Below are 143478 nucleotides of genomic sequence, written 5' to 3'. Positions count from 1 at the left end.
ACCACGATGGGGATCAAATGTCAGTTTCACCATTTCCCAGTTGTGACATCTTAGGCAAGTTACTAAACCCCAATTTGTCTCATTATAAAAGTGAAGGCAGTATATCTCAATATTAAAACAAAGTACTGAAGTGCCTGGTACACAGCAGATGCTCAATTAACACTATTATTTTATAATTATAAAAAAAACACAATATAGATGTATTCTATTTTAGGGAGTTAAGAATTTTTAAGATCCTCCTAGTCTTTGTCATCATATTAAGAAATGACACAGATGGCCTTAGGTACCTCCTCCAATGATTCTATATCAACTGAAGAAGAGGGAAGCTTTAATTCAGAAATACTCCAATTCTATTCTTCTCCACTTCTTACTTGCAGGGTAACCTCTTTAATATTCTAATGGGCTGGGTATGGTGGGTGCTCGCCTGTGATCCCAGAGGCTTAGGAAGCTAATGCAGCAAAATCCTGAGTTCAAAGCCAGCCTCAGCAACAGCAAGCCGCTAAGCAACTCAGTGAGACCATGTCTCTAAGTAGAATACAAAAAAATGGCTGGGGACGTGTTTCAGTGGTGAGTGCCCCTTAGTTCAATCCCAGGTACCCCACCACAAAAAGATTCATAAACACGGGGGTGGGGAGATGGACGGTGGACGGGGCCCAGAGGATGCATGTGAGGAATGCAATGCAATGCAGGGCTCATGGAGGGCCTCCATAGGCTTCTGGCTCGGACTCACATCTTTGGGAGGGGGTCCTTCTACTGTCATCGAGACCAGGTTCTCCCCTCGAAGCAGCACCAGACCAAGGACTCGCTTCTCTTCCCTTTCTGCTTGTTTGGAGTTCTTTGGCCTAAAGACAGGTTTAGAAGAAACAGAAAACAGCAAGCATTACAAATTAGGTCAAGTTTAGGTTCACCTGCCTAGGAGCCTCCAAGATCTCCTTTATGCTGTATCTCCTGATAAATGGTGAACAGGTCCTCTGGACAGTCTCTATAGGCTGCATATTGTGACCCCCTTAGCTGTTCTTTTCCTACCAAACCAAGAAGATGCACAGACCAAAAGACAGGACAAAAGGCAATAAAGTCCAGCCATGGCTCAGATGCTCTTTCCAATTTAACTGTGAAGGCCCTTTCCTTACCTTAAGGTCTTGCCAATGCCAAGAGGCAGCCTAAACTATTCCACAAGTAAAGAAAATCCAACCTACCCTACTTCCATGCAATGTCCTTCTAGGACGGATTCAACCTCACTGGCCTTCATATCTGTCCCTCATCTCACACCAGAAATAGAAAAAAATGATAAAGGAAAAGGTAAGAAAATTTTCAAATATACAGAGGCTGAATTTTCTCATGTGAAATAAAAATTTTCACATCTATTCCTCAAAAGCAAAAAAAAAAAAGAAAATCCCAAACAGCAACAACCAGAAAAAGATGAACAAAATTAAAAATGTAAACTAAAACAAATAACTGCAATGGAATAGGAAAAAGGTATGAGGGATGACAGATGAGAGAAAGCCAAAGCCAAGATCCTCAAAATAAAGACAAAAATATTCTGATTTAAAAAAAAACACAACTTATTTTGTAATTTTATATTCTGTTAGCTGGTTTTCTGTGGATGAACTTTTTTTCCCTTTTAGCCTATATTTTCATATTTTTTAATAATAAGCATATACTGCCTTTTCATAAGAAAATCTTATGGGTAAATATTTTTCAATAAACATTTTTATAACATGAGTTTCATCTAAAAAACAGAAGGGAACCCATTGAGATAGTTCCCAGCAATCTGCAGGCCTCTCTGTTAATATATACTGGGCACTCAAGATCTGTACTTTTTTTTGTTTTTGGGTGGGGGTGGTATACCGGGGATTAAACTTGGGTAATTTACCACTGAGCTACATCCCCAGCCCTTCTTATTTTTTATTTTGAGACAGGCTCACTAAGTTGCTTAGGGCCTTGCCAATATGTTGAGGCTGGTCTCAAACCTGCAGCCTGTTTCCCAAGTTGTGAGGATTACAGGCATGTAGCACCACTACACCCAGTGATCTCTACATGTTATTCTACTACACTTCTTGACTTTACAACACAAGAGCTGCCAAAAGAATTAAAGGGGATTTACAGTTAGTGACATCATAATATGGACCCTGCATATGATAAAAATATGCATATAAATAAAGTCATGGGCTGGGGTTGTGGCTCAATAGTAGAGCGCTCACCTTGCATGTACGAGGCACTGGGTTCGATCCTCAGCACCACATAAAAATAAATAAATAAAATAATGGTATTGTGTCCAACTACAACTAAAAAATATAAAGTCACATAAACCCTTTGGGCCTCAAGATGTTTTGAATGTACAATAGGACAGAAAACACAACAGTTTGGCCAGAATCTTAAGATTGGTGAGACTTAAGGGAGTTAGCCAATAACACAGAATTATAGCAAAGCAGAAAACAGCCCTGATTGTCTCTAAAATGCCAACAAAAATCACTGGCCCCAAACCCAAATGGGGAGCAGAGCACTTACCCTGAAGAGGGTCAGAGGCTTCTTAAAGCAGTTTCAGACCAGGCTGCATTAGGAGAGCCCTTTAGGCTACAGCTTTACAAATAGGTAATGAGGCCAGAAAATCAAGCTCTCCCCCCTCACACACCTGTGGGGAGAACATGAGAGCCCTTTACCCCAGTACCCAGGGGCACGCAAAGTCAGAGAAACAAAAAGCCTAGCAGCCCTCCTTACAACCTATACTCTGCTAGAACTAGAGAACAAGACTTGCTGAACTAAGGACGGAGATTTCTTAGTGTTCAATGTTCCCATTTAAGTCTGCCCTCGAAAACAGGAGAGCATGGAGGAACCAACTAGCTACTTCATCACGTCACTTGTCCCAACCACCCAATCCACTCCCCTTCTCCAGTCCCCACCCCCAACAGCCCTCTCCTCACTTGATCTTCCTGAACTCATCACAATCACAGAGGATCAAATTCATATGCTTGTCGAAAGCCTTGAAGGTGCCAATGAAGATCCGGCCATCTTGCAGGATGCATCTCATCCTGTAGTCGATATGCTGCAGCATCTTGCTGCTCTTGCCCACAGTCTGCAAGGAGAAATCAGCAAGGTTGAGCTAATTCTTTTGAACTCACACACACTTGGACCTCCCTAAAATCTTCCACTACAGCTTTATTTTTAATGTGCCTATCTTATCTTTCCAATAGAGTCTTAGCTCAGTTTCCACCCACAGCCCTTTCTTGGGAATTATCCCATGCCACCCTGTTTGATGTCAGCCTTGACCTCTGTCCAGTAATTTGCTTTCACCATTCCCTTAAAAACTAGTGTTTCTCATATTAAAATTGTCTCTATGCTGTGTCCATTTCAGGGAATAGTGTAGGATGCCCCCAAACTAATCAAATCTACCTATCCTAGAGAATAAGCTATCTGTGTAGACTATAGGGTTATGACTATGGGACATCCAAATCCCATTTTAAAAACCGAGTAAAAAGTTGGAGGACTAGCCCTAAAAAAAAAATTTTAAAACTTAAAAAAAAAAAAAAAAATGGTTTTGTTTTTGGTGCCAGGGATTGAACTCAAGGGCACTTAACCACTGAGCCATATCCCCAACCCTTCTTATTTTTTATTAAGACAGGGTCTCACTAGATTGCTTACAGCCTCACTAAGTTGCTGAGGCTGGCTTTGAACCTGAGATCTTCCGGTCTCAGCCTCCCAAGCTGTTGGGATTACAGGCATGAGCCACCACGCCTGGCTAGCCCTAAACATCTAATCAAGAAGCTTATTACCAGAAAGTTGATCAGCTTAGAAATGAGGCCAATGGAATACCCAAATCAAAAGTTTGTTAGTGTGCCTCCAAGACTTTCTGAGAGTGGTGGCCACGGTACTAACCAGTTTGGGCACGTAATAAGTCTTTAAGATCACAGAACACTTAATTCTTAACCCAACACTTCTACTTTCGCAAGTCAGCTTTCAGTGTAGCCTTGCTAAAATAAAGACTATATAGACCTCCAACATATGAAATGTCAGGTGGCCATGGCAGTTGTATTTCTCACTAGAAACAAACCACCCAGCATTTGATCTCTATAATCAGCTTCTCATCAGTCTGACTGTTGTAAGCCAGCCCTAACTTATCCAAGGGCCTTTTTTTACCAGGCATAGTGCTTGCTGTTTATCTCAGCTTGAATGTTTCTGAACCCATATAAATGAACTTTGAATCCCCTAAGGCACTGCCTGCTACACTGAAGACCAAAGTTATGTGGTTCTTTCCCCTTCAAATGGTCATTTTAAACAGCTTCTATCCACAGGGATCTGAACCTGTAGGGCAACATTCATTTGTCTATTTATCTTATAGCAGCTGTCACTGGAAGCTCACTATGTAGTCAGGCACTGCTTATCCCATTTAATCCTCAAAAAACTGAGCCCATTTGCCAGGCATGTTGGCACATGCCTGTAATCCCAGCAGCTTGGGAGGCTGAGGCAGGAGGATCACAGATTCAAAAGCCAGCCTCAGCAAAGGCGAGGCACTAAGCAACTCAGTGAGACCCTGTCTCTAAATAAAATACAAAACAGGGTCAGGGTTGTGGCTCAGTGACCAACTGCCCTGGAGTTCAATCCCTGGTACCAAAAAAAGGGGGGGGGGCATTGCATTATCATACCTATTTTACAGATGAGGCCACTGAGGCCATGATAGATCATATAACTTGACATGCCACAGAGCTGACAAATTGTACTGAAACTGTCAGCCAATTCTCTAAAGAATGTTCTACTAGGTTTCCCTCCTTCCAGTTTATCTGCTACATAGTAGAGCCATCTTTCGAAACCCAACTAAGTTCCTAACATTTTGCTGGTTAAATCCTTCAAAGGCATGCCTCATCGCCAACAAGACAAAGTAACATGCAAGACCCTTAGTAACCAGGTTCCTGCCAATTCTCCCATCTCTTCTCCCTTTCCCCTCCAGCATCCTCCAGTTGTCCTGTCTTTGTTCTTAGGTTCTCCAGGTCTATAACATTCTCTCCCATTTTCGCCGAGAAAAGTGACAATTTTCCACAAACCATCTACGGGAGAAAGCATTTTTACTCGCCCCTCTCCGTTACTCTCGCCTAAAGCTACATCCCCACACTGAACTGTAGTATTCCATCATCCGCGTCCTCTACTAGAAAGTGAACTCGGTTAAGGGAATGTGAATATTTCATGGTGCAGCCCCAGCGCCTGGGAAGTCAGATATACGCAAACATAAAAAGTGTGCTTAACAATCGAGTCGAACTCCTCCTCCGAACAATCTCACCCTCCCGCTTCCTCCTCCCCACCCCCTAGACCTTTCGGCAACTGCTTTTTGGGCTCCCACCCCTTTCACAAGTCTGGGCCTTACAAGGGATTTTCTCTAGTATGGGGCTTCAGAGTCTGATCCGAAACTCCGGACACATTTATTTAGCAAAAGTTTTCTCCGTGCCTGTCGGGTCCCTCCGTGCCTACGCGGTTCTACCTTCGCCACTACCGAGCAAGCGGGCCTCAGACCCCGGATTTCGGCCTTCCTTCCCTACCCCCTGTCCCGCCGGTCAAGGTTCAGGTCTTTTTGGCCCGGACCGAGTAGCCGCGGCCTTCGCCGCCATTAGCGGCTCCAACCCACAACTTTTTCCCCAGCCCGCGGCGGCCCCCACTCCACAACAGACTCGAAAGCTCCTGTGCCCCTAGCCCACGTCTTCTCACCATGGTGGCGGTTCTGATGGCTCCGATTCCCGCCGGATTCGCCTCCGCAGAGGCCTAGACACCCGCCAACAACCGGATTCCCGCCGTCGCTACCGGAAATGCAGCCGCCAGCAAAATGCGGTCGGGTAGAAAACTACTTCCGGTCCCGGCACAGGGCCCTTGAGTTCCTACCGGAGGGCGGAGTTGCGCGTGGGGGTGGAGGCGGAGGTGGGTTGGGCTAGAGAGTGGGTGGTGGTATTAACAACAAAGAACGCACGCCTGCTGGAGCGGCTTGTGTCACAATCACCTTTCTTCCCCTGCTTATCAGTTAACGGTCCTCATCTACCACTCTCCCGGACATTCTCCTCTACAGCGACTGTTCCTATCTAGCTTCGCTGCTCCTGCCTCAGCACCTCTGCATTTGCTTTTGCCACTGTCTGGAATAATAGCCTCCCACGACTCCAGCTATGTGTAATACTAAAGCAATCACCCTCAAGATTTAAGCTTAAACCTGGCATGGTGGCGCAAGCCTGAAATCCCAGCGGCTTAGGAGGCTCAGGGAGAATAGCAAGTTCAAGGCCAGCCTCAGCAACTTCACGGAACCCTAAAGAGATGCTGTCTCAAAACAAAAAAAATAAACGAGCTGGGAATATGGCTAAGTGGTTAGGCACCCCTGAATTCAGTCCAAAAAAAAAAAAAAAAAAAAAAGGAAAAAGGAAAAGATTTGATTCCCACCCATCTCACCCCAATCTCTGCTACACCCCCAGCCTCCACATTTCCTCCCCTCCACCCCAGAAAACTCAGCAAAAATCAACTTGAAAAAGATCGTTCTAAAAGTAAAATAGAGGAAGAATGATGGAGGTCCTGAATTCAAAGTCATGACTCAAGCAGGACATTTGTTAAGTGAAAAGGCCCAAATGGGATGGAACTTAAGACTTTTTGGAGTGGGGTCAGATGTTAGCCCCGAAGGATATAGGAAGCAATTCGATTTGAGAATGAGCTCCCCAGTTCTATAAAATACCCCACCACACACATCTAGAACTTCACCCTTATTAGTAGGGCTTTCCAGGTGCTTCAGGGATTTGAATTTAAGACCACGGATCTCATGTAGGAAATAAACAGTACAAAGATAGCTCCTCCTCCTCCTTAGGCACCAAATCCAAAGGACTGGGAAGTGAGGGGCTTGTACCTCCCTTTCTGAGGGTTCATGCTGCCATGAGTGAAGGAGCCCTGATTCCAGCAGCCCTTCCAAGAGACAAAGCCTCGAGTGAACATTATCCCAGAGAAGTCACTTTTCAGGCTATAAAAAAGACCTCTTTACCCCATCCCTTGGCTAGGCAGGGCCGAAAGTCCTTTTCCTGAGCCATATCTGAAGTTGCTACCTTTAGTGTGGATTCAATTTTTTAAAGAAATCTAGCTAGGCATGGTGGGGCACACCTGTAATCCCAGCAACTAAGGAGGCTGAGGCAGAAGGATCACAAGTTCAAGGCCAGCCTTAGCAACTTAATGAGGCCCTAAGCAATTAGCAAGTCTCTAAGCAATGTAGCAAGATCCTGTCTCAAAATAAAAAATAAAAAAGGCTGGGGATAGCTGGGTGTGGTGGCACAGGCCTATTATCCCAGTAGCTTGGAAGGCTGAGGCAGGAGGATTGCAAGTTCAAAACCAGGCTCAGCAACTCAGTGAGACACTGTCTCTAAATAAAATACAAAACAGGGATGGGGATATGGCTCAGTGGCCAATTGCCCCTGAATTAATCCCTGGTACAAAACAAACAAACAAAGGCTGGGGATGTAGCTCAGTGGTTAAGTGCCCCTGGGTTCAATCCCCTGAACCAAAAAGGAAAAAAAAAAAGTGTATAATTATTTTTAAAATGTGCACCATTTTCATCTTTCCCATTGGAACTATCTGAACAAGAGCCTATTTCTTCATTCTTCAAACCCCTGGAGAATATATCCCCATTGACACTCTTTCCTCCTTCCAAGCTTTCCAGTTCTGACCAGATGCAGAGACTTGGTGTCATAGGGGGTAGTTCTAGCAAAGGGACGTGGAAATGTGACAGTGTGTTGCTCCACATTCCCAGGCATTCACACCCTTCCCAAAGGCTGATGCCCAGAAGTCACTAGAAAGTTGACTCCACAGACAATGTGGAGGTAGAGGCCCTGGAGCTAGTGCCTCCCTTTTGGCTCCTTTTCTACCCCCTCCTTTGATGGGCTATAAAAGCACTCTGCATTTTCTGACTCTCCAAGACAGATATCCATTCTGTAGGCTTGGAAAACTCCATTTGGGCAAACAAATTTGCGGGAGCCTAGGCAGTCCCTTTCCAGTGAATAGCTATTGGCCCAAACAGAACCAGAGCCAGGGCAGACAGAGTTGTCAAAAATCTAGTTGTCAAAAGGTAGAGGGATGATTTGGAGAGTCATTAGCAGAACAGGATCCTAGGATGGGAAGGCTGAGGGGACATGGTATTGCAGCTGCCCACAGGGGTCTTTTGACACTATTATTGTTGGTCTGACATGGAGAGTGGCTGTGCAGTCCGAAGCACTGACTCATGCTTAGAGAGCAGTCTGGGCCTAGCTAAAGGACCTGTCCCTGAAGTCCAGAAAGCTGCAGAGCGGGTGTGGCTAAAGACTCCCTGGAAGGAAAGGATATAAGCAGACAGCTAAGGAATAGACATCCTTCAGGGGACAGAGAAGGATTCAGCAGAGACAGAAGGAAGGACACTCAGGAGAGGGAGCTTTCACAGCACAGAAGCAAGTGGAGTGGCATCAAAGGCCCTGGAGGCCCACAAAATCCCCTCTCTGCTGCTGGCCGCCTCCAAAATCTAATCACTCCCTCTCATGGAAAGGACTAGACTCCCCAAGAAATCTAGTCTAGGATTCTCAAGGATTCTATCCAAGCAGGAAACCCAGGCCATGAATTTGAATTCCTTGACCTTTTCAGTCAGATGAGTGACAAGGGCCCACAGCCTGAGCTTCTTAAAGAGAATATGACCAGAACAAGGGACAAGAAACCATGGGAAAGAAATGGTGTATGAAAAGAAAACAAGCGGATCATTCTCTGATGACTTAAATAATGCCTACTTTTTTATTCCATCTGATTACAAAAGTAGAAAAATGTCTACGGAATTGTTATTGCCTTCTTTACTCTCATTCAGAGGGTTGGGACTGGGGATATAGTTCAGGTGGTAGATTGCTTGCCTCGCATGCACAGTCTCTGAATTCAATCCCTAGTACCACCAAAAAAAAAAAAAAAAAAAAAAAGAGTACCTACCATTGGGTTAAGACTTCTGCTGAATGGGCAAGGCAGTGATTTAGGTGGCAAGACTCTGCCCTCTTGTCAGCTGAAGAAGAAAATCAGGGGAAAACTGCTTCTACCAAAAAGCTGTTCTCCTGGGAAGTGTGCCTGTTTCATAAGTCCTTGCCAGTTCCCTTCTGCCCTCAGGACACCCAGCGCTGCTTCTCTGTATACCCTGGTGTTTGCTGAGGGATGACGCAGCCAAAGCCTCATCCACACCTTTCACACCTAAGGTGCTAGATTAGGCTCCCTAGAGACAGAGATGTAGAATCAGGGTCCACCATGGAGTGAGGGCAGGACTGGGCAGAGGAAGAGGTTGACCTGCAACATATTTGCAACTGAGAGATCATTCAGTCCAGAGGGGATTTCTGGATCTGGAATGATCCTTGGGAACAGGGGTGGAGTTTTAACTACTGTATCCATAGGTCACTGGCCAAGAGCCTCTCTTGGGAAAGGGCAGATTCTGTAAAATCCTGAAATTCTGAAAGCCCCAGATTCTGTAGCTCACTGTGGCTAAGAGCTGGTGCTAGAGTTGAATCCATCTCTGCAAGCAGCAGTTTTTTTCTCTCAAGCAGCTGGGGTGTTGGCCTTGAAAAGGTCAGCTGGGCAGGGTCCACAGCATCCCCACTCATAGATTCTCCCTGGGGCATGTGACCATAAAAGGCCCTCTTGTGGTGACTTTCACTCTTTTGCAGATGCTCACCAACACCCTGAACATGTGACACTTATTCCTCAGGGCTGTCACTGGATGTTCCCAAGTCTGGACTTACTGCTAATGCTCCCCCCGCCCACAGTCCCTGCACACACAAACCTTTCCCCCTAAATGTGTCCGCTTGTGCGTGGTGAGGCTGACCTGTGGCTACAGAGTTATCCATGCTGTACCCTCATGACGTTCCTCTCCTCCACGTGTCCTCTCATGTCTAAGAAGGGTGAGGCATCTCTGAAACATCACTCATACTCCACACACACGTGGGGACCATTTGCTATGTGCTTCTCTGGTATAAGATGAAGTTTGACTGAAGGCTCATGTCTTGCCCAGAATTCTTGCCCAGACACACAAGATTCCCCTCAGTGTGTCTTCTAGTGTCTGATGAGATTTGATTTCTGGCTAAAGCCTTGCCCACACTCCCCACAAACATAATGCTTCTCCCCGAGTGTGTCTTCCAGTGGACAAGAAGTTGTGGCTCAAACCTTACCCACATTCAGTGCACACAAAGGCTTCTCTCCTGGGTGTATTCCCTCGTGTTGGAAGAGGGTTGATTTGCAGCAAACGCCTCACCCAAACAAGCCCCTGCAAACAGAGGCTTCTCCCCTGAGTGTGTGCTCTGGTGGTTTCTGAGGGTCCCCTTACCCCCCGGAAGCCTCGTTCACATTGCAGGGGCATGGAGGGTTTCTCACCTGAGTGTGTCTTCTGGTGTCTGAAGAAAGATGGCATCTGGCCAAAGCCTTCCCCACGCTTGCTGTAAATGCAGAATTTCTCCCCTGAGCAAGTCTTCTGATGTCTACTGATAGACTTATTTCTAAAGCTTTTCCCCACTCCCTGTACAAGAGAGGTTCCTCTTCTGAATGTGCTCTCTGGGCTCTGTCGAGGCTGAGCTTTTGGCTAAAGACTCCGCCCACTCTCTGCACACATATGGCAAGTGTGTCCAGTGGCGTTCCGATGATGTCTGTAAAGCCTCACCCACCATCACTGCAAACACAGGACTTGCCCAAGAGGGTCCTGGCGTTTGTAATGAAGTTTGGCGTGGGGTTACAGTCTGGCTCACAGTCTCTACAGCTGACTGCTCCAAATCTCAAGGTTTCTAACTGCTCCAATCCTTTGTCCAATTGTACAAGGTTAAGCCTTTGGGCTGAGTAGGGCTCTAATTCTACCACCGCACTAACTTCTCTAGGATTTGCTGACTATCCTTGGAATGTACTGGGTGATGTGCTCAAGGTCTCTCTCTTCACCATCCTCCCACACAAGAGTTTGAAGCTACCTTCTCCCTCTTAACTTCTGGGCTTTCATTCTAATAACATGGCTGTTACTTCTGCTGCTTCTAACATCCTGGGCCGGAATCTCCTGGAGGGAAGAGACCTTCTGCACATGACTCTGGAAAGATCTGAAGCATGTGCTGTTGAAGAACTGCTGACAGGAGAAAGCCAGAGGCAGGAGAAACAGGGGAGATTTCTGGCTTTGGCTCTGCTGGAAAAAAGGGAGTTTTGGGTTAGAGGAGCCCCAGCAGGGCTGCTGAGCTCGGCTGTCTTGTCTTAGGATAGAGAGGGTCTTACTGTCACACCTACCATTGATAATATATACACAATACAATTTGTTTCCCACTCGTAACTCTTGAATATTCCACTTTTACATGCGACATTTTCTATTAAAATCCAAAAAATCCATATCAAAAACATCTAATTAGTCTATTCCTTCTACTAAAGTCATCTAAGCTACCACTATCACCAAGTCAAATGTCACTTCCTCAATGATTTCAAATATATAATTTCAAAATTTAGCCAGCCAAAGCCAGGCACAGTGGCACAGGCCTGTGATCAGGAGGCTGAAGCAGGAGTATCGAAAGTTTGAGGCCAGCCTCATCAACTTAGCAAGACCCTACACAACTTAGTGAGACCCTTTCTCAAAATAAAAAATTTTTTAAAGGGGGTATAGCAGCCAGAGATGTAGCTCAGTGCTAAAGCACCCTGGGTTGGTACTCAGTACCAAAAACGAACGAACAAACAAACAAAAAAGTCAGATAGCCACCCTGTCACTCATACCATTTATCCTGCTTTATCTCATTATTTTTTAAAAATATTATTTTTAGTGATGAACACAACATCTTTATGTATTTATTTTTATGTGGTTGAGGATCAAACCCAGTGCCTCACACGTGTAAGGCAGGCACTCTATCACTGAGCCACAACCTCAGCCCTCATTAGTTTTTACTATAAAGTGATTACTACCCTTTAACATACTATACTATAATAGCCCTGCATATGAAGCCTTTTATTTATTGTCTGTTGCCTTACAATAGAAAGTAGGCCTAATGGAGCAGGAGTTATTATTTCATTTATAAATGTGTTCTGTTGTGTCTGTCTACAACTAAAAAAATATTTTTTTAAAAAAATGTGTTCTATGTGTCTAGAACATTTTCTGGACGATAGCAGGGGATCAATAAATCTCTACTGAATTAAGGAAAGGAAAGAAAACAGCCTTACCCAACAAGAGCAGATTCCTGGAGATTTCTAGCATCGCTTCTTTGTATAGGTTCCTCTGCTTAGTGCTCAGTTTTCCCCTTTGGCTCCCTGCAGATCACAGTCACACTCCTGAATGTAACTGGTACCTACAAAAAAGGAGTAAGTGAAAGTACACCAGGCCACCACCACTTTCTACAGTGTGAGGACCACAGCTCCCCGGCCCTGGAAAATATGGACCTGCGAGAGCTGGATCTATTTCATTTCAGGGTACATAGTTCTCTATCTAACTTTTTCTGGGCATGACTACATGCCTGGCTTTCTGTTAAAATCTGTTTAGCACATAAGTGACACAAAACAAATTCCAGACCTTCAAAATTTTATGGTTTCTTTGGAAAATTTTATGTGCATCAATAGAAAACTGAAGCAGGGTTCAGGACAGTGAACTTGAGGCTCCATAAGGGAGGGATTCAGAGATGGAAGAACAGAGGATGGGACAAGAGAAGAAAAACAACCATCAAGGATGTGGAACTTAGGCTGGGCACCAGGGGATAGCAAGGATTTAGAGAAGAAAATATTACAAAACTTTTTTTTAAATTTTTTATTTTGCAGGACACGATGGCTCATACCTGTAATCCCAGTGACTTTGGAGGCTGAGGCAGGAGGATATTGAGTTCAAGGTCAGCCTCAGCAATTGAAAGGCCCTAAGCAACTTCCGGAGACCCTGTCTCTAAATAAATAGTCAGTACTATTAGATGGCAGACCTAAGGGAAGAAAAAGAGGCTATAAGATCAGAACTCCCATGATGCTCAGGAAGCAGCTCTTCTGAAATCTGGGATGGGGAAGTAGCCAGTTGATTCAGCTGTGACCTAAAACATGATAAAGCTGGATATTTGGCCCCCTCTTCACCTCTCCAGATCATTAAAAATTCTTACCTTCTGCCTTGTGATTTTTGAGTCAGCTACTTCATGGTCTCCATATCTTCCCCATTTTTGAAGGCAAAACCTTTCCCTGCTTCAGATCTCCCAGGCCAGAGGGATCAAGCAGCATCATGGCCTCACAGTCAGTCCAGAGTATGGCTTAAATTTCCATTAGAAGGCCAACGAGATGTGATTTCATCTCAAGATGGAGTTCTGCTGCTGCAGTGACCTCTTCCAACCCTAACTCTAAAAGCCCATCCTGTTTCCATGCATCCAGGGTCCATGGGATAGAGAAGCCATGTGATGTTGCTGGGGCCTTTATTGTGGTCCCTAAGCCTATGACTCTTCAGCAAGTATCCCATCCTTTCACACCCTCTTCATTCAACAAGCATGGAGTTTCCATCTACAGGGGCTCCCTGATTTTCTGCCTTCATTCTTTTCTAGCCTGTAGGCCCTCAACTGTCTCCTGCCACTCTCTTCTTACCTTTCAAGACTTACAGGTTCTTCCATTTTTGCATCATAGATTCAGACTCCATGCTTTGGATCAGTCTTTGCTCTCTGAAACCCAAGTCAGAGAGAGGACAGAAGATAGCATAATGCCAGTGGAGAAGGAGCCCCTGAACGTCTCCTTCCAGACCAATCAGAACATGCAGGATTTAGCTTCTAACTTCCCCAGGCCAAGGTCCCATGTGTGTTCAACCCTTAATGTCTCTGTACTCTGCAAATTTTGGGGGTCTAAACTCAGGAGACCTCCATGATGATTCTATTAATATAACCCCCCTTTCTATTTCTGTGTGTGCATGCCTCTTAGCTTTATTAGATATGTGCATTCATGGCTTTGGGGGGCCCAAGTCTAAGTACTTGATTCACATGGTCCTGAAAGAGGCAGGTGTTAGGAGGAAGGCCACCTGCAAGAGCTCCTCAAACACTTTGTCCAGATTCTAAACCCAGTCCTCCTGTTGCTAGTACCCTTCTGAGGCTACCTGGAGTTCCCTGAGGTGCTCCTGTGATCCACCCCACAATACCACAAGCAGAGATGCTCACTTCTTCTGCCAACTTGGGCCTCTGACCTTGGTCACATGATACTGCAACTCCACTATATAATGTTTTTAGAATTTACATAGCTTTTACTAGACTGTGAGCTTCTTGTCATAAGAAATGTACCTCTGGGGCTGGGGTTGTGGCTCAGCAGTAGAGCACTCGCCTAGCACAGGCGAGGCCCTGGGTTCGATCCTTAGTACCACATACAAATAAGTAAAATAAAGGTATTGTGTCCAACTACAACTAAAACTTAAATATTAAAAAAAAAGAAATGTACCTCTGTCATTTTGCTAGTGATCAAAATAAAACAGGTCTTCGTGATAGATTTTATCACTGTCCCCAATTATTGTTTCTCTACAGCAGGACTGTATTTCCCTGCCCAACATCAGGCTTGGCCTTGTGACTTGCCTTAGACAACAAAATGTGAGTGAAAGTAATAGTGCCATTTCTAAGCACTGCATGATTCCATCATCTCCTTTCTGAGAATAGCGTGTTTCAAAAAGGGATGTAGGTTCTACTGTGAAAAGGTCATGGTGCAGAGCTACAAACTACACAAAAGGAGAAATAAGACTGGATGTCAGGTTGGATTGCTATGAGAGCCACTGAGACTCACGGGTCATATATTCGTACAGCACAACAGCCTTCTTTCTCCTAGCAAAACTGGCACCTGTGGCTAACATGACAAGGTGGGTGCTATACTAGGCGTAGAGTTCCATTACTCTCCACAATGCAGCCCAGAGGTAGATATCGTTCATCTTTCCATCTTACAGAGGAGGAAACTGAAGCACTAAAAGTTCAGCTTTTCTTTGACCTTAAGATTACATATTAGCCACTGAGTGTCAGAGCCAAGCCTAGAATTCATGATACGCATTCCAGAGAATGTTCTATGGTAACAAACAACCCTTCAAAATGCCAGCGCTTGATAGGATGAAGATTTATTTCTCACTCAGCCCCCATATCTGTCAACTATAATTGTGCCATCTGTTATCTTCCCTCCAGGATCAAGGGTAACTTGCTATTTGGAAAATGGCAAGCTGAGTGGTGAAGGGAGATAAAAGATGAAGAACTAGGCCTGGGCTCTTAAAATTTCTATTCTGCTGCCAGCCACAGTGGCACATGCCTATAATCTCAGCAATTTGGGAGGCTGAGGCAGGAGGATAATAAATTTCAGGCTGTTATTAGCCTCAAAGTTGTTGAGCAACACCCTTAGCAACTTAGCAAAGGTCTCACAAAAATAAAAAAGGTTTGGGATGCCACTCAGAGGTAGAGTGCTCCTAAATTCAATCCTAGTATCAAAAAATATAGAAAAATTTAAAAAAATTCTACCCAAAGAGAGATTTCTGATCACGGCTCACTGGCAAATCAAATAACATGACCACTCCTGAGTTCAACAGGGTAAGAGGTATAAACCTCTAAGGAGAGGCCACAAAGGAAGCACACCAGGATATTTGATGAATAGTAAAACATGCTACTCCAAGGTCCTGAAGCCAAAACCCATTCTCCCCCAGCCCCAGTCCTCATTACTGATGGGGATAGCAATATGCTAGAATCTATGGCTGTGTCTAGGACACGACTGTGTCTCTGCACTTGTCATACCATCAGAGAATAGGCAGGGATGCTGACCAGCAAAAAGGCTAATAGTACAGAAATAATGCTTAAATTTAGGTAAAACTGACAGGCTCCAAATGCCAATTCCACTTGGACCCAGTCATGTCACACAGGCAAAAATTTCTTAACTTCTGTAAAATGCAATTTCCATAAAATGGTAATCCTGACTCCTAACATTCAAATTGTTGAGGGAATAAAATATTGTGATGACTGTAGAGCCCAGCACCTGGCCTGTGCCAACTGCCAATCAATGGTGGTTACCATCAGTTTTTTTGATTTTCATAGCAGCTGACAAAGCCCTGGGAATCAGCAGCCATGATGAAATGATGTTGGCACAGGATGGTGGGAACCTGAACAAGAGCCCAGGCTTAGAGGAATATTCCTTGTCAAAGCTCTTGCCCTCAAAACAGCCCTGGGGAAAAAAACCTGGAGCCTCAATGGGACATAGCAAAACACAAGACATCAGGAGAAACAAAGCAAATTTGCCCATGGTTTGGAGCAAAGAAGACTTATAAGGTGGAAGGTAAATAGTACCCACCTCAGAGTAGGTTGCCAAGATCCCAGAAGACTTTATAGAAAGTACTTTCCTGGTAGGCAGGGATCTGAGAAAATGGCCCTGAGGAGAAAACAGGTAGTGTGAGCTTCAGGATTGTCTCCTGGCCTCAAGAGCCAGAGGAGAAATCCACAAGTTTAAAATGAAGGGACTCCTCTTCTTAAAAAAGAAGAAGAAGGAGGAGGAGGAGGAGGAGGAGGGGGAGGAGGAGGAGGAGGAGGAGGAGGAGGAGGAGGAGGAGGAAAGAAGAAAAAGAAAGAAAGAAAAAAAGGAAGGAAGGAAGGAAGGAAGAAAAAGAAAGAAAGAAAGAAAGAAATCCAGGGTGCAATTCTGTAATCCCAGCAGCTCAGGAGGCTGAGACAGGAGGATTGTTAATTTCAAGAACAGCCTCAGTGAGGCCCCCAGCAATTTTATCTCAAAATTTAAAAATAAAACAATAAAAAGGGCTGGGGATGTAGCTAGCTCAGTAAAGTGCTCCTGGGTTAACTCCCCAGTTTTTGTTTTTGTTTGTTTGTTTGTTTGTTTGTTTTTTAAAGCCATACATCTGTCAGAGAAGAATGAACATAGCTTCTGGGAAACAGAGCCAGGTGTGGGCATCAGAATACATTACATATTCATGCTGCCATTACATATTCATCCTTTAAATATGCATAGGCCTCAAGTTATAATTATTAGTACTAGTTAACACTTTCTACACTCTTATTATATACCATAGGATTCCAGGAACCAACAAGTTTTATCTCCCAGACACTCCTGAACTGAGGCACAGTTACATATCTAGCTCAAACTGACAAAGCTAGAAAGTGACCAGATTTGAATGCTAGTTGTGCAGTGCCATACCCTTAGCTAGTTGGGTCAGTAATGACCAACCCATAGGGGGGTCTGACAACTCTCAAAGTGTATCTACACACAGGACTTGAGGGGATGTAGAAGAAAAAAAATATTGGCCTTGAGTTAACAAATACTGAATTTGGTGATGGGTGCATGAGAGTTCACTGCACAATCTACTGGGTAGATTCAAAAGTTGTCCTTACCCCCTCCCCAAAAAAAATTAAAGATAGAATTTTAATTTTCCTGCTCCATCAGAGGCTGGAAGTGATTTGAATAGTCAACCAATATCCCTTGGAGGTCCCCATCCTACCTAACCTAATATCCTCAAATACATGAGAGAAAAGCAGAGAAGGAAAGGGGAAATCAATCAAACTGGCCATTCACATTACAACCAAATCAGGGATCTTTGTCACAAAGCAGAATGGGTACCTGTTGTTCAAGGAACCTGGGAACAGACCTGCCCCCCCATCAAAATTCTGCCTACATAAAGGCCAGTGTGGTGTAGTCCACCACCACCACTTAAGGCCAAACCACCCCCCACCATCAAAAAATAAAAATTAAACAAAACCCTGGTCCTCCAGACCAAGGATATCTGACAGTGTGAGACTCACCTTCACCAAGCCCAGCTCCAACCCCAACAAATCAAGGCATATCAAGATCTGAGACTCCCTCCTACCCACATCCACCAACTCACCACTTGGGACAATCTAACTCCACTAATAAAAAACCAAAAAACAAAAGCTTTGGCATTCATGATCATCCTTGGGTTCCCACAACCATTTGGAGATGCAGGACCCAATGAACCCTACTCCACCCAAATCACCCTGGGATACAGGGCCCTAGCCTCACCTCCACCACAGAAGATGCTCCTCTATTTTCATCTATTTGGCCCTGACTAAAGTCAACCTCACAGCCCAAACAAATTCGGAATGCATGACTGGTACCGTCCTCCCAATCCGGGAATTGTTTGGTCAAGATAATCCTACTTCCTTCAAAAAAGAAATGAGAGTTCCAGGTCCCTGTCACCCCAGCCAAGGGAAGAAATGTCAAAGTAGCTCTAGCGCTCAGCAACTCTGGGGCTCAGGGCTGGTCACTCCCATTGCTTCACCCCCACTAGCCACACTCTATGCGTGTAAGTCTCTCACCAAGACCAGGTGGAACGGACCCTCAGGCCATCGCCGCTGACCCACGCAGAACCACAGTTCCCAGGATCCTCGCAGGTTAGGGCTCCCCTTGGGCGCCAAGGAGCCGCTTATGGGCCGTGCAATGGATAATTTACCAGCATGATGCAATAGCTGCTGTAGCGACAGCCTCCCAGTCTCCCGCTGAAAACATATGCTAGTTCCCGGGAAAAGTGTCTAGCATCCTCAGCCCTTCTCCAAAAAAAGGACTACATTCCCCAGAAGCCTCTGCGAGGACTTCCGCAAACCCTTTCAGACTCGGGGGCCACGCGGCGAGGGGACTTCCGGTTATCGAGTCCGGCCTTCGGTCGCGTCGGTTAGCAGATGTGCTTCTTTCTAGGGTTTTCTGCCTCAGGAAGCCGAAGCCCCTGGGCACCCCACTTACTCTAAGCACCCAGTAGGTTCGACTTCGCGAACCTGGGGATCATCACCATTTTACTCGAGGAGGAGGCAGCCTGGGCAAGTCCATCTCCCCACGTCGCAGTTGGAGCCCTGACCCGCCCACTTCCCCAGGGGCCCAGTTCTTGTCGAGGTTCTCAAAAAAAAATAGTGACAAATTCTCGTCCAGTTCTTGGAGGATGGAAGCCACACTCAGGCGTTTTCATCTGACATCCTGATCGCGGGTCTCTAATCAGTACTGAGACTGTAAAGTGCAGAAAAGGTTCCCGTGGAGTCTCGGGACTTGCAGTTCGGAAGACCCAGGTTCGGGTGAACCGAAGTGTGTTCCAAAGAACGGAGCAAAGGGCTTGGGTTTAAGAAAGAAAAACCCCCAAAACATTTGGTGCAGGCAAGCGTCAAAGTCCATAGTCAATTGATCAACTTTCGGCATCGCTGTGGGTGGTCTGTAGGCTCCATTTCCCTCGTAGAATCTACCGTGAATTCACTTGATTAAGAACTGGCCTACTCTGGTGTCTTTGGCCACAAACTAGTTAGGGTTCTGTGGGGAGAAACAAACAAAAGCAACAACAACAAAAACCCTACTTCACCTCCTGGGAAAAACGTTTCAATTGTAATGGCAAATGAATTGAGTTTTCTTTGTTGCCAAAAAGGAACTAGATTTTGGGCTCACCCTTTTAGAGTATTTCTGGGAGAAATCTATTTGTAAATCACTTGCCCTTTTGGTACGTGTGTAAATCTTTTGAAAGACTGAGAGAGCCATCTTGTCAGCTTTACAGTTTAGAAGTGTTTTTCTTAAAAGCCCCTTTCCAGCCACGTCTTTGAAATGTTACCAGCTGCCAAAGCCAAGGAACCTGCCTGGATCCCAGCTGTCTGGATCCAGCCCCTGGCTGTGTAAGAAACAAAAGGATGTAGAAAGGGAAAATGAATTTAATACAGTTTGATGAAACGAGGGGAGAAGCTACTAGATTTCCTCCATCCCCAGAACGGTTACATAGGTGGATTTAGGTAGGCTCTGCTAGTGAAGGAACAGGTCAGTTTTAACTTCCTTAGCATTAACCTGGGCCAGAGAGTAGTTTTCTAGTTTCCATTTTCAGCATAAGGAAGTTGAAGAACTACAACAAATCAGATTTTAATTTGAAAGGGGCCCTGTTTCATCCCTATCTCCCTGTCACAGGGACTCTTAGTGCCTACCTCCAAACTGTCCTGCTTGTCAGAAACAAAAGGGTTTTTTTGTTGTTTATTTTGTTTTTTGTTACCCAGGGAAGCTTACCCACTGAACCACATCTCCAGACCTTTTTTGTATTTTATTTAGAAACAGGGTCTCACTGAGTTGCTTAGCTCCTGGCTTTGGTTGAAGCTGGCTTTGAACTTGCAATCCTGCTGCCTCAGCCTCCTGAGCCACTGGGATTACAGGCATGTGCCATTGCGCCTGGCTTTAATTTTTCTTTTTGACAAAGGCAATTAATAGCACAGTGTTTATCCCAATACAAGGTGAGTTTAGGATGAATTATGAAAAATTGTATGGCAAACAATGCCAAATCCTTATTTCATTTCACAAGAAGACAAGTTATCATTAACCTTGTGAACAAGTATGTAATGAGTTATATCTGCTTAACTACATAAAAAAAAAAAAAAGTGAGATTTCTAAGGGTAGATTCAATCCCTGGACTCAATCTCTAGTACCTAAAAAAAAAAAAAAAAAAAAAGATTTCTTTCTGTCTTTGGAATCTCATTAAGAGATTGCTTATGATGTGTTTTAGTCTGGTTTAATGTTATTCAATAATAAAAAGTGCTTTCTGTTTTGTAAGAAGAATCTTCCTGGTTGGTGTTAGCACAAAATGACTCAGCTGGGTATAAACTTCTCAGATCAGCACAGCCTTTATTCAGTGATGAAATCATACATCTGATGGACCCACTTTCCTAGTGGAAAATGGCCAAAGGGGCAGTCTGTGCTTATGTAGTTTACACTGTAAGGTGACTTAATTATTGACAGAGCATGTCTAATAGAGGTTCTAGGGTCAGCATTCAGTATTTATCTCTTTCCCTCCAGGGTCCCTTTATATTGTCAATGGGAAAGGATTTATTTTGGGAAGGATGGATGCTTTGGCTTCTTTCCAGAGACTGCTATCCTAGACTTAATGGATAGCAGACAATCCTCCCCAGTGATTGTCTTGCCACTGGATGATGTTTGCTTCCTTTCTAGGACTTGGCTTGTCATTGGGAAAGACTATTGGGAAAGGATCGATGTTTTCAATGTGCTGCCTTCTTCCTCACGCCCTCTTCCCAGGCCACACTATTTTCCGATTTGTCATTTTCCATATCTTACAGTTGGCAGAAATTTTTGTTTTTTGTTTTTTCCATCATCCTTCTTTCCACTCTGTTATTTATCTTCACCTTCCCTATGTCAGCCTTCCGAGACTTCTCTGTCCTGCTCAAGAGTCAGAGAAAATGGCCGAAAGCCATTGTGAGCCAGGAGAGAGAGAAAAAAATCTTCCTGAAATGCTGTTCTAGCTGTCACGAGAGTCACCCATCCCTTTTCTTGTCTGTGCCCATTGTAACTGTTACTCAGCATATGAAAACTGGGCCAGTTTAAATAAACATACAAACCGGACTGGAAAATCTCTGTCCCTTCTGCTCATTTTGCTCTGAACCTAAAATCTCTCTAAAAGTGAATTGTATTTATTTGAAAAATAAAACAGAAGAAAAGTTAAGAGAACTTTGCAGAATTTTTACTGATTCTTGCCCCACTCCCTCCCTGGCTTAGCATCTATCTTAAACCTATATTCACAGCATGAACCTTTGGTTCCTGCTTCCCTCCAAAGGAAGCAGAACAAAACTTCACAAAGAATTGTATTACTGAGCCAGGCTCCCAGCGACTAGGGAGGCTGAGACAGGAGGATTGCAAATTTGAGCCCAGCCGCAGCAATTTAGGCCCCAAGAAACTTAGTGAGAACCTATCTTAAAAAAATAAAAAGGGCTGGGAATGTGGTTCAGTGGTTTAGCGCCTCTTGGTTCAATCCCCCTACCAAAAAAAAAAAAAAAAAAGAATTGTTACTGTTTCCAGCTGGTGTGTGAGTTACCTTAAGTGTTGAAGCAAATGTGTGCCTTTGCCAACTCAGAACAGTGTTTATGTGGAGGGCATCCTTCATCCATCGAAACAACAGAAGGAAGGCAAGTGAATACCCAGCCTCCAGCTGGGACAAACAATAGAAATAGAAAGCCTGGAAGGAAAAGTTGGGGGTGAGCTTCTGGAGGAGAAGTGGGGACACAACCCCAGGGGCAAGGGAAAAGAACTTAGCTTCTTGGAGGAAATGCAGGGAGACAACTTCTAAGGTGAGATGTGGTGTTGAGTCTGTGATGTAAGCGGTGTGAACTTAATTTGGAATTGAAACCAAAATCCACCTTCTGCTAGTGTAACAGTGGTATACTTTGGTTGTTGTTTTACTATTGTAATTGTTATTTTTATTGTTGGGTCAGCTCTTTTTTTTAATTGATTTTTTAAAAATTTAATTGATTTTTTAAAATGACAGCGGAATGCATTACAATTCTTATTATACATGTAAAGCACAATTTTTCATATCTCTGGTTATATATAAAGTATGTTCAAACCAATTCATGTCTTCATACATGTACTTTGGATAATGATGTCCATTACGTTCCACCATCACGCTAAACCCCTGCCCCCTTCCTTTCCCTCACACCCCTCTGCCCTATCTAGAGTTCCTCTATTCCTCTCATGTTCCCCCTCCGTACCCCACTATGAGCCAGTCACCTTATATCAGAGAAAACATTTGGCATTTGTTTTTTGGGGATTGGCTAACTTCACTTAGCATTATCTTCTCCAACGCCATCCATTCACCTGCAAATGCCATGATTTTATTCTCTTTTATTGCTGAGTAATATTCCATTGTGTATATATGCCACTTTTTTTATCCATTCATCTACTGAAAGGCATCTAGGTTGGTTCTACAGTTTAGCTACTGTGAATTGTGCTGCTATAAACATTGATTTGGCTGTGTCCCTGTAGTATGCTGTTTTTAAGTCCTTTGGATATAGAACAAGGAGTGGGATAGCTGGGTCAAATGGTGATTCCTTTCCTAGTTTTCCAAGGAATCTCCATACTGCTTTCCATATTGGCTGCACCAATTTGCAGTCCCACCAGCAGTGTATGAGTGTGCCTTTTCCCCCATACCCTCACCAACACTTATTGTTGTTTGTCTTCATAATAGCTGCCATTCTGACTGGAGTGAGATGAAATCTTACAGTGGTTTTGATTTGCATTTCTGTAATTGCTAGAACAGTGGTATTCTTTATGCTTTGACTATAGTCCTTGCTGATCTACTAATGCAGCTTACTTTTTAAATGTACATGTTTCTTCCCCCCACCTTAATCTCTCTCTCTTTCCATAATCCTCCCCTTCATAATCTCATGGGAAACAGGATTACCTTTCTTCCCCATCCCAGGCGACTTATCTGTCCTTGAGCACACACCCAGTGTAGGAACCAAGTAATTCAGGTTTCAGAGATGACACTAAAAGATCTAAGAAATGACTATTTCCCAGATTAACAAGTGAATACAACTTGGACAAAGAATGCGCAGAAGGCAGTCTGAATCACCTCCTTAAAACCCCCTGATCCCCTGATGAGGAGAATCATAGGCTGGGGACAGGAGTTCCCTATTTCTCCTTTGCTAGTAAAGCAATCAAACTTCTTTCTCCTTTTTCTCAAAACCTTGTCCTTGTTATTGGATTGTCATGGGGACGAGGCCCAAGCTTTCTGAAACATGAGGACAAGTATGGACTTGGCCTTTGGGGTAGGAAGTGAGTGTGTAGCTTCTGGATCCAGAAGCAAGAACCTATCTATGGTGAGGGAAGTAAGAATGCAGTCTCCGGGGTGAACAGTGGGAACATTTCTTCTGGAGTTGGTAGAAACAGCCTCCAGAAGGGGTACTGGGGACTTGGGCTCTGGGGCCAGCAGTGGGTACTTTCCTCCAGAGAAAGAAGCAGGGTTGTGAGAGGTAGCCAGTCAGCTATGAACTAGGTGAGCAGAGAAAGGACAATGGAGAGTGACTGAAAACCTCCAGGAGCCTTATCTGAGAAGCCCTTGGAAAATGGGGGCCTGCTAAGTGAAACCCTCCCCCAGCGGTAATGATGTTCCTGTAAGGAAAACTATAGTTTTAAGATCATGTCACACCCTATCTAGTGGCCTAGACCCTCCCTCATCATGGAAACTGTCACAACCCCAATCACTCTGGCAACCAAAACAGTAAGATCCTCACAAAGAAAGCTTGCTGAGGGCTATTCAAAGATTAATAAGCCTTAATTGGAGGCAGGAAATTGAGGCAAAAAGGAGGTGAGGGGGCTTAACTTCCCAAAACTCTGAACACCACACCATCCTCTCTGGGAGGCGGTCCACGCCGTTTCTATGCTGTCAGTGAAAATGTGAACCTGGGCTGGGTGCTGTGGCACACACCTGTGATCCCAGCGGTTCAGGAGGCTGAGGCAGGAGGATCACCAGTTCAAAGTGAGCCTCAGCAATTTAGTGAGGTCCTAAGCAACTTAGCAAGACTCTGTCTCTAAATAAAATATTTTTAAAAGGGCCGGGGATGTGGCTCCGTGGTTGAGTGCCCCTGGGTGTTCAATCCTCAGTACCAAAAAAAAGTGAACCTGGGCAGGACTCTCAGGAAAATTCTCTGGGACCCCTAATGAAATTGGAGGGCAGGAGGAGGGCTTCTCCCTCAGAGGATTCACTCTCCATCTTGTGAGTGTCCCCTTTTCTGTTTTCCTAGCCCTTCTAATAGACCAGTGCCTTTTGCTCTGAGCGACATGTCTGAAGTCTCTCTGGTGTGATTGCAAGAACCAGAGTGAAGGGCAGGCCTCTGCCCAGTAACATTAGGGACTACCTAGGGAGCCAAAGTCTGGACTCAGTCTCTGAAGGTAGATTTGTGGTCCTCACCTGGGGAAACAGTTCTGGCACTTAGTTTCCAGATCTAGAAGCAAAGTCTTAGACTAGGATGTGGACAGTAGAATGTAGCCTCTGAGGCAAGAAGTGAACTCTGGCCTGGGCATGGCAGTACTTGCCTGTAATCCTAGCAGTTCAGGAGGCTGAGATAGGAAGATCAGGATTCCAAAGCCAGCCGCAGCAATGGCAAGGCACTTAGCAACTCAGTGAGACCCTGTCTCTAAATAAAATATGAAATAGGGCTGGGGATGCGGCTCAGTGATTGAGTGCCCCTGAGTTCAATCCTTAGTGCCCCCCCCCCAAAAAAAAAAAATAAGAAGAAGAAGAAGAAGAGAACTCTGCAGCCAGAATTGGGACTCAGCCTCTGAAGGGGAAGTATAGAACACCCTCATAGGGCAGGTGGTGGGACCTTAGCCTCCAGTGGACAGTGAAAGGAAAGCGCGGAACTGGGAGATGGGGGAGCGAGAAATGAAAGACAGGCAGAGATACACAAGAGAGTATATTTGTCAGAGCTGACAAATAAAGGCACATCTCTCCATAGACGGAGAGAGGCAAAACAGGCTTGGGGTTCAGGACTTTCATGGGGCAGGTCCTAAATGCAGGTGATTAAGGGTGGGGTTGGTATGAAGGTGTGGTGATACACCCTTTGGAGGGAAAGCAAAATTTTTCTTAAAATGGTGGCAGTCATTTAAGATGGCCATCCAAATGCTAAGCAAGAAACTTACGGATCATCTAAGTCTCTCTGGTATAGGAAGTGAAAATTTAGCTTTTAAAGCAAAAATCTGCACTTGGTTTCTGGAGGGAAAAAAGGGGCACATGGTTGCTGGTGGTATTACTCAAAACCAGTTCTGTAGTTGGGAAGAGAGTGAGGAGGATAGACTGTATGGCCAGCCTGAGGAGCTCTTCCTAGTGAGCAAGGGGAGCATGTCATTTTGACATGAATGTGTTTCTGGCTTATTTGCATTTGTAAACTTTACAAAGTCCTTATGAAGCTTATAAGGTTTGATTTGAGCTTGAGATACACTTAAAAAAATGTATTGTTGTTTCATTTTGGTACTAGGATTTCAACCCCAGGGTGCTCCTCCACTGAGCTGCATCTCCAGCCCTTTTTAATTTCTGTTTTGAGACAAGGTCTTACTGAGTTGCTGAGGCTGGCCCTGACCTTGTGATTCTCTTGCCTTTGCCTTCCCAAGTAGCTGGGATTACAGGCATGCATCACTGTGCCCAGCTATACTCTTAAGTTTAAGAAGGTCTTTTTGCAAATGTTTGAGCCTACACTTGAATCTAATGTACAACAGTTACATATGAATTCTCTCTGAGCAATAAGAAATTTCATTTGGAAATTTTCAAATGGAGTAATTTTGAGTTTGATTTCACCCAAAATGCTTAACATTGACTAGAATTACTCTCATTCTTCATAACAAGCTGGACTAAGGAATAATGACATACTCCTTAATACTGCTTAGGTTTACCTAAATTGCTTCTAACTCATTTTTATTCACACTTTATTACCATTAGAAGGTTCCTTAAGCTGGGGGTGATTGTGTACACCTATAATCCCAGCAGCTACCTGTGGGGATAAGTGCATGGAGTACTGCATACATGGCATACATTAAGGGTGTCTGAGTAGCATGCCACTCCCCTCGTGCTAGGTGCATGAGCAGCAGACCACTTACCCCATAGGCAGAGCCCTGGGCATGAAGCCATGTGTTGCAGTCTCTGCACTTGCTCCATAGCCCACTCCTTGATTGGTCACTGCAAAGATAGTTATGACTTTTTTTTTAATATTTATTTTATTTTAGTTATCGGCGGACACAACATCTTTGTTTGTATGTGGTGCTGAGGATCGAACCCAGGCCGCACACATGCCAGGCGAGCGCGCTACCGCTTGAGCCACATCCCCAGCCCCAATAGTGATATTTGCATTTTTTCATTTTTTTTGTTTTGGGTGGTGCTGGGAATTGAACCCAGGGCCTTGTGCCTGCGAGGCAAGCACTCTACCAACTGAGCCATATCCCCAGACTGCAAAGATAGTTAGCAAGAAAGTGTATTGGTGGTTGTCTATAATCTGCCTAGCTACTGCCTGAGTATATATACATGGTAACTGTGCAATAAAATCAGACCTGCTTCCAGCTTAGTGTCAGGAAGTCTTTATTAGTGACTCCACAGCCACACTCTCCTCTACCCTGTTCCATGGACCTTCTTGCTGGATGAGAGAGAGCCCACACAGCTACCCAGGCTAAGGCAAGAGGATCACAAGTTCAAAGCCAGCCTCAGCAGCTTGGTGAGACCCGAAGCAACTTAGCAAGATCCTGTCTCAAAATAAAATATAAAAGAGGGCTGGGGATGTGGCTCAGTGGTTGAGCCCCCCCTGGGTTCAATCCCCCTTAAAAGGAAATGTCTGTTTCATAGCTTGTTTACAAACATACCACTTATTTGTATATATCCAGTTCAGTTTCATATTCATTTTCACTAACTCAAAATAATAAAGGTTCTTTTGAGTTAATGAAATACAACACTGTGCTTAATCTACTTAATTTGCTGTAAGTAATAGTAAGATCATACTTTGGGGTATGTTTCTGAGCTTCTTTGCATATGTAAAATTTATATAGTACTTATAAAACTTATACTTGAAATCAATGAATGATTTTGAGCTTGATTTTACATAAATTGTGATAAGATTTGCTTTGTTTTTGTAGTACTACAGGTGGAATCTGGGACTCTACTGAGCTACCCACCCAATCCTTTATATTTTTGAGAGGATTTCACTAAGTTGCTGAGGCTGGCCTGGAACTTGTAGTCTCCTGCCTGAGCCTCTTGAGTAGCTGGATTACAAGTATGAACCACCATTTTATTTTAAAAGAGTGTTTTTAAGCTTGCTTTCAGGTAGACATGATTTTTTTCTAATTATCCATAGGAGGCTGGATGTAGCAATGATACTTAGTTTTGTTTTTTGTACTGGAGATTGAATCCAACGGCACTCAATCACTGAGCCATATCCCCAACCCTTTTCTATATTTTATTTTGAGACAGGGTCTCGCTAAGTTGCTCAGGGCCTCATCAAATATCTGAGGCTAGCTTTGAACTTGTGATTCTCCTGCCTCAGCCTCCTGAGCCACTGGGATTACAGGCATGGACCATTGGTTGGACCTGGCTAGGAATATTACTTAGATTTATCATCATTTGCTCTAACTCAAAATATAAACCTTGCAGATTGTGGTGGCACACACCTGTAGTCCCAGGGGCTCAGGAGACTGAGGTAGAAGGATCACGAATTCAAAGCCAGACTCAGCAATTTAGCGAAGCCCTGTTTTAAAATGCAAAATAAAAAGGACTGGGGATGTGGCTCCCTGGTTAAGCACTCCTGAGCACAATCCCTGGTACTAAAAAATAAAAATAGAAATGCAATACATAGTTCAAGATGGGATTTTCCCAGCTGTTGTGGTGTGAACTGATAAATACAATCAGTAAGTTATAGATGAGTGAAAAAATAAAGATTATAGATATAAGATTTTGATAAGGGAAATAAGACAATTATAAAGCAAGAACTGTCATAGACAGGCCTCAGACTCCATTTTGCTGCCTTCTATAAAAAACTGTTACAAGAGCTGCTTCTGAGAAACTGAAATGAAAGCTATTTTCTTATTTTTAAAAATTATTTTTCTGTACTTTCTACCCCACAAATTGTACCCTACTCAGGATGCAGTGAGCTACATCCTGGGTTTGAATGCCCTTGTGGGCCTACATGACTTGGAAGTAGATTCTTGCTCCTCTGACACGCGCAGCACCCACCCACCCCCGCCCCCAATTCAGGATGTGACTGTCTAGCACCTGCTTGAACTCAGGACTGTGGTCAACCGAACTTCAAACCTAATGCTTTTTTAGCTTCTTTTTATCACTTGCTGCTGACTGAAAATTTCCAGTCCTGCCTAGAGCCCACAGATCCCACTTATTCATGTTTTAATTTCTATGATTGGCTGGCTTACATGTGGATAAGTAAGTCACTGAGTTGGGGTTTTGAGCTTATATTCTCTTTGGATGGACCAGGAAGCTGCTGTCCTCCCACAGAGCTTGAGTCTCTGCGATGGGTGACAGTCCCTGGCCAGGTAAATAAAGCTCTCTTTAATTTGAAATTCGGACTTACAGTGCTTTCTGGAGGGACTCCCCATAACAAAGCCAGTTTGTTAATTTGCCTTTTTGAGCAATGTGCTCTAGTTAGCAATGAGAAGTCAGGAGGCAGGGGCTGGGTTGCAGCTCCGCGGTGGAGCACTTGCCTAGCAGGTGTGAGGCACTGGGTTCCATCCTCAGCACTGCATAAAAATAAATAAATAAATAAAAGGAAATAAACAAATACAAGATATTGTGTCCACGTCAACTGAAAAAGATATTTAGATACATTTAAAGGAAAAAAGAAGCCAGGATGCCTTAGTTTGAATTTACTGGCTAGTGTCCACGGCGTCTCCACCTCCCCGACAGTTTCTGGTTCTGGCCCCGCCCCACCCGCCCCCGAAATTCATTTTGCCGCAATGACGGAGCCAAGTTTGGCCGACAGAGGGCGCACCACCGAGCCGCGGGGACGCAGCGGGCGAAAGAGCTCTCAGGTCCAGCGGTGCCGGAGCGCGGGGACCTTACCCTGGAGCCTCGGTTACGTCTACGCACAGTGCGGAGTTCTCCTCCGAGGAGCAAAACCGCGGGGCGCAGGCCCGAGTCCCGCTGGCGAGGACCTGCTCCTCACCCTTGCTGCTTCCCACTGCCTTTCCGCAGGGGGCCGAGCCCTGCGACACCAGAGGCCCAGGTCCCTCTTCTGAGTCAATAAACGAGATCCTCACTCCGGGGTCGACCTGGGCCCCCTCCTCTACTTCCGGGTGTCAGGCCCCACTCTTCCCTTAGGAAGTGCGGTTCCCAAATTTTCATCCCAGAAGCCGATAATGGGACGTTTGACCCAGGGTCTAAGTCCCACCTGCCTTGCTGAGAGCAGATTTATGCCTCTGGGGACTGACTCCCTGTGGCCACTCCAGAAGGCTCGGTGCCCTGCTCGCGCTCAGCAGATCAAGTCTAGGCCTGTCACCGCAGAGGATGGGCCTTGATCTATCTTGCTCGGGAAATGAGTGCCCACCGATGCCGTCAGCCAATGAGTCCCCAGTTTCCTTCCCTCCCCTCCCCTCCACACCCGCAGAGGCTGAGTGCCTGCTTCTCGCCCTGAATGGGCTCAGCGTCCCAACTTCTATAAGTCTCCCTTGCCTCTTAAAGCGTACACCATCTCTCAATACTACTACGTTGGGGACCAAATTTCCAGCACAGGAACTTTTAAGGGACAGACCAGATTAAACCGTAACAGGTGTGTTCCAGGTGGCCACATTATCTCAATCCCCATTTAACAGGTGAAAAGGCAGAAGCAGAGAAATCTTCAGTATCATGGGGCACCGTGGTGCACACCTGTAATCCCAGTGAGTTGGGGAGGCTGAAGTGGGAGGATTGCAAGTTTGAGGCCAGCCTCAGCAATTTAGCGAGGCCCTAACCTACTTAGCAAGAACCTATCTAAAACGAAAAAATAAATAAATAAAAAGGGCTGGTGATGTAGCTCAGTGGTAGTGCACCCTGGGTTTAATCCCTAGCAATCAATCAATCAATCAATCAAACAATCAAATTTCAGTATCTTGCTTATAGTCCGTGTTTAGTGAGGGCCGAGGAGGGATGGGCCCCCATATTTTTTCCTTTTTCTTTTTCTTTTTCTTTTCTTTCTTTCTTTCATTTTTTTTTTTTTTTTTTTTTTTTTTTTGGTATGGGATCAAACCAGTGGTGTTTTACCACTGAACTACAACCCCTGCCCTTTTAAAAATGTTTAAAATGTTGGAACAGGATCTTGCTAAGTTGCTGAGGGTCTTGGTGAGTTGCCCAGAATGGCCTGGAACATGTGGTCCTCCTGCCTCAGCCTATCCAGTTATTGAGATTACAGTCAAAGCCACCACTCCCAGCAAAACATTTGCTCTGAGGAGGGTTCCAGTTATAAATTGTCCTTCTCCTATGTGAGCAGACATAATAGGAATCTTGACTTCTACTCTCCTTCCCTGACTTTGCCTCCTGAAGTGGGGAAGGAACCGACAAATAAAAACCATGACCCGTAGTCACCACCTGGCTACAGTTTTCCTTGTGGACTGTGGGACACATCTCTTATACCTGGCAGCGATTATCCCATATACTAGGAATACGGGGTGCTCCCTCAAGTTCTGGGTCTGGGTCCAACTTCCTAAGAGCTGAAATGGCAGACAACCTCAGCAGTTCCTTGAAAACAAGACTCCAGTTCTCCACCCTCAGTGCTGATTAAGGAAGATGGATACCTGTCATCCCAGAGGATGGGGAGGCTGAGGCAGGAGAATTGCAAGTTTGAAGCCAGACTCAGCAACTTAAGGAGGCCTAAGCAACTTAGCAAGACCCTGTCTCTAAATAAAATATTAAAAGGGCTGGAGATGTGACAAAGAAAGAAAGGAAGGGAGGGAGGGAAGGAAGGAAGGAGGGAGGGAGGGGAAACTAACACAACAGGTCTTAGAAACACTGTTCATTGTCCTCACCTGCCTGAGAGCTTGCAAGTACACTTTGCTACCATCAGATCTCCATGGCCTCCCTCCAGCCCTGCACCACAAACTGCCCATCGATGAGCTCTTGGTGTGGGTTAGTAGGTGGAGGGCAATGGCCTTGTGATAGTGCCAGCGCATGTTATCTAGCTGGGGTGTTACCTGCATGCAACTGGATCCTCTCATTGTGCTGGTTTACAAGGTTGTGTGAGCGACACTAGATGTTTTGAAAGCAGATACCCATAGCTAATTATATATGTATATACACTTTTAATTGGAGAGATAAATTCACAAGATGGCTCAAGAAACTTCCTATTGACAAGGATTTTTTTTGTGACAAAACACCACCAGATTCAGACACCCTGCACCTTTTAAGATTGCACATGTTACTTTTGTTGTAGTTTTTGGTTTTAAGGTTCTATTTTCTCTAATCATACTCAGGGAGGAGAATTAATTCACAGTTTATCATCCTTAGCCAAACAATAGGCATGTTTCTCCTAATGAAATATTAGAGCACATTCCCTCCAGTGTTATTTATCAGGGCAATGTTTATTTCAGTTGAGTCAAATGTCCAATAAATGTAATTCAAATATCAATTAGCTAAAACCTTATTTTTATTTTTACATTTTTGGTACTTGGGATTGAACCCAGGGGCACTCTATCACTGAGCCACATCTCCAGTTCTATTTTTGTATTTTATTTAGAGATAGGGTCTCACTGAGTTGCTTAGCGCCTCACTTTGGCTGAGGCTGGCTTTGAGCGATCCTCCTGCCTCAGCCTCCTGAGTCACTAGGATTACAGGTATGCGCCACCACACTTGGCCAACTAAAGTCTTATGTTAAGAACAAAGAAAAAGAAAATTTCATGAAAGGTTGAAAAGCATTTTTTTGTGCCACCTAATTTGATTTCACTGTTCTCAAACCAAATACCTTTTTCAAAAAACTTATCGTTGTGTGAAATCAAGAAATTTCACATTACAGGTATGTTGAAATCACCCCAAAGAAAAGGCAGATTATGATCAGATGAACTCAAGAGCAGGGCAGAGAAAGACTCCCCCTGGAGCTTGGAAGCTGTCCCGGACCCCAGAGAGGCCCTGCTCGACATTTAATTTTTTTATTTTGGTGGACCTTTATTTTATTCATTCATTTTTGAGGATTGAACCCAGTCCCCCACACATGCTAGGCAAGTGCTCTACCACTGAGCCACAACCCCAGCCTCCACTGCCTGACATTTATTCAGGGATATGGTTTATTCTCAGAGATGGGCCATTGACATACCATGCCACAGTTCCCCCCAAGTAAGGACAGAGGTTGTCTTCTAACAGAAATCCTCAGCATGGTATCATGTACACTGCCCCCTCGTTCTCTGAAAGACGTATGCCACCTACCTCGTGGGAGGCTGTATGCCCAAGTCATTGTGTATCTCACCTGCCAGGGCAGGTGGCAGTGATTCAAGAGTCTGACACAGTAGAATTCTAAACTCTCTTAGAATGACATGAAATAGAAAAGGGAAAGCTTTATAATTTAGTACCTTTAACTGCATTGTTTTTCTGATTTTTTAAACAAAGAGCCCCATCATTTCATTTCCCAGTGGGTCTTGCAAATTATGTGGCCAACTCTGTTGCTTTTATTATTAACTCTCTGGAGTGACTGAGGATTGAAGGGAGTACAGTAGAATCCTAGTACTCCTTAAAAGGTAGAGTGACAGGTATGTTCTAGAATTATTGTTCAGAGATACACTTAGACTCCATGTCTAAGCAGGTGAGTCAGTGCAGGGGACGCTCAGGCCCTCTTCTCAGACTCACTACCCTTGGTCCAAGTGAACAGCCTCCTCCCCGTCCTCATCTCCCCTGTTCCCTTCATCCCCACATGTTTAGCTCCCCTAGTCCTCACCCCAGCCTATAACAGAAGGATGTGTGACTCTGGCCCCCTGGTCTAGAAAAGACAGCATTAGTTCTGGTTCCCCATAGAGAGCCTGAGATGGAACTGGGGGAGGGCTCTCAGAAGGCAAGAGAGAGGGAGGGGAAGGGCATAAGCAAGGATCACTGGCTTCATCCTGATCCCACAGGGGGCTCTAGAGCATCAATGACACCAGGAAGTTGTCACCCCTTTTGACAGAGACCTCCACGTCAGCTGTGGCTGCGTGCTGACCCAGTAGTGATGGAGGGGTTACCTCAGGGATCAGAGTTCCCACTCAGCCAAGGGAGTTCTCCTTCATAGAAGGGGTCAGCTGGCCTTATCCCTGGTTGGTGGTACACTTACCCCAAGAAGGAGTCTGAACAGGACACCAGCAATGTCCACTAAAGTCTACCCCAAGGCCCAGAGTCAGCATGGAGTCAGAGTGACCTTCCCAATGTCATTCAGAGCTGTTTGGTTGTTTTTTTGTTTGTTTGTTTGTTTGTTTGTTTGTTTGTTTGTTTTAAATAACTGCAATGGTTCTTTTTTAAGTTTAATTTTTTTTTAAACAGAGAGAGAGAGAGAGAATTTTTTAATATTTATTTTTTAGTTTTCAGCAGACACAACATCTTTGTTTGTATGTAGTGCTGAGGATCAAACCCGGGCCGCACGCATGCCAGGCGAGCATGCTACCGCTTGAGCCACATCCCCAGCCCCAAATGCAAGGTTCTTTTTAAAAAAATTTTTGTAGCACTGAGGATTGAACCCATGGTCTTGTGCATGCAAGGCAAGCACTCTACCAACTGAGCTACATCCCCAGCCTCTCACTCAGAGATTTAAAAGCCAATCCAAGTCAAAGCCACATATATTGACTTCCAGACTAGGACTCTGTTCATCTCTGTCACTGACCCACCCAGGGGCCTGATCTGTATTTTGTTTGTTTGTTTCAATTTCTCTGTCTGAAATATGGAAATGTCACCATCTCACCGGTCTATTGTGAGGAATAGGGAGGTCTAGCATGGATGCTCCCTAGGTAAGACCCAAGCCCAGCGCAGGGTGCCCCATACCTGTTGAATGAATGAGGGCCATGCAAGCCAGCTCCAGAAGCTCATCCCATGGAAAAAAAGAGAGGCAAGTGTTAGAGAGAAAGAAAGTCTACATTCAATAGTCAAACAGTAGAGAAAAGGGAGGCCATGCTTGGAAAACAGCTTCTCCATTCCAGGGGGTTGAGGATTACAATATAGGATAGGAATAATGTGGGAGAGGGATAGGCAATAAAGGGGAAGAATATTTGTGTCTTTTTTGGCAATAAGTGCAGATCATCCAAGAACTTTGACAATACCTCTTTTCCTTCCTTTCAGGATCGATGTTTCTGATCATGACAGCTGGTAGGTATCTTTATCCTTGAAGCAGGGAGAAGACTAGGCAAGTCTAGATCTAGTTAAACCTATATTATAATTTTGGATAAAACACTTCTCAAATGATCAATATGTCTACATGCAGAGCTGAGTAGAATCCGACGCAAAGGTTAAGGTAGCAAAAGATAGGAAGACAGAGATGCCGAATCCATCTGCAAGACTGAATTGAAAAAAGTCAGTGTTTTCAGCAAAAATGGCCTTCAGGTTCCTGAAGAGTAACCTAGGCAACCATTATCATTATAACCCACACATCGGAGGTGTTATCTACAGCAAAGCTAATAGGAGACTAACAATATATTGTTCAGCCGTGAGACCTCAAAATCAATGACTGATAAATCAACCAAGAGCAAGTGAAGCTAGAGGGGGTGTTTAGATCTCTCCCTGTAACAATAGTTTTAAAATAGCATTGTCATTTTCTTTGATATGAGACCTTTTCACTCTTTCCTGGATGTGTGTGAATCTCTGGAAGTGCTGGAATTGATGTAAGTAATAAATGTAAAGTAAAAGACCTGTGCTTAACTCCCAAACTTGAATTTTGACTCCCTGGCAATGATTGTGGAAAACAGGCTTTGTTGTGAGAGAGAAGAAATTTGTGAATCTCTAGATCAACTCTTCAGACACCAAGGGCTCAGTCTAGTCACCTGAGACACAAACACATGAGTCCCTGAAATCAGGAGCTATGGGTCATTCGCTATTGAATCCCCCAGAGCCGAGAGTGGGGTCTGGACCTCGTAGGTGCTTGTTCTATCCCAGGAAAGGACAAAAGTGGTGCATTCCATAGTGTAGACAGTCAGGTGCTTCAACATGAGGGACTTTCCCTCTAGAAATGAAAGGAAAATAGGAAACGTTCCTCCTCTCTCAGTGGAGAATCAGGAAAAGCAGGGTCCTCCCTCCTAAGAGGGGAAGGCACACCGCACCCCAGCAGGCATCTTGCTCCTCATTCCTGTGGGCCAAGTCACCCTGCCGCTACATGGTCAGTTGCCTCCATGTGGACAGAGGAGAGTCCTGGGGAGGAGAAGGGCCAGCTGCTGATGTCCTACAGCTCGGAGACCAGGGAATGCAGTTGAAAGCTCCTTGTATTTGAGGGCCAGGGAGGTACTGCAGAGACCAAAGTGAGGTGACAAAGACAAAGTTGTAAAGCTTGATGTGTCACCAATGAGGCAATTCCTATGCACTCTCCCTCCACAGGGTCTATGGTGACAGGCTCTTCTACTCCTGACCCCCTTCAAAATAAGGCAGACGAAGAGGCACCTGGGCCTGCCAGGAGCTGGGTCTGTCCTGGCATCCACATAAAACTGGCCCTGGGGCATGTGCTTAATCCTGATTGTGTGACAAAAATTCTTTGGCCTCCTAGTAAGATCCATAGATGCCTTCTCAGAATATAGATTTTTAAATCCATAAAATGAAATACTAGGATTACAAAGGAGACCAATTATTCTGAAGTAGACATTGATATCATATTAAACATCTTGTCTAATAATTAAATAAAAGGATATTGTGCCAGGTCTTTAGCATAATTTCAAAGTATTAATAAGAATACATTATGTTTCAAGAAATTCCCAGTTGCTTAACGTGATATAAAAATATGTTACCTCTGTTGGGAGAGAATCCCATTTTTTTTTTTTTTTTTTTTGGTCTACATTCATAATTGAGGAAAATGCTAAATTTCAGATAAAGCACGGGATAAATGAAGTTGCCATGGCTTTCCTATCACTGTTAACAGGCCCACAAATTTCATCAACTGGGAATTTCAGGGTCCCCAGATTAAGAATCTCATACTCTGAGGGTCCCTCTGAAACTCTGTGGATGGTTTTCAAAACAACCAAATTCACGCTCCCTATTGCAGGCAGCAGTGGGAAAAACTGCTGAGCTGAACAGGTGGCTCAGAGTGGGCTCAGGACTGCTGCTTCAAGTCCAGGTGCCAATTCCTGAGACCTAGCCTCCAGATGTGAACCTGCTGATTCACATGCCCAGTGTTCACTGGGGAATCTGCATTTTAAACAGAAGCAATTTACACAAGCATTCTGCCTTGTCTTGTCCCTGTCAATGGCTAGAGATGCTGGGAAAGAACCCTGGGATGCAACTCACACCTCCCCTGGCTGGCGTGCAAGTGGTGTCATTGCCAGGAGATGAGCCTGCAGCTCCTGGCCCCTCCAGCGCCCCTCATGTATAAGTCATGCCTGAAACATGAGGCCCACGCAGCTCTTGGCAGGGAAACCCGAGCGGAGGAGTGTGTGGCCGGATTGATGGGCTGGGAACTGGCCGCCTTCTTCCTCGCAGCTCTTGCAAACTTCACCTACCTCCACATTCAATGTAAAACCAAGGAGCCTTGGCTGCTGTTGGGGTCCAGTTAGGCAGGTTGGTCACCATGAGGGCAGAAAAGCACCCCAGGCTGCAGGAGGACTTGGACGAGCAAGCTGTGTGAGCCAGAGGGGGATCTCAAGAGCCCTGCTGACCATGAGCCGCCAGTTAAAGCACTTGGAGAGGGAAGGTGAGTCCTGTCCTTATCCTCATGGGGTCTACCCACAGGTTCCTGGGCAGGAGTGGAGACGCAGGCAGTAGTCTCAAGAGACATCAGGAGAACCTGTGTTTGAGTTCAGGATCTGCCACTCGTGCACAGAGTCTCCTCCATCTGGTTGTTCGGTCTCTTTCTGCCTCCATGAGATGAAGGAAGTCATCCATTCCTTCCAGGACTGGTTGAAGGAATTAAAGGCACAAACCATGCGTGGGCTTTGAGTCCTTTGTGCATGGACCGTGCCTGGGCTTTGTGTTATCCTTCGTGGTGGAGGCTATCACAGTTGTCGCTTGGTCCCCAGAGCCCACCAGGACCTTTCAGCCTCCTGTTGTCTTAGTTATGGTTGCCCTTCTAGAGCACTCCCCTCAGCACACATTTGTTTATCTATCTGGGGTAACCTGTAGGGGATATTAGGAACTGCATGACTTTTCCAAAGTGTCTAAGAAATGTCACAGACTGGGGACTCTGGAGTTTGTAGAATCAAATAACCAAGAGTTACAGCCTGGGGAACTAACTGAGGGGATTAGGTGGAGGCCCTTTGCTCAGGGGCAGCCTTTCACCCCGGCTCCTCTCCCTTACAGCGCGTGGTGGAGTGAGGAGGCAGGCCGGGAGCAGCTCCCCACGCACAGGTGAGAGACATGGGGGGTTCCTGGGGAGTGTACCCCACCGGCTCACCTCCACAGCCCAGCGGCCCACCCCATTTCTCTTCATCTTCTTTCCCTGCCCCCCACTTCCTCTCAACTGCATGCTTGATCCCTCCCAGGAAGCAGGCAATTTAATTAGGGAAGGGGCTGAGCACTACACAGAGAGGACCTACTGCTCAGCCCTGGGCGTCGGGGGGACATTTCCAGAGTTACAGACACTTTGAGCTGAGTCTTGGAAAGCCATTAGACCTAAGGGTGGGGCAGCAAGGCCCAGGCTGCAGGGGGAGGTGCAGCCAGGACTCACACCCAGGCCCCCTGATCCAGAGGGCAGGCTCCGCACCTCCTAAGAGGCCCGTGGGAGTGGGTGCTCAGGCACAGTTTCACTGGGAATATGATCCCAGCTCTTCTGTGAGCCTGTGTGGGAACCAACTCACTCTGGAAATAGCTGGACCGCTCCAGAAAACCACAGGTGTGAGAGAAGCCTGCCCTGCATGATGAGAGGGCAGAAGTCAGGCCCACAGGTCGGCACCCTAGGTTTCAGGTGACAGAACTTCATGGATGTGGTGCCGTTTTTTGCTTCTTCACAGTCCAGGCAAGGCTGCACCCCACTGGTGGGTGAAAGAACAGAACCTAGAGGAGTGATAGACATCTTGGGGGTTGGAAGAAATCCCTCCACTCCATCCTGTCCTTACCCTCACCAGCCAGATGAAGAGAAGCTGGTCCCAGCAATCACCTCCTCCACTGAGACTTTCTGCTTTTGTCATCCACGGCTCCCCAATTGTTGGGTCCTGAGACCTCAAGGAAGCTTCCTATTAAGCTGAGAGAGCCAGCAAGAGGCACAGGGAGAGGAGCCAGGAGGGAGGGAGGGATCCAGAGCACCCCTAGTGTCTCAACACCCTTCTGGCATGCTCCCCAGCAGCCCCTCGCCATTAACCCTCCTCCCCATCCCAACCACCTTCCTCATCACTCCTCACCGCTCTCCAAAGACAGGCCGGTGAGTGCAATTCATGTGTGGCCCCAGTGGGGCCAGAGGAGAAGCCCCTTCACAGGAGGGGCTGAGGTCAGGGGTCTCCTTCAGTGGCAGTTGCTATGGGGATACTCCAGGCTGGTTCTCCACATTCTTTCCCCATCACATTGTCCTGCAGTTGCTGCATACAAACTGGCTTCCCTCCACCCCAGCAATGTGTACTGGGGCTTGCAGGAGTCACCTGTGGGTAAATCACCTTTGAATGGAAGGTCATTTTGCCTAAAACACAAATCTCTCCTACTGAAAAATGTCCCCTCTCCTACCACTGCAATTTCCCTCAACCATGGAAAAAGGGGAAATAGGTCAGATTTTCATATCAGGGACCTGGGCTTTTCCAGCTTCTCAGCCTGTTCTGTACTCTATAAACTCTCGGACCAAAGTCAGGTGCATAAAGAAGCAGGAGGAGGCCTGTTACTTTCAAGGGCGCACATGCTGAGCCTGGTCTTCCTAGCAAGACAGCTGCTTTTTGAGTCCCTAAATTATATATTAAGTGGAGTCCATTGAAAAACTGACTGTTAAAGGGGAAAATAGAAGCCTGTCTTCTGTGTAGAAGAGGTTTGGATACGGCTAAGGGGCAAATTCTTGCTTGTTTTCCACGTTCCCTGTGAATTTTGTTCAGTTGGGAAACCAGGTTACGACAGGAATTATAGCTGGGAAGAAAATTTGCAAACGACCAAGTTATATCTGTGATGCTTGGAAGAGTGCTTGGTACCATTCATTGCCAAAATGAAAAACATTTTGTTAGCTTGTTAGGATGCACAGGGTGTAGAAGGAGATGCGAATCTTAAGAAGAGACAGACATTTGGGGGTTGGAAGAAATCCCTCCACTCCATCCCCAGGGGGAGGGACCCATGCTGCTCCTACCCTCACCAGCCAGATGTAGAGAAGCTGGTCCCAGAATCACCTCCTTCACTGGGGCTTTCTGCTTTTTAATCTAGTCCTTTCAAGTAATAGGGAGCTAGTCTTTTTGACTTTTCTCCTAGACCCCTTGTCTCAATCCCTGCTTTTCTCCAGGTGTGTGGATCAGTCCTAGGGTTCTACTAGGAGTCTCACTGTGTCACTCCATCCCTCCTCCAAGTGTTATGCTCGAATTCAGGACCCCCAAAAGACTACCAGAGACCAAGATCAATGTAAGCAGCAAAGAGGTGTTTATTGCGAGCTCTGTCCTCTGAGCACACACAGCAACTGGTGACGCTGAGAGGCCCTGAGCCCAGGGTTTGCAGCAGTTTTATACACCCTTTGGGGAAGGCAGGGACTTCACATACATCATAGCATCTCTTAGCAAATCATCTCACACCTCAGGAAAATCATAAAACAACTCTAAAACATGATTAGCACATTCACTGGTGGAAACAAGTTGGGTAGGGGTGATTGGTCAGTACAAGAGGGGGATTCGTTTGAACTGATTGGTTTAAGCTACAAGGGGAGTATGTGCTGAACTACATGGTTTCCCAACATGTTATCAACTACCATAAACTACTGGGAGGGTCATCTGGCATCCCAGGTATATTCCCTGTCTCATGATGATTGGTGGTTGCTAGGGGGTTGCTATGGGTCCTCACCTAGCCTGACTGAGTCAGGGATACCTGGCGCAGCAGATCTCTCCTGTTATTTGTAGATAAACAACTCAGCAGGGTGGGTATGTGCCTAGGAGTGCTCTGTGGGTCTTTCCAAGGACAAGGGTCACGCCCCCTTCCTTGAACAGGCTTTGCTCTGAGGTAGAGGCTGGTTTTTCACAAGAAGGGATGGAAGCCTTCCAGGGAATTTTCAGGGCAAACACACCTCTCACAGGTTAATACTACCCAGCTTCCTAACTGACGTGAGTTATTATCAATGCTAAATAGACTTTCTTTGCATGCTTCAACCAAAGACTCTTCCCACAGGAAGGGAGGAGGGAAAGAAAAATGTTAAGGATAGGAACCTGTCCTGTCACACCTATAATTATCTATTTTTGAATCTGTAAATAGCACTCAGTGTTCTTCAATGTACCTACACCAGTTATCTCATAGATCCCTGCAATACCCTCAGCAATTGGAAATCAAGTCCCAAAGGCATGGGGATTGTTAATGGTGGAGTCAGATCCATGTTGGATGCTTCTTCTTGCATTCACAGTAAGAGAAGCAACCAGAGGAAACATGCTCACAGAACATTCTCTACTACAACTGGAGACCAGAGTCCATCCCCTCTCCACATCACCCTCTTTCCATGCTTCTAGCATGATCCTTTGATGCCGACCTCACCCTACAAAACCTGTTCCAGTGTCACATTCTCATTCTAAAATATGTCCTTTGGCAAAAGGATTATTTTGAGCTGAAGACAATGATAGTAGTCCTCCCCTTGTCTGTGGTTTTGCTTTTCACAGATTCAGTTACCTGGGGTCAAATGTTGTCTGAAAATATTAAATGGAAAATTCCAGAAGTAAACAATTTATAGGTTTTAAATTGTATGCTATTCTGAGTAAACCTAAAAAATCTTGCTCTGTCCAACTCTATCCTACCCAGGACTTGAATCATTCCTTTATCCAGTGTATCCACGTTGTATATGCTACCCACCTGTTAGTCACTTAGTAGCCATCTCAGTTACTGGATCCACTGTCTTGGTATCACAGTGCTTGTGTTCAAACAATCTTTATTTTACATAATTATGGAGCCAAAGTGCAAGAATGGTGATGCAAAGGAGGCACCAGGGCTTAAACAGAAAAGGACATATTTACTGGCATATAGGAAAAACAAAGTAGATAGTTTGGCACTATCTGTGATTTCAAGAAACATGTGTGCTGCAAATAAAGGGGAATTACTTAATCTTTTAGCCTTCCTCTTTTATTCTAAAAACAGGATATAAATTTTCATCTGTATAGATGTCTCCCTCTCCTATGCCAGACAGAGAACTACTCTGGAGACCATTTTAAGTACTTGAGAATACACTGACCTGCATAGCAAACCTTATTAAGTAAAACAATGCTTATTTATCATACACATTTCCTAGTGGCCTTCCATAACTTGCTCCTACCCAGAGGTCCAGAACCCCTTTTCATTTTATTAATCTACATTTTTTCTTGGTGAATTATAATTGTACACAATGGTGAGATTCATTGTTACATATTCATACATGCACACACTATAACCATATAATTTGGCTAGTATAATTCCCCAGTATTTCCTCTTTCCTGCCCTCTTCCTCTCCTTGGTCTTTTCCCTCTACTGAATCTCCCTTCAGTTTGCATGATATTTCTAAACACTCCTTTTTTTCCCTTTTTCCTCTCTAACTTCCACAGCTGAGAGAACACTTGACTGAGTTTGGCCATTTTGCTTAGCATAATTCTCTCAAGTTCTATCCATTTTCCCGCCAATGACATAATCTCATTCTTCTGTATTGCTGAATAAAACTCCATTGTGTATATAGACTACCTTTTCTTTATCCATTTGTCCATTGACAAACACCTTGGCTGGTTCCATAGTTTGGACCTTGTGAGTTGTGCTGCTATAAATATGGGTATGCATATATCTCTATAGGACGCTAATTTTTGTCCTGGGGATTTAACCCAGGGGCACTTTGCCACTGAGCCACATTCCCAGCCTTCTTTATTATCATTGTTTCTTATTTTGGGATAGGGTCTCAGTAAGTTGCTGAGGACCTTGCTAAGTTGCTGAGGCTGGTCTTGAACTTATGATCCTCCTGCTTCAGCCTACTGAGTTGATGGGATTACAGGCATGCCTGACTGTTCCCAGCTGATTTTAATTCTTTAGGATAAGCAATGAGAAGTGGTATGGCTGGGTCATATGGTGGCTTCATGCCTAGTCTTTTTACAGATTCAGTTACCTGGGGTCAAATGTTGTCTGAAAATATTAAATGGAAAATTCCAAAAGTAAACAATTTATAGGTTTTAAATTGTATGCTATTCTCCATACTAATTTCCATAGTGATTGTACTAATTTACAATCTCACCAACAGTATAAAAGTGTTCCTTTTCCTCCACATCTTTTCTAGCATTTATTATTGTTGGTATTCTTGGTAACTGCCAATCTAACTGGAGTGAGATGAATCTCAGTGTTGTCCCCAACTCCTCTCATTATCAAGTCTCTTCTCCACACTTTGTCACCCTTTAAGAGAGAATATAAGCCCCAAATTCTCACCACCTCCTTGAGTTACAGTTCTTTGTGAACTCCTCTGTGTATGTAAGCAATTAAATCTCCTTTTCTCTTATTAATCTCTTTCATAAACATCAGTTCTTTGCAAAGCATTTCCAACAATCCCAACTAGATTAGGCTACTCATTTGAAAATGGCAATAAAACATTTAAAAACATGCACAGAAGATAATAGGATTACCCACAAGGAAGATAACATGATTGCCTACAAAGCTTTCATAAGCTTTGTTCTCTTAAACCATCAAGACCATAATAAAATCGGCAAAAAACACAAGAGATTATTGTGGGAAGATGCAGAATTTTTGCTACATAGGTGGATTACACTACAAAAATCTTTATATGGTAGGTGAAGGCAAAAAAATAGTAATAAACAGAAGCAAAGGCAAACTTACCAAATTGAGCAAACTTTGCCAAGATTATAACACATTTTATAGTTTCTCAAGCTCATTACTTGCATGTCTACAACCCAAGACCAATAAAACTCCTTTTCTGCAAAACTTCTGCCATTTTCCATTCAGGTTTGTCCTCCATGGTTGTCTTTCTTACTGTAGAATAACCATCATTTCACTTTATAATACAACTATTCTTTTGTTCTTGAAAAAGCACATTCATTACTTTGCGTACAAAGTTGGGCCTCATTAATGTTGATCATAGTAGACTCTAATTTAATTATAATGTTTAGTCAAAAGAACATTTGTTTCACAGAATAAACTTCCATTGTACAGGAAAGATAACTGCCAACTGTCACATATTGGCATTTTAGACTAGCAGAGCCCATGACTATGCATTACACAACTTTGTACAGACACACAACCCATATAATAGTTTTTTCAAAGTCATACAAAAATGAACTTGAAGATATAATTTCTCTGTAGCAAATAAAAATTAGAAGCAAAAGTATACAAGTTTAAAATCATGCTTAGTAGTCAGTGTTTCAGAATTCTCCCTTACTTAGAAATGATCTAGGAATCTGCTATAGTTTGGATGTTGAGTGTCCCTGAAATATTTGTGCATTAAAGGCTCAGTCCCCAGGATGGCACTATTAGGTGGGCAGGTATTGGGGGAGGTCCTTAGATCTAGATTCTTAGATCATTTCTAGGAATGATCTCTGCTAGTCTAAAATGCCAGGGATTGAACCCACAGGTGCTTAACCACTGAGCCACATCCCCAGCCCTTTCTTATATTTTATTCAGAGGGTCTCACTGAGTTGCTTAGGGCCTTGCTAAGTTGCTGAGCCTGGCTTTGAACTCAAATTCAATCCTCCTGCCTCGGTCTCCTGAGCCCCTGGGATTATAGGCATGAGCCACCATGTCTGGCACTGTTTTATAATTAATATTAATAAATCAAAGAAGACATAGCTGTTCTTATTAAACAAATATAATAATCAAGCTCATTTACCAAATTTTCACCTAGTTTCTGGGAAATTTTTGGAATATTTAATTTATATAAGCATTTATTTACAGCTTTTAAGTCAATCAAATGAGCACCTTTGATCTTTAATAAAAATATCTTGATTATTCACTTGCAGTGTGTCATTGATCAATTATTTCATTTTTGAAAAATTGATTTTTTTAGAGCACTTTTAGGTGTATAGAAAAACCTTGCAGAAATTTGTTCCACATACAACCTTCTTTCCTCCTCTTCTTCCAGGATAGCATCTTGCCCTGGAACACCGCATTCATTGTATCTGCTGAATCAATATCGATAATTACTATTACCCAAAGTCCATAGTTTATAATAGGGCTCACTCATTATGTTATACATTCTATGGGCTTCAATAAATGCATAATGTTGTGTGTCTATAATCAAAGTATCATGCAGAGTAAAATGTCCCCCAGATCATGTCCTATGGTCCTCCTATTCAGGCTTCTTCTCTTTCCACTGAAGCCCTGGCGATCACTTATTATTTTACTGTCTCTCCAATTAGGTCTTTTCCAGAATGTTGTACAGTAGTAATCATTCAGTATGTTACCTTTCCAAACTGCCTGCTTTCATCAAGGAATATGTTTTCAAGATTACCCAGGCCTTCATTCATTTTGTCACTGAGTAACATCCCTTCCTAAGTATCCCTTCCTGTTGGGTTATGCGTTCTCCTATTGAAGGACATGTTGGTTGCTTTTGAGATTCTTCAATTATGAATAAGGCCAAGTATTTGTGTTCAGGTTCTTATGTGGAAATAAATTCTCAACTCACTGGGGTAAACACATAGGAGAATGATTGCTCATTATGTGATGAACCATTTTCAAAGTGACTATAACCATTTTAGCAATAAATGAGAACTCCTGTTGCTTCCTGTTCTTGGAAGCATTTGGTGTTAGCAGTAGGTGTGTAGTAGTATCTCTTTGGTGTTTTGATTCACAGTTCCCTAACAACATGTATCTTTCATATGCTCATTTGTCATCTGTATAATTTCTTTGGTGAGCTGTCTGTTCAGACATTTTCCCCATTTTACTTTATTTTTATTTATGTATTTATTGCTGTGCTGAGGATCCAGTCCAGGGCCTCATGCATGCTAGGCAAGTGCTCTACCACTGAGTTACAACCTCAATCCTTTTTTCCTTTCTTTCTTTCTTTTTTTTTTTGTTTTTGTTTTTGTACTGGGGATTGAACCCAGAGGTGCTCAGCCACTAAGCCACATCCTCAGCCTTTTTAATTTTTTTATTTTGAGACAAGATCTTGCTATGTTGCTTATGGCCTTGCTAAGTTGCTGAGGCTGGCTTTGAACCTGTGATCCTCCTGCCTCAGCCTTCCCAGTCACTGGGATTACAGGTATGCTTCAACACAGCCTGCACCCATTTTTAAATTAAATTGTTTGTTTTCTTATTCTTGAACTTTAAGAGGTCTTTGTATATTTTTTATACAAGTCTTTTGTCAGATGTATTTTACAAATATTTTCTCATAGTCTTTGACTTGTTTCTTCATTCTCTCGACAGTGTCTTTTGCAAAGAAGTTTTAAATTCTTTTAAATGAATTAATTTATTTTTTATTTGTTCTACTTAGTTGTGTATGACAGCAGAATGCATTTCAATTCATCAAACACAAATGGAGCACAACAGTTTGATTCTCTGGTTGTACACAGGGTAGAGACACACCATTTATGCAATCATACATGTAGCTAGGTTAATGATGTCCTTCTAATTCCACCATCTTTCCAGCCCTGATAAATACTCCCAATCCTCCCCTTTGCTCACTCCAAAGTTCTTCCATTCTTACCATGCCCTCTCCATCACAGATCAGCATCCACTAATCAGAGAAAACATTCAAGTCTTTAGTTTTTTGGGATTGGCTTACTGCACTTAGCACAATATTCTCCAATTCCATCCATTTACCTGCAAATGCCATAATTTAATTTTCTCTTAATTCTAAGTAATATTCCATTGTGAATATAAATCACAGTTTTCATTCATCTATTGAAGGGCACTAGGCTTGTTCCACTGTTTAGCTATTGTGAATTGAGCTGCTATAAACATTAGTGTGGCTATGTCACTACAGTACGCTGATTTTAAGTCCTTTGGGTATGGACCAAGGAGTGGGATAGCTGGGTCAAATGGTGGTTCCATTCCAAGTTTTCTGAGGAATCTCCACACTGCTTTCCAAAGTTGTTGCACCAATTTTCAGTCCCACCAGCAATGTATGAGTCTACCTTTTTCCCCACATCCTGGCCAACACTTATTATTGTTTGCTTGTTGTTATTGTTGTTGTTTGGTACTGAGGATTGAACCCAGAGGTTTTCTACCATGGAACTACTTCCTCAGTCCTTTTTATTTTTTATTTTGAGACATGGCCTCGCTAAGTCTCACTAAGCAAGACATGGTCTAGCTTAAGGCCTTCTTAAGTTGTTGAGGCTTGCCTCAAATTTGCAGTCCTCCTGTTTCAGCCTCCCAAATTGCTGGGATTACAGGTATGTGCCACCATGCCAGCCTAGAAGTTTTTAATTTTAGTGAAGAACAATTTTCCAGCTTTTTTTCCCCATGGATGATGCTCTAGGTGTTGTATTCCCTGTTTTTATGCAGGAGCCCTATTGCTGTGGAGGTAAGGTGTGAGGGAAAGAGGAAGTGTTCTATAATACAATTATGTCTCTGTCTTCTTGTAAGCCTGTGCCCCTGGGCTGTGACCTTCACAAGTACTCCTCAGCTTTTCCCTCCCTTAGTAGAAGGAACCTTTACACTGAGTCCATTAAGACTCACAGTGACAAAACAATTTCCCTTAAGGGCAGAACTTTGTTGAGGACATCAGAATGCTATGGACATATTTCAAAATGATTACTTTTCCCTCCCTCTGCTGGAAGCACCAGGGGATTTTTCCTCCAGTTTTCACAGCAAGAACATGGTAGTACTCCTGGAGGTAAAAATTCCTGAAAGAATGCCCCCATCAACACTTATTTCCTATAGTTTTTAACTCTCAAGCTTAGCCATGTTGAACTCCAGCAATTCATCAATTGCAACTTAAATGTTCCTACCTGTATTAACCATTCCTTTTATTTGCTATAGTCTGATACTTTGACATATTGGAGACTTGCTGATCCTGGAGTGCCGAAGTCTGGCTGGGCACAATTCAGGAGCCACTTGTCAAGAGAAACGAACTTTATTTTTAGAACACACACGCTGCACCACACAGCTCCTCAGGAAAAACCCTCAGAGCCCAACTGCCACCACCGGCTTCCCACAAGCCTCTCAACCTCCCCGACTCCTCCTGCTCTTGAGGCCGATTGGCTGGGTCATGTGGGCGGAGCCAAAAAAAAGTCCCCCAATGAGCAGCTCTGTGGTCTGAAAGAGCGAGGAAACAGCCCAATGAGCACCACTGCAGAGGAGCCAATCAGTTGGCAGCTAGAAGTTTGTTGGGGCCGCTGTGAGCCAATCATCAGCTGGCAGCTGGAAGTTTGCTGGCAGCTAGAAGTTTGCTGTGGCCCCTTCGGCTGTGGCTCTCAACACTGGAGGGATTAACCCTCCTGGTTTTAGCTAGTTTCTAGAGAAAGCGAAGAATGAAGCAAGGGGCCCTTTCATCTGCAAATCAGCCAACTCTGAGCTCTTACCCTCAAGGACTCCTTTGATCAGATTCTCATTCTGGGCCACACCCACCTTCCCTAATCACCCCAGGGCCAGACAACTAGGTATAGTCCATAGCCCCAAAACCCACTGAAATTATTCAACTAGACAATCCTAAACCTGATCACCCTGACTCATTCATTCCTTCCCGTGGAAATCATAATAATGACCCATGTCTACATTTCCTCCCCCATTCTCTCTGTCTCCTGACCCACCTCAGTGCTTCCTTGTATGGCCCTGCATAGCACAGCATACTGCCATTCTAGGGATCTGTGAGAGTAATAAGCTTCTTCCTTAGAGAAGATCATTTCCATGTCTGTGCCTCTTGCCACGCCTGATTAAAACAGTCCCAGCTGCTTCTTGGAATACTACCAGACTGGTTCCATGAAGGGCTTCTGTATCAGTCAACTTTTCATTACTGTGACAAAATACCTGAGAAAAACAACCTAAAGGAGGAAAGATTGAATTTGGTGAATTTGGCTCATGGTTTCAGTCGGTGTTTGGCTGCAGCCATTGTTTCTGGGCCTGTGGTGAGGCAGAGCATCTTGGTGGCCAGGAAGTAGGTAGGGATGGGGATAAGAAAAAGTCCCCAAGTTCTCTCTGCTTTCTTGGCTGCCATGAACAGAGCAGCACCTTTCTGCTATGCCCTTCCACCACATGTTCTCTCTCACCTCAGGCCCACAGCAATGGAGTCGGCTGACCATGGACTGAACCTCTAAAGCCTAAAGGAAAACTACAAGCAGATAGTAATGTGGGTGCTTTACCATGTGTGTGCTTATGGCACGGATGGCATCTTTAAATGAGTGTTCGAATGTGCTGACCTCTAATGAATACCTCCATGTGCAGGGACCTTACCTGTTTTTAATTAACCCTTTCAACCATGCCAGGACATTGGGGCTACCTGAACCAATTATAGATGAAGAAAGTGAGGTGCAGAAAAGGTAAGTGACTTATTTATGAACACAGAGGCCAACTTTCCCCAACAGCTAATTCAAACACAACCTTTTGAGGAGGATTTACGGTAAATCAAGGAGGTCCTGTGTTATTCTGGGGTGTCATGTGGTGGGCCCCAGCAGAGCTCGCCGGGGCATCTTGGACGTTAGATTCCTCTCGGCTGGGGCACTTGCCTGGGCTGAGACCTGCACTGTCCATTTCCTGACTCTGCAGGTGACACGTCGGGGAGATCGGCAAGGAAGCAGGCTCCCAAAGCCGAGAGTCCCCCTGGCAGGCGCGGAGCCCAGCCTGGGCTGAAGGAGCCCGCCTGGGGCAGACCCGGGTCTCCCCGGAGGAAGGCGACGGAACACCCGGGCCGCCGCGGGGAGCTGCGGGGACAGGAGCGGGGCGCCGCAGAGAGGACCAGCGAGGGGAGGAAAAAGAGGGACCCCAGGGCCTCCTTCAAGGAGCAGAGGGCACCCCCACAGAAGGAAAAGGACGCTCCGAGGAAAGAGGAGACGAGGAAGAGGCCGAAGAAACCCAGGTGTGTGTCGCCGGCGCGTCCCTGGGCTCAGCGTCCCTTCCCCTCCCCTGGGAGGGGCTGGTGTCCCGCTGGGCTCCTGCTCCCCCGCTGCCCCTTCACTTTGCCCCGCCTTTGCCACTGCCTGGGGCTCAGAGTCTGGCCAGAGCCGGGATGAGGATCGCACGGTGACAGGTGGGATGGCCCCTGGCCCCTCACCCAGCCCCCTGTGCGCCCCAGCGCAGGAGAATCTCAATGCCGCACCACGGCTGGGTGGGACGAGACCTCAGGTGTCACCGGTGACTCGCCTTGGCTCTTAAGGAACTGAGAAAAGTGAACAGTATTGGATTCAGGAATCATCACAGGGCTTAAGCACACTCCTTCCTTAATTGGACTGTTTTCTAGAAAAATGGAATTCTGTCTAGAACTTCAAGGATTCTGTTAGCTCTGAAATTTTAGGATCTGAGGATTTGAGTTATTTGTTTCCTCTCCTTTGTTCCATTAGCACCAGCACTTGTGGTTAGTGGACAGAGCCAGGTCACTGAAATGAGCAGATGGGACTTTTTGTTCCATTTCTTTGGGACCAGTTTTGATGGATGTCTCTGCTCTGCTCCCTTTGGAGAACAGGATCACTGGAGATCAGGTTATTGTTGTTGTTTGTTTGTTTGTTTTGGTCCTGGAAATTGAACCCAGGGGCACTTAACCACTGAGCCACATCCCCAGCCTTTTTTTTTTTTTTTTTTTTTTTCACATTTTAGAGACAGGGTCTCACTGAGTTGCTTGCGGCCTCACTAAGTTGCTGAGACTGGCTTTGAACTCATGATCCTCCTGCCTCAGCCTCCGTAGCTACTGAGGTAACTAACAGGCGTGCACCACTGTGCCCAGCTCTCAGGATGTTTTAAGCATCCCCTGAGATAATGGCTGAGAGGCTTCTGAAAGGGTTTTAGGATTATGGCAGAGTTGATGTTTCTTCTCTGGGTTCTACAAACCTCCTTTGTGCATACCTTTAGTCAGGTGGTCTACTGTCCTCTCCACCTTCACAGAGGGCAAAATGAGACCCTCTAAAGACTGCTTCTGTCACCCATACCAGCCATCCCTTGTTAGGACCTTTGCTGTTTGTTCCTAATGATAAGCTACTAAAGGGTCAACTTAGAATTTGAATGCTTTGTTAATGGACCCTGAGAATCCTGAACTTTAGAGGGATCCTGTAAGATCCTAAATGACAAATGCATAGTAAGGTATACACACAAGGACTCATGGCATTTTCCCCTGATGCCATGACAGGGCACTGAGAAATAAAAAAGACTCAGTCCCAGTTCCCCAGGTACAGGCAGGCTAGCAGGGAAGATGAGACACAGGCATCAATTAAGACAAGGCGGAAAGCCATGTGTACACAAGAAGGGCTTTGATAGAGTGCTGTACTGCCCGGGTGCTGGGGCATCGGGTTTCCTCGTGAAGAAGGTAAGCATTTCAGTGACAGAAGAACAGGTGGAATTCAAACAAGCAATGACTGAATGCCCAACTCCCCAGACGGAAGGAACTCGCTATGCAAAGACTCAAAGACAGCTATCATGGGATGTGTATGAAGTCCGCCAAAAGACCCTCCAATCTCAGCTTTCCAATGTTCAAGGGCATGCTCAGACTTCTTCTTCTTTGCTCCTTGGGTGTTATTCTGAAGCTAAAACTCACAGAGGCTACCGCAAATGGGTTTTAAAAATCTAGCCCAAGTTCACATTCAGATTCTTCTGTTTATGAAACTTACTGGCTGGGTGGGCCTAACCCTTCTCTGGCTTTCTCCTTCAACCCTGTCACCTGCTGTCTCACTCAGCTGAGGGTCACATATTTTCAGTGAGGCTGTACAGAGCACACACAATAAATTGTACACAACTGAGCACATAATATTTTCTGAGAGATGGGGAGGGTCGTTGCTGGGGATTTCTCACGGGAGCTTGTCTACACCTGTGCTGTTCAATATGCCACTACCCACATGTATCTGGTGGGCATTTGAAATCCAAACACAGTATGACTAAGGAACTGAATTCCCAATTTAATCTAACTGAACATAATTTTAATTCAATGTTAATACCATTGACTTAAGGGTTTGTGAATCTGACGTAGGTGTACCTTTGAAACTAATTGATATGATTTTGAAGCCAAAGCATTTCTTTTTTAATTTTGGGGTTTTTTTTGGGGGGGGTGATTTTTGGAGGGAGGGTACTGGGGATTAAACTCAGGGGCACTTGAACACTTAGCCACATTCCCAGCCCTATTTCGTATTTTATTTAGAGACAGGGTCTCACTGAGTTACTTAGTTCCTTGCTGTTCCTGAGGCTGGCTTTGAACTCAAGATCCTCCTGCCTCAGCCTCCTGAGCTGCTGGGATTACAGGCAGGCACCACCACGCCTAGCTCAATGCATTTCTTTTACAAAATGGCCAAGTAGTTTTGTTAATGAGGATGCAAATATCAAAGAAAAATACTATTCTGCACTTGATTCTGTTACTGGGAAACTTAGGTAAACAATCGGGGTACTCGAATCTACTTTTTCAGTTATAACTTTATGAAACCCAAATACAGATCAAGTATGTCTGATGGAAATTTAGTGTTTGAAGTGCCCTCCACTGGGAGTGCAATGCAAACACCAGACTTTGAAGATAGTAGAAAAAAAAGACTATCTGAATAATTTTCATATTTTAACTATATGTTAAAATGATAATGTTTGTTAGGTTAAATTAAATGAAAGGTGTTATTAATTGTATTCGTTTTTCACCACTTTAATGTGGCTACTAGAAACAATTAAATTACAAATGGCTATTTCTAGTGGGCAGCACTCCACGGGCTTGTCTGTAGGGGGAGGAGGAACACTCAGAAAAATAGAGTTTGGGGAGGTAGCTGTGTGGTAAGTTGAGCTACAGGTTGAAGTTCTGGCCTCCTCTGACAGCAGTGGGAGTCACTGGAAGCATCTGAGCAGGAGTGGGCGTGATCCGGGATCATGCCTCGCCATCTTGCCTGTGGGCTGCTCCACATCTACTTGCTTTCCAGCTCTCTTCTCCATTTGCCCCGGCTCTGCCCCTAGATCATCTTCCTTGGCCTCCAGTAACTCTGGTGGGGAGTCCCTGTCTGAGGAGGAACTGGCCCACATCCTGGAGCAGGTGGAAGAAAAAAAGAAGCTCATTGCCACCATGAGGAACAAGCCCTGGCCCATGGCAAAGAAGCTGACGGAGCTCAGGTGGGTAGGCTGTGGGTGAACCAGGCTTCTTGAGATCCACAAGCCTCAGCTCCTTCTGATGGGAATGGGAAGCCCCTCCTTCTCCTGGCCCCATGGGGACTAGACAAGAAGGAGGATTCACCTTCCTCACCTCCCCAGGCTGAGTGCAGCACTCAGGGACACCATCGCAGCCCTGCAGGACTTGAGGTTTGCCAGCACTGGCAGGTCCTAGAGGAGGAGAGATGGAAGACTTGTACCCAGCCCTTCCATTGCCTGCCCATCTTCTCTCCCATGCCCCAGCTCATCTGGTGGTTCTGTGCCTCTCTTCTGACCCAGCACAGGAAGGATTTCCCAGGGAAGCCGTCCAGGATGCCCCTTCCCAACAAGATCAGCTCTCTCTTATGTTCTTTAACACGGGTTGTCCCATTGTCCCAGATGTGGAACTGTAAAAATTTAAATTGAGCAACAAATTACCACTACGGTAACTTTGAAATAATTATTATGTTTTTAGAGGCCTATTCTTTTGAGAAAAGTACGGTGGGGAATGAATAGAGCATTTGGAAATATGTATATATTTCATGTGTATATGAACATATCTATAGAGGGCGTATAAGCTCTAGAGTATGATTTCCAACTTATTTTAATGTGCTTGCGTTAATGTCATTGAAATCTTCAAAGATGGAAAACTTGGGACAGAATGGGTTAAGCCCCCAGCATCCCTCCTGTGTGGCTCTCACTTGCTGTGACTTACCTGTACAAAGAGTAGGAAGGTGGACTTAGTTACCCAAAGCCTAACGCAACGCCATGCAGGGAGTGGTGCTCTTTGACTATGGTTTTGGAAAAGTGAGTGGGCCTCCTGCCCATACCAGTTGACTTTTCTTTTAGACTCAGATAGTTCTCTGGTTTCCCTAGGAAAGTCAGCCCACCAATCATTTTTTTTTAAATTCTTGCATCTCTGCTGTGATTTTCAATCCACACTGCATGGCTTCTGGTTTTCCACTAGAAAATCCCCTTCTATCTTTCCACCACATCCCTGGTGACGACACTCACTCTCCTCTTTCATCTGTGTAAAGCCCATTTCCCTGGCTCCTCTCACACCCAAGTTTGCTCATGCTCAACTCAAACTCATGTTATTTAGAGAACCATTAGGCAGTCATGTTTTAGCACTGTTTTGACATAGCAAAGATTTTGACCACATCAACACAGTGCAGAACTTGTCAGGTTTTCTGACACGTAGAGCTTACCCCATTACGGTGCAGATTATTGCATGACCTTCTATGCAGCTTCAAGACGAAATGCCTCCCTGCAGTGCCTCAGGCCCCTGCCATGGGCTAGCACTGACCAATAGAACTTCCTGTAACAATGGAAATCTCCTGAAGCTGCACCATCTAACCCAGTAGCCCCTAACCAGCACTTGACATGCACTTAGTGCAACTGGGAAACTGAAAAATTTTTAATTTAAATTTTTTAAAAAATGACAATAGTTAATAGCAATGTATTGCATATTAAAAATGGCAATGAGTAGATATTAAGGATTCTCACTGCAAAAAAATGCAAAGTGAAAAAGTGCTTATGTTAATAAGCATGATTTTGCCATTCCACAAATATTATAATATTTACATTTTTGTCAGTTAAAACAGTAAAATAAAAAATAACTTGAAATTTCAAGGAGCTACATGTGCCTAGTAGCTACGATTTGGATAGTGTGTTCAGCTCTAGGCAGCTGGCTGGCTTCTTCCCAGGCTCCTTTTTCTGAGTCTCTTCTCTTTGCTTCTTCTAGGATGGGTTCTTCCTTATATCAGCTAGACTGAATAGCCACCTGTCACTATCACAGAACCTCACCCCCAACAGGTGTTGCCTGAACACATCTTTTATTAATGGTGGAAAAAAAAAACAAAACCTGGATGCTTGCAGAAATGAGATCTCCAGCAGGCTGCAAATCCTGCTTAGAGGAGAAATCTGCCATCTCTTCCCGCCTCTGAGGGCCAGAGTCCCTGCTGCTGGCAGGGTTGGCAGGATCTCTGGGTTGCAGGCTTTGCCAATATCCAGTCTAGGATCCAGAAGACAAAAAGAAAAGCCAGGGAACCCAAGGCCCTGTCATCCCTTTGATCCGGAGGTCCTTAGCTGCTTCTAATTTCTGGAACTTTCCCTTTCTCCACACTCTTCTCCGACTTCTTCTGCCTTCCACATAGATTTTCAAGGCTTTATGTGACTACATCGGACCCGTCAAGATAACTATGATAATCTCCCTATTTTAGAGTCAGTAATCTCAACCCCACAGAGTCCCTTTTGCCATTTAACAGTTTATTCACAGGTATGGTATCAAAGGGCAAAAGTCATGGGGTGGGGAGTGGGGGGGGGCAAACTCTGCCTATCACAAGTGTCTAGTGTATGCCAAGCATTATTTTAGGAATTTGGGAAGTTTCAATGGACAAAACAGACAAAATGCCCTGCCTTTATGGAATTCATATTATAACCAGGGGCATAAAAGCACACAGGCTTTCAGCTCTGTAACCCCTCATTGTTTAGATTTCCTTTCATTGGGTGTTAATGGAATTCCCACCCACCCCCAACTTTTTCCTCTGACCAGGGAGGCCCAAGCCTTTGTGGAGAAGTACGAAGGAGCCTTGGGAAAGGGGAAGGGCAAACGACTCTATGCCTACAGGATGATGATGGCCAAGGTGCGTGATGGGGGACAGCCAGCCTGTGGGGAGGGCCTGAGGACCCCAGCCTCACCTGCCCCCCCACCATGTGTCAGTTACCCCCGGAATCCTGAGAGTGAGCCCCAGTAGACCATCCTCCTTCCTCCAGTGATGGAAATCAACTGTGTCCTCGTGGTTCCTCTATGCTGATTCTGTGGAGGCTTCCATATACGTAAAATCTGTTTCCTCACCAGTGAATGAACTCACAGAATGAATGGCGTTAAAACCACTGGGTGCGGTGGGGTGGGCTGGGGTTGTGGCTCAAGTGGTAGTGTGCTCACCTGGCAAGGCACTGGGTTTGATCCTCAGCACCACATAAAAAATAAAATAAAATAAAAATATTATGTCCACCTAAAAAACAAAACAAAACACACACACACACACACACACACACACACACACACACACACACACTGGGGTTTTTATTTTTCCAAATCCCAAATCATGTTGATTTGGTGGAGACCCAAAAAGGCTGCGGTATAATCAGCGTTGGATGATAAACAGTGATGTTCGCAGAGACGGCAGGCAGCTCTACTCTGTTATGTCATCCCCTGGTCATCAGATCCAAGGGTAATGGTCTGAGGTGGGACATTTAACCTGGGACTTATTGAAATTTCCTTCCTTGAGGGGACTGAAGTACTCACAGATTTGAAAAACTACCATTCGCATCCACTTCATTCTTGCAGAGAGCCTGTTTCAGGGCTTGAGTTTGGATGTAGTTGCTTCAACTCTCAGTTTTAATGCCTAATACTTCCAGCTTCTTCTTTTTCTTTGTTTCCCTAGGTTTGCCCTGCCTGTGAAATGTGTTATTTCCATATGCATTTTTTTTTTGTACCAGGGATTGAAACCAGGGGTTTTTAACCATTGAGCCACATCCCCAGCCCTTTTTATATTTTATTTAGAACAGAGTCTCACTGAGTTACTTTGGGCCTCACTAAGTTGCTGAGGCTGGTTTTGAACATGCAATCCTCCTGCCTCAGACTCCCCAGCTGCTGAAATGACAGGCGTGCTCCACCGCTCCCAACCATCCATAAGCGCTTTTTAAAAATCACTTTGCAAAACTCTAATATAGCTCATTGAGATTTTGATCAATATTTTTAAAAATCTTCCATTTTATTTGTGCAGGCTTCTTATATTTAATATTTAGTCTTTGCATCAAAGAATACTGCATGTTTCTCAAGCCTTATCTTGCCTCTTTGAGCAAAATTTTTCAATTTCTTCACATAGATCTTTTCCATGTCTTAAATTTATTTCTGTGTAGTTTATATTCTAGTTCCTTTTGTGAATGGACTAATCTAATAACTAGCTTTTTGTGGTATGTAGAAAATTACACTTTTGTGTGTTAATTTTATATGTGGTCTCTGATTGTACTATTGTTTGTTTGTTTGTTTCTGCACAGTGGATCAAAGCCAGGCATTCATGTAATAGGCAAGCCCTCTACCACTGAGCAACAGCCCCAGTCCCTTGGCTTCTCTTATTAATTTTATTAATTCTAATAAAATTTTCATCTGATTAGGCACATAAAAAGGTTTTTTTTGGTTCTTCTAATGTGATATGTAATTTCTACCCTAAAGTACAAGTTAGTAATTTCAGAACAATTTCAGTTGACAATGATAACCATAGGTCTCTGTCTTTTCATCATTTTAACCAGAATGACTTTAGTGTTTCACATTAAGTTTATGGGACTTGTCAGCTCAAAATAGACTTTCCGGTAATAAGAAATTACCCTCTAGCTATAGGTTAAAATTTCCATTTTACTGGAAATAGATATTAGATTTTATTAAACACCTTTGCCTTTTAGCTATTAAACTTCCTTTTTATTTCTGGGATAATCTCAGTTATGGCACATTATTTTTAAACTCCTCAGACACACATGACTTGATAGTATTTTATTTATATGTACTACATACGTTTTCATAAGATTGATCTGAATTTGTGTCCCACATATGCACAAGGGTGCACTAATAATAGTGAACAAATAGCATTATCTCCTCCTTATGCTGTAAATCATTTTTTATGGAGCATGAATTTTTTTTGTTTGTGTGAATTCCTTCTTTATAGAATACCTTGATATTTTTTTCATGTGTTCCTTGTTGATTGGTGTATTCAAGCTTTAGCTTTTTTTTAGAGCCCTCCTGATAATTCATATTCTTCCCCAAACTTGATCATTTCATTAAAATTTTCATCTGCATTAACTGAAAGTGGCATATGCGCCATAATTTTTGCAATTACTCTTTATATCTGCTGGGTATGAAACTGTTTATTCCTAGTATTGTTTTTTTCTCCTTTATCAATTATAAACACCTGGCTATTATTTCTGGGTCATTTTATTAATTTTGTTGAATAACTATTTAATACTTGATGACTGCATACTCAGATCTTCTTTTTTTTTTTTTTTCCATTTGAGGAATGTGCTTTTCAATACGCTTTTTTTTTTTTTTCCTAGATTTTGCTGTAACAGGCTTGCAACAAACAACTTTGTAACATTTATTGTAAATCCAACAAAACACAGTCCCCCAAATAATATGGCTGGTTCAAAAGCATGCATATTTTAAATTTTAAAGCACATTTCCAAATTATTGTTCCCAGGTTGTAGCAACTCAAACAAACAACAACAGAAAAAAATAGGCTGTTGTTCCTCTTTAAATTGTATTCACTATTTTTTAAATTGTAGAACAATTAATTGAGATCTACCTTCTCAATAAAATTTTAAATGCACGATACAGTATTGTTAAATATAGGCACAATGTTGTATGGCAGATCTCTAGTCAGATATGTCTTTGTAAATGAGTCTGTTCAGTCATGTTTCTGTCAAGTAGATCCAGCTTCCTCTATAGGAGAGGACGATCGCTGACCTTCCTTTGTTACCTGCCTTCGCTGTTTTTAATTCTTTGTTTTCCTCTCTCTTTGCAGTCTTTGGAATTCTCAGGCATATTCTTAACACCATGGAATCCATTTTCCTCTGTGTCAGTTACAGTTCTTACTATGTCAAATGTTTCTTTTCATTTCATTATAGAACCTTTAGCTTCCTGTAGTCATTGTATACCTCACTTCTTTTTTTTTTTTTTTGAGATGGGTACCAGGGATTGAACTCAGGGGCACTCGACCACTGAGCCTCATCCCCAGCCCTTTTTTTGTATTTTATTTAGAGACAGGGTCTCACTGAGTTGCTTAGTGCCTCGCTGTTGCTGAGGCTGGCTTTGCACTCACACTCGCGATCCTCCTGCCTCAGCCTCCCGAGCCACTGGGATTACAAGCATGTGCCATATTTTAAAATCTTAAATTGCTAACTTTTAGAGGACGGATTTTTTGCATTCTACTGAGAATGACAAACTGCTTCCTAGAACTTATTTATATATCCTAAGGAATGTTTTCCATAAATTTCAAAGAATAGGTATCTCTTTTTCCTTATTCAGCAGTACTGTTTCTCAGGCCTCACTGGTTGCTTTCATTTTAGTCACTAGATCCCAATTTCATTCACAGACAGGATGTGTCACTTGCCTGGATCTTGTTTGATCCCTACTTGAAGCCATTTTCTTATCAATAGCTGGGGAGCCAGATGACAGGACAATGACTCAGTCCCACAGCCAGCAGCTCCCACAGTCCTGAGGAAGGGGCTGGGGACCCTCTGCCCACACTCAGCCTGGTTTTCTGACTCTGCAAACTAATGAAGGTGTCCACAGCCTCCACCAGGTGGTTGCCAAGGTACCCGCCAGTAGCCTGGGCCTCACTTGGCCACATTAATTACCTCTCCCCGTCTCCAGCCTTGTGAGCCTGCGTTTTATGCTGATTTTATCAGCACTCTGACAGGAGATCGATCTCTCGGAGGAAGACTCACATTAATAAAGCTTGTGAGACTGATATATAAAACCAGATGCTGGATTATTAATTTAAAAGGAGAAATTACTGATGCAAGAACTGGAAAACTCAAAGTCCACTTCGACAGTCCCTTCTATTTTGGATAATATTTATTTAATATTAATTAATTAATATTAAATAAATATTAAAATTCTCCCTCTCTGTCTCTCTCTTTAAAAAAAAAATCATTCGGGGCTGGGGATGTGGCTCAAGCGGTGGTGCACTCACCTGGCATGCGTGCGGCCCAGGTTCGATCCTCAGCACCACATACAAACAAAGATGTTGTGTCCGCCAAATACTAAATACTAATATTAAAATTCTCTCTCTCTCTCCCTCTCTCTCACTCTTTCTTTAAAAAAAAAAATCATTCCATCAGAATATTGTCAAAACCATATTTAGAAAATCGGATCTGGAAGCTTGCCTGATTCCTTTGCATAAACCTTTCATCCTTTGGTGACTTTACAAAGTAACATCCCATTTCCTTCATGGACTAGATTTTAGGAGAATTTTTAATAATAGAAACTAATAGCATCTGTTCTTTAGTACCTCTTTCTTAGCCTGCTATTTTTCTATGAGTCTTTTTAATGTTTCTAAATGGCTTTATTTCTAGAGGTTGAGGTTGGTGGGGAGAAAACCCTTTGAATCGACAAAATAGCATCTACCCATCAGACAGACATCTTCTCTGGTTTCCAGTTGATACAAACTCTGGGTGTTGAGCTGGAATCAAACCCATATTTGTGTTAGTCAATTTTACATCACTGTAACAAAATACCTGAAATAACTTATAAAGAGAAAAAAAATGGGCCCACAGTTTTAGAAGTTTCAGTCCACGAGTGGTTAGCCTCATTGCTCTGGGCCTGTAGCTAGGCAGCACATTATGTCAAGACCACGTGGCAGATCAAATCTGCTCACCTCATTGCTGGCAAAAGAAGGGAGAAAGAAGAAAGGGGATAGGGTGCCACTATCACCTTACAGGGCTTACCACCAATGACCAGAAGACCTCCCTCTAGGTCCTACGTCTTAAATATTCCACAACCTCCCAATAATGCCACTCTGTGGAAGGAGCCTTCAGCACATAGGTCTTGGGGACATTCCAGATTCAAATTACATCATTATTGGAGGGAGGAAAATACCTTCCTAACTCCTTTCAGAAACTCAAGATCATTGTTTTCCCAAAGAAGAATGGGCAGCCAGGTGTTGAGATTTTTTTTTTTTTTCCAATCCCACCAGTCTCCTAGTTTAACAATTCCTATTAGATTTAGATCCTTGGCTGTCTGTCAAAGGTGACTATGAGAATTGTGAGGTTTCTTTTCCCCTTGAATTTCTATTTGAAGATAGAAAATGTTGCATAAAAGATGACTTACCCAATTTGGTTGTGCTCATATGTTGTACTCAAAATTTCTAAGTTCTTATTTAAACTGTCCATCTCTGAGGTATTATCAGCACTATAGACAAATGTTAGGTATTGATGGTCCCCTGACTTCTCTTTTACTCCTCACCTGACTTTGGGAATGCAAAGGTGGTTTAAATATTCACCTCTGGTAGCCTGAGCTCAGGGATGCAGAAGTGAGGATTCCAAGATGGCAGCCTCACCCACATGTCAACCTCATATTTTCATGGCAACATCAAAATGTCTCTCAATGTGCCCCAATGTGCTCCAGGACAACATTAATAGCAGAGGGTTTTACCTATTCCATTTCAGAAATGGATCAAGTTTAAGAGAGACTTTGATAATTTCAAGACTCAGTGTATTCCCTGGGAAATGAAGATCAAGGATATTGAAAGTGAGTATTTTGGAATCACTGTTTTTCAGTTGAAGAGTCTTCCCAGAGTTTGGGTTGTGTTCTTGAACTTCTGATTAGATTGTTTCACAGATTCTGTTGTATTTTAAAAAGGATGGGTTTTGGACTAGTGGGACCAAGATTTAAGTTCAGCTTCTTCACTTTTCACTTGCAAGTGCTTGGGCAGCTCAGTTAACCTCCTGGAGACTCAGGTTATTTATCTGGAAAAAGGAAATGGAGACCAAGATGTTAGTTCCATAGACTGATGTGAAAATTGATTCTATCACACACACAAAGTACTCAGTAGTGTCAATTTCCTTCTTCTGCACCCTTAAATCCACCATCTTTTCTTCCTCTAGGTCACTTTGGTTCTTCAGTGGCTTCGTATTTCATCTTTCTCCGATGGATGTACGGAGTTAACCTTGTCCTTTTTGGCTTAATATTTGGTCTAGTCATAATCCCAGAGGTAAACAAACAAACAACAAAAATTTCTGTATCTTTGTATAGTGTTGAGGCTTTATTTTACCCAAATACTCTGTTTGAAGAAGAGTCAGTCATTCATTTTTAAATTCTATATTCTCATTAATTGCCCAGATAGTTCAGAACAAAGAATGGAACTAAAATACTTGTGGTTTTGAATCAAGAAATGGATACTATATATTTTTTACCTTTGACCTTAAGATCAGTATAGAATTAATATCTCAGTTATTTTTTTCCTTTTACCTAAAAAAATAGAGAGATAGGCAAAGCTAAATAATGAGTGAGTAAAATGTGAGGAAAAGTAAAGAAATGGTTATCATAAGATGAACTACATCTTGGCTGCACCTTGGGGTAGAAGAGGGATATACTTCTGGAGGCTCTTACCCAGGGTATTATAAAGTCCTGGTGATTTTCTGTTTGTTAAGCTATTTTTTTCACTTTTGTGAATGCACAATAGTTAATTTTCTTTTTATTACAATCAACTGTACATATGTACTATATATGCTACTTTTTATGCAACTTATTTCCAAATAAGAATATAAATTAAAAATGAAAAGAAACAGAAGAAAATTACATGAAATGATGAGCCTATAAATTAACAAAACAAAGTAGTGAAATATTAAAAGTAGCACAAATCTGAAGTAGGAAGAGTGGATGAAGCTTGTGCTACAAACATCAAGAGTGACATGGTATATCCCTACCCTCATTACTTTTCAATATTATTTTGAAATTTCTCCCTCATTCAGTGAGCCTGGAAAATTGAGAATCTGATGCATTTTGTACTCAAAAAACTCTATTATTTTATTTTGGAGGTCATCTGGTCACAGACCCCTAAAACTTTAGGTACTCAATCAAAAACTACTAGAAATTAATAAAGAGTATATTGACATGTTTGAAGTAAATTTAAATAGAAAAACATCTTCAGGAATTTTCTATACTTCTAACATGCAGTTTAAAATAGAATTCAACATTTTGAAACTTGCAACAGCAATAAATCTATAAAATAACTAGTGAAAATGTATCAAATAAGAAGATTCCTATGAGGAACACTATCAAGTATTACTGGACAAAAGTCAGATAACAAATGAAAGGATACATTCTTAGAAGGATACAACTCTATATCATAAAAGAGTCAATCCATCTTTTTTTTCTTACTAGGGATTGAACTCAGAGGAACTCAGCCACAACCACATCCCCAGTCCTTTTATATTTTTTTTAGAGACAGGGTCTTGATAAGTTGCTTAGAACCTTGCTAAATTGCTAAGGCTGGGTTTGAACTCATGATCCTCCTGCCTCAGCCTCCTGAGCTCCTGGGATTACAGGTGTGGAGCACCGAACCCAGCCAAAAGTCCATCCATCTTAAATCAATATGTAAATGTAATTTATTCTGATTTTTTTAAAAAATACTTAAAGATGTGAATAGGGCATATGAATAAGGATACTAAGAAGTATGTACACACAAAGAACTAGAAGTACTCCACAACAGGGAATTCATAAAGTAAGTTTTTGGTACATACACAACATTAGATTTTTTTTAATTTTTTAGTTATAGATGGACACAATATCTTTATTTTGTTTACTTATTTTTAAGTGGTGCTGAGGAACGAACCCAGTGCTTCACATGTTTGAGGCAAGTGCTCTGCCATTGGGCCACATCCCCAGCCCAACATTACCCCAAATTCACTTTATTTGGGGAAATAGCTTATGACAGAGGGAATTGATCATAAAAGAATATTAAGCTCAATAACCAGACTAAAATATATAGAGAACTCAGAAATAATTAAAAGGAAATATGTGATTATCTAGCATATTGAATAGAGTTGGTAGAAGGTGATGCATAATATTTAAAATGTTCTTCCAAACTTTCCCACTTTTTCCATGAGTGTGTGTTAGTTTTAAAATCAGGAAAGTACAGTGCCAGGTGAGATGGCACACACCTGTAATCCCAGCAGCTTGGGAGGCTGAGGCAGGAAGATTGTGAGTTCAAAGCCAGCCTCAGCAAAAGCGAGGCCTTAAGCAACTTAATGAGACCCTGTTTCTAAATAAAAAATAAGAAAAGGGCTGGGGATGTAGCTCAGTGGTTAAGTGCTCCTGGGTTCTGTCCCTGTTACTAAAAACAAAAAAAAAATTAAGTCAGGAAAGTGATTGATAGTATTTAAAGATTGGTGCTATTTAATGAGTGTCTCCTGCTCTGAGAAGGAAGTTTTTAATCCAGCCTTCACTTGTCTCTGTGTGTTTGTATTGTCTCCATTTACACCATGTCACTCTGTCCCTACAGGTGCTGATGGGCATGCCCTATGGAAGTATTCCCAGAAAGACTGTGCCTCGGGCTGAGGAAGAGAAAGCCATGGACTTCTCTGTCCTTTGGGATTTTGAGGTACTGTTGCCAACGTGCACTTCCATTTTGTGATTGTAAGGTGAAAGATCACAGGAATGGTGTAAAACATTGCATTTAATTATTGAAAAGTCTGCATGTTCATCAAATAGGAAGCCGGCACCAGGCAAAATGCTTTTCTCATCCCTCTTATGTCTCCCTTGACTACTACCTTCATTTTCCTACGTCTGCCACTGAAACAGTCTCCCTCTCCCCCTTGCACGGTGTGGCTCCTAAATCTCCATTTCCTCTGCACCAGAGTGAACTTTCTAAAATGCAGATCTGACCTCAGACATTCATTGCCAAAATGGAATTAAATCATTGTTCCTCACAGGGTTTACAAGGGAACTGCTCACAACCTGGCTGCTCCCTAGCTGGTCCTGGGTTTGTCTAATACCTCCCACCTCAGTGCCCCACCACTACCAAGTTTCAAGGAAGTCCCTGAATGCATGCCACACCATGCTCTGGCTCATGGTCCTCTGGCTCATATCCTCTGCCTGAAACATTCTTCCCGCCTTTTTTTCTTTTGGTACCAAGGATTGAACTCAGGGGCACTTGACCACTGAGCCTCATCCCCAGCCCTATTTTGTGTTTTATTTAGAGACAGGGTCTCACTGAGTTGCTTAGCACCTTGCTGTTGCTGAGGCTGGCTTTGAACTCATGATCCTCCTGTTTCAATCTCCGGAGCCACTGGGTTTACAGGCGTGTGCCACCACACCCAGCTCTCCCTGGCTTTTTGAGTCCCCACCTTTCCATGCCTTAGCCTGCAGCTCCAAGGGGTGGGTTCCGAAGGCTGGCCACGGCCATGCTGACACCCACAGCAGGTCATTGCTGCTGCCATCCTTTACTCTCATAGTCAGGTTGAATCCCCTCAGAAACGTGTGAAAGTGAGTTGGAGTAATTTTCCAAGTGATTTGGAACAAGGATACCCAACTATACTGCTACTGGGGATTTCCCTTATTCTTTATGTCATCAAGGATCCCAGTTGAGATATTCTATCTGCCAAAAACAAACTGAATATATTCCACAAAGATTGCTTGCTTTATATTTAGCAAAGACATAAAAAGGGGCTAAAAATCTGAGTTTCTATTATAGCTAAATCATTACACCCAAAATTGTACTATTACACCAACAGCCCCAAGTCAAAACTCCCAAGTCAAAAATAAAACAAAACAACATTTGAAATTCAGTTTACCTGTGGGCTTTATGGTGTGTAATTTTCTTTAGAAGCTGTTAAATATTGAGAAAGCTCACAAACTCCCATCTACTTTTAGAGCATTAAGACTCTGGGGAGGCTTGGGGCGGTGGCACATGCCTGTAATTCCAGCAGCTCAGGAGGCTGAGGCAGAAGGATCACAAGTTCAGAGCCAGCCTCAGCAACTTAGTAAGGCCCTAAGCAACTTGGTGAGACTCTATCTCAAAATTTAAAATAATGATAATAAAAAGGGCTTGGGAATGTGGCTCCGTGGTTAAGCACCCCTGGGTTCAATCCCTGGTACCAAAAACCAAAACCAAACCAAACCAAACAAACAAACCAAAAAAACCCCAAAACCCCAGGAATAGGCAAAAATAACCCTGAGCTGTGCATGCCTGTGGGTGCAGGGGTGGGCTACACACTTATGCATGCCCCTTGTCCCTGATTGATTCTGAATGTGGACAATGCTCTCCTCTCCTGTGTCTCTATTCGCTGTGTATCATGGGGAGAAAAAGGGAATGAAGAAGGGAAAGAGGAGAACACCTGGGTGGACCCTGGAGCCACAGGGGGGAGGTGGAAGGAAGAACAAGAGCTTCCAGAACTCTTCTTTAACCCTTCGACCTCAGTGAAAACTGAGACCCAAGTCCCTGGTAGAATGGAAGTATCTGACAGCTGTCTTCTCTGAGCTTGCAAACCCACAGCATCGGCCTTGCTGTCCCGCAGGGTTACATCAAGTATTCTGCTCTCTTCTACGGCTACTACAACAACCAGAGGACCATTGGGTGGCTGAGGTACAGGCTGCCCATGGCTTATTTTATGGTGGGGATCAGCGTGTTTGGCTACAGCCTGATGATTGTCATTAGATCGTAAGTATGATCGTCTCACTGACAGATTTTTACATCTCTTCACACAAAAACTCACTCCCTGAGTCTCTTTATGCCTACTCACTTTCTTATGGAGAAAACAAGGAAACACATACACAAAACATAGGCAAATTATAACATGTGGTATAAAAGACATAAACCAGGTAATATGGGGAGTTCTGGGATATGGGATAGAAACTCCTTTAGATAAGGCATAGAACTGCCAGCCATGCTGAGAGTCTGAGGTGCAAAATTTTAGACAAAGGAAATGGCCCTTGAAAATGCCCGGAGGCAGCAAATAATCTAGCATGTTCCGAGATTGCCAAAAGATCAGTATGGCTTGAGAGGAAGTGTGTCATCTGGTAAGGTAATGCCTGAGGTTTGCAAGGCTTATTTCTGCTTTCCTCCAGAACTCAGCTTCTTCAGAAAAACTGAATATGTAAAGATATAACCAATAAACCAATACTCAATAAACAAATGCAGTTGTGATTCACCATGACAATCTATCTGGCCCCAGCTCTACCTCTCTGTAGTCAGATATGGCTTTTTTTTTTTCCTTTGGTACAGGAGATTAAACTCAGGGGCACTCAACCACTGAGCCACATCCCCGGCCCTATGTTGTATTTTATTTAGAGACAGGGTCTCACTGAGTTGCTTAGCACCTCACTTTTTCTAAGGCTGGCTCTAAACTTGCCATACTCCTGACTCAGCCTCTCCAGCCGCTGGGATTATGGGTGTGTGCCACCATGCCTGGCAAGAGATGGCTTTTTAATATGTCTGTGCCTCTTAATTCATATTCTCTGAGGAAAACATTTGCCCCGTCCTGTGAATTGCTGTCTTAGTAGTTGGGGAACCCATTAGCCATGCTGGGGGTGTGGGGTGGGAGGCACAGTCTCCTACACAGACCCGACCACCAGGGCCCACATCCCCCTCAGCAGAGCCACGAGGGGTGGTTTCTCCCAGGAGAATGAGGAGCTGTGTCTGAAAGACAGTTGTGGAGTACTGCGGAGCCTGGTGAGAACTCCTGAGGGTCACCGGGGAGCCTGGCTTGGCTTCCTATTGCATCATCTCAGGGGAAATTGCTTCTGCTCACAGGCCCTGCCCAGCACTTGACAGGACCACTGGATGACATGTGGCCACCTGTATCTATCAAACAAAAGGGACAAAACAAGGAGACAAACTCAGTTTTATTGTTAGCGTTCATGCTATAACTTTTTGACTGTTTCTATCTCAGAAAAGTATAGAGATATGGAATGTCACTGTGATGAACCCAAAACTTAACTCCTGTGGCAGGTCAAATCCCAAAAGCCAACACATGAGATAGAATTAGGAAGAAGCACAAAGCCCCTCTACTATCCAGTCGAGCCCCTGCTAGGAATTCTGTGATTCCCATAGGAACTCCAGGGAACTCCAGCGAGCACAGAGAGGCTGAAAAAGGGCTGAACCATGTGGGCCACAAGGAAGGTCTAAGCTACTTTCAGCCAAGCTTGTTTAAGAAAAAAATGTATTACCTGATAGCCATACCAACTTCCTCAGGGGTCACTGGGTTTCATATCAGGCAAAAAGGTCTATGCTCTATCGGAGAAAATAGATGATTTACAGAGTGTGTTTCTCTTTGAGGATAAAGTCCCTATAAAGGGCACTTTATCCTCAAAGAGGATTGCATTTGCAGGCAAGTCAAGCCAGAGGAAATCAAGTGCAAGGGTAGAATACATAGTCAGATGTCCTGCATCTTGCAGGCTACCTGTTACCCAATTGACTCCATATGTGCTTACAGGGGACTCTGAATTTGAGGAGGAGAAGGCGCCCTGGCTTTCATTAAAGCTGCCTGGGTTCAAGTCCCTGCCTAGCTTGTTTCCTCTTTGGGTGTCTGTTACCTGTTTGTTTGCTACCTGTGTCAAGACTGACTCAGACCAAGGTTCCCTTGGGGTAACAGAGCAGAAACAGGACAGGCATAAGAACAGTGATGTGCACCCCACAGGATGGCCACCAATACCCAGGGGAGCACAATCGACGGGGAGAGTGACAATTTCACATTCAGCTTCAAGATGTTCACCAGCTGGGACTACCTGATTGGGAATTCAGAAACAGCTGATAACAAATATGCCTCCATCACCACCAGCTTCAAGGTAATTACCCCAGGGCAGTTACTACTTCCCAGATACCTCCGGGTCCTTCAGTCTTAAAAGACTTGTCCCATCTAGGACATTGGAAATAAGATCCCACAAATAATCCATGGCAAGAGCTGTACCTGTAGCATAAGCCCAGCTTGTAGGATGGCTGGGGCAAGTACCCACCACCCATTTCTCACACGGTAGAAAATCCTGGATGCTGGAGTCTGGTACTGCCTGTTTCCATGGGAAACTGCTTTCTGCTGGAGAAAATGGAAGTACTCTTTGGGGCAACACTTGTCAACATTTTCTGCTTGCTATAGTCACCTAAGGACTACCTCCTACCTCCAAGATTCTGATGCAATTAGCCTGGGAGGGGGTCCTGGCATTCATTTTGTTTTATTTTGTTGCTACCAAGAGTTGAACCCAGGAGTACTTAACCACTGAGCCACATCCCAGCTCTCCTCACAATCCACCCACCCCCCCAGTTCATGTTTTACTATAAAACAGGTTCTCGCTAAGTTGCATAGGGCCTTGCCAAGTTGCTGAGGCTGGCTTTGAACGCGTGATCCTCTTGCCTCAGCCTCCCAAGCCACTGGGATTATAGTCATGCGCCACTGTGCATGGGCCTGGCATTCATTTTTTTTGAAAAAAAAAAAAATCTCTGCAAGTGATTAGAACACCCAGGAAGAGTTGAGAACTCTGGTATAAGGATGTGGGAATCAAGGAATCAACCCTATGTTTCTTACAGTCCACACAAAATGACCTCACTGTTTGTTCACAGAACAGATTTGGGGTGGGCTACAGAATGATGGTAGGAAGTCTCCTCTCAAGGAGGCTTTGGTGTCTGGGAGAAACTCATTTTTCCTTCTAGGTTTACCACTTACTAGTTGTGTCTTCATAGAGAGTTACTGTTACATGACACAAGGTTAGTAAACAAATATCAATTATATTTTTTATATACTAACAGAGGACAATTAGAAAATATTTGGTGTGGAGGTTACCAGGGACTGAACTCAGGGGCACTTAACCAATGAGACACATCCCCAGCCCTTTTTATTTATTTATTTATTTATTTATTTTGAGACAGGATCATGCTAAGTTGCATCACTGAGTTGCTGAGGCTGGCTTGGACTTGCAATCCTCCTGCCTCCAGCCTCCCGAGTCACTGAGAGTACCGGCATGCACCATCATGCCTCACTAGAAAATATTTTTAAAATTCTATTTGCAATAGTATCCAAAACTTAAAATATCTAGGAATAAATTTACCCCAACACACAACATACAAGACCAATAGACCAAAAAGGTACAAAACTATTGAAAAAATTAAGAAACCCTAAAAAAAATGGAGAAATATACCATATTCATGGATAAAAACTGATGTGGAAAACTATGACCTGGGAACCATATCCAATCTACTGTATACTTTTGAAAATTTTTTTTCTTTTGTTGAGACATATCCATGCCTATTTATTTGTACATTGTCTGTGGTTGCTTTCATGCTATAATGGCATAAATGAGAAGCTGCCTAGTAGCCTAGTAGTTGCCTCAGCCTCCCCAGCTACTAGGATTACAGGCATATGCCACCACACCTGGCTAAAATATGTTTTCATAAAGAAAATAACCAATTCTACTTAGGACACAGGGGATTACATCATTCCCCCTGTATTATTTATATTTATTTATGGAAATACAAAAATTGGTTTTCTCGGGGACTCAACAACCATGGTTCCTGACCTTATTCAATCTCATTTTCATACAACTAAGGAATCTATAGTGGATGAACAAGAGAGTAACAAAGAAGAAAATATCCATTTGACAAGATTTCTTCGTGTCCTGGCCAACTTCCTCATCATCTGCTGTTTGTGTGGAAGTGGGTACCTCATTTACTTTGTGGTGAAACGATCCCAGGAATTCTCCAAAATGCAGAATGTCAGCTGGTATGAAAGGAATGAGGTAAGAAGGACATTACTAATGAAGTGAATATTGAAGGCAAATACTTGAATCACTGGTTCCTGTATTCTTCAGCAGAATTACTAGAAGTCTGGATTATAGAACTTGTTTTAAGAAGTTCATATGGAGCTTTTCACAATCAAATCTAATTTTTATGAATATTTGAAGTCTTCCATAATAAAATATTTTATCTCTATATCTTAAAAAAAAAAAAAAAGAAGTGGAATTAGATCACTTTCCAGAAGTAGCACGGACATCTTAAGCAAAGAATCACCTGCTTTTAGGCTTTGGGGGCTGACCTGTGTAACTAGATAAAGGTGGATTCTAATTATCATGTCAATCAACTGGATAGACAGTTGTACTAACACCAATTATGAAAAAGGTGATCCTTTGCTCACAGCTCTACAGTGCTACACTTCATAAATCAAGTGTCTATTAACATATGAATGTGATTCTGGGCTCTTTTCTATACTGAGAACATACTGACATACTATACAGAGTTTATAGTTTGCCTTGATATCTAAGGCAAAAGAGTAGAGTGAGTTCTATAATCTATTAAAATTAATGGACTTTAAAGAATAAAAATAAAATCCTCTGGGTGTATAGACAAAGGGAGGAAGTAGAGTGAGTTCTCTCATGTAGAGTCACAATAGAAGACATTAAGGTTTTATTGGGTTTATATGGAATTCATAAGTCTCTTTTGAGAATATGACATCTGTAGTAGTTTGAAAAAGCTACAGGGTCTTCCTACCCCTGTACGCATAGTCCTTCACGATGTTAAACCTTAATTACCTCCTTAAAAGACCTGTCTCCAAACATTATCACACTGGGGGTTAGAGCTTCAGCATATGAACTGGGGGAGTGGAGACAATTCAGGCCAGAGAGGCTGAAGAGACAAGGTTTCTGCACCGGGACTTATCAAAAGCCAGGGGGAAGGGAGAACTTTGTAGGCTACCTTCACCAAACTGATCTGCATCTCCCTGGTAACCCTTTATTATTACAATGTTCTTAAATAGCTCCTCAGGAAACATTCATGCAGACAGCATTTCCTGAGTTCTGCACATTCATAATTGTCTGAGCTCTTTATACTTAAAAGCCAATTTTGTTGGATATGAAATTCATGGATCACATTTTCTTGAATGTCTTAAATGTGTAACTCCATATTCTTATGGCAAAAAGCACTTCTGTAAAAAAGAATTCTGATAATATTCTAATTTTCTTTCCTTTATATTACTTCCTCCCCTCATCTATACACCCAGAGGATTTTATTTTTATTCTTTAAAGTCCATTAATTTTACTAGATTATATCTTTGTGTTATTTATTCTGAATTGATAGTGTTTTCTTTTCAAATTAAAAAATAGGTGAGATCACTGTTTGACCCAGCTATCCCACTCTTTGGTAGAACTAAAATCACCATACTATATTATCAATATAGTATGTCTATAGCAGCACAATTCCACAGCCAAGTTATAGAACCAACCTAGGTGTCCATGAACAGATGAATGGATAAAGGCAATATGTATATATACACAATGAAATTGTACTCAGCCATAAATGAGGATGAAATTTTGTCATTTGCTGGTAAATGCATGGAACCGAAGAGAATCATGCTAAGTGAAATAAGAAAGACAAGGGTCAAATGTTTTCTCTCATATGCAGAAGCTAGAGAGAAAAACAGGAATAAAAAAAGAATATCATGAAAATAGAAGAAAGACCAATAGAATACAGGGAGGGAATCAAGAGGGAGGGAGGTATGCTATTGATGAATGTTATTGATCAAATTATGAGCATGTATGACTATGTCACAATAAACCCTACAATTATATATAATAATAATGCACCGGTAAAAACCATAAAAATTTTAAGTGATCATATCTTGTTTTCAGTTTAAGGAACAAGTAATTGAACTATGGTTTTTAAAATTTGTTCTGTTCTCTTGATTGGATTTTCTTCAAGAATTCCTTTTGTACTTATTTGGGATCTTCTTTGTCTATCTCCAGTATATATCATTTTCTCTAAAATTCTTTTAAACTCTTTATTTTTTTTAATTTTTAAATTTCTCCTTATTTTCATGTTTTGTTTCCATGTCATTATTATTTGTATTTATTGTGATTTTTAATTATATTCTTCACTTTTAACATGACCTTTCCCTTCATTTCTAATTCTTTGTTAATTCTGACATTCCACTTTTGTTTTTTTGTGATTTTTATTTATGTTATTATTTCATGACCTGTATCTCTTCTTAACATTTTTCAGCTTGTTTTTAAATGCTAGAGTATAATTTAAACTGTTTTGAACAAATAACTTTTTGGTGCGCTTTCATGCCTAATGTTGTGTTATCTTCTCTTTTTTTCTTACCACTTTGCATGGACTTTGACCTCAAAATATTTTTCTTCTGTTTGTTTTTATATAAAATCAGTTTCCCTGAGCTATCAGTGAGACATGGTTCAGGATAACTTTTCTAGCTTAACAGAGTTTCCTCTCCCATTGTTTGTGTGGATTTGGTGGCTTGCTCTCTGAGAATTCCTGACTCTATCTGTTTTCTCACCTTTTTTTTTTTTTCTTTCTGACTCTGCCATCCCTTTACTTTCTCCCTATTTTCCTCCTGCCCATTGTATTTCAGTTCCATACCCAGAAGGCTTTCCTCAATGTTGGGCCCTGTCCTGTAGGGGAGTTTGGTCAACTGCAAGAGTTCAAGTGGCCTTTTTTCCAAATTATCCAAAGTTGACCTTGCCCTCATCCCTCATTGGATCCAGCTGGGTTGGTTCCTCATGGCTCAGCTGCTGTTCTCAGATTTTTCCACCCTGGTTTCATGGAGTTCCTATTGGCTCTTCTAACATCCTTCCATCCCAACCTATTGGCCGCCCCTTTGCTTCTCCTGGCTTCCTCTCATGCCAACACCAGTATCCCTTCAGATCTTGTGGCTGCTAGCTGTTTGTTCAGACCTACTTGTACGTAGGATTCATGGCAACACTCTGTCACCTACTTTTGTTGCTTCTGGGTCTTTGATTGTTATTATCTGCTTTGTCCTCTTTCATATAGGAATTCAGGGAGATTAAAAGGTCATGTTGTGGCTATCATTATTTTCCCATAACTCCAAGTTATCATTTTTAATATGAAAATATATATTTCTATTAAAACTGTCATTGACTATCAGGAAAAATGTCCTAAATGGCTTTCTCTGACTTACCTCCCCAGCCACCCCGGTCACCTTCCTTCACTAAGCAGCAACTGCACTGGTGTTCCTTTTGTTCTACCCAAACACCTCTTCTTCACACTCTCATGTCATTTGAATAATTCCAGGTTCGAGCTTATGTTATGCATTGTACACTTTATGTACATGCCCTTTGGAACATTTTTTTGTTTTTGTAATGATTAACTAGTCACATAATTATCTACATCTACCTCAAGCCCTTTTGAGATAGTGTGACTTTTTTATCCTTTGTTGTATACTCAGATTAAGCAATGTGGTTCCGGCATAGTACATGCTCAGTAAACGAGAGACAGAAGAAGGACAAAGGAGAAAACTTTTGATAGAATACCCACAATGGGCCTAACACTATATGTATATCATTTTATTTTTGCCTTATGGCATATTGGCAGGATAGCTCTTATTATTCCTGGTTTTTGCATGAAATATCTGAAGTTCAGAATGGTTAAGACACACAGCCTGTTAAAAAAGGAATCAGGATTTGGACCTAGAGTCTGTTGGATCCCCAAGTCTTTCTATGGTAGCTCATTCCTGAGTGTATAAACTTACTCCAAATCCACCATGGATCATGTAACCAGATATCCACCTGAGCATTCCTGACAGTGGATTGGGGGTTGCAAGCTATGTCTGACCAGAAAGGATTTAGGAGATGGGAAAGGCAAGAACTCTGGAGGCTCCTCTGTAAGAAGAGAGAGAGAGCTAAGGATCAGAATCAGAGGGGGGACATATCCCTTCCATGAAGCTGTCACTGGATCACTTAGCTATGACAAAGTCTGCCTTGAAGAGAATTGCAGTTTCCTTAGGAAGGAGGCCTGACAAGAATAAACCAAAGCACAAAGAACAGCGGGCAGGATCCATGTGATCCAATGAGATAGCTTGGGTGACACTTGTGTCCTAGGTGGAAATATCTGTGAGAGCAGAAGAGGTGGGGGTGGATCTTTTGGCAAAGGCAGGAATTTGGCTGAGCATTAGGGGAACGTGTACCGAGGGCAGTGGTGCAGTGAGGGCTCTCCGGGGGAGAAGAATTGCGGGAGCAGGTATGAGGTGTGGAGGGGATGAGAAGCCAAGCCACAGGTCAGTGCGAACACGGAGGGGAAGAGTGAGCAACATCCCAGAAGAGTTGACCAACCTGCATTTTGTCAACCGTTCTTGGATGAACTGTTCCCACTGGGTAAAGAGTTTTAGTTGCAAAAAGAATGTCCCACTGTGCTCAGATCTAGTTATACTAGTCAGGATCCTCCCTAAATTAGAGCCCAAAATTGAGTATTTACCAACTTCTGGGGTGGCAGATTTACCTACATCATCTCATGATTCTCACAAGAACTGCCATCACCATTTTATTCCTGAAAAAACAAGGTAAGTTTTGTAACTTTTGCTAAGTTATGAAGCCAGCAAATAATAAGCAACTGGGGCTGGAAACCAGAAGGCTAACTCCAAATACCACATTAACCGTACTCTTGGCCTCCACCATCAGTTCTCTTATGTGATCTGAGTTTCGTGTCTTTGATGCTCTTGAGATAAGGGCCCCGTGGTGATGCCTGCCCAACCCCCAACCTGTGCAGAACACCAGGCACCACCCAGAAGAACTCATTTGCTCCTTCATGAAGCAAGTATCCTTTGGTGTGCTGATCTCAGTTCCTTTGTATAGACACCCAAAAGTGAGCTGCTCATGACAGCCAGGAAGCAGAGAGAGAGGGAGAGAGGGGGAGAGAGAGAAAGAGATAGAGACAGAGAGAGAGAGACAATGAAAAGAAGGGATGGGGGAAAAAGAAATACCCTTAATTGTTGTTTTAGTCAGTTTATTTTTTTCTGCTGCTTTGACTGAAAGACCTGACAAGAACAATTTTAGGGGAGGAAAAGTTTATTTAGAGGCTCACGGTTTCATAGGTCTCAATCCATAGAAGGCCGGCTCCATTCCTCGGGGCTCAAGGTGAGGCAGAACATCATGGCAGAAGGGTGTGGAGGAGGGAAGTGGCTCACATGATGATCAGGAAGCAGAGAGAGACTCCACTTGCCAGATACAAAATGTATACCCCAAAGGCACCCCCCTCAATGCCCACCTCTTCCAGCCACATCCCACCTGTCTTCAGTCACCACTCGGTTAATCCCATCAGGGGATTAACTCACAGATTGAGTTAAGGCTATCATAACCCGATCATTTGTCTTCTAAACCTTCTTGCACTGTCTCACACACAAGCTTTTGGGGGACACTTCACATCCAAACCATAACAATGGCACATATAGTGGGGTTCATGGGAGTATTTCAACGCATACGTACGGCATGCACTGGTCCAACCCAGCCCACCTTTATCAGTCCTCCCAACCCCTCCCCTTCCCAGATGCTAGTAATCACTAGTCTACATTTAGGTTGGTGTTTTTTAGTTTCCACATATGACAGAAAACATTGGTACTTATCTTTCTGGGTCCGGTTTATTTCACTTAATGTTTTTCAGTTCCATTCATTTTCCTGTAAATAACAGAATTTCATTCTTCTTCAAGTTGAGAGGATATTTGTGTGTGTGTGTGTGTGTGTGTGTGTGTGTGTGTGTGTGTATGTATGACATTTTCTTTATCCATTCATCCATTGATGGGTAACTAGGATTATTCCATATTTTAGCTGTTATGAAGTGTAACAGTAAATGCTGGGTATGCAGGCATCTCCTGGGTGAGCTGATTTCATTTGTTTGGATATATACCCAAAAGAGGGATTATTGGATCATATGGTAAATCTACTTTTAGTTTGGGAAAAAACTTACACATTGTTTCCATAATGACTATATTCATTTACATTTCACCAACAATTTATGAGTTTCTTTCTTTCCACATCCTCACCAGCAATTTTTTTTTTAAATAACAGCCATTCTAAATGGAGTGAGAGGATATCTCATTGCAGTTTTGATTTGAATTTGCCTGATGGCTAATAATATTAGTTTAGTTTTGATTAACTTGTATTAATTGTACCTCTTAGTGGGGTTCAGTGGGATATTTTCTCCTTCAAGAAATCTTGGTTTTTATTGATAAAGAGTGACAATTATTACAGCAACCAATTAAGGGTCAGTTGTGATGTGCAGGCATATGCTGACGGCTCAGGGTCATACGGAAATTCATAGATAAACCAGGGAATCCCCAGGTGCAGAGTGGGGGACAGCAGGGAGATGGGAAGGCCATGGAGGGGCAAGTATGGTGGCCAAGAAAGTCATGTTGATGACACTGTAACCCAGACTCACTCTCCTGATTTCTCAGGTAGAGATTGTGATGTCCTTGCTTGGGATGTTTTGTCCCCCTCTGTTTGAAACCATCGCTGCCCTGGAGAATTACCACCCACGCATTGGACTGAAGTGGCAGCTGGGACGCATCTTTGCCCTCTTCCTGGGAAACCTCTACACATTTCTCTTGGCCCTGATGGATGACGTCCACCTCAAGGTAAACGAACTCCCCCAATATCAGGAATCCACCACATTTCCTTTTTTAATACAATAATTTCATGATGCATAATTTATATTAGTTAAATGTTGGAAGTTTAAAAACAGAAAATGAAGAAAAATGTCTACCCAGTCTATGACTCAAGGACTGTGATTATTAATATTTTACTACTGTCATTTGCATAATACCTTTAGTGTTTTATCTGTATCCCTTCCCATGTTGCTTTATAGTTTCCACAGTGATCCATAGCCAAGTCACTGTCCGTTGCAGTGATATGGCATGGTTAACTGAACCGCTCATCAATGCTTACTAGTGTGTGAGGCCCTGGGGCACGGCAGAGAGCAAGAAGCAGTCCTGTTCTAAGTGCATTCACGCTCTGGGCCAGGAGACAGCTCATCCATTACAGCACACTAGGGGATGTACTTCAAAGCCAGAGAAGCATGTCAGTGCACACAGAGGAGGGCTCCATTCAGCCATCTGTACATTCATCCTTTTTTAAAAAAAATATTTTTAGTTATAGAGGGACACAATACCTTTATTTTGTTTAATTAGTTTTATATGGTGATGGGGATTGAACCCAGGGCCTCACACATGTAAGCACTCTACCACTGAGCTACAACCCCAGCCCACATTCATTCTTTTATTTATTTATTTTTTTAGTTGTAGTTGGACACAATATCTTTATTTTTATTTGTTTATTTTTATGTGATGCTGAGGATGGAATCCAAGGTCTCATGCATGCGAGGCAAGCATCTGCCACTGAGCTACAATCCCAGCTCCCATTCTTTTTTTTTTTTTTTTTTTTTTGAGAATAATTTACTCACGATTTATTCTGGGCATATACAGAGAAATGGACAATAAAAACAGGGCTTCCCTCAGAAAGTGTACAGTCTTGTAATAATAACAGATGAAGGGACAATTACAGAACAGAGTGATATAAGCCGTGGAAAACTTTCTCTGGGTCCCAAGGAGCATCTCCATCAGACAAATCATAGCAAACATCGGGTAAAACAGAGGAGGAGCCAGTGCCAACAGGAAACTGCAGGGCGGCTGAACAATGAGTGGAGAGAAAGAAGTAAAAAAATTAGAGTGGGAGCCAAGAGGGCCACATGGTAAATGGCACCCCTTTTACCCTTCTTCCACCTGAGGCTAATGGTAACTGCTGGAAGGTTCTAAGCATGGTAATGACCGGCTCTGGCCCTTATCTGTCCCTCTACCCTCATCTCTGGCTTCCTTTCCAACCCAGGAGACTGCCCTTCCCTCCTGAAGCTCATCTTGTCTCCACGGGCACAGTGCTCTCTTGCCTCTCTCTTCACCCTCCTCCCATGTTTAACTAGTTGACTGAATTAGTCCCTGACGACACTGTCTCCAGGAAGTCTTCTGTGTCTCGCCATTTTCATCTGTCACTTACTAGACTGTAAGCTTTCAGAGGGAAGACCTGTCTGTCTTGGTCATTCCTGTCATCACTATCTTATATGCCAAGAATAAACCCTGAATAAATCATTCTCAAAAAAAGAATGAATGGATGGATGAATAGATGGATGGATAGATAGATGCAAACTTAGAGGAGAAGACCTGAGAACTTCAGCCAATTGCTCCCTTTCCTGGGTAGATTGAAGGGCTGGGGAGAGAATTTCTGCAAAGGCCCTCAGGGATTAGTTGGCAAGGGTTGTGGCATCTGCTGGCTTTATGTGTGGTTCCTGCAGAAACAGTTGGACCATCCCTGGCTCCTTCCAGTCCCATATCTCCATCTTCTGTTCTAGCTTTCTAATGAAGAGACAATAAAGAACATCACTCACTGGACTCTGTTTAACTACTACAACTCCTCGGGTTGGAATGACAGTGTCCCCCGGCCACCCCTGCACCCTGCAGATGTGCCCCGGGGTTCTTGCTGGGAGACAGCTGTGGGCATTGTGAGTAGTTATGCTCTCTGAAAAGGCGACTATTCTCAATTCTTTGTTGTTCCTTCCTTGATGTTTCCATTTGAGGAAAAACCCTGAAAACACATCCACTTCCATCCAGCAGGAGTTCCTTAATCACTTGGAGGGTAGACCTCTGCACCCCAAGAACTCCAAATCTACTTGCTATCTTAAACATTGGGTTGGGGTGGATCCTTTCAATTTTTCAAAAAAAAAAAAAAAGTTAGTAAATGACGTATACCCAACAAAAGTAGAGAAAGCTTAGTTCTTTTACTTTTGGTTCCTCTTCGTTTTATTTTCTCCAAAAACCAAGGAAAAAATTAGTAGGAAATGGAAAAAAAATTCAGCTCCTTTTCCTGGTGATTGATGGGCATGTTTAGTCCTAGTGGGGACAGCTGGCATCTCAGAGCAGATGGGGGAAACAAGTCAGGAGCCTTCAGGTTTTACTGATGATAATTATGGCGCACGAGGTATTGTCCATGTACCAGGCAATATGCACACAGTCAGCAAGCCTCCCTGCAAGAGTGTTATCATGATCAAGTTCAAGGGGTTTCAAGATTATTCCAAAGTCATACAACTGGTCATTTATAGAGCTGGGACTAAAATTAAGCAATCTCCAGAGCATGAGGTCCTTTCTCTGCACCACCTCTCTACCATGAAGAATCAGAAGACCACAGAGGTGGATTCTGATGGGTAGGGGTGAGTTTGTATGGCTACAGTTGATTGTGAGGGGAGGGCGAGGTCAAACCCTGACCGCTCCCTTTTTCTGTGTCCCTTCTTCCAGGAATTCATGAGGCTGACAGTGTCCGACATGCTGGTAACATACATCACCATCCTGCTGGGGGACTTCCTACGGGCCTGTTTTGTCCGGTTTATGAATTACTGCTGGTGCTGGGATCTGGAGGCTGGATTTGTAGGTTACTATTTCATAGACACTCCACGTAAAGGTGCTTCAATCATCGTCCTCTTTGGCACTTACAGCCAGACACATTTTTGTGCATTTCATTTCTTTCTTTGCTTAATGCCAGTGTCTGCTCTGTGAAGTGATGTATTTGATCTTTTTTTTAATTATTTTTTTTAATTGTGGATAGATAGAACACCTATATTTTGTCTATTTTTATGTAGTGCTGAGGATCGGACCCAGCACTTCACGCAAGCTAGGCAAGTGCCCTGCCGCTGAGCTACAGCCCCAGCCCCTGTATCTATCTATCTCTCTCTCTCTCTCTCTCTCTCTCTCTCTCTCTCGTAATTTCTTTTTAGTTGTAGTTGGATACAATACCTTTATTTTACTTATTTATTTTTCTGGTGCTGAGGATCAAACCCAGCGCCTCGCACATGCTAGGCAAGCATTCTATGAGCCACAACCCCAGCCCCACAATCTGTATCTCTTTTAAGGGTCCTTTTTGCCTTCATAGAAGCAACTCTGCTCTTTCCCAGTGTGATCTTATCCAGGAAAGGGAGGCATTCTGCCTTGGGAAAAGGTGGGCCTTACACTTTAGTGCTGAGCAGATGATTGGTTAAGAAATACCTGCTGGGGATGTGGCTCAAGCGGTAGCGCGCTCGCCTGGCATGCGTGCGGCCCGGGTTCGACCCTCAGCACCACATACAAACAAAGATGTTGTGTCCGCCGAAAACTAAAAAATAAATATTAAAAATTCTCTCTCTCTCACTCTCTCTTTAAAAAAAAAAAAAAAAAAAAGAAAAAGAAATACCTGCACATGGGTTTTTCATACTAGCCTGTGAGGATGGTTATGACACCACTAGGCAATAATTTTTCAGCTTCATTATAAAAACAAATGGGGGGTGGGGAGGAAGGAAGGAAGGGAGGGAGGGAGGGAGGGAGGGAGGGAGGGAGGAAAGAAATGCCCACAGAGCGTCAACTCTTAGGGAGACTGAAATCTTAGGATGGATATGAATGTTTTACAAAATCCTAGAACACACCAAAAACCAATAACCATCTGGATTATGCTTTGAGAAACCTCTTGTGACTCATTCCTTCCACCTAGGATTCTCCTCTTCCCCACTTACCTAGCAAACTGCTCATTCTAAACATGTGCCGTCTCCTCTCCACAGTGACCTCTGGTCTGGCAGAACCTCTGGCCTGCTCATTTTTCCTGTGCATGTCTCTTCCACACCTCATTAGCCCACCCATTACTCACTGGTGTTGGGAGCGGGGCTGTCCCTTAATTGAGCTCTGTGAGAGTCTCCATATCCTGATTACCTATGTAACCTTCATCCTGGTTTGCAGCAGGGTGCCTAGCAGGGGTAAGGGTGCAGATTTCTATCATATTTTTTAAAATATTTACTTTTTAGGTGTAGATGGACACAACCCAATGCCTTTATTTTTATGTGGTGCTGAGGATCGAACCTGGGTCCCTCCCGTGCTAGGCGAGCGCTCTACCGCTGAGCCATAATCCCAGCCCATCTGTCATATATATATATTTTTTTATTGTAGTCCACTGCTGGTTTAATTTATTTATCATTGTTTTTGGTACCAGGAATTGAACCACTGAGCCACATCCCTAGTCCTTTTAAAAATTTTTTATTTTGAGAAAGATTCTCTCCAAGTTGTTTAGAGACTCAGCTATTTGCTGAGGCTGGATTTGAACTTGTGATCCTCCTGCCTCAGCCTCCTGAGCTGCTAGGATTACAGGTGTGCACCATGGCGCCTGCTTTCCCACTAGTTTTTTTATTTGTTTGTTTTAAAATTTTTATTATTTTATTTTTTATGTTAATGATGGGTTTGTTGAGAGGTTAGTTTCATTGTTTCTTTTTTTAGTTCATTTTAATTTGTTATATATTCCCCACCAGTTTTAAACAAGCTTATTTCCTTACCCCCTCAGTGGTAAGGAAAATTTCATAATCTTGTCTGAGAACAGGAGGAAAAGACTTCATCCTCCAAGAAGATGATCTCTTTGGTAGGAAGATAAAATATTGCCCAGATGTCTTCATATTAATTTAAAAATTCAATAAGACCCAAAGTTATACTCAAGTTTCTTCAAAAAATAAATATGTGGGAATATCTAGGAAAAATTTTTGGAATGCAGAATAAAAGTAACTGGACCTACCATTATATTAAAACATAGTATGAAGCTAAATTAACTAAAACTGGGTATCAGGGAATAGACTTACTTATTGATGAAACAGAATAGAAAGTCCAGAAAAAGATACTCTCTGTGGGGCTTTTGTTGAGGTTAAGAGAGTCTTTCAAATCAGTGGGATAAAGAAGGATTATATAAAATTGAACTAGGGGTGGGCAGAGGACTATATATCTCTTACTCATTTTACCTAGATAAAATAATTGAAGTGAATAAAAGTTTTAAACATCAGAAAAATGAAGTTGTAGATTTCTAAAAGAAAACATATATTCACTTATAATCTTGGGGGTACAGAAGATTTTCCAAAGCAGGGCACAAAGCCCAGTACATAAGTTTAAAAAAATTTTAAAATATTGAAATTTAAATTCTGAAGATTTAACCCTCAGGTATTTGGGTTATGAATCTTTCCTCTTCTGATCCATGTTTTCCTGAACTTTCTCATCTCTTTTCTAACTTCTCATTCTTTCTTTTCTTATTCTTGTCCTTTTAATTTTCGTTTCTGGAAGACAAATTGGGACATGAGTAAAAGTATGCTTCCTGAGGACTCCTGGCTCCTAAGTGCTCAATAACTTCTGGGTCTTCCAAATACTTGAAAAATCACCAAAATTCTGGAAATCAGTCAACCTGAAAACCTCAGTTAGTCCAAGCTTTTTGTTCCTACAAACTTCTTTCAACCTGGAAGAAAATGAGGAGAAAGGAGAGTTAGAAGAACATTTTTTTCTTTTTCTTTTTTTTTTTTTTTTTTTTGGTTTTTGATTGTTTTAAAGCCGTCTTTTTATTTGAATACTCAATTAATTGTTTGTATCTCATTACTGGTAACATTTACATTTGATTACAACATCAAGGTAAATTTCTGATTAAAGCTTTGATAAAATGTTCTTTTAGGGGCTAAAATCCTTCCAAGAACATAGTATCAGCCTAAAAGGCAGAAACTATCATATTTTTAATTGAAAAAAAAATGTTTCAGCTTAGAGAAACTTCAAAACTTTTTTTAAAGTTTGAAACATATTAATGAAACAAAGTCCTAAAACTAAGTTTCTTCTCCTGTTACTAAAGCTGGTTCTGTGAGATGGAGTGACTTTGGTTTCATCAGTTGGCTGATAATAGCATCTGGCTGATACCATCTAACATGTTTCTCTCTCTCTCTAGCCCTCATATGCTGAGTTTGATATTAGTGGAAATGTACTGGGTTTGATCTTCAACCAAGGAATGATCTGGTAAGTTATTCATTTCATCTGAGGATCACCTAATTTGGGAAGCCAAAAAAAAAAAAAAAAAAAAAAAACACTAGAATCCCAGACTTTGTCACACAGCTAACTTGGGGGAAGATGGACAAGTCATCTTAGCTCTCTGAGTTTCCTTCTTTCACATGAAAAATAGAGGGCAGAACGGGATGAGAACCAGGATGGTTTCTGGCTCATCCAAGTGCTACCATGAAAGCAAAGATGGAGAGAAAGAGGAGAGAGGGAGAGAGAAAAAAGTACTGGGTAGAAGAAAGGAGAAAAGAAAGAGGAAAGGAAGGAGGAGAAAAAGGGAAGGGAGAAGGAAGGATAAGAGGGAGGAGGTAAATGAAATAAAGAACTTTCCTCTGGAAAGAAAGTGAGAGGAGGCTACATAAGTTCTGCCAAAGGCTTTCTGTGGTGCTAAGGGCACCTGCAAACCATTGTCCTACAGCAATGCCGTTAATGGAGACCTTGGTGGAGAGGCAGTGGTCCAGTTCGGATCAGAGCCCAAGCCAGCAATGCTCAGAGTGTCTTCCCTTTCCTGTGGACAGGGTGGCTATGGCTTGGTGATAAATGTTCTCATTAAATGGGAAGCCCCTGCCACTGGGACCACCATACTTGATGGGACAGTTGTAACCTGCAGGGAAACAGCTTGGCCTCCAGCCCCTAACCCTTCCATCCCATTTCCTCTATCAGCATTTCAGACTTTTCCTGCTACCAGGCCAACCAGGTGTCTGGTTTTTGCCCTTCCAGGATGGGCTCCTTCTATGCACCTGGACTGGTGGGCATTAATGTCCTGCGGCTGCTGACCTCCATGTACTTCCAGTGCTGGGCAGTGATGAGCAGCAATGTCCCCCATGAACGTGTGTTCAAAGCCTCCCGATCCAACAACTTCTACATGGGCCTGCTGCTGCTGGTGCTCTTCCTCAGCCTCCTGCCCGTGGCCTACACCATCATGTCCCTCCCACCCTCCTTTGACTGCGGCCCATTCAGGTGCACAGTCTTTGTTGCATGGGAGCGGCTCCCCTCCCCAGGCAGGGTCTGGCTCAGCATTCAGGTTCTGGTTTCAGGTCCACTTGCAAAAGGCCTTTGAGCTTTGGGCAAATCATCAGGGCTTTTCCCTAGAGTTTTCCATAAAGATAGACATGTTCTATGTCCGTGCTATCCAATATGGTAGCCACCAGCCACCCATGATTGTTGAGTGCTTGAAATGAGAAACTGGGAATCCGAATTTCTAATTTTATTTCATTGTAATTAATTTTAATTTAAATAAACACATGTGGCTAATGACTACCATACTGGATGGGACCGTGGCAACCTTTTAACACTGAATAATCTACCACCTGGGATTACTCTACCATAAGAAAAGTAATGGGGCATATTCAGAAGATGAAATGACTATAAATGTGTAAGTGCCATCCAGATGTGAAGCAGTGGCAGTTGATCTTGATTGAGACTCTTGACTGGCCCCCCCCAGTCTGAAGAGCGCTGGCCAGCACTGTAGGTTTGGGTATGAGTCAAACTAGTTTAGGAGACTGAATACTGTGTTAAAAGATCAATAGTTGTAGAAAGAGGTAGATAGAGAAATAGTGTGCATCTATTGCTGTCTTTCCAACTGTGTGACCCTCTGAAAACAAAGGGCTCTCTCTGTAAAAAGGGGCTCTGGGATTAAAGCAGTTTGGAACACTTTGCCCCTTCTGTCTGCCACCTTCTCACTTAGAAATGCTCAATGTGCACTCCTCAGGAATTATGCCATATGATAACATAGTAGCTATTGCTCCCACTTAATGAACAGTCACCCCAAGCTGAAAGCAGGGTGATACAGGTGAGTGGGGCCCTGCACTACACTGATGCAACCCTGACAGAAAGTATCTCCTCAAGTTGTGCATCCTAGGGCCTCACACACCTCACTCCGGTGTCAGCCCTGAGTACCAACTTATAAAAAAACACACGTTGAGAAAGGCCAATCTGGGACTTCTCTGTTTATAAGGGACTCACCTAGATAAGGGCCTACGGTTGGGGGAGCCCAGAAAAGGCGTTTGCAGGAATGTTCTAGCAGAGCGTGATCTGGTCAATCAGGGGTTCACAAGAAGGAAGGGATGTCAGTCTAGAACAGAAGGCACACACTGAACTAGAGAAGGCTGTAATGCCAGGCTGAAGGAAGAACCACCTGGAGAAACCTCAGTTGGCCTCTTCCTGAGCAAGAGTAGGAGGGCTGGGCCTGGACACGAACACCAGGGATTCACAGGCTGCCCACCTGTGCCCAAGAAGGATACCAGTGAGTAGTCCTGTGCTATCCCTGTCCAATACCACTAGGCCCCTTTTGCCTCATCTGCTGCCTTGAGAAGCTCTGACAGCCTATACCCTGATCACAGGGGAAGTGACCTGAAAATGGCACTCGAAGGAAACATGACCGCATCTTCTTCCTCTCACTCTTCCAATCAAAACCCACCAGTGGCTGGAATGGTCTTCTCGAAGATATTTTCACAACCATCTTTTATTTGCTCTAGGTCTTGACTCAAAGGTTATGTTCTCAATGAGCCCTTTCCTGGAGCTCCTAACTAAAATGTCTCATAAACACACACACACACACACACACACACACACACACACACAAATACACACATATATACCCACACACGTACACACACACACACATATTGCTTTGGCTTATTTTAGCTCTTATTACCCTGTAACACACCTTTTGCTTATTTATCTTGTGGATTGCCTTCTCCCTACCAGGGCATAAGCCCCATGAGGGCATGTTTTTTGTTTCCTTTCTGTCGGCTTTATACCCAGTGTGTGGAGGAGAATATGTAGTTTATAGTCAATGCTCAAACTAGACCATTACTTCACAGAAATCCAGTTATACAGGGAGGGGACTTAGGGTTTGGACCAGATCAAATGTCTACAAGGGTCAGGCAGGTGACATAGGTGAATGAGGTGGGCAGCACTGCATAGCTGAGAGGTTGGTAAATTGTAGCCTATGGACCAAATCCAGATTACTACTTGTTTTTGTAAATAAAGTTTTATTGGAACACATTCATTTGCTTACATTTAGCCTGTTTGTTTTCTCATTAAAATAGCAGAATTGAGTCATTGCTGCAAAAAAACTATCTGTCCCACAAAGCCTAACATTTTTATTACCTAGCCCTCTTCAGAAAATATTTGCCAGCCCTCTGATTTTGAGAATAGAATCTAGAGCAGCTCTGTCATTTACCAGCTGGATGATCTTGAGAAAGTTATTTAGCTTTGCAGGTTCATTGCATGTAAGATGGAAATACTGCTAGTGTTTACTTCAGGGTTGTTATTGACATTTAGTGAGCTTTTATTTGTGAAGTGCTTACTTTACAGTAAGGTATATCTGTGAGTTTGTTAAGCATGAGCCCTGACCACGCCAAGTGCAGCTGGTGCTTATCTCCAGTCAATAGTTACTATCAGAAACATGAGCCTGATATTACCAGACCTTCCAGATCTTCACAGAAATCTGAATGCTTATTTGAAATTCTCTATTTTATTACAGCAATTAATTCAAGTTAAAAAAAAAATACTGTACCAGCCCACAGAACAAATCTGCCCAGGCTCCACCTTGGCCAGCATTTCACCTGTGTTTCCTCCCAGAAGAGCCTGTTCAGGCGTGAATGTGGCTAGGTATGCAGATCTATGGTGTCTGGCCAAAATCACAGTAAGGTAGTAGTGGGAGAGGCTTGACCATGGGCTCAGCTTTTCCTGTGGCCACTGAACCAAGAACTAGTAGACATCTGAAGCCAATTTAGAGAAGTCTTTTAATATATTTGGTGCACACAAGCATATTGATTACTTTCATACAAGTGGAAGCATTAAGCATTACGTCTATTTTAAATTCCTCACTCATTAATTAACTCATTTTTTTAAGAAAAGGAGGAGCAATCCCAGGCAACATGGAATATAAGGAAGGGCATTAGATTCTAGTCCCTCAATACATCTAACAGGAGAGGTGCTGTGGATTATAGCTGCTGATGTATCTCCAGACTCACTTCAGTCTATTTGTAACCCAGATCTTCTTTTTAATATCTAAGACAGATAGGGTATAATTTTAATTTGCTTTTCCTTCTCACTGGATTTGTTGAAATTCTGACAAAACTCCTCGCTAATTTGGCCAGAAGGAAAAGGGGAAAGACAAAGAAATGAAACAAGGACATTGATAATCCCCAAAGTGAGGTGCCAAGCACCCTGATAATCCCCAAAGTGACAAAACACTTACCAGCGAAGAGGGTAGCCAAGGTATTTGGAATGTCTACTTTGCTATAGGCATTGCATGAGGCATGTATTTAATCCTTATAAAACACTGTGAGGTGGGAAGCATCATCTATACCAAGGGTCAACTAATTTTTCTGTAAAGGCCCAACAGTACATATCTTAGGTTTTGAAAGTTGCTAAGGTTGAGTGTTGTTTGTCTGAATATTCTACAACTCATGTTGAACTTTGATTGCCATTGTGGCAGGGTTGGGAGGTTGGGACTTAGAGACTGGGTTAATTCTCATGGGAGCAAGTTCATTCTCATGCTTGCAGGATTGGATCAGTTACTGCAAGAGAGGGTTGTTGTAAAGGAAGTCTGTCCCTTCTGTTTTGTCTCTTCCAAATGCACCTGCTGGCTCTTCCAATTTCTACCATGAGTTGAAGCAGCATGAGGTCCTCTTCAGATGTAGATGACCTATCCTGGAACTCTCAGCCTCCAGAACTGTGAGCAAAAATAAACCTCTATTTTTTATAAATTTTCCAGTCTTGGGAATTCTGTTATAGCAACAGAAAGCAGAATAAGACTGAGGCCAAGGGGCAAAACCAAGAATATTATATAGCTATTTATACAACAAGAGAGAAATAAATGTCTATAAAGTTTTTTATTGACAAAATCCAAAATTTGGTAATAATAATAATAATGTATCATTTTTGTAATAAAATCTGCCAATGAGAAAAATGGAGTTCTTTGGGGGAAGGTGATAACATTTACATAATAGAGGTTCAGAGTTACTGCTGAGCCGTTGAATTTCTCTATAATAGAATAAGTCAGGATGTTCAGTTTCTATTTCTGAAATTGAAAACAAGCCACAAGAATGAATGAAGTTCACCATTGACACAACTGATTCAATTGCAGATAATAGATTAAAATGTTTCCTAAAAATTCCCTGCTGATGAACAGTACAATGATCAAACATAGGCTGTAAATACCTAAAATTTTATAAACTTTGCAAATTTTTCCACCTAAGGTTTTTTTCTGCTCTGCACATAATATGAACATTATTACATGTATTTGCATATCATAGTAGATTCCCCCTCAGTTTGTATTGAATTGGTGCTTTTGCAATTTCTTTGAAAGTATTCTCACCCATATTTGTTCCACACAGAATATTCAGAGGTTCATTTCTCAGTCACTTCAAATTTGGCATTGAATCCTCAAACAAACAACTGAGCAGTATCAGCAACTCATCAAAAGTCAAGGAAAAACCACTTGAAATTATTTATTTTTAAATGGGCTATTGCTCTCAATGTCCTCCATTCTTCAAGCACATTGCTCTTGCTGTATATTATAAACATGTTAAACAAGCTTGTTTTCTCTAGTTATATTCCTTCAGCTCCTACAATCTAACACATAACTGGTAAATGAGGAATATGATTTTAGAAACTGGAGGAAGGATGATCCTTGTTATACAGCAATAGAAAACTCAGCTGAATTGTGTCCTACAGCTGTATGGAAAGTTGAACTTATGGGCAATGACTTTGGATGTTTAGCTGAGGATATTTAAGGTCTATCATGCTGCTTAGGGTAAAATATGCGAGGGAAGAGATAAATTGAGATAAGAGCTAATAGGCAAAAAAGAACCAGGATTTGATGATTTTTGGAAATTCTCAGTCTATCCACATTGCAAAAGATGCTTAGATTCACTGTGATGGAAGACTTCTCTAAAAAGAAAGCGAAAGGTAAAGCTGAATAACCTTCAGCTAGTGCTTCTGTAGTATTGAATAATTGAATATTCATTCACAAAGAGGACTCTTTTATGGGGATAAGCATGCGACTCATAGACCCCCTCACTCATCCCAGCAGAAGCCAGGAATAGAACAGGAGTATCCAGTAAAGACCTTATAAAACCCTTTTGTCTAATAGAGGGAATTCCCATGACATACATGGAAGACCTGTAAGGGTTTTGAGAATGTTATATCAGGAGAAATGCTGCCAGCTTGGACTAAAAGGGCCAAAGTGAAGACAAGGTAGAGGAAAGCTTTGACCTCCCAGAATTTATAGGCAGAAAACAGGCTGATAAAAATCTACTAAGCTGGATGCAGATTTAATGCAACTTCTATTAAAATTCCATTGATGTTCTTCATAGAAATAGAAAAGCAATCATGAAATTCATTTGGAAAAACAAGAGGCCCAGAATAGCCAAACTAATCCTTAGCAACAAGAGTGAAGCAGGAGGCATCACAATACCAGACCTTAAACTATACTACAGAGCTCTAGTAACAAAAGTGGCATGGTATTGGCACAAAACACCAATGGAACAGAATAGAAGACACAGAGTCAAACCCACATAAATTCAGTCATCTTGTAACAGACAAAGGCACCATAAATATACATCAGAGAAAAAATAACCTCTTCAAAAAATGGTGCTGGGAAAATTGGAAATCTATATGTAGCCAAATGAAATTGAACTTCTATCTCTCACCTGGCACAAAACTCAACTCAAAGTGGATCAAGGACCTAGAAATTACAGAGACCCTGCACCTACTGGAAGAAAATGTAGGCCCAACTCTCCATCATGTTGGCTTAGGAACTAACTTCCTGAACAAGACTCCTAAAGTTCAAGAAGTAAAATCAAGAATTAATAAATGGGATGGTGTCAAACTTAAAAAACTTCTTCACAGCAAATAAAACAATCAAGAATGTAAATAGAGAGTCTACAGAATAGGAGAAAATCTTTGCCACCTGCACCTCAGATAGAGCATTTATCTTCAGGATGTACAAAGAACTCAAAACACTTAACACCAAAAAAAAAAAAAAAAACCAAATTACCCAATCAATAGATGAGCAAAGGAACTGAATGGGCAGCTCACAGAAATAGAAATACAAGCGGACAACAAATATATGACAAAGTGCTCAACATTCAACACCTTTAGCAATTAAAGAAATGCAAATTAAAACTACACTGAGATTTCATTTCACTCCAGTCAGAGTGGCAATTATCAAGAATACAAGTAACAATAAATGTTGACCAGGATATGGGGGGAAAGATATACTCATACCTTGCTTGTGAGACTACAAATTGGTGAAATCATTCTGGAAAGCAGTGTGGAAATTCCTCTGGATGGAACCACCATTTGACCCAGCTATCTCACTCCTCAGTTTATACCCAAAGGACTTAAAATCATCATACTGTAGTGACACAGCCATATCAGTGCTTATACCAGCTCAATTCACAATAGCTAAACTATGAAACCAACCTAGGTACCCATCAATAAATGAGTGGATAAAGAAAATGTGGTACATATACACAATGGCATATTACTCATCCATAAAAAAGAATGAAATTATGGCATTTGCCGGTAAATGGATGGAAGTGGAGACTATCATGCTAAGTGAAATAAGCCAATCCCCCAATGCAAAAAAAAAAAAAAAAAAAAAGGCTGAATGTCTTCTCTGATATGTGGATGCTAACATACAATGGTGGGAGAGATAGAAGTTATTTGAATTAGACAAAGGGGAATGAAGGGAAGGGAAGGGCTGGGGGATGGGAAAAGGACAGACAGTAGAATGAATCAGACATAACTTTCTTATGTTCATACACATGAATACACGTGAATACATGACCAGTGTAACTCCACATCATATAAAACCACAAGCATGGGAAGTTATACACTATATATGTATGTATGTCAAAATACACTCTACTGTCATTTATATAGCAATCTTTTGGGTGTGGGTGTCATGCTGAGATTGAACCCCACATCTTGTAAATGCTAGACAGACACTCTACCCCTGAGCCACATCCCCAGCCCTGACAGGTGTATCTAAAATAAAAAATAAAAAATCCAGTCAACTAGAGTATGAACTACCCTTCAAGGAAAAGAAAGGATAATTTCCAAAGGCAGGACTGCAGTCCTGGAGGGTGGATCTGTAGACAAAGAGGATGGAGCCAAGGGTCCAAAGGATTGTTCTCAGGTCTTTTCAATCTAATGGATTTGGTTGGTTGGATTTCAAAATAGCTCAGGATGGTGATTCCTTCCTTCCTCCATCTATTTCTTTTGGAATTGGAGAGATGAAGTGAATATATTTTGTGAGTAAGATGAATTTAATTTGGCAAGGATGGGAAAGCAGGGGGTAAGGAGGAAAAAGTGGAGTTGGGTAAGATTAATACAGATTTCCAAAGAAATCCAGGACCTAATTCCTGGAAACTATGAACCTTAGCTTATATAACAAAAGGATCTTTGCCAATGTATTGAGTTAAGGATCTTGAGATGGAGAGATTATTGAGGATTATCCAGGTGAATGTTAAATCTCAAATGTCCTTATGAAAAGGAGGCAGAGAGAGACTTGATTATGAAAGAGTAGAAGGTGATGGGACCATGGAACACAGAGATAGTCAAAGATTCTATACTGATTTTGAAGATGGAAGATGGGGGACATGAGCCAAGGAATACATGGAATGTAGCTCCAGAAGCTGGGTAAGCAAGGAAACAGATACGCACCTATTACCTCCCTCTGGAGGGAGTACAAATCTGCCAACAACCTGGTTTTAACCCTGTGAAACAATCTCAGACTTCTGCTTTATCATTTTAAGATACCACTATGGTAACCTGTCATAGCAGCTCTTGGAAACTAAAATAATATCTATTTCAACGGTAAAGTAATCCACTCAACTTAAAGCATACAATCTGAATTTCACTTTTCTTGTTTTTATATGCCAGATCTGCACTCATAGTGAAAAATAAATTAAATGTCATGATATGAGAAGTAGGGAATTGGGAAAGGGAAGAGGTGTGGGCACAAAAAAGAAATTAAGGGGGACTTTCAGGGACTAAGAAGGGTACTGGGAGAAAAAGTGAGAGAGGAAGGGTCATGGATAGTAGGGTGGATAGTTATGATCAATGCATTATGTATGCACATATGGAAAAGCACAGTGAATCCCATTAATTTGAACAATTACTATGGTAATAATGTTAATAACTATAATAATGATGAAAATACATAATAAAAGTAATTAGGACATGGTGACAGACATGGCACTTCAAATGCTGTCAGATTATAATACAACAGCATCACTGTGATTTACAGTGAACTACACAAGAGTGCTGAGCAATGAGATAGCCACAGTCAGTCTCTGGTGTAGCTGCTCATGTCCACCATAACAGCACAAAATCAGCCATCGACAGTACATGAGTGAATGAGCAGGGCTGTGTTCCGATTAAACTTTATTTATGGAAAATAAAATTTGAACTTCATATTTCAGTTTTTATGTGTAACAAAATATCATGGTTCTTTGATCTTTTTTCCCCCTAACCACTTAAAGGGTAAAACCTTTCTCAGATCGTAAGCCATATAAAAATAGGTGACATGTTGAATTTGTCCATGGGCCATTGTCTGTCAACCCTGATCTATATTTTACACAAGGAAAAAACAATAAGGCTGCTAGCTGCAACATTTTGGAGGCCACTTACAACTTAACAGCAACATATTCAATATTTTATATGATTCATGTCTATATTCTCTAAATAATCTTCTGAGTCAAATACTGTTATTACACTTATAATTCCATATTACATTATATTAGTATTATACAATATTTAATATATATATATATATGTGTGTATGCATGTATGTATGCATACATATGTATATACATACATACATATATGTACTTTTATGTGTTGTGGATAGACAGATAGACAGACTAGGGCAGACAAATTTTCAGTATCTTGCCCAAGATATCAAACTTCAGCACAATGAAGTTTCCATCATATTATTTCTATAATGGTGAAAACATTCCATGTTTGCTCTTCTAATATAATTTAGTCATAGGATTATTGGGTTCTTGAATTTATGATTAAAAAACAGAATTTTAAATTTTATTTCATCCTAATTTTTAAAAAAATATTTTTATTAGTTATTCATGGATCTTTATTTTATTTACTTATTTATATGTGGTTCTGAGGATTGAACCCAGAGGCTCGCACATGCTAGACAAACACTCTACCACTGAGCCACAATCCCAGCCCCCATAATTTTTTATATTATTTTTAATAGCCACAATTGACTGTATAGCTCCAGTAGGCAGAGCAAGAGTATAAATGCAGGTATTAAAAGAAGAAAGAAAGAAAGAAATTAGTCCTATAGCTTATAAAGGGGAAAGCAAGTACTTGAAGCAGGAACTGAAAACCCCTCAATCCACATCTTAGCACTAAAATTATCAATCAAGAACCATCAGCTCCCAGGATTCTCTGGCAGGCATTGGTAGAGTCAATCTGAATATTGATTATTAGGAATTGGATGAAAACTGAAATTAAAGTTGTGAATAGCGCAGAAGCCTATCTTGGGCAATCCAACCTCCTGAAATTATAATATGAAGACTAATTGTGGGTATGTTTGAGAGGCACCACGAAGTTTCCATCAAGTCGGCCCCTAGAGAATATTTCCTATGCCAGGGAACTCAGAGGAAGCTCCATGTTGGAGCTATAACATATACAATTTTCTCAGATTAGAATATATGAGACAACCCATTTTTTTATTTCTGAGAAGACCAATATAGTTTGAGAGGTTGTGAGGTACCAAGGGCAAGAACAGTGCAGAGCAGCTATACCCTCTAGACCAAATGGCAGCCCCTGAAGGAAGACATTTTTCACTTGCAGTCCATTTGAAGCAGGGTTCTTATTCTTCCAGGAAAGCAATGGCAAGCAGCAGCTTTGGAGCCATGGGGCTTAGACCCAGTTGTACGTGCTATGTGAGCTCTGCAGCAGCTGTAATGTGTCCTCTCCTCTTTCCAGTGGGAAAAACAGAATGTATGACGTCCTCCAAGAGACCATTGAAAATGATTTCCCGACCTTCCTGGGCAAGATCTTTGCTTTCCTTGCCAATCCAGGACTCATCATTCCAGCCATCTTGCTGATGTTGTAAGTTAGCCTGGGCCCGTGGATCCACCTTATGGAAACCTCCTCTGTAGTTGAAACTTCCCCAGCATATCCTTCCTTTTCACCCTTTAAGTCTGGTTTCCCCAGAAGCAGACCCTGAAAAAGAATTCAAATGCAAGTAGCTGAGTAGTAATTGAGACTGGGAAGGGAAAGGAAGGGAATGACTACCTCTGGGGATAAAGGACTTTAATCCTACTGGGGACTCAGGAAGATAATGTGCCTGAGTTGCCCCTCCCTGAGGGTCAAGGATCAGTTCCCATTGGTTCCCAGTGATTGAGACTCACTGATGTTGGTAATTCCCTGGAAATTTGGAGGTAGAATAACTTCAAGGGGTGGGAGTGGCAGTGGGAGAGAAGGAGAGTCTTCTGGCATAGAGCTGACAACTGCCAATCTTTTAGGGAACACACTGAAAAATAGGATCCAAGGGATATGGTGAAACTTGAGAGTATTCTCAACAACCTCTACAAAGTTCCCTGGAAATATCAAAGAACTCTGGGTTCTGAGCGTCTCTGAAAGCTTAGGAGGTGGTTGGGCATGACTGTAGAAGGCTCACAGCCCTACTCCACTAACTCCTTGCGCACTGGAACAGTTGGTTCGTTCATCACTGGCCCCCTCAAACACTGTGAAAGGATGGTGGTGAGTTGATGGTCTTGGTATTCCCTACACTGACCAACGCCCATCTTGGTATCAAAGGAAGAAACTAGGGAAGGAAGAAATGAAGACAGGCAGGAAATAAGATTCTTAAATTTGAATTGTTGTGATAGAAAAAAAATGAGCTAATGAAAACATAGATACTCTTACATTATAAAAACATTTGGCATCTGAGGTCACACCTCAGGAGTAGAGCATGTTTAAGGCCCTGGTTAATCCCCAGTACCAAAGGAAAAAGAAGACACTTTTTGGTATGCTTTTTAAAAATATGATATATCCTCAGCTGAATGAAGTGGCAACAATTCGGGAGGCTATGGCAAGAGGATCACAAGTTTGAGGTTAGCCTCAACAACTTAGCAAGACCCTGTCTCAAAATAAAAAAGGGCTAGAAATGTTAGCTCAGTGACAGAGAACTCCTGGGTTCAATCCCCAGTACTTTATATATATACATATGATATAACCTCAGCATAAATAATACAGACAACCAGGTAAACTGGCACAAAATTAAACAGAAGTTACCATTTTTTTTCAATACTTGCTGCCTTTTTAAAAGTAAAAAATGTTACACCTGAAGCTCTACCTAATCCTTCTTTTTTTCTTCTTTCTCTAAAAGTAACCACTATTTGGATTGGCTTTAATTATTTTCATGCATGTTTTTGTGCCTTAATCATGTGTACACATACTATCATTTGCTGAGTTGTTGTGTTTTTTTGTTGTTGTTGTTGTTTGGGGACTGAGCTACATCCCCAGCCCTTTCTAATTTTTATTTTGAGACAGGGTCTCAATAAGTTGCTTAGAGCCTCACTAAGTTGCTCAGGCTGGCTTTGAACCGGTGATCCTCCTGTCTCAGCCCTCCAAGTCATTGGAATTACAGGTGGGCACCACCACACCGGGCTCATTTATTGAGTTTTAAAACTTTCTTTGAATGCCTCATATCATATATCTTTCTGCACTAAATATCCCATTTGGGGGATTTCTCCACATGGATAAAATAGCGCACACATCAGTGGCTCTGCTGTGTTCCATACTATGAATAAACTTCAGTTTATCTACTACTCTGCATAAGGATAGTTGGGTTGTTTCCACTTCTGCTATAGGAAACTGCTCCACAAACACCTTGCATATGTCTCCTTGTACAACTGTGGAAGTTTTGCCAAGGTAGATATCCAGAAGTGGAATCACTGGATCATAAGTATGTGCTTCTTCAATCCTCTAAGTATTGCCGAATAGCTCTCCAAAATGGTGTTTTTCCTTTGACTCCTTTAAAAAAATAAATTCCAACTCTGGTGAAATTTTCCATCTTTATCTTTATTTTCTTGAATCATAGTTATTTTCTCAATTTTTGTCTGATATTCTACAATCTGGATCACCTGAGCATATATTTTTATGGTTATTTCTTTCCTCTTCTTTATCAGTCATTCAATCCCATTTTAAACAGCATGTAATTTTGCCTGGGTTCCAAACATGTGGATAAAAAAAAAAAAATTGTAAAGGTTATGGGAAATGTTATCTTTCTCCAAAAAAGGATAGATTTTTCTTCTGAAAGGCAGATGAAGTACTAGATCACTTAATTCTATCAAGGGTTGGTACTTCTGCTAGCTATTATGTTACTAATTTGGTGGGATTCAGCAGGAATGGTTCTTTTCTTCTCGCCTCAACATCAGCTGGGGCAGCTCAAGTGGGGACTGGAGGATCCGCTTTCAAGGTGGTCCCTCATATGATGGACCTATAGGTGCTGACTTCAGCTGGGAACTCAGCAAGGCTTTGGTTTAACGGCTTCAGTTCCTCTCCATAAGCTTCTGGGACTTCCGCACAGCATTGTGGCTGGGTTCCGAGAGCAAGTATTCCAAGAGAACATGGTGGATATATGTGGCATTTTTATAACCTAGTCTCAGAAGTCATATCCCATTGCTTCCGCCATACTCTATGGAGGCAGTCATGAAGGCCCTCCAAGTTCAAGAAAGAGGAATATAGGCTCCATCACTTGCTGAGTGAATGGAAGATTCTAGACCCATTTAAGATGGGAGATATTATGGCCATCTTTGGAAAACATAAACTGTCATTGTTGGTGCTGGGCCTTTGCAGGACCAGTTTATTTCAGTTTCTCCCTAATCCCAAGGCACTGACTTTACTTCTAGAATGTGACCCTTACTCTTGAGCATGGTCTTTCAGGGGAGCTCAATAATCACACAGGACTCATAGGCAAGGCGCTTGTTGGAGTAGAGTTTGCACAGTTTGCAATAGCAAAAAAGTGAAAAGCCTAAGGTCTTTACCAACTCCTGCACTTTGGCAAGATTTGAAACCCAACTCCCCTTTCCCCAGGTTGGCTGTTCTTTCGCTAGTACTACTGTTATTGCTGTTGCACTCTCTGCTCAGTTCTCTAGTTTGGTGCCATTTTCTTCTGGGCTTCATGGAATACTGAAGATTTAACCAATGGTTTGAGGATAATTTTTATGCAGATTTTTTGACTTCTTTGATTTCTTATAGAAGTAAGAAAAAAAATGTGATCTCAAAAGATGGTGGTGAATTTCGAGTCAGCACTAGCCCACATAGTGATTTATGCAAATTAGAATATTTATGCAAATTAGTGGTTTATGCAAAACAGGCAGAGGTATGCCGCACAGGGGGTTCCATTTGACAAACAGAACATAGCTGGATTTCAGTCTCAAATCAGCCCCTGAGCCAGGTGCCTTTTGTGCAGAAATCAGCCTGCACAATGATCATCTATTCCAGAATCTTTTGGCATAGACTAGGGATCAGAAAACTAAAGTCCACAAGCTAAATCCAGCCCACATTTGTTTTTATAGTTTTACTGGACCACGTCCATGCTCATTCACTTACTATCTATGACTGCTCTGTTCTCCCAAGGCAGAGTTGAATAGCTGTGAGAAGGACTGTATTGTCTGCAACACCTAAAATATTTACTGCTTGGCCCTCTGAAGAAAAAAATTTGCTGATCTCAGAGGTAAATAATGAGGTGATACTTCCAAAAATGAGTTGGGAGTTTTACTTGAAACATGTAGTCACCAAGACTTTAAGATAATGACAAATAATAATAAGCCACTTAGAAAAAGTAGGTCCAGATATTACATTTGAGCCTTTAATTTATTTTGGTGCTTCCAGGGAAATGAGCTCTCAGGAAAAGCAGTTGATCACATTGGGTGGAACTTTTAGTGTTGCTCGAGTCTTCTCTTGCTTTGATCTTCCATTGCTGAAAGTGGAGTATTGATTCTCTATTATTGCTAAGTTGTCTATCTCCCCTTAAATTTTAGTTTTGCTTCATATATTTTTAGGCTATGTTGTTAGGTGGACATATGTTTATATGTATTATATTTTCTTGTTAAAGTAACCCTTTTAACATTATAAAATGTCCTTGTCTCTAATAATAATCTTTTTTCTTGATGTTAGTATAGCCATTCTAGTTGTGTTTTCTTTTTGTTTGTTTGTTTCTTTGTTTTGCATTGGGGATTAAACTTTAGGGCTCATGCATGCTAGGCAAGTGCTTTACCACGGATCTGAACTTCAGCTCCAGCCCCAGCCCCTTCTTGTCAGTTCTTTTACTATAGTTTTTGTTGTTGTTGTTGTTGTTATTTTCTTAGTGATTACCCTGAGGATTACAATTAACATAGCAAACTACTCAAACTAATGCCAACTTAGTTATAATAGTATATAAACCTGGTTCCTATACAACTTTTCTCTTTTCCCTGCTCCTTTGTGCTGTTGTTGCCATAAAATTCTGTCTTTATATACTGAATGTTAGCTAAATCAGCTAGGAGAAAAAGACTTACTAAAAGCACTAATGTCTTTTGTATTTGCATATGTAGTTACCTTTACCTCTGCTCTTTATTTCTTCATGTAGATTTGATCACCATCCATCTAGTGTCCTTTCATTTGAACCCAAAGGATTTCCTTTAATATTTCTTGTAAAGAATGTTTTTGAGGTCTGGGGCTTTAGCTCAGCGGCGGAGCACGAGCCTTGCACCCGTGGGGCACTGGGTTCTGTCTTCAGCACCACATAAAAATAAACAAAATAAAGGCATGCTATCCATCTACAACTACAAATTTTTTTTGTATATTTTGATTGTATCTGGACTTTCTAATCCAGGCTTGCTCTTTAAAAAAATGTTTTTTGTTGGTAAACTCTGTTTCTGTTTTACTTTATGGGAATTGTTAATTTATCCTTCATTTTTTTAAGGACAGTTTTTCTTTAGATAAGATTTTCAGTTGACAGTATTCTTCTTTTAGTACTTTCAATTTGTGATCCCATTGCCACGTGGCCTTCATGATTTTTGATTAAAAAAAAATTCTATTCTTTTTGAGGATCCCTTGTATGCGATTGATGAGTTGCTTCTCTCTTGCTGTTTTCCAGATTCTTTTTGTGTTTTTTTTTCAGTTTGCTATGTGTCTAGGTTTAAGTCTTTTTTGAGTTTATCCTGCTTGGAATTTATTGAGCTTCTTGCACAAATTAATATATTTTGTTAGCTTTAGGGAATCTTTGACTATTATTTATTCCAATATTCTGTATGATCCTTCCTCTCCTTTTGGGATTCCCACTGGGCATATATTGATGTTTGTCCCGCAGGCTCTGTTGTTTTACCTCAGTGTTTTCTTTCTGTTCCTCACACTGGATAATCTCAATTGATCTATCTTCAAGTTCACTGATGCCTTGCATGTCAATTCAAATACATCCATACTGCTGAACACCTTTGGAAAATTTTTCATTTTAGTTGTTAAACTTTTCAACAGCAGAATTTCTATTGGGTTCCTTTATTTATGATTTCTGACTCTTCATTGGTATTCTTTATTTGACAAGACATTGTTTTCATACCATCTTTTAGTTCTTGAGAAACAACATCCTTTAGCTCTTTGAATATATTTACTATAACTGATTTGACTTTGTTAAGTAAGTTTAACATTTGAGCTTTGCTTATCATTTGGATCTGGAATGTCCCCTAAAGAGCTATGTGGTAGAGGCTCCTTCCCCACTTTGTTGCTATTGGAAGATGGTGGAAATGTTAAAAGGTAGGGCCTAGTGGGAGGTTTTTGGGTCATGGAGGTTATGTCCTTGAAGGAGATAATGGGTCCCCAACCCATCCTCTTTTTCTTTATCTTGGCATCCTGGCCATGAGATGAACAACTTTGCTCTGCCAAACTTCCAAACCACATGTGTTGACTAATAGACTTAAAAGCAATGGGGCCAATGGATCATGAACTGCAACCTCCAAAATGTTTAACCTTTTCTCTTTGTAAATTTATTATCTCAGTTGTTTGTTACAGTAATACAAAGTCGCCTAACATAGCTTCCTCAAGGACAGTTTCTCTTGACTACCTTTTCTTCTGTGTAGAAACCATAATTTCTTGTTTCTTTGCACTTCTCATTAGCTTTTAAAACATGAATATTTTTAAAAGGCTTGATATTTTTTAAAATGACCTATGGCAACTTTGGAAATCATCTTCTACTCTCCTCTCAGGGTTTGTAGTTGTTGCAATTCTTTGTTAATATTTGGTTGGTGCCTTTTCTGAAATAATTCTATAGTCTGTATTCTTTATTGTATGTAGCCACTAAAGTTTCTGTGCTTAGTTAACTTAGTAGTCAGGTAATGGCTGGATAGAGATTTTCTTATGTTATCTGGAACCATCAAGGCTCCCAGTATTTACCAAGTTTCTCTGTGTGTGTATTGGAGTATACTTCAACACTCAATCAAGCATTTTATGACTCTACCTTAATTTTCACTTCCTGCTTGTGCTGTGCCTCAAGGTTAGTCAGAGTGAGAGCTTGAACATGTTCACAACCCTGGACATGCACAGAATTTTAACATCATGCACAGGGCCCTCTAGGTTTCCAGGAATATTTCAAAGTTTTATAAAGTCCCCATTGGGCATCACATTTCCCAACTTCTTTAAGCTTTGTGGTTAGCCCATTGTTTGCCCTGTTATCTAACACCTCACAGAGCCAAATGTTCAACAATTGCCTCCTATTGTTTTTTGTTTTTTTGGGGGGCGGTACCAGGGATTGAACTCCGGGGCACTGGACCACTGAGACCACTAGGCCACATCCCTAGCCCTATTTTGTATTTTATTTAGAGATTGGGTCTCACTGAGTTGCTTAGCACCTTGCTTTTGCTGAGGCTGGCTTTCAACTGTGATCCTCCTGCCTCGGCCTCCTAAGCCTCTGGTATTACAGGCATGTGCCACTGCACCCACCACCTCCTATTGTTTTTGACAAACACTCTCAGAGAAAAGTCTGTTCACATTGGTCAGTCTTTAAGGTCAAAAAAGTCAGTTTTGTGAGTGGCATCTTCCAGGGAACCATAGATAAATCAAATAGTAACAATTCTCTGGTAATGAGGATTTGAAGGAGCTCCATCCAACCCCACTTGACCCCCTCCAGTAACTGTGGGGTTACTGGTTTTCACCATGATTTGGGACTGTTGGTTTTCAAACCAATTGCAGAATTGGGTGGAGGAGGGAGAGATAAGGCAACTTAACTCATAAAGTTCACTGGTTTCACTGAGATTCGATTGTTTTCCTTTAAAAGACACTGAAAACCTTCAGTCAATTTTCAGAATTCTGAAAAAGTTGATTCTGACAATTTTTTTGCCATTGCTCTTATCGCTTTGATGGAGGAAAAAAATTCAGAGGTCCTTACCATGGCATTTTTGCTGACATCTGGATTGAACTTTAGCCTGTAAAGATTTTGTTAAAACCCTCCTTCTCTGAGTATCCTTTTTGTTGCTTAGCCATGTGCTTTGTCTCTGCCTATTTATGATTTCCTAGAGAGTATTTCAAGAAGTGACCACTGCAGCTCCTCATCCTAGCACCCTTGAACTCCAGGATGGTCTGATGGAGCCAGCCTTCCCTGAGTCTGTGGTCAGTTTCCCAGCTGCTCCTGCCAGGCTGTCAGCCTAGGGGAACTGGAGCGCCACACTCTGAGATGGCCCGTTTCCTTCAGCACTCCCACAGTAGCTTTCTGGAGGTGGGTGCAGACCCACGGTGACTCAGCACTGTAGATGGGGCCAGCATAGATGCAGGACCCTTTCATTTGTTCATTTATTCATGTACTACTCGTTTTTGAAGGTCTGCCCTGTGCCCTGAACTCTGTCATTGCCAGCAGCGAACACGTGCATGTCACTTTACATTCTTGATTTCAAACACCCTGATATGAGGGTAATGACATGACAGTGATGACTGAGCTTCTCTGTGACCTCCTAAGGAAATGATGAAATCCAGACATCAATGTGACCCTTTCAGACAGGAAATAGAATTGCTAGATCTGGAAACAGCCTCAGAAGGAACACAGCCACCCTTGAGCATTTTATGCATTATTTGCATGGTGTGCAATCTTCAGCAAGACAAGTCACCCCTCTGACCTCTGGTTCCTAATAACTTAGTTAATTAGAAGAGATGGCGAGGACTGGCACAGACTAGATGGCTTACAAAACAAATATTAGTCCCTTCATCTGTCCTTCCTTCTCTTCTCCCCTCACCCACAGACCTCTGAGTTCTTGCTTCAAGGGGCTCATATTACATACACAGACACACACTCTGCTCCAGGGATAATGTGGTTCTCTTCTCTGGCTGGAGATAACTCTAATAGGGCAGCTGTGGGTGATCTAACCCTGAGGGAAAGACTCAGAAGACCAAATGGAGCAGCTGAGGCTTGAAATTCATGTGCGATAATGACTAGTAAGGATGGACTCAAAACCCACAGTCAGCGCTTGTCCTACCTCCACCCCAGGTAGTACTCTGGCTTTTGGATCCCCTTTCCTCCCAGATAGTATAGTCCCAGGCATAGCATCAGATCATAGGTTCTACGGAAGGGACACCCAGGCTGCAGCCTCAAAGAACACTAGTAACCCAGTCAGTCAATGGGGGCTTCACTCAAAACCACAAGGCCAGGGCCAGGCATGCCAATGCGCTCTGAGGAGGGGACTTTCAGGACATCTGCAGTTGTGTTTCTAGGCAAACTTGGAGCAGGTCCCTTAGCTCCTCTATCTCTTCTCTCAGGACATGAAGATTGTAGAGAGAGTTTTGTAGAGAGATTGTAGAGGTGGCGTGACATTGGGCAAATCATGTAATCTCTGGGAATCCCAGGGCATGGGTCTATAAACATAGGAATCATCCTTTCCACTCATAGAATTTTCATCAAAACCAATGAGATAGGGTGGGGAAAGACATGGCATCAAACCTGGCACAGGATAGGTATCCAGGAAACATGACCAACTTCTGCAGACAAGAAATCCTGCCACTCCTGCCCTGCCTCTTCAGGTTTCCCTGGGGAAGGGGCTATTCCTTTGCTAAACTTTATTGAGCACTCTGAGAACAAGAGATATGCAAGTCATGCCCATGCTCGATAATATGGAGAAGCAGCAGGCATGTCTAGGACCTTCTCAGTGTTGAGAAGAAATTTAGGATAGTAGGATCTCCCCCTACCCTGCGTCAGCACTTGTCCTAGGAACTCTACCTTATTTTCCAAGCAAGGCACCCAGCTCTGGTAGTCATTTTCCAAGATTCCCAAGCCCACAGGAGACATGCTTTTCTCTTGCAGCCTGGCTATCTACTACCTAAACTCAGTTTCCAAAAGCCTTTCCCGAGCTAATGCCCAGCTGAGGAAGAAAATTCAAGCGGTGAGTCTGGGGAATTTCACCCTGGAGGGTAAAAAGATGTCCTGATTTTGTTTTTTGTTAATTTGCTCTGTGATCTCAATTGTATTATCTCAATCACTTTCTTCTAAACTAAATCCAAAAATATCTGTGTTATAGAAAGTAGCCTTGTGAGATTCAACAACATGTATTTATATTATGAGGAATTTAGGGTTATGCAATAATAATGACAGTTTGCTTTTTTTTTTTTTTTTTTTTTTTGAGAGGTTGTTGTTGCTCAAGATCAGGAGAAAGTCCATGGGTTCAACCAATGCTGGTACATACCACAAAAATTCCTAGAGGTTAAAGCTAATAGTATGAGGGTGTAGCTCAGTGAGAGAGCACATGCTTAGCATTCATGAGGCTCTGGGTTCAATCTCTAGCACAAACAAACAAAAACTAAAACTAAAATGGTATGAATACTAACAAAAATAATATCAAAACAACATATTGTGGCGCCCCTTAGTCTAAGGGGCGTTCTGAGTTCCTTTCACACATGGCAACCTTTCCCAACATCCCAGCTGATAATGACAGAGTGACTACTCTTAAACACACTAAAGGTCAGAGCCAACCATCTCTAGGCCCTGTCCTTGCTTCCTCTGCCCCTCTTCTTGAATTAATCTCATCTGTCCACTTCTGCTTCCCCACCTACACTTTTGTTAACCTTACTGGGTTCCTGCCCAGGTACAGAAAACCATTGAAACAGAGGACTGAAGGCATTAGGTATTCCCTTGAACACTGCAAATCTGAGTCTCAGGCTCTTCTTTCCAATTGTCAGAACTAATAACAGGCGATTGAAGGTAGTCAGCAAGAACTGAAAACACTCTTCTCTCCAGCTCTCACCATCCACACTCTGAGCCTTATACACCCACGCCTCCAGACACTACCAACAGTGCATTTTTCTTTTCCCTGTAGCTCCGTGAAGTTGAGAAGAGCCATAAATCGGTCAAAGGCAGAGCCATAGCCAGAGATTCAGAGGACATGCCTAAAAGCAACTCCAAAAATGCCACCCAGCTGCAGCTCACCAAGGAAGGTAAATTTCTTTCTATGATGATGACTTTTTTAAAAAAAATATTTATTTTTTAGTTTTAGGTGGACACAAAATCTTTATTTTATTTTTATGTGGTGCTGAGGATCGAACCCAGTGCCTCATGCGTGCTAGGCGAGCGTGATACAACTTGAGCCACATCCCCAGCCCTGATATGACTTTTTACAAGGCCACATAGAGAAGTGTAAAGAGTCTATGATGTAAAGTCAGACTGATCTGGGATTGAAATCAGAACACTGACAGTTATTAGTTACATGTAGTTGGTCAAGTCAGTATAGGAGTTTTAGCCCCTACCTCATGGGATGGTAAAGATGAAAAGGGACCGTGCACACACAGTGCCTCACAGAATTCCTGGCACGCAGAACAGATCCATGAATACTAGTTGGTAATAGTAGTTTGTATTCTCTTAAAGAAAAAAAAAAGCAGCACTGGAATATCTAGAATAAAAGGATGAGAAAAGGTTACATAAGAGATTCCCTGAGGGCTGGTGTTGTGGCTCAGTGGTAGAGTGATTGCCTAGCATGCACAAGGCACTGGGTTTGATCCTCAGCACCACATAAATGTAAAATGAAGATATTGTATCCACCTAAAACTTAAGAATAAACATTAAAAAAAAGAAGTTCCCCCCAAAAGTGTTTCAAGGCTTTAAAGGGGAGTGATCACAGACCAGCTCCAGCATCAGAATAAGAAAGATCAAGTTGAAAAAGACCATCTCTGGTTCCATTTTCCAAGGTTTGTCTCTGAACATTGGCAGTATACAGAGGGCCTTGAATTTAAGAACTGAATGAGATGCACAAGAAATGGCTGATAGTTTAGGAGTTAGATTTTTTTTTACAAGTATTCCAATTTCTCAGCAATTACATTTTTATTTATTTATTATTATTCTTTTTAAGAATTAGCTAGAATGGTACTAGCTGCTATAACAAATAGGCCCTAACTTTCTAATGGCTCAAACACAATAAAAGTTCATATCCTACTTAAGTGGAGTCCAAATTAGGTATTTCCACTTGATGGCCATAAGCAAAAATTGGGGGACCTGACTCCTTCCATCCAGGTTCTCTGCCTGCATCAAGTTAGTACAAGTGGAGGACCTAGAGGAAGTGATACACAACAAACCCTATGAGTGTGGTATAGGCACACCCATCTACAAGGGAAACATCCATTTCTGTGTCCCAGAAGAAGAAGAACTGGGTATGGCTAAGAGCAGGCTTTCCCTGTTAGAAGAGAGGGGAAAAACAAGTAAGTGAAGAACTGGAAATTGGATCTGATTCCAAATAGTTTGCACAGTCTCTTCCTTTCCATCATCATATTAGACCCTGACAGTCACGCTGGAAGGCTGCTGTTACTATTGTAATAATTTAATACTCAAGGATTTAATTTAATATTCTAGAAAAACCCAGGATAAGAGAGTCTAGCCTAAGGCCAGAATTCACAATCTATTTCCTTAGCCAGTAAACCATAGTACTCCAATGGGGCCCTTTATGCAAACACCAAGTCAAGGTGCTCTCAGATCCCTCAGGGGAATCTGACAGCTCTCACCTCACTAAATAGGACTAAAATCTCCATCGCTGCATGGTGGCTCCAGAGAGTTCCAATTCAAACTGTACATGACCTCACACATCCTCATTGTCTTCATTTTCCAGAGTCCACCCCTCACTCTACCAGCCAAAGCCAAACCCTGGACAAGAAGGCGCAGGACCCTGTGACCTCCAGTTCCACCAGCAGTACCCTGCTCCCTGGCCCCCGACACCTCCCTGGATCTCGGCCCCCAGGAGTCAGACCAGATTCTGGTCAACCGCAGTCTCACACTCATCCCTGGAGGTCAACCTCTGGAAAGAGTGCTCAGAGGCCTCCCCACTGACAGCTGGGACTCATGGGAGCCTGCTTCTGGGACTGATTCTTGAATCCCCCCCCCCCACCTTTCACACATATCCAAGCTGGTTTCTCTCTTTGGCTCTCCTCTCACACAAACATGCATTTTTCTCATCTCTCTTTTAACACGGGAACTTTGATTACTTAGTCTCAAACCCTTGTGGGCTACCAAAAATGAAGGATGATGGCTTCCTCTGCATTTAGGGGAGCAGGAGCCTTCCCTACACTAACTTCTCTTTCCAATATCTTGGTTACAGCAGCCCTGGGCCTCATACTCCAGTGATTTTCCTTGACTCCAGGCTTGGGGACAAACTGGGTGAGGCAGTGACCTCCCTTATAGACTTTTTCTATGGTGCAAATGTTGGAACCTAGGTTTCTTCAAATCCATTAAAACAAAGGAGGATGCAAAGGGGCCTTCATTTCTGATCATCACCTCTCTCTGAAGGATGGAGAAGCAAATGAAAATAAAGGTAAATGAACCAAAGTCCGGTGATATGAGCAGGGAGATTGGTGACACCCCAGCACATAGCCTGGGAAAGGTGATGCCAACTAAGCACCAAAGAATGCATTGGAACCTCTTATCAGCAAGGCAAAGGAGCAAGGGAGTAAGTAACACAGTCCTTCTGATCTAATTGAAAGAAATGTAAAGATTGCTTAAGACAGAAAAGTCTTCTTCATACACCAAATTCTAAAAGGAATTTGAAAACCTGCTTACTATATAAGGAATCTTGGAGATGGCTTCTTTGAAGAGTTTTACAAAGGGTACAAATGCAGAGCCTTGTCTCTGGGGATATGTCTGCTTCGTGTCGTATCGTGGTTCTGTGCATAATGTGTCCTAGTAGGCATAAGTCAGAGAGTTCAGACCAATAAGAGGGCTTTGCCAGCAGGGGCAAAGGCTTAGCAGGGTAGAAGTCACAGGTGAGGACTCTCCAACAGCCCTGGGTATTTTGCAGACAGGTCTTTCCCTTTCCTTTACTCTGTGAGCAGTGTGGCTTCAGGACCAAGGGGACATTTCACCCTGTCTCTCCAAGTGCTCTAAAGGGAGTCATCTCCCTCAGTCAGTCAACCCCACTGTTATAGCACAACCCAAACAGGTCCCCTAGGGCTTTCAGAGTAATCCCCCACACCCTAGATGTCAGGCAAAGTCTTGGTGAAAAGGAGATCTTAGAGAGATTTCATAAGCTAAACAATTAAAATAATTTCCAATTTCCCTCCCAATTATTTTCCTTTCCCAATTTAGAGCCAAAACTTCATACACAACCTGTGATGGAGTGGAAATGGAACCATATGACCAGAGAAACACAATAAATTATTACACCTCTACCCATCTCCAGGCAAAGGAAGTATTGTGATGCCTCGTTTCCATGGAAACCACAGCCAGCCCCCAACTGCCTGTGTCATGTGCTTTCTTTTGAGGAAAAAAATATCCTGGCCATGAGCTTATCCTCACCCAGGAATCCAGGCAGTCTAACCCAAGTAGTCAACACTGGTCAGCCCACAGATAGCCACCACACTAACCCCCCCCCCACCCCCGTTATCCTGTTTGGGGATAAAGCCAGCCCCTGGAGAAGGGAATGAGAGGTGTACCTTCTTGAACCATCAGCCTCTTAGTGATTATTGTTCGACTTCCAACAAACAAATCACCTGTCTGATGAAGCACAGCTTATGGGAGGAGGTGTATTTGTTATCTATTGTGGTATAACAAATTATTCTGAAACTTGGCAGCATCAAATAATAAAAATATTTGTTATTGTTGTATAGTTTCTGTGGGTCAAGAACTTGGGAGTGGCCCAGTTATGCAGTTCTGATTTGGGATATTGCGGGCAAATTCTCAGCCTGGTTACAATCATTGGAAGGTTTAACTAAAAATTAGGCTCCCAAAATGTCTCACACACATAGCTATTGGTGAGAGGCTTCAGTTCCTTACTGGCTCTTGACAGATCTTGGTTACTCTCCTGATGGACCTTTCCATAGGGCTGTGTCAAAGTCAAATAAAAAATATGCAGGCAAATCTCCAACAAAGGGAATTTTATTTGGGAACAATGAATAAGAATGCAATCTGGGACACAATGTGTACGGCCAGAATGACCTGGAAAACAAAGGAAGCTTTGGTTGTTTTGTTAGGACAGAAAGTCTATGCAATTTATTTTGAAAGAAAGTTCATTAGCACATTTGGTTCTCACAGGAGGTGGCAAGGTTTGATTGGCAAGTAGCATTAAGTTACTACGTAAAACTGCTTTTAAGGTCTAGTTGGCAGTTCCACCATCAATCAATTGCTAAGTAAAAAATTGTATTAAAGATAGAACAGGCTGTTTCAATGTAGTGATTTTGTGAGAGAGTTCCTGAAGCAGTCATTGATGATTTGAGTGTTTCCCTTCCTTTCCCATGGCCCTTCTACTCCATTATAGCAAAGTATGACAGGAGTGACTCCATTTTGTTTAATACATTTTCACAGCTGCTTGAGTGTACAGACAATATGGCAGCTGGTTTCCTCCAGAGCAAGTGACCCAAGAGGGAGAACAAGGAGGAAGCCACAGTACCTTTTATGACCTAGTCTCAGAAATCCACTACTTTCTGTTCATTAGAACTAAGTCTAAGCTCACACTCAAGGGAAGTTGCTTTATCTCTTGAAAGGAGAGTCCTCAAAAAACTTGTGAACATATTTCGACAGAAGTGTTTATTTTTTATTTTTTAGTTGTAGACGGACATAATACATTCGTTTTATTTATTTATTTTTATGTGGTGCTGAGGATCTAACGCAGTGCTTCACACATGCTAGGTAAGCATTCTACCAGTGAGCTACAACCCCAGCCCCAAAGATAGTGTTTCAAATACTAGCAAGACCTCTGTTAAGAACACTCTAAAGCTTGTTTGAGAGAAATCCTCCAGATTATTTAATAGTGGTGCCCAGGACCCTTAATTTCTATGATGACCTCCATTCTACATAGAATCATGTAAGCAGGAACACATCTGTGGTGAAGATACAAGGAAATAATTGTTCTCCCTTTGACTTATACACTAACAGAAACTGGGGGCTAATGCACCAGCCAGTAAAGGGATTGGGACAGGGTACCAACAGTACCCACTATGTTGAAGACTCTCAACTGTAAAGGCACTTCAGGCACACTCTGAAGTATTTATCAAGTCCTGCCCAAAGCTAAGGCACCAAATTCCTCATGTTACCAAAACTCAGTCCTTGTCCTCAATGCCAACCCAATAAGGACACAGTTTTGAAAAAAAAAAAAAAAAGGAAAAGGTTTTTTTGCTTTGTTGGCAAGATAAATAAGGGTGCTCCTGTCCCAGAGTCTATGATTCTGCCTGTCAGGGGGAACAGGGTTTTAAACGAGGTGATTCAAAGGCTATCTTCTAGGTGTGCCCTGTCAGGGGTCATAATTCATTTGTAACCTTGAAAGATAGCCATTTCTTAGGTCTTCTGGCACCATCCCTGAAGTCTAAGTTACTTCATTCCTATGGTGTATGTTTGCTCAAAGACAGCTTAGCCAGGCTAGGGCTGTAGATCATGGGCAGAGAGCTTTCCTTGCACACATGAGGCACTGGGTTCGATCCTCAGCACCACATAAAAGTAAATAAAATAAAGACATGCTGCCCATCTACAACTACAAGGGAAAAAAAGACAACTTAGCCTAGGATGAGAAGAAAGTTTATCTTGCTCTCCCCTTGGTTAGGGAGAGGTGAGGCAGGGAACAAAGGGTTGGGGGAGAACCGTGTCAATTTTAAAATAAGTTGCAGTGACAGAGCAACAAAAGTTAATTTCAAAGCATGATGTACACTCCTGCTCTACAAGAAACTTAAAGAAATTTGCCACGAAAAAAAGGATATTTTTCTCTCTTGACCTTGGCAGAAAGTAAGAGAGAAAAATGTCCCTTGAGAAGTTAGATTGACAAGACAGCCCTCTCACACCAAGGATCTAAATTCCACATTATCTACACATTCCAAAAAATTTATATGGAAATTTTAATTCAGAGTGATCCTAGTTTGACAGGGCCTCCAAGAGAAAAAAAAGCAATGAAAACTATACAAATTCTCATAATGCAAAATAATGCATGTAAAAATAATGCATTTGCCACACACTAGGCTAAGTGCTCAATACATAACAGGTATCATGACGGGCATGGATAAATCAGACATCCACAGGTTCACAAACAGAATCTACTGAACAAAGCATTTGCCCTGTTATCCTAATCAACCGCTGGGTTTCAGAAGCTGCCTGCTTCTCAATGCTAAAGAAGAGTAGGATCACTGGGACAAAGACCTTCCCAAGATGCTTCTCACCCTTCTGTGTCTATGTAAAGAAATGTTACATATATATGTAATTTATCACCAAAGAACGCTGTGGGGCTTCTTTCCTTATTGGAGAAAACAGCCCAGGAATTGCTAGAGGCCTTTTCAAATTCAATGTGAAGATTTTTCTCACTCAGAGATGAGTGTGAAGTGTCGCCATCTTGTGATGTTTCCATGTAATTTCCTTTTCCAAAGCTCTCCCTATTATTGCCTGGATTTTAAATTGCATATTCTATTTTCTGTAGGTTCCCCATTGATGCTGCCCCCAAGTAAAAACTCTAATTTACACCTAATCAACACAGCTAAAGGTTGGGCTAAGTGCAAAAGGTCAGGTGATATAGTGTATGAATCTACCCAGTGGGTGAAGAGTCTTAAAAAAAAAAAAAAAAAGCGCCAGGCGCCACATGGCCTTAAACTTGAACTAAAGCACACCTGGGAAACACACATCCCCTACTCAGAACTGCTGCCCAGGCCAGGACATTTTCTTAGCAGGAACTCACCAGGCAATCTACCTTGCACATCAATCACCTCCAAATTAATCTCTGACTGAACTGCTTGATGGAAAATCAAAAATTTCATCACTGACTTTCATTCAAAGCTTCTTATAGTTTTAGATTCTAGATCCTTTAGTCCTAATTACTGATCAAGTTAAATTTTTCACCTTTAGCATATTTTTATTTCTGCCTTTTGCTTTCATTCTCTCCATCCTCCAGCTTTCACTGACCTACACGTTGCCCTATGAATAGTTAAAGTCCCTTCTAGCCCTGAATTCTACCTCAGGCATACTGAGGCAAACTGCTTTCCAGTCAGCCTCCTTATCACTGCAATTTAGCCCTAGATAATAGTCTCCCATGACCATAAAATCTCTGAAGTCAGAGGCCATGGGTTATGGTGACCATTGTTGTTGTTATTCTCCTGGACCTCTGCATGGTTTATTTCCATACAGTCTCATGGTCTCTAAAAAAATAACACACTATTTCTTAACACTTATCAACACCAGATGTGCTACACGTTGACTTGATGATCTGTCTTTGCCAGAATGTAAACTCCACAGTGGCAAGAACTTGGTTGTGTTTACTAGCATATTGCAAGACACCTCACATGCAGCAGACACACAGAAATTCTTTAAAAATGAATGGCTGGAAGGACTGATTGATTGACTCTAGTTGGGAGCTTCTTAAATACTAGGAGTTGAATGTTGATTCTTCATCTGTAAAAGAAAACAAATGTCAACTTCAAAATACCTCACTGTAGGTGGGTGTATAGAAAAATGAAGTGTTATAGATTCTATGGGAGGCAATGAGAGAACTGGGACTCAACTGAGATAGGTAATAAGAAATGCTCTCATGCTCTTTATTGAGAAAGGGACAAAAGAGCAAGATTATAGCATTTTTGAGGTCCCATTCCCTGTTTCACATGTGGCCCTATAATAGATGTTCAGTAAAGGGTTGTTACAGGGATGAATAAATCTTTAATCTTCATTCTGCAGAAGAAATGAAAGCTTAGGAGCAGAGCTGGGGTTTCAACCCAGGTTTGCTTATTCTCAATCTGTTGCATAACAAGTTGCTCCTATATTGTGGTGCTAAAGCTATAATATATCATGGAAAATCAAAAATTTCATCTGTTCTTCTGGTCTTGGTTGGAGTCTCAGGTCGCTGAAGTCAGATGGTGGCAGGGGTTGGAACACATAATGTCTACTTTCTTGGCAGGGGCAGTTGAAAGACTGGACCTCTCTTCCTCTCCATGCATGTAGTCTCATAGCCTCTGAGGTTGTCTCACCAGCAAAGTAGGTAGACCTCTTATGGGGCATCTACAAGGCTCCCAACAGGACAAAGCCTACAATTGACACAGAATAACTCCTGCCACATACCACTGGCTAAAGTTAGAGACCCAGCCCAATTCAAAGAGTGATACAGGACCTGATACACCGAGACATGGATCGTTGGTAGCCATTTTTTGAGACTAGCTACCACAGGTGTTCCTGGAATATTATGGCCCATAATTCGTCCATTACCTCATGCCACTATGAGCACTCACAAATAGAACACAAATGGATAATCTGCCTTAGAAAGACTGTTCTGGCAGTAGAGAAGAAGATAGCTTGGATGAGGGAAATCAAAGGTTTTGTAAAAGTCCACTCTGGTGGTGGTAGTGAGCCTATCAAACAGCCTAAGGGGAAGGAAGGGACAGCCTACATCACACACTGCAGGTGCCCACTGGGTCAGGATTATAAGTATCAGCAGGAGATACCATAATGAAGAGATGGAGGAGAAGAAGTCATAGAAATACTTTATTTTAGTATTTACACCATACCTCCAAAATCACAAGCATTTGTATCTCACTTTTTAAAGTACACTTTTCTTCAGTCAGCAAACTACTTCATTGCAGCATCCTTGAAGCCAGCAGGCTCAAATCTGCCCAAAGTATAACTGAGGTAATCTTTTGGCTCACTGAATGATTATCAGGTTATTTTTATATCCTGAATTAATACACAGAAGTGCAAGTATATACACATATATATATATAAGTATGAAAATATGAATTTATATGTGTATAACAGTGTATATACACTGTATATAGAGATATATAGATTTATAGCTGAAACAGAAATCTCACAATAACATACTCCTTACTCTCTCTGACATACACTTACTTCTTATTCTCTTTATTCTGATTTTTTAACTACTGGCCATGAATGAACAAATTATTTCTGCAATCTAGTGTTGTTATTTTTGTGTGTGTGGTACTGGGGATTGAACCCAAAAGTGCTATACTTCATTCCCAGACCTTTTTTAAAATTTTATTTTGAGACAGGGTCTCACTAAGTTGCCCAGGCTAGCCTAGAACTTGTGATCCTCCTGCCTCATCCTGGGATTACAGGTGAGTGCCACCACACTCTTGTTCTGCAATCCATTCATGGATTCTGTTTTCTTGAAAATTCTTTCCTCAGTGGATAAATACCTGTAATCCCAGGAAGATTAGGATTAACTATAGAAACAAGTAAATCAAAGTCATAGCATTATTTTTCATTAGTCTGAAATCATCCATTTAATTTGGCATGTTAAATATTTGTAATGTTTGAGACTCTAAACACACTAAAGTATGTAATATGTTTAATTTTGCAATTCCATTTTTAAAATGAAAATACAGTAACTGATTCAGACTAGTGATTATAAATCGATATGTATATGACAATTTAACCACACCTCTAAGTAATATTGAGATTATGAGATTTTTAAGATTTACAATCATACTTTTAGATTTAATATATCAGTGGAACTAAGTTCTTGGATTTTTTTCAAGTCATTGAGTCGTTTAAGAAGAAAATAAAAATACATTAAAGTTGTAAATGTGATTTATAGAATTTAACTTATCTTAAAAATCCCCTTAGAATGTTTTTTTAAAAAAACTAGGGTATATACTACTTAAGAATAAAAGATTTTGCGTTTATAATTTTAATATTAGTTATTGAAAGCAAAAGTAATTTTAAAATCGTCACCCGAGTGCCAAAAGCCGCCCTACAGGACAAGAAAGCAGCTGCCATTCACTCAGAGCTACGGACGCGACACGAATTTAGGGCCGCTCTCCAGACTGTGCGCAACACGTGGCCCGCAAAAGAGGCTGGTCCTGTGAAGCAAGGCAAGAAATCGGCCTAGGAAGATGTGGGATCGCCTTTCCTTTCTACGGCATTGCCAGCCATCATCATTTTTTGATTGAATGATACTAAATAAAATGTAAAAGCATGAATAAGCCGCGAGAAGCCATGTTTCCTGCAGGGTCTGCGTCAGAGCGCCCCAGGCCAGGCTCCGGTCCCTGGCAAGAGGGGAGGGCGCGCGGACCACGGGGTTCACGGGGTTCCCTGGGTGGGGGTGGAGGGCACCTGCAGCCGGGGCGTGGGAGAGTGTCTGGGGTCCCAAGTCACCAGCGCGGCGGGAAGCCGGCTCTGCAAAGCTCCAGCCTGGAATGGTCACCTTGGCCCAGATGGTGCCTCCCGCCCCCCGACTTCAAAGAGCTCTCTCGCCCTCAACTTATACAATAAAACAGGAGGGATCCGACTACTAGGAAAAGAGCCTTTTCAAACCGTTTTGGGCCTGCAGGCCAAGACGGCTTCCGCGCGTCCCCGGCAACCGCACCCGCCCGCGCAGCCGCAGAGGCCAGAAAAGTCCCGCTGGCTCGCGCTCGGCACCACCTCCGCCCGCCCTCGCGGCCATTCCACTCCAGTGGACCCCTCTGAAGTCCGAGAATGGTGCCTTCCCTAGCCTCTGATTGGCTAATCGATAGAGGGCGTGGCCTCTGGATCCTGGTTCCGCGCGCTAGAGCCTGCTAGCCGCATTGCGAGCCGGGCAGGGAGCAAGCGCCATGGTGAGGAGTGGTTGTGGGTTGTGGTTGATGTGAAGGCCGTGGTTTAGGTCTGGATTAGAGTTTGAGCCAGGGCCTAAACCCGGGCCTGCTCTGGGAGCGGGGTCGGGACTCGTGGGCCTAGCTGACTTTTGCGCCCCGACTCTCGTTCCAGGTTTTGCTACACGTGCTGTTCGAGCACGCGGTAGGCTACGCGCTGCTGGCGCTGAAGGAAGTGGAGGAGATCAGCCTGTTACTGCCGCAGGTGGGTGAGATGGGTGGGCTAGCCCGGCTGCACTGCAGCCCCTGGGGCCTTCGAACCCCAGCATGCACCGCGCGCTCCCACGTGGCCGGCCGCGCGGTTTAGGGAGGGCTAGACAGGGAAAGCAAGCTCTGGAGCAGGGGGTCTTTACCCTGACTCACGGTTAGAATCGCTTAAGAAGCACTTAGAAATAAACCCCCAAATTCCGCCTCGAATGGATTAAAACTGAACCCGAGATGTGGGGGTGAGGCTTTGGCATATTTTAATAATGTCTAGGGCTGTAATTGCTACTCTGCTGCACCGCAGAGGCTAGAGTGAAGGAAGAAAACCATACATCTTCTTTTGTCCCCACAGGTGGAGGAATGTGTACTCAGCCTGGGCAAGTTCCACAACATTGTCCGTCTTGTGGCCTTTAATCCCTTTTCCTCATCCCAGGTTGCCTTGGAAAATGCCAATGCGGTGTCTGAAGGTAAGTTGGCCGCAGCCAAATCTTTCAAGGAGATAGTGAGATGTGGTTCCTGCTGATACTCTATTGGAGGGTTTATAGTATTTGCTTTTCTACATTTGGATTGTTTGTGCTAGACAGTATTTGTGACCTGAAGGATGTAATTTAAAGTACATAATCCAGGATGTAGGTTTTATGAACTTGTGGGCACTGTAAAGAAAAATGGATTCCTAAAAATTGGGGGTGGGAGGGCTATACTTAAGTTTAAACACTAGTCTGGGTCTCTAACTTTCAATTGACTAGAAAGGGAAATTTTGGTAAATATGGTAAGCAAATGGGATTTGCTCCCTGGAGGGTAATAAGGTAGTAATATGTATTTTTCAGTTATGTATTTTACACATATGCTATTGGACCCGAGTCCAGTTCCTCCCATGGTCGATCCAGGCTTTGCAGTGATGACTTGTAAATCTGTCAATCCCCTGAGTGTGATCATTGATGTCTCAATGTCTCTGAGCAATGCCTGAATGGGAGAGATCTAGGCATGTCATCCCAGCATGCTTCCAGGGGACCAGCATGATCAGCTGAGCTTTTATAATTCAAACATCCTTCACCATCTTAGTGGGAACTTTTTTTTTTGCCTTGAGGCATTGTTCATGAGGACCTCCGCCTGCTCCTGGAGACCCACCTGCCATCCAAAAAGAAGAAAGTGCTTTTGGGGGTTGGGGATCCCAAGATTGGTGCTGCTATACAGGAGGAGTTAGGGTACAACTGCCAGACTGGAGGTGTGGTAGCCGAGATCCTGCGAGGTGAGGCTCTCCTGCCATTTTTTGACATCTTTAAGAGGGGTCTAAAAACTTGCTTGAGGTTGCAGTTTCCTGCTTGCTCACAGTCCTGCTCCCCTCTTAGGAGTTCGTCTGCACTTCCATAATCTGGTGAAGGGTCTGACCGACCTGTCAGCTTGTAAAGCCCAACTAGGGCTGGGACACAGCTATTCTCGTGCCAAAGTTAAGTTTAATGTGAACCGGGTGGACAACATGATCATCCAGTCCATTAGCCTCTTGGACCAACTGGATAAAGACATCAATACTTTCTCTATGCGTGTCAGGTAAGGGGCCACCCTTGATAGTGGAGTCTTTGGCCTATAGTTTAGACAATTATCAGCCCTCAAATTGGGGCTGACAATCTTGTGGATAGAAGAACTGAGTAGGCTGGAGCTGGGCCTCCTGATGCTTACCACAGGCTGTGTTCTTACACTGACTGTATAGAAAGGGGAGGCAGAGTAAGCATACCCCATGTACACCTCAGCCCAGGCCCTGTGCCTGGTCTGCATTGTGAATGGGGAAACATGGAATTGCTGGAGGGATTTAAGTCTGACTTGTTCCATTTCTTCCAGGCAGAGAGGGCTAAAGCTACAGCTTTATATAGACATGGCAGCTAGGTCAGGAAGTGATTATACCTTTTTGCAGGGAATGGTACGGGTATCACTTTCCAGAACTGGTGAAGATCATCAATGACAATGCCACATACTGCCGCCTTGCCCAATTTATTGGAAACCGAAAAGAACTGAGTGAGGAAAAGTTGGAGAAGCTGGAGGAGCTGACAATGGATGGGGCCAAAGCTAAAGCTATTCTGGATGCCTCACGGTCCTCCATGGGTCAGTGCAGAGCCCGGCAGCTAGCATAAGGTATGGGACTGAATGTCTGGCCCCTCTGTTCACACTAGGTGTTTCCTAGGCATGGACATATCTGCCATCGACTTGATAAACATCGAGAGCTTCTCCAGTCGTGTGGTGTCTTTGTCAGAGTACCGCCAGAGCCTACACACTTACCTGCGCTCCAAGATGAGCCAAGTAGCCCCCAGCCTGTCAGCCCTAATTGGGGAAGCGGTGCGTCATGGGGAATACAAAAGTGGGGGATTAGGATTGTTACCATTCTGCACTGCTATACTTCCTGACTGACCCACCATATATATTCCCCAGTTGTGCCTGATGGGGGGTAGAAAACAGGGGTTATTTGAATGACAAGTCAGCAATTCCCACTTCTGAATTCTTCCTTGAATCTTTTTCCAGGTAGGTGCACGTCTCATTGCTCATGCTGGCAGCCTCACCAACCTGGCCAAGTATCCAGCATCCACAGTGCAGATCCTTGGGGCTGAAAAGGCCCTATTCAGGTACCAGTGAGGGCACCTGCCCATATCAGGTGCCACTTCTGGTGCCCTCTACTTGTTTGGGGATCACAGTGATGGCTGACCGGGGCTCCCTGACCTATACAGGCCTCTGCTATGGGGGTGATGGCCAGTCCTGGTGTCTGAGTGATTCCTAGGGCCCAGCAAAGGGACCAAGTTTCCAGGTCAGCGACATTGTTTGCCTTCCCTCTGCCTCTGGGAGCTATGGGTTAACTTGTGTTGGGGTCTAGCCCAGCCTGAAGCACACTCTGGAGACTTGGAGGGGAAGGGGATGGGAGGAGCAGCTAATGGGGTTGAAATTTCTGATCTTAAACTCTCTGCTGAATATTCCCAGAGCCCTGAAGACAAGGGGTAACACACCAAAATATGGACTCATTTTCCATTCTACGTTCATTGGCCGAGCAGCTGCCAAGAACAAAGGCCGCATCTCCCGATACCTGGCAAACAAATGCAGTATTGCCTCACGAATCGATTGCTTCTCTGGTATGGGTGAGGAGGTTGGCACTTATGGGTGAGGGGCTGGGAACCAGGGAGGCAAACTACCCTAGCAGCTTCTACAATGATGGTTAATATTTTTCGTCAACAGCAGTTCACCTAGTGAGTGTTGATAACTCTGGGTCTGAGTAAAGCTGAGGGTAGAGGGAATACTGGGAACGGGAAGGGGAGGGGTAATTTGTCCCTTTGAGGGCTGACAGGCTTTGTTTACTTACACACACACATCTAGAGGTTCCTACAAGTGTATTTGGGGAGAAGCTTCGAGAACAAGTTGAGGAGCGCCTGTCCTTCTATGAGACTGGAGAGATTCCACGGAAGAATCTGGATGTCATGAAGGAAGCAATGGCTCAGGTCAGTTTGGGCTTTGTAGGGTGGTAGAGAACTCTAAGTAGCTGTTGGAGATGATGAACCATCTTGCTTGGCCTGACCTTGTGAAGTGGAGGCAAAAACAAAAACTGATTTAATGAGCCTGATCCAATAAAGACAGGTGACTATGGTAAGCCAAGATCTTCAGGCCTTCTCAGAACTTCTTTTTTGCCAGGCAGAGGAAGCCGCTGCTGAGATTGCCAGGAAACTGGAGAAACAGGAGAAGAAGCGCTTAAAGAAGGAAAAAAAGCGATTGGCTGCACTTGCCCTGGCATCTTCAGGAAATAGCAGTAGCACTCCAGAGGAGTGTGAGGTCAGTCACCAGATCCACTCTCAGAGAAGTTTTTAGGTTGGATTCTCCCAGCAGAACAAAGGATGTGCCATGTCAAGCCATGGTCTGGTGTCCAGGCTTTTGGACCAAATCTCTTTAACTACCAAAATTCTTAACTACCTCTTGATTCTGTAGGAAGGAGATAGGTGCTGAGAGAACTTGCTCAAGAGCCCAGAGCTGGCTGTAGCACACACCTGTTTCCTGGGCAAGTGTGCTCTGTCCTCCGCAGCCTCCCAGGAGTCCTCAACCGGGGGTAGTATCAATGCCTGCTCTTGTTCTCAGATGTGTGTCCAGAAGTTTGTGTTCACAGTGGGGGTGGGGATAAAGGAGCTAGCTCTTCAATGCACCAGGTTAGAATCATTCCCTGTTTTCGTTTTTTAGTGCCTTTTGTGACCATTTCAGTCTCTCCTCTGGAACTTACATGATCACTCTAGTGTAACCAGCATGGTTTCCTATAGGTTACTTAAACAAATTTATTTAGAAAATTTTTTTACAAGCCTTCCAGTTCTGACCTCTGAGAGTAGATGTCCAAAGTTAGACCCACACCATTAAACAACCATCCCAAAAGCACTGGGCAGTTGGTTTTCTGGTGCATCTTAATGGGGGGGGGGGGATTGCACATACCATAGATAACACTGTCCTTATGCCTGTTTGCCCCTTTTCCCCTTTAGGAGATGAATGAAAAACCCAAAAAGAAGAAAAAACAAAAGCCCCAGGAGGTTCCTCAGGAGAATGGAATGGAGGAGCCATCTGTCTCTTACACCAAACCCAAGAAAAAGAGATCTTTTTCCAAGGAGGAATTGGTTAGTAGTGATCTTGAAGAGACAGCTGGTGGCAGCACAAGTCTTCCAAAGAGGAAGAAGTCTTCACCCAAGGAAGAAACAGCTAGCGAGCCTGAGGAGGTGAGCAGGAGTGTCTCCAAGAAAAAGAGGAGATTCTTTTCCAAGGAGGAGCCAGTCAGCAGCGGCCCTGAAGAGGCTGCTAGCAGCAAAACCAGCACCAAGAAAAAGAAAAAATTGCACAAAGCATCACAAGATTAAAACGGACATTCCTTGGGGGGCAGGGGCATACCCCAAGGTGACTTCCCACCCCATGTCCCAAACCCCAATAAAAACAAATTCACAAAAGCTGATATGCATGTTTTATTGGTAAACACCTTACATGAATATGGGTAGGACTTATGGGTGGGCCAGGGCAGCAATGACAGCCTCAGTGAAGTCGTGGCAAGTGGCATAGCCACCCATGTCAGAGGTTCGAACCTGTGGGGGAGAAGTGTCATCATCTGTGACCTAGGTCTCACCCCTTAAAACCCCAACCGCACAGTATAAGTTCCCTAAGGAAGCCAGCCCCAGGACAACCTAGGCTCTGCCCAGAAATCAATTATGGTCCACTGTCTAGAGGTTCAAGGTCTCTTCCCTGGTCCACTGTACTGAAGGGATGTGTAGGTAGTATGGTCCTTGTGAGGTTGGAGGGAATAAAGAGCTCTAGCCCCCATGGGGATGCAGGTGGCCGATGACAGACTTGATGAAGTCGGTTGTGGTGCTGTAGCCGCCCATGTCTCGAGTCCGCACCTACAGCCACCATCAGCAATAGCCGTGGGGAAGAAGAGAAGAGAGCCCATGAAGGGGGATAAGGGCAGCATGGTCAAGGAGATGGAACCCAAGAAAACAGATGGCCAAAGAGAAGATGCAATGCAACAGGGATGAAAGGAGGTAGCCAGGTGAGGAGCAAATTGCCCACTCTTCTGAGCCACTAGGAAAACTGCTGCAAGGTAGGATGGAAGGCTGAGCAGGAAGTGAGATGGGGAAGTGCACATCAGGATGAGGTTACCTTGGAGGAAATAAGGAGACAGACCAGGTAGGAGAAATGGAGACAAAGACTGGGCTCCCAGGCATGGACTAGATGAAGCTGGTGCCTCATCCTGACTGCCTCTCCCTCCATTGCTCCACCCCCAGAGAGATAACTGCAAGTTCTGCATTCAGATGACCACGAAAAGGGCAATGGATGGAGCAGCAAAGAGGGAACAGCAGATGGGAACTAAAAGAGGCAGAAAAGACCAAAAAGATGAAACATCCAAGAGAATGGGGATAAGAACAGCCCTGAGGAGGTCACAGAGCAAAAGATGTTCTGGGGACCTGGAGAGAAAGGAGACTCCTTGCAGGTTCCCCAGAGAGCAGTAAAAACCTGAACCAGCACCTTTCTAAACTCACCTTGCCAACTTTGATCACCTTCTTCACTGCATCTGCAATCATGCTGGAGTGATACTCAAGGCTGTCAATGTAGACAAGAAGAAACTTAAGATTGCCCACAACACTGTCACCTGTTTTCCCACCTATGCTCCCCTTACAACAACCAGCCTCCACCCGCTGCCTCCATGACCTACTTGAGATGCCGTAACATGTTGGAAGCTGACAGCAGCATGGCTGTGGGGTTGGCTATATTCCTGCCCACTGCCTGAGCAAATGGGTGCCGGGCACCCTATGGAGAGAGGGGCAGGCCAGAGTTACTGGGAGGAAGCAGGCATATGCCGAGGCTGAGAAAGTATTATGGGAAAGAGGGAAGGCAGGCCAGGGTCACTGAGAAGTGGGAATCATTGCATGGGTAGAAATAAGAGGAGACCTGAAGTAGGAGAAAGGACAGGTATAAATAACGGAAGGAGAAAGTGACCTCACTCACCGTCTCAAAAACTACATACTCTGCACTGTAGCTCTCACCAGGGACCACACCAGCTCCCCCAACCAGGCCAGCAGCCAGATTGTCAATAATGTTGCCATAGAGATTGGGCATCACAAGCACATCAAACTGGTAGGGATTCTGCACCAGCTATGAAATGAGATGTGGGCATGAAGAAGAGAAGTGAATTCTACTCCTTGCCCTTTCTCAGCATCATGAGAGTAGAGACATGGGGAGAGGGACTTACCTGCATGCAGCAATTGTCTATGATCATTGTCTCAAACTTGATTTTGGGGTACAATTCAGCAACTTCTTCACAGCACTGCAGGAACAATCCATCCCCAAGTTTCCTGCTCATGGGTCAAAGTGAACCGAATCAGCCAAGGATCAGACTACCTCCCAGGAACTTATCCCATGAAAAGATGCCCCTCACATGATGTTAGCCTTGTGGACAGCTGTGACCTTGCCCCGCCCCTTCTTGGTGGCATAGTCAAAGGCAAACTTTGCAATCCTCTGAGACTTGGTCCGAGTGACAATCTTCAAGCATTCAATCACACCCCTCGCACTCTGAATGAGAAGAGAAAAGCAGCTGGGTGATATGGGAAAAAAGGATGAAGAGGAGATCTACCTCTCTCCTACATCCATTCTGGCCCTCCCCAGTTCCTGGGGCCTCACCTCATGTTCCAGAGAGCTATACTCTCCTTCTGTCTGCTCACGAATGATCACCAGGTCTAGATTGTTGTGCCGGGTCTTGTACCCAGGAAGTGACTTCACATGGACTACATTGGCAAACAAGTCCAACTTACGCCTGAGGGCAGACATAGCCATCAGCCCTGTGCTTGGTACCTAGTACCCCTCCGACCCATGCCCTTCCACCCAACCTACCTCAGTCTCATATCATAGGAAGCTAGTTCCCCCTTATACTCCATTGGGGTATGGATCTTTCCTGTACAAACAAAGTGGAGGAAGAATGTTAGTCAAAGGGTAAGTCCAAGCGAGCAGAGACCAGTGTCCAATCCCCCTAGGGACATAATGCAACCCAGACCCCCAACTTCCACTCCTACTCCCAAATCCATGACCTTAATTGCCTGTGGAGGCAAGAAGCAAAGAATAATACAGTTAAAATAAGAAAAATTTAGTCCAGTACTTTATTTTTAGTCACCATACTTATGTTGAAACTACAAAATGACCTAAAAGGAGAACAGATTTTTTTTTTTTCCCTCAACGAGCCTGGGTGTAACAGGTTTAGAAACAATGCTATGGTATTCTTCCTTTATGATTCTATTTCAACTTATCTGACATTTTCTCAGTCATCATTTACTGCAAATCAACTATATGTCAGGCAATAAAGGTATCAATTAAAAAAAAAAAAAAAAAACACACGACCCCTGCCTTCAAGGATCACACAATGCATTAAAGAAGATTGTCCATACTCTATGCTATGTCCATGCCCTAATTCCCAGAATCTATGAATGTGACCTGATTTGGGAAAAGAATCTTGGCAAACGTAGTAAAAATCTTGAGATGAAACTGTTCTAGATTCAGGTAAGCCCTAAACCCAAAGATAAATCTTTACAGAGCAAAGAAAGAATAAAGACACAGAGATACAGAGGGAAGAAAGCCTTATGAAACCAGAGATAGACAGGAGAATTGCATCCTAAGCTAAGGAACACGAAGCAGCAATAAAGGATTCTCCCCTAAGCCTTCTAACACAGTGCCATCACCTTAATTTCAGTCTTTGTAGAATGGAGAGTAAATTTCTGTTATTTTTCGTTACCAAGTTTGTGGTAGTTTCTTACGGTAACTTTAGGAAACTAAAGCCATGAGTAAATGAGGATTATGACAAGTGGAATCAAAGGAAGAACATTCTGGGTGCAGGGAACTGCATTCATCAGGGCAACACATATATTCAGAAACTAACAGAGTTTAGGGCAGGCAAAAGGCACAAAACAAGCAGTGTGGAAACCAAGGTATAAAAGCTGAGGACCAGCAATATAAAGAACTTACTTTCCTATGCTAAGAGGTTGGGCTTGAAAAAGTAAGGCTGGTCTTTCCAAGAAAATGATGTTAAAAAGAAAGAAGGAAATACCATAGCATTGTTCCTAAACCTGTTACACCTGTTACAAAAGAAAGGGGAAGAACTGGGGGCCAAAAAATCTAATTAAGAGAATAAAATAGAGCAGAGGAAGGGAAGACAGAAGAAAAGGAGCCATTAGAAGTGGCATTCTAGAACCACAACAAATAAGACTTGATAGATGATGTAGTCTCAGGATGGACACCAAACCCTTGATGACTTCCTACAGAGACAATTTACATGGCTCCTGGGTTCCCAATGGGAAGGAACAAAATCCAAGTATCAGTGGTGGGAGCTCTGGGAATGGGGTCAGGGACTTAATGAACACTGCTCTTTTGACTTTAAATGACACATGGGCAGGCTGGCAAGGGGGCACACGTACCAATGATAGCCACCTTGTTCTCCTTCATGGAACTCAGCACCTGCTCCAGCTTCTCCTCAGAGGCCATATTCTGCACCTCACTCAGGTGATGCTCCTGGAACTCCACGGGAACAGCGGCAGCCTTCAGGGACAGGTCCAAAAAAAAGTGCAAGGTGAAAGTCGATCAAGTTCTTTTTAACACCTCGCATCTTCTCTGCAACCTCATGTTGCAGTCATGTTCAAGGACACTCACCTTGAACACCTCCTTGACAGCGTGCATGAGCTCAGGTCCCACGCCGTCTCCCGGCAGCATGGTCACTGGAAAAGCTCCCTCCACCCTCACATTTTCGGCCTGTCAGTGCAGCCAGCAGAGTCAGAGCTGAGGTGGGGAGAGAAGGGGAGAACGCGGGGGCCAAGGGAGGACGCGGGTGGGGGGGAAGCCTGGGGAGCTGCAAGCAGGGGATAGAGAGAGGTGTGGGCGAGACCGGAGCGGAACTCGCGCATACCTGGCTGGGCGAAGCGGCATGAGCAGTAGCGGAGGTACTCAGACCTCGCCATGTCCTAGGGTTTCGGGCGGAGACCACTGCCTGCAACAGCCATACAAGCCTAAGAGGGCAGATCTGGGACCCCCAGACCCCAAACACTGCGACGACCTTGCCTTCTCCAGAAAACCCTGGGGCGAACCCTCCGACCCCCGACCCAAGCCGGCCCGCCCTGCCCTCGAGCTCACTCGGGTCAGCCAGCGGACACAGCTCAGCGCCGCCATGTTGGCTGCCGGAAGGCGCGCAGGACGTGACGCCGGAAGCCTGCGCGGCCCTGGCCCTGACTTCCGGCGTGTTCAGGAGAGCTTGGTGGTTCTCCGTCTCCCGGGAACCTGCGCCACCTGCCCACTTTCCCTTTCGTGAGGAGGGTCAAGGAACACCCAAACATTTTGCCAATTGCTTTATTTCCAGTCGCCATTTTTAATTTATGTCAAAATTTCCAAATAATATGAATATGCGAAAGTCTTAGAATATGCGACTCCGTGCTTGTCGGATGAAGACCTGCGTTTAATGAGGCTGGGAAATAATCTTTTTTGTGTATATATGTTCGTTATTTTTTAAACCAGTACTCACTGAATACTTATGTCAGGCCCTAGCGTCACTAAGGGATCGCCACACAGCACGTGGGAAAGGATGTGTATCTCCTTCCATCTCATAACCTGCCAGTGAAGCCAGAATTAGGCAAGGGTCAGATCCAGAGACTGGAGGGATTGGAATGTTCATTCCTTCAGAGCTCTTCCTCCACCCTTATCAAGAACCTGCCCCTGCTCCAACGTGTTGCTAAGGTAACCTGTCTCAGTAATTGCCCCTCCCTACAGGGAGTTGTAAAAGTTATTAATTAATGTGTCTTGGGCTGCTCCATCCAGGCCTTCCCCCATCTTATCTGTGTAATGCCAGATTCGTGGGACCCCCAAGAGACCTCCAGGAGCCGAATCCAATGCAATCACACAAGAGTCTTTATTGCATGCTGGAGCCTGGACTCACAACCGTTCCCCCGCAGCAGTCCCAGGGAGTGAATCCTGGTCCTTTGTTCAGTGAGATTTTATAGGTTTAGGGGGGGATACTCTATGCGTCACAACAACACACAGCAAATCATTCCATACTGCGGGAAAATCAAACAACTCTTAACATTGATTAGCACATTCACTGGCGGGAACAAGTTGGGTAGGGGTGATTGGTTAGTACAAGAGGGGGATTCCTTTGAACTGATTGGTTTAAGCCACGAGGGGTATATGTGCTAAACTACATGGTTTCCCAACATGATATCAACCACCATAAACTACTAGGAGGTTATCTGGCATCCAGGTATTTTCCCTGTCTCATGCTGATTGGTGGTTGCTAGGGGATTGCTATGGGTCCTCACCTAGCCTAACTGAGTCAGGGACACCTGGCGCAGCAGATCTCTCCTGTTATTTGCAGACAAACAACTCAGCAGGGTGGGTATGGGCTTAGGAGTGCTCTGTGGGTTTTTCCAAGGACATGCCCCCTTCCTTGGACAGGCTTTGCTCTGAGGTAGAGGCTGGTTTCTCAAAAATGGAGTCACATCAGTTTCTCATCTGCTTCTCACCTTTTGGCCATCCACCAAGCAACTCTGAGCATCTCCTGGGCCTAGTCAGTATGCAGGAAGAAGAAAGATAAGGGAAAAGAGCAGGAGAACAAAGGAAGCCTAGGACATATAAAAAGGCAAAACACCCTGGCTTCTTGCGATACCAGGATACCAGCTACGGCTCCCATCTCCCTCTGGGGAGAAGTCTATGTTACCCTTTTTTAAGTAGTCCCTGCTTTATATGCTTACTTCGGGGTGTTTCTCTAATGTTATACTTCAACATGTGTGGGCCATATCACCAGTTGCCTTGTTAATAGTTTTCCTCTTTGTTTTTCCCTATAGAGTCTTTTTCTTTTGCCCTGGGCAGTTGTTTCCCTAATACTGTGTTCTAGTACTTGCACTCCCCAAAGCAGGCCCATATTTGGTGCCAGAAATTAGTTGACACATGTGAGACGAAAGGGGAATTTCAGTATGATTTTTGAGACTCATGTGTTATTTTCAAGTGGCTATGCCTAAAAACAAAGTGCATCAGAAGATATGCCTAACCCGGTATCCTGGAAGCGTGGATTTGACTCACCTGTCCAATTGGACCAGGAGTATTGATTTAAAATGCAGACTTATGAGTTCTACCTCAGACTTGCTGAATCCAAATCTCAGGGTTGGAACCCCAGGGCCTCACATAGGCTAAGAACATACTCTTATTATGGAACTACATTCCCATATTTAACAGCTTACCCAGATGATATACAGTGAAGTTTAAGAACCACTAGAGAGGTTCTCTGGGTGATAAGTACCTCATCCAACCAAGCAGATAGCGGGGTGTTCCCCAGTGCAAGGGAGAGGATGCAGTGGTCCTAATAAGGGACCTTGCACAAGTTTTATTTGACCTTATCTGAATTCCATGAGGAGGGATATTCTCTGTAGTAGTAAGATGAGAAGATGATAGTAGGTAATGTGTAAAAGTTTGGGTCCAATGAAAAGTACTATGTAAATATAAGGTTGATTATTATTAGAGTTAATATAATGTATTAATATAACATACTCCTCCACCTCCACTCATATATCCCATAAAATAAGCAAGAGAACACCACCACATTGTCCCTGTAGATTCCCAATTTTCACATTGGTCTTGTTGTTTACCACCATTTTTCTTCTCCAAATCAACGTATGATGAAAAAAAAAAGTGGAAAATTTACCTTTTTTACAAATAAAACATTTTTATTTACTTCAGGACATTAAGAGTAGGAGAGAAGAGAGATGTTCCATTTTTATCCAATCCCTGATGAATATAAAGTGGAAGATTTACTATTTTGAAAATAAAACTACATTTTCATTTACTTCAGAGCATTTAATGTGGGAAAGAACATATGCCATTTGTATCCAATCTCTGCTAATAATCTAATTCATTTTCTTAAGGATAACTGTGACCTCATTTCCATCTCTAAATTCTGCATGATCTGAACCCAACTTTACACTCAAAAAAATATTTGCTGATATAACACTATGTGTCTGTCACCAGGGTAAAGAGGATGGATGGAGATTACCAATTGACCTAGGTCAAGGAGATGACTAAAAGGCCATTGTGAGTGCAATAAGTTCTTCAGGCCTTGAGTCCCCACAAAGGCATCTTTCACCAGTACTGCCTAGTAATGGGGAAATCCAGTCAGGACCTTTGAAAGAAGTTCCTTAACCAATCTTTTGAGTCAGGGAAGGAAGGTGATACCGACTTTTTCCCTTCTGTTATGAAACGTCCCCCACTTAGCACCAGAGGCCATAATAATGAATAATCTGCCCATATATGAGTTCAGTGTGAAACTGAGTAGATTAAGTGTCATTTTCCTAGAGCTACAAGTCCTCCAATATAGGGGTCCTGACCTGGAGTCCATAAAGCTCCATTTGTCCTTTGTCCTTGAGTGAATCTAAATGATGAAAATCCAAAAATCCTATCCTAATTTTCAGCAACCTCTTAAGTGAAATTTAGCATTTCCTCTCATTTTGAATGTAGGTCTCAGATCATAGTGCTATCTGTAATGCCCTTGAATTTATAACTGATAGAAATTATATTTCATACCCATTTCAGTTGTGACAAATATCTTAAAATATAATTTACTCTCATCCCTACTTTGACAGTATTTGACCCAATGGTAGATCATGCTATTTAATGTATTAATAAAACAGCACACATACTACTATATTACACGGTAGCTTTTTTATTACTATAGACCAACATAATAGGCTTTCTTTGTAACCATTAAAAGGCCTTCCCTAAGAAGGAATACACAGGCTTCAACAGACTTCCAAAGAGGTCTGTGACACACAAAGCATTCAGAATTTCAGTGCTGTTAGATCTACTGAGTCTTTTTCTACGAACATGAGCAATCATAAAAGCACTATATAATAAATGACACTTCCTTGAAGATTGCAATCTGAGAACGAATTTTGGAAGAGGGATGATTTAATGTATGATTGAAAGACAAACAGGATTACAGAAGAGAAGTAACTACACTCCAGGGGAAAGTGGGAATGTAAGCAAAAGCTATGTTTTAGGTTCATCTAAGCAGAGCCCAAGACTAGGCTTGTGATGCAAGTGACTTATTGAATAAGTGTTCTCAGGAGAAATGTGAGTATGCAGAGTAAAGGGAAAAATGCCAAGCAAGATGTGGCCTCAGCTGGAGTTGACCTCAGTCTGCTCTCCTGGGGAGCTCTGAAGCATGAATAATATCTCAAAGTTGTCCCAATTTGAGACAAAGTTTAATAACTCTGCTTCAACCTGGATGGACCAGGGAAAACTCTCCAGAGAAGGAGGAGGTTAATAACTAATGTCTGAAGCAGTTGAGGGGTTGGAAGGAAGCTGTTACATTGTAGAGTTGAGAATGAACATGGTGAACAAGGAGAGGGGCAGATGTGTGAGAAGATGGAGTGTATATAGCGAGGAGTAGAGTAATATTGGTGCAAATTCTAAGGCCAGAAGAAATGGAGGGAGATTTATGAGCAGTACGAGAGATCCTGTTGAGGCTGGTGACTGTAAAATTTATTGTGGTATAATTGTGTGTGGTTTCCATGGAGAAAGCAAGCACTTGGATTCATCCAAAAGTGGTATTCTGCCAGAGAGAGGTACAGGGAGTTGAGTTGTATAACTGCTGGTAAAATGGAATCAGGAGGTAAATGATGACCAAAGAGATCTAATCAGTAGGCAAGTAAGAAAAAAAAATTAAAGATCCCAACGTATTCAAAGAGTAGTATTTGTGGGAGTCATTGAGCAAGCAAGAAAAGAGAGGAGCCTATTCCACCCATACTTTGTAGGTGGAGCAGATGGGATTATGGGAATAGGTGTCAAGGAGAGCTTGAGGAGACCCTGCAGATGGAACTCAGACCCATAATATTAGATGGCCTAGTCTTGTCATCATGGGAGTGAACCAGCATAGTGACTTCCACCAAGGCAAGGGGATGGCCTTCTGGAAGGAGTCCAGGTGTCATATCTTGATAAGTGGGAAAAACCAGGAGGTCAGAGATGGCAAAGAATGAGTGAGAGGATATCAATGACAGGGAAGACCCCCCAATTTTCTAATAGTTTTAATATAAAAATTTGCTAGATTATTTCTTAATATTTATGTTTTAGTTTTAGGTGGACACATACCTTTATTTTATTTTTTTATGTGGTGCTGAGGATTGAACCCAGTGCTTCATGAGTACTAGGTGAGTACTCTACCACTGAGACACAACCTCAGCCCTGCTATAGTGTTTTCAGTTAGTTAGATACTAGGTAAATTTTTAAAATATTTAAGTTATGAGCAGGGCATGGTGCTACATTCCTGTGATCCAGTAACTGGGGAGACTGAGGCAGAAGGCTTACAAGTTAGAGGCCAGCCTCAGCAATTCCATGAGACCCAAAGCAACTTAGCATGACCCTGCCTTAAAAAAAATAATAATAACATACAACATACCCATAGCCTAAACAAGAGGGGGGTTTAATTTTCACTCACAACAGAGTTCACCAATAGATGATCCAATGCAGAAATGACCCTTTATAATGCTAGTGGCACAGACTTGTTATCTTGCTGGCCCACTTTGCATGACCTTCATTCCCAAAGTTATTCCAGATCCAAGATAGTTATTCTAATTCCAGCATTCCAATCAGCAAGAATAAGGACAGGGAAGAAGAGGCCTACAGCCCCTTAATGATACATCCTAAAGCTTGCACGTGTTATTTACACCTGCATCTCACAAAATACAGAAATGTGTCCATCTTTTCCCTCAAAATTATAAATTTTATTTCAGAAGGCCTCCTTGACTTTAAGATAAATGTGTTCTCAATTATTTTTTCTAATGCTGTTTGTGTAGTTTAGGTCATTAATCTATGTAAAATTTAGTTTTGTAAAAAGTCAGAGATAAAGACTAAGGTTTCTTTTTCTCACTCCAAAAAGTTTAGCTAATTGCTCCAGTATCATTTCTCCAGGTAAGAATTTTTACAATATCAAATACAGATGTTTCAGAGAAGAAAGAAACTGAAAAAGATTTTAGAAGATGGAAAGACATCCCATGTTCTTGAATAGTCTGAATTAATATTGTCAAAATGGCCTTACTACCAAAACAATATACAGATTCAATGCAAGCCCATTAAAATACTAATGAAATTCTTCACAGAATTATAAAGAAACAATTCTTAGGTTCATTTGGAAGAATAAAACACAGAATAGCCAAAATAAGAAAAGTGAAGCAGGAGGCATCACAATATCTGCTCTGAAACTATAATATAGAGCTGTAGTACCAAAAGCAGCATGGTATTGGCACCAAAATACACATGAAGACAAATGGAATGGAATATAAGAAACAGAAACCAACAAACCTAAAGCTGTCTGATATTTGACAAAGATGTCCAAAACATGTTTTTTAAAAAAGAGAGTCTTTTAACAAAGACTCTGGGAAAACTGATAGTTATACGTAGAAAAAAATGAAATTAGACCCCTATCGTTTACCCTGAACAAAATACAAATCAAAATGGATCAAAGGCTTAGGAATTAGACAGAAAACTTACAATTTCTGGAAGAAGACATAGGGTCAACACTCCATCATATAGGTGTTGGCATAGACTTCCTTAACAAGACCTCCCAAAGCACAAGAAATAGAACCAAGAATCAATAAGGGGGATGACATTAAAATAAAAAGTTTTGAACAGTTAAGTAAAAGATTGATAGTGTGAAGTAAGAGCCTAGAGAATGGGAGAAAATCTTGGCCAGATACTCCTCTGATAGGGGATTAATACCTAGAATATACGAAGAACTCAAAAAATTTGGCACCAAACAAACAACCCAATCAAAAAATGGGCAAAAAAAAAAAAAAAAAACTAAACAGAAACTTCTCAATAGAAGAAACACAAAAGGCCAATAAATACATGAAAAAAAATGTTCAACATCCTAGCAATCAGGGAAATGCAAATCAAAACTACACTAAAATTTCATCTCACTCCAGTCAGAATGGCAATGATCAAGAATACAGACAACAATAAATACTGGCAAGGTTGTGGGGAGAAAGGAACACTCGTATGTTGTTGGTGGGACTGCAGATTAGTACAACCACTTTGGAAAGCAATTTGAAGATTTCTCAAAAAAACTAAGTATGAAACCACCATATGACACAATTATCCCACTTCTAGGTATTTTCTCAAAAGATCTAAAATAGTCATACTACAGTGACATAGACTTATCAAATATTTATAGTAGCACAATTCACAAAAGCTAAATTATGGAATCAATCAGATGCCTGTCAATAGATGAATGGATTAATATATATAATATATATTCATTCAATGGAGTTCTACTCAGCTATTAAAATCAATGAAATTATGGAATTTGCTGGTAAATGGATGGAAGTGGAGAAATCATGCCAAGTGAAATTAGCCAAACTCAGAAACTCAAAGGTCAAAAATTTTCTCTTATATACAGAAGCTAGAGTAAAATATGGAAAGGAGGGAGGGAAGGATAAGATTATATAAGGAACCAATCGAATACAGATTAATAGACTGGTGAAAGGAAGTCTAGAAGAGAGAGTAAAGAAGGATAAGGGAAGGAGGGAAGACAAGAGGGAAAAAGGGGAAGGAACAAGGGGAATTTTGAACTGAAATCAAATTTCGTGCATATATGAGTTTGTAGGGACAAACCCAACTATTATGTATAACTATAAAGCTCTAAAAAGACAAAAAGGAAGAAAAATAAATTAATGGTGAAAATAGAAAAACAGATGTTCCTTAACTTACAATGGGATTACATCCCAATACACCCATTGTAAATTGAAAATATTGTTAAGTCAGAAAATACTTTTATGCTGGACATGGTGGTGCATGCCTATAATCCCAGTGACTCAGATGGCTGAGGCAGAAAGATCACAAATTTGAGGCCAGCCTCAGCAATTTAGTGAGACCCTATCTTAAAATAAAAAATAAGAAAAGGTCTGAGGATATAGTTCAGTGGTAGATACCCCTGGCTTCGATTCTCATTATTTTTAAAAAATGCTCTTAACAACTAATCTACCAAGCATCATAACTTAACCTAGCCTCGCCTACCCTAAATGTGCTCAGAATGCATGCACTAACCTACAGTTGAGCAAAATCGTCTAACACAAAACTTGTTTTATAATAAAGTGATGAATAGCTCATGTAACATTGAACAGTGTACAGAAAGTGAAAACCAGAATGATTGTACAGTATGCTTTCGCACTGGGGTAAAGTCAAAAGATCTTAATTCCCAACATCATAAATCAGGAACCATCTATACTAAATTACTATATACATATTAGGTCAAACAACATGAAACTGCTAATATCTATCATCTCACTCAGCCTTATTTTCTCAATTATACCAGTCACTTCTGGATATCATATTATATATTTATTCTTTAAGTATACTATTGATTATTTTTGTAGTGAACAACCTTGAGAAATGAGGTAATATCTCCCTCCAGGATAAAGTATAGGCTTGCTTACCCACTATAAAACAGGTGGGTTCCCTAAGCTTGGTGTTCCTCCAATGCCACACAAACCCACTGCATATGCAATATCTATCAGGCTTTTTTTTTATTGGTTGTTCAAAACATTACAATGCTCTTGACATATCATATTTCATATATTTGATTCAAGTGGGTTATGAACTCCCATTTTTACCACGTGTACAGATTGCAGAATCACATTGATTACACATCCACGTTTATACATACTGCCATACTAGTGTCTGTTGCATTTTGCTGTCTTTCCTATCCCCTTCCTATCCCCCTCCCCTCCCCTCCCCTCCCATCTTCTCTCTCTACCCTATCTACTGTCAGGCTTCTTCACAAAATAAAATCCTTCATCTCTGATCCAGGAGTCTTACCTTTGCCAGCATCCATGAACCAGTAAAAGGCTAATTACTAACTTATCAGCAGGGTAAATTCAAATGCCAGACGCTGACAGTTTTAGCCACAAGGATGGGATGCTAAAATACACATGGTTTTCTGGAAGAGGAAGGAAAGGACCCTTTGGGTCAGATTAGGGAATATGAAAAAACTTCCTGGAATATGTTGGTGAATTTTCTCACCCTAGTGGGTCACAGGATGAAAGTGTAAGAGTCTTACACTGTCCTACCTTTTAGTGAAATCATAAAGTAAGAGGTAGTCACTTGAATGCTGCCTTGGTTCTTGCTCATGCTCCCTCATGCTGAGGGAGGAAGTGACATCATGCCATTTAGGGAGCAAGCCCTGAAGCCCCACCCAAAAGGCAATATGAATGTGGCTGGCAATATGAATCAGAGTCCCCAAAGCTGAAATAAATGGTATCAACCATGATGTTTAATATGAAGCTTTAGGTGAATCAAAACCCCACGAATTTATTTGGTTGAGCCCCACAGGTGGCCACCCACATCCAAAAGTGAACACAAAGCCTTGCTTACTGGCAGTCTTGTTCTCTCCCTGGTCCCTCTCTTCCCTCTTCAGTTTACCTTCAGCTGCCTAAATGAAAAAGCTGAGTGTGCTAGGAGCTTCGTGGTGGTAAGGATCTCAAAACTTACAGCTCTCTTGAGCCCAAGGTCCTGGGCCACCATCTTACCTAGCCATGTGGATGCATGCAGGGATGGTTGAAGGCACCAAGGACTGCAATGAAGGGTGGGCAAAAAATGAAAGTGTTCCTTGGGCTCAAGCACCCTCTGGACAGATCTAGAGGTCCACAGGGAGAGAAGTAGCAGCAATGACAACTCTGAAACCAGAGGCCACGAACAAATAAAAGCCTTCCAGCTGCCCACTATGAGTTGCCCACCTACCCTGTATTTCCTGCTCTCCAAGCTGGAATTGTATGATCTGCAACTAGTAGCACCAACACTAAGCTCCTTGGTTTGTTTGCCCTTAATGAAAAAAAAAAAAAAATCACCCAAGTTCAACTAATGGGCTTTGAACAAAGTTTGCAGTAGAGAAGGCAAATTAAATATGGTCTGTTGGGACTCTGGCTCAATTCAATGCTTCCACTGCTGAATGTATTCCAATGCTGAATGTATCACTGGTACTGATGTTGTGCAGGCTTGCACTGATTGCCTGTAAGAATCAGAGCGGTCTGACTCAGAGAATGCTGCAGGTACAAAGGGTGTTTCCTGAGCCTTCTTGGATGGTCCAGAAGAAGCGGTGTAGACTTTCAAGAAGAGAAAGGAAATCAGAGCATTGATCATTCAGTGACTATCACATTACTGATAGGTCATGTTCCAGTGCAACAGCGCCCCCTGCTGGAAATAGTCACCAAGCACAATTTCCCCCTTTTAAAAAAGGAAACTATTCTTATTACTGATCCTGAGGTCGTGTCACTGTCCATACTGAAGCCCCCATCTTGAGATGTGTTAACTAAGATCCTGTGACTATTAATAGAAGGGCACAAAAATCCTTACTTGTCAAATAGAAATGTTACATTCAAGAGCAAGCACAGTTGCCCTGGCTCTAGCATTATATGGATTTTTCATGAAAAAGTAGCAGCAAAAATTCCTGTGGGGGTTTTCCATATTTCACCACCTGAAGTAAAGCTCAAGTCACTGAGGGTTCCCTCAGTGCCTGGTCTGGCGTGCTGGTGGTTTGGCTAAGCTGATGCCTTATGGTGTCCATGTTCAACCTACTGCCAACTATGCAGAATCAAAAGGGGGCATAGTCGCTCTGCTCAGTGGCTGTGAGGAAGGAGTACAGGGGTAAGTACAGAGTTGAGTTAGGAAAAAAAAACTGCAGCGCTGGGGTTGTGGCTCAGTGGAAGAGCGCTTGTCTAGCATGTGTGAGGCACTGGGTTCAGTTTTCAGCACGACGTATAAATAAATGAACTAAATAAAGGTCCATCAATGTCTAAAAAATATTTAAAAAAGAGAAAAAAGGCATGCTCTGTGCTTGAAATACATGGCAGGAGGACCTTCCTCTACCACTTTCATTGTTCAGGAGAAACAATAGGACAGCATTAAACAAGTGCAGACAGATCTGACACAACTGCTTGCCCCAAAGTAACTGAGGCTGTCATTTAAATGCATCTACATATTAAAAGATATGTCCAGGGGAGGAGACCTAACACAATTTTAGGTACCTTTTTAAAACTGTGTGCATTGGTACAGTTGCAATGAAAGATTGCAATGTAACTTACGAATATGCTAATTTCTAGTCCTCAAACATACACTGCTGTTCACCTCTTAATTTTCTTGCCATTCCACCTATGAGGTACCTACCTTTCCTCACCACTCTGCCAAAAGAACAATCATATTTTCTTGCTATTCTATGAAGCAGACACCTTGCCTTGCTATTCTGCCACCCTGCTATGTGAATCAATGCAACATATAATTCTTACTAACCTCTTTTGTTAGCTGAGTTTAATTTCTATCCTGCATGAGCTAACAGACCTACAGAGCTGGTGACAGAACTCAAGGCAATGCTGATAGTCCTGAACAACACAGCCCATGATGAGCCTCGCATTGCCACCATCTTCTGCTATTGCTAATGGCTTAGATGTCTTGTTCACAAGGCTGGCACACTAGACATTGGACCCCACAAATTGTGGAAACAGAATCAGCTGCCCATCAGACAGCCTGGGTCACTGATGGAGATGCCCATGGTAAGGGTCCTTCTGGAATAAGACCAATCCATACCATCACCATCATTGCCGGATCCATCATCAAACCAGACAAGGCAGCACATGCACCATCATAGGCTAGGTGCAATGCAAAGAACTCTTAGGTTCTGTTGCAGAAGCCACCACTTCTTGCCAGGCAAGGATCACCTCCTCTTGGCCTCTTGCTGGGTAATGATCAGGACAAAGGGATAGAAGATTGCATAGAGCTATTCTGAAAGTTGGGATCTGATCATTCTTGACAATGGTGCTTTTTCTTTTTCTTTTCTTTTCTTTTCTTTTTTTCCTTTTTTTCTATAACAGCAACCCCAGGCCAGCTGGGTTGGTAAATACTCCAGGTGTCAGTCTGGCAAACATAATTCTAATTCTGATTTAGCACCTAGATTCTCTTGATGGATTAATGTGGTCCTAGATCACAAAGGTAATGGCCACTTGGCTGAGCACACCATGTGCCAAGCCTCCCACACCAGCCCACACAAGCCAAGTTGGGAGAAAAAAACAAGTCTCTGAACATTTCATTAAAAAAGGCTTTAGTCCTTCTCATGCCCAGCCCATCCAAAAGGTGTAGGTATGATTAGGGAAAGATTAGAAAAAAGATGAAGTTATAGCTACTGGAATGGCATACACTGTTTTCACAGCCATCAAGGCCTAGTAAAAAGACACCTTCAGACACAGGAAGGTACAGAGAGCGGGGAGAGATTAATGTGCCCCTTTTTCCCTAGATTCAGCACTGCAGCCTCGCAAAACCATCATCTGGTCCATCTGAGTTGAGCAGCAGCTTCAGCTGACAACCCGACGCCCTCTAAATTGATCATGCTGCCCAGGTGATATGAAAACAGAGAAATGCATATGGGTAAAGCCAGTTCTCAATTATTCAGTTGTGCCCTGTTATGGCAGTTCCTGAATATGGAAGCTCCTCCATGACGCATGTACAACAACATTCAGCACAACTTTGTTTCAATCTGGTACAAATGCATGTGCTTTTCCTGTAACCCAAGTGGCCTTAGTTCACGTATAGTGACCAAAGCTGCAGCTATTTGGTGACATATCCTATGTGGGTGAACCAAACTAGTTTCATGGTGATCCAAATCAAATTCAGCTACCAATCCTGAATTGAAGTGATATGTTACTCTTTGGGGTTGTATATCTGTATGTGGGGGTGTGGATTGTCTCCCTATTAGCCATGGGGACTGACTTTTGGCTCATTATTCCTTCCTATAATTATTGTAGTGACATCAAAGATAAGCTAAAACTCATTTGTGCATGTTGTAATGGATAATGTCCTGGACTTAGACTATATCCTGGCTGCCTAAAATAAGATCTAAAGGTCCCCTTGGAATATATTCATAGGTGACTGGGACTGAAACCTTGGGTGGCGTGATTGAAGCTAATACTGAAGATTGGCTTCATCTTACTATCTGAAGTTCTCTTGATAGTAGCCCTAAATTCCATATGAAACAAATTGAACAGATGTGGGCCCAGCCTCTTGATCATATCAATTGGAGTGGTGAATGGAGTGACATATTGGTGTGAATATTCAAGTTTAGCCAAGAATATGTGGTGCCAACTGTTAGAGACAAGCTACCATTGGCCCTGAACATCCTTAAATGTCCCATTGGCCATGTCCTAATTTAGGTTTTTGCTCTTTCTTACCTGAACTGTTCCTACTCAACTCCAGATACCACTAGAAGATATAAGTTTTGCCTGAAATCTATAAATTGGAGGGTTCAGGTCCTTAAAAAGAACACAGAATTGTGAATGCAAAATTACATATAACCATCACAAGAAACCCTGAAGGCATCTTGGAAGGAGCCAGTGTGGATGAGTTCCTGAAGATTAAACCTCATGAAGAATCAGCCTCTGCCAGGTCCTCTCCCCACTTTACCCAGGAAAAGAAGAGGAACAGGGCCTGGGGCTATGGCTAAGTGGTAGCGCATTGCATGGCATGTGTGAGGCACTGGGTTCGATTCTCAGTACCATGTATAAATAAATAAAATAAAAATCTATCAACAACTAAAACAATATTTTTTTTAAAAAAGAAGAGGAATAGGCCCTTCCTGCCCATCCCCTGACACTCCCCTCACCCTTTACCTTTCCCTGCTCTACTTCAGGGGTGATGGCTTCCTTTCCTGTTGCCTGCTGCCCCACCCACCCTTGAGCAATCTGAAAAAGTGTTTGATCTTGTTCCACCAGTAAAATACATATATGTGGACTTTTGGTTGAAGATTTTTTTTTCCCACTGCTTATGAATAGCTAAGAGGTAGCCAGCCCAGTATAGTGATGGGTACTGTTCTGGTGTAGGGTTAGAAAGCCGTAGGCCCTGGAGCCTCTCTGCAAGCCAGAGAATGAACAAAAGGGGACAGCAGGGCTCTGCAAAATACCATGGAGAGGGCCTCTCTTGTTGCACAGCGAAAGTCCCTTCCTATTCCACAGTGAGGACTGAGACCAATAGTCTTTGAGGTTGTGATTGGCAGGGGTGTGGACAGCCAGGAAGAAGGAGGGGTCATATCCAGACTTTGCTCCAGCCCAGAAATCGGAAATAGGAACTCAACTCTCCAGCCCAAGGGTCCACCATTATCGCTGCTGTTGTGTTATTATTCAAGATTAAATAACTCAGCCTGGATGCCATGAGTGGGGTGGATCCAAAGGGAAGACTAACACTTATGTGGGGTTTTTTTGTTTGTTTGTTTTTTGTTTTCTGAAACGATTGCGGAAACTTCAGGAGTCAACAGAGAGTTAGAGTACAGTTTCCAGGAAACCTTCTGGAATGGCCCTCATCTTTTGTTTTGTTTTGTTTTGTTTTCTCTGTGGAACTCCATAGAGTTGTAATGGATGCATGCCATAACTATGCATACTTTAATTTTCCTATTCTTCCATTTTAATTCCCATCAGGGTAATTAACAGGAAGTGGATCCAAGTGCCAGACTGACATTCTGGGACCTCCAGGGGGCGCTTCTGCACAACATACATCCTGGGCAAGGGTAGCTCAGCTTAATACACCACCTTGAATCTGTTTTCTATGGTTTGAACGTACATCAGGTGAAAAACAAACAACAACAAAAAAGGGGGGGAAGCCCCCCTCTTTTGACTTAAAAAATGTTGTTCTACGGTCAGACTAATTCCAAGCCCCTTAGTGTGGCATGCCAGGCACCAGCATGATGCTAAAAGCCCTTCACCTTTGAAAGGGAGTGCAGCAAATTCACTGGTTCATCTCTGCTTGTCATTTTGTAGGCTGATCCTTCTACCCCAGAAGCTCTTCTCCTGTCTCAGGCTAAGGCCCTTCTTCTGCATTTGTCTCTGCCTCTGCCTCCCAGAGTACTCTGGAGTGATATTGAGTGCTTTCCAGTCTCCCACCACCAGCCCTTAAGCTCCATAAGGATGGGGCTCATTTTATTCTTCACTTATTTTCTAGCACTGAACACATGACAAGAGCATAAATATCATGAAGGGGAAGGGTGAGGTCAGAGGCTCCAGCCTGGGTTTTGGGGGTGAACCCAGGCCTACAGAAGGGAGTGACATTCTCAGTAGGCTTTGATCTAGCCTCTTCTGTCACCACCACCCCTCCAATTCTGTATTCACAGTCATAGCAGGCCCCCCAAATTCCTGTCTATGAAGCAGTTGCAGCAGGTAGAAATGGGGAATCTGCCAAAGGAACTGAGATAAATAATGCAAAATAAAAACATATGGAATTCCAAGAAACGGACTCTCAACTGGATCTAAGGCCAAGATCCTCATCTCTGATCCCAAGGACCAACCCTGAATTCATGCACTGGCCTCTCTATCTGGGTCCCTCATCACCCACAGGCTTTGCTCCTTAGATCTGTGTAGCTCTACCCAGAAACCCTTCTCTGGGGATGAAGGTTCTGGGAACCTTCTTATGCCATCCTGGCTGGTTCCTTTCTATTCCATGGGATCAGGACAGAATCAAAACCCATGCAAGTCAAGAGCTTGCCCCAACTTATGACTGATTTCCTTTCTGTCACAGCCAAATTCTCAGTATCTGTCTGCTAAAACTACCTTGGGGAGAATTTTCTGGAAACATGATGTAACACTATTAAAGGCATAGGGACCCTGTTGCCTCTTGGCACAAAGGTGTCGCCTAAGTGAGGGCATTCCTGCTGCACGGGACAGTAAAACAAACTCACCTGGAGCTGGGAGTGTGGGAACCGAGTTTGAGCAATGATGAGCATTTCCATGTTAGATGAACAAGGAACTCTCGTAAGGGAAGAGAGGGAAAGTTGGCTGGCAAGAGAAACTGGATCAGTCACCAAAGGACCTAGAATTTCCCTAAGCTGAATTGCTAAATGTCTTTTTGGGGAGACCTGAGAGACACTTCTTAACAATTCTTAAGCAGGTGATGGCCCAATTCAAGCAGGAGGATGGAGGATGGAGGATGTTTGGGGAGTGAGCAGCTGATGGGGAGATAGATGAGGAGGCTGTGGCTGGACAGGGCATATATCTCCTCCAAGCCAGGGTGGAGTCCACTGGAGAAGTACATTTCTGGAGGCTGAAGCAGGAGAATCCCAAGTTTGAGGCCAGTCTCAGCAGCTTAGTGAGGTCCTAATCAACTTAGCAAGATCTTGTCACAAAATAAAAAAATTTAAAAAGGGCTGAGGATGTGACTCAGTATTTCAGCACCCCTGGGTCCAATCCCTGGTACCCAAAAAATATTCTCTGTGAGCACTGGGTCAGGGAGAGGGACATGGAAGAGAGAATACTTAAAACCTGACAAACAGGGGACAGAAAAGTATTAAAAATAATTCAAGTCCCAACCCTGATGCAGAGCAGGAGGAGGTGATACGAGACATGCACAGGGAAGCACTGGTTTTTAGGAAATGAGTGTGTGGATACCAAACAGCTCCACCAAGGCCAACATGCAGAGCCACGTGTGACAGAGACACTTCCTGTAAGTGGATGCTCTTCTCCTGTGCCATGGTCTAGCCCAGCTCTGTCCTCAGTTGATGGTCAGCACACACAGAAGCATGACAGAGGCCCAATGCTAGGAGATCATTTCTCCAAAAATGGTCTCTAAGACTGTGCAAGCACAGAGCACTCCTCTGAGAGGAGAAAAAGAGAAGGGAACAAGTGCAGCAGCCCTGGAATGCTTAGGGAGTAGAAGAAGCAGTCAGTGCTCTGGTCATCAGGATGGCTTCCCCAGGATCATGGGAGGAGGAGGGGGAGGTGGAGGAGGAGGAGGTATGGTGAGCCCATGCTTCAGGAGGTCAGAGGGCCTGGAGCACCAGAGAGATCACTGAGTCTGAAAGCAGAAGCAAGCAAGCAGCTGGGCTCCAGGAGGGGCTTGCTAGGGCTGCATCCTTGGAGGAGTGCTCCTGTGAACTTTCTCAGAAAGTTCCCTAGCTGCCTCTCTTTGCAAAATCCATTCCTCTCTTATTAGTTCCTAGCACAGAATTCATCTGGCCCTTGACCCAGGAGCAGAGCCATTTCTGCCCCTCTCCCCACATTCTGAAGAAAGAGATGGGAACAAGAGAAATTCTTTTAAGAATGGGGTGATCTAAGCCAGGCGCAGTGGTGCACACCTGTAACCCCAGGGGCTTGGGAGGCTGAGACAGGAGGATCTCAAGTTTAAAACCAGCTTCAGTAATTTAGCAGGGCCCTAAGCAACTCAGTGAGACCCTGTCTTTAAAAAAAGGCAGGGGGCTGGGGATGTGGTTCAGTGGTTAAATGCCCCTGAGTTCAATCCCCAGTACCAAAAAGGGGAAGGGTCGTGATACACTCCTATAATCTCAGCTACTGGGGAGGCTAAGGTAGAGAATTGGAAGTTTGAGGCACTGGGCAACTTAGCAAGACCTATTCACAATAAAATGTTTTTAAGGGGCTGAGGTTATAGCATAGTGATAGAGAACTTGCTTAGTGTGAGCAAGGTCCTAGATTCAATCTGCAGGACTAAGAGGAGAAAGAAAGGAAGAAGAAAAAGAAAAAAAAACTGGAGAGATCTGAATAGAGAAAAGAGGGAAGATCAAGATCCTAAAAGGTCATGGGAAGAGCAGAAATGGGACTTAGAAAGAGATTCCACATCCATCTCTGGAGAGGAAGGAGAGGAAAGAATGGGAAGAGACTGAGAAACATGGATGAGTGTGAACCACTGAGAGAGCTGGCAGGCTTCTGCAAGGTTGTCTGAATCCCCTTCACTAGGTGAGAGGTAGGTACCTGCTGGAAATTAAGAGAGCCAAGGATAAGTGAGAAGGTTGAAGAAGGGAGTGCAGCAAGTATGGAACAGCTTTGGGGAGATTTTGAGAGCCCTGCTTCTCAAATGTAATATGTATAAATCACCTCGGATCTCATTTGTATGCAGGTTCTGATTTTGTAGGTCTGGGTAAGATTCTATGTTTCTAACAAGTTCCCAGGTGATGTCAGTGCTGCTGGTCCAGAGGCCACACTGAAGAGTAGGTTTAGAGAGTGGGCTAAAGAGATGAAGATAGGAATTGGGTTAAGAAACCATCCTTTGATAATATTATCTAGGGTAAAAACCCAGAAGCGGAGACATGGAGGTAGGAGTGGAAGCCCCCTGCAAGGGATAGACAGTGAGGCAGGAAGCAAAAGGGATGGTAAAGAGGAGAGAGGTCAGAAAAGGGCCTAGGGGAACTTCTAGGATGGGGGAGGCCAAACAGTATCCCCTGGGGCATTTCATCTGGGTCAGAATGGGGCAGAATACTGATTGCACCCTTGGGGGCTCCTCACAAGAGGATGGGAGTCAGTTGGGACAGGTAGATAATTTTCAGGGGTTTCTGTTAGTGCCAGGAGCAGTAAAGGCAGGCCACCACCATACTTTTCTGCAGGACAGTGCTGGACTCATTCCAGACCTGTACACAGCCTGGCCAGAACACACCAGGCCAGAATGTGGGGAGAGGGGCAGAAATGGCTCTGCTCCTGGGTCAAGGGCCAGATAAATTCTGTGCCAGGAACTAATAAGAGAGGAATGGATTCTGCAAAGAGAGGCAGCTAGGGAGAAAGAAGAGGTGAGGCTGGACTCTGAGCCCTTACAGACCTACACGTCCAATTTACAATCAGAAATCAAAAGGTTTCTGAAAGGCACAGGTGGGCTACGAAAACGCTTTATGATCAGGCAAGCGAGGGAGGAGAATAGGGATGGGAGATGTAGGGAAACCAGCTCAGCTTGTCTGGGCCCCAACCTAAGGAGGGGGGCGGGAGAGAGAGAGAGAGATGTTTAAGTCCTTGGCCGAGGTTAAACCGAGGTCAGGTTCGCTGGGGGAATTGCTGGGAGGACAGCCCGGGCGGATGGAGAACGAGAAGAGTAGAGCTAGAGGCGTCAAAAAGGAGCAAGTCCAGGAACAAGACGTCGGACGTGAAGAGTACAACGCGTAC

General features: G+C 42.9%; 4 protein-coding genes and 5 non-coding genes across 12 annotated transcripts in view; 7 read left to right on the top strand and 2 right to left on the bottom strand.

The window, feature by feature from the left end:
- The window catches only part of Snrpb (small nuclear ribonucleoprotein polypeptides B and B1), an 8801-nt gene extending 2998 nt beyond the window's left edge, over nt 1-5803 (bottom strand). For both annotated transcript variants that reach the window (XM_076848994.2, XM_076848995.2), the window contains exons 1-3: nt 5692-5803; nt 2922-3073; nt 731-842 (exon numbers count right to left, since the gene is read on the bottom strand). In XM_076848994.2, the coding sequence (XP_076705109.1) occupies nt 731-842; nt 2922-3073; nt 5692-5694 (267 nt within the window). In that variant the 5' untranslated portion in view covers nt 5695-5803. The remainder of the gene's footprint in view (nt 1-730; nt 843-2921; nt 3074-5691) is intronic.
- A 31170-nt stretch (nt 5804-36973) lies between these two features.
- On the top strand, nt 36974-106103 carry Tmc2 (transmembrane channel like 2). Its single transcript, XM_076849445.2, has 19 exons — nt 36974-37007; nt 49061-49370; nt 52421-52573; nt 55143-55233; nt 60815-60896; nt 61253-61359; nt 63652-63750; nt 65666-65808; nt 67787-67934; nt 69684-69872; nt 76325-76504; nt 78268-78417; nt 79208-79336; nt 82671-82738; nt 83498-83737; nt 93758-93883; nt 103101-103179; nt 104110-104227; nt 105886-106103. The coding sequence occupies exons 1-19, from the start codon at nt 36974-36976 to the stop codon at nt 106101-106103; spliced, it is 2664 nt and encodes an 887-aa protein (XP_076705560.2).
- Nucleotides 106104-114705: 8602 nt separating this feature from the next.
- On the top strand, nt 114706-119964 carry Nop56 (NOP56 ribonucleoprotein). 2 transcript variants are annotated; one of them, XM_076851631.1, is made up of 12 exons: nt 114706-114778; nt 114930-115019; nt 115371-115485; nt 116106-116267; nt 116368-116566; nt 116928-117115; nt 117195-117346; nt 117530-117630; nt 117980-118128; nt 118370-118491; nt 118682-118819; nt 119509-119964. In XM_076851631.1, the coding sequence occupies exons 1-12, from the start codon at nt 114776-114778 to the stop codon at nt 119875-119877; spliced, it is 1788 nt and encodes a 595-aa protein (XP_076707746.1). In that variant the 5' UTR covers nt 114706-114775; the 3' UTR covers nt 119878-119964. The 2 variants fall into 2 exon arrangements, with proteins under 2 accessions (XP_076707746.1, XP_076707745.1); XM_076851630.1 differs by having other exon boundaries at nt 117980-118134.
- Nucleotides 115909-115978, top strand: LOC143396172 (small nucleolar RNA SNORD110). The gene has a single exon (XR_013091045.1). It is a non-coding gene; the product is annotated as a small nucleolar RNA SNORD110 (small nucleolar RNA).
- Nucleotides 116679-116810, top strand: LOC143396155 (small nucleolar RNA SNORA51). Its single transcript, XR_013091030.1, has one exon. It is a non-coding gene; the product is annotated as a small nucleolar RNA SNORA51 (small nucleolar RNA).
- Nucleotides 117692-117777, top strand: LOC143396168 (small nucleolar RNA SNORD86). The gene has a single exon (XR_013091041.1). It is a non-coding gene; the product is annotated as a small nucleolar RNA SNORD86 (small nucleolar RNA).
- On the top strand, nt 118200-118272 carry LOC143396140 (small nucleolar RNA SNORD56). The gene has a single exon (XR_013091015.1). It is a non-coding gene; the product is annotated as a small nucleolar RNA SNORD56 (small nucleolar RNA).
- Nucleotides 118537-118616, top strand: LOC143396139 (small nucleolar RNA SNORD57). Its single transcript, XR_013091014.1, has one exon. It is a non-coding gene; the product is annotated as a small nucleolar RNA SNORD57 (small nucleolar RNA).
- A 2-nt stretch (nt 119965-119966) lies between the features above and the next one.
- Idh3b (isocitrate dehydrogenase (NAD(+)) 3 non-catalytic subunit beta) lies at nt 119967-124780 on the bottom strand. Of its 2 annotated transcripts, none has more exons than XM_076851632.1 (12): nt 124676-124780; nt 124452-124532; nt 124199-124297; nt 123967-124087; nt 122396-122456; nt 122186-122318; nt 121944-122077; nt 121758-121860; nt 121514-121660; nt 121221-121315; nt 121048-121108; nt 119967-120408 (listed from the first exon to the last, which is right to left on the bottom strand). In XM_076851632.1, the coding sequence occupies exons 1-12, from the start codon at nt 124709-124711 to the stop codon at nt 120322-120324; spliced, it is 1158 nt and encodes a 385-aa protein (XP_076707747.1). In that variant the 5' UTR covers nt 124712-124780; the 3' UTR covers nt 119967-120321. The 2 variants fall into 2 exon arrangements, with proteins under 2 accessions (XP_076707747.1, XP_076707748.1); XM_076851633.1 differs by having other exon boundaries at nt 119967-120096.
- Between the last annotated feature and the right edge of the window lie 18698 nt (nt 124781-143478).

The sequence above is a fragment of the Callospermophilus lateralis genome, chromosome 3, assembly GCF_048772815.1.
Source record: "Callospermophilus lateralis isolate mCalLat2 chromosome 3, mCalLat2.hap1, whole genome shotgun sequence".
Lineage (NCBI taxonomy): Eukaryota > Metazoa > Chordata > Mammalia > Rodentia > Sciuridae > Callospermophilus > Callospermophilus lateralis.
Note: the sequence above shows the minus strand (reverse complement) of the source record. Positions and strands in the feature narration are given on the sequence as shown.

Bases quoted from the DNA above. Each gene is read 5' to 3' on its own strand.
- Tmc2 (XM_076849445.2), top strand. From the start codon at position 36,974: ATGAGCCGCCAGTTAAAGCACTTGGAGAGGGAAG. The intron at 65,809-67,786 runs GTAAGTATGATC...TGCACCCCACAG, and splicing joins CTGATGATTGTCATTAGATC to GATGGCCACCAATACCCAGG. The intron at 76,505-78,267 runs GTAAACGAACTC...CTTCTGTTCTAG, and splicing joins TGGATGACGTCCACCTCAAG to CTTTCTAATGAAGAGACAAT.
- Nop56 (XM_076851630.1), top strand. The intron at 115,020-115,370 runs GTGGGTGAGATG...TTGTCCCCACAG, and splicing joins TCAGCCTGTTACTGCCGCAG to GTGGAGGAATGTGTACTCAG. The intron at 117,116-117,194 runs GTCAGTGCAGAG...GGTGTTTCCTAG, and splicing joins TGCCTCACGGTCCTCCATGG to GCATGGACATATCTGCCATC.
- Idh3b (XM_076851632.1), bottom strand. From the start codon at position 124,711: ATGGCGGCGCTGAGCTGTGTCCGCTGGCTGACCCGA. The intron at 124,298-124,451 runs GTATGCGCGAGT...CTGCACTGACAG, and splicing joins ATGCCGCTTCGCCCAGCCAG to GCCGAAAATGTGAGGGTGGA. The intron at 120,409-121,047 runs GTGAGTTTAGAA...TGGTGGCTGTAG, and splicing joins AGGTGATCAAAGTTGGCAAG to GTGCGGACTCGAGACATGGG.